Source organism: Erithacus rubecula (assembly GCF_903797595.1).
Source record: "Erithacus rubecula genome assembly, chromosome: 6".
Taxonomy (NCBI): Eukaryota; Metazoa; Chordata; class Aves; order Passeriformes; family Muscicapidae; genus Erithacus; species Erithacus rubecula.
Genome location: NC_136688.1, coordinates 56,997,774 through 57,120,866, shown reverse-complemented (window position 1 = coordinate 57,120,866; position 123,093 = coordinate 56,997,774). Strand labels below are relative to the sequence as shown.

The window sequence follows — 123,093 nt, the reverse complement described above, 5'->3', positions numbered from 1 at the left end:
ATAATACCTCCGGTGTTCTGATGGATGGGCAGAGGGAGCAGCCCGTCCTTCAGGAGCCCTGGGCAGGCCAGCAGCACCCTGCTGCTCCTGAAATGATCCCTGGGGCTCTGTGGCCACCAGCAGCACTGCTGATCATGCCCTCATCCCAATCACCCTCTGCAGACTGGAGAGTTCTGAGTGCAAGACAGAAATGTGTTGGATTTGCAGGTTTTGAACACCCTCACTGGCCTGCCAGGAGTCAGTGGAGCCCCAAACCAGTGCAGGTGCTGCTGTGGGTGGCACAGGGTCCCCTTAAGGCAGTGGCCACAGGGAAATGGAGCCCTGAGATAGAGGCTGTGGGTTAGCTGTCCATCCTGCTGGATGCAGGGGAAACCATTCACCTGAGCCTGGGAGAAAAGGGAAATGCAATGGGTACAACAGGAGGGTGACAGAGTGTGACAGACCTCAGGGACAGGGTGGCACTGGCAGCCCAAGGGCAGCAGGAGCTCAGTGGGGCTCAGCCCAGCACCAGGATCAGACACTTGCACTTCAAACATGACCAGAATAGCAGAAGGTTGTTTCAGGAACAGATGAGAGGGTCTGCCACCACCAAACTCTGTACATTCATAGGAGATCTTGGGCTGGAAGGGGCCCACAGGATCATTGAGTCCAGCACCCGGCCCTGCACAGACACCCCAACAATCCATCCTGTCCCTGGAAGCACCATCCAAACCCTCCTGGGGCTCTGGCAGCCTTGGGGCTGTGTCCATTCCCTGGGGAGCCTGGGCAGTGCTCAATACCCTCTGAGTGAAGAACCTTTTCCTAATCTCCAGCCTAAACCTCCCTGACTCAGCTTGATGCCATTCCATGGCCAAAACCCAGTGAAAACTGGGGGATCTTTTAACTTCCTTACTGTAACAACCTGCAGCTGAGCCCTTCTCCACCCCAAAACCATCTCGGCACCCATCAGAGGCACCAGCAGCAGCTAAAGACCTTTCCCAGCAAGGGCAGGGTAAGCACCCAAAGCCTTGCATGCCCTGCCAGAGCACCTGGGCACCTCCAGCCCAGAGTTATCTGCTCCCTGGGCTTGCAAACTTAAAGCAAATTGTTTTTCAGGACGTGTGCCCTGAATGCTGCTCCAGCCTTGGTGCAAGTGGCATCATTTGACATCAGCTGGCACCTCTGGCAACAGCTCCTGAGCTGGGGGAGAACTTTTACAGCTTTGCTTTGCTTTTTGCCTGGCAATTGGCATGCAAACACCCTCTCCCCAGAAAATAATGTACATTGTCCCGAGGATTTATGTGTTACCAGCTGCAATTTATGAGATTCTGCAAGCTCTGCTGGTAGCTTTGTATACTGGAGGTTTCATTTTAGAGTCATCAGCCACAGATTATGACTGCAAGGGGTGCCTGTCTTTAATCTCATTTTTGAAGGAATAAATGTTATTAGTTTTGATGAATTAATGGTATTTAGGTGTGCAAGGTTAGCATGAATTAATGTCCACCTATTTCTGTTGTGTGGCTGACTATTGTAAAAGGACTCTGGTAAGCAATCTTTACACTTTCTCTTTTTTTCTTCCCCTTCATTCTTTTCTAATGCTCTTTTAGGAGCTTAAAAATAATGTTTGAGATTTCTTTTTTTCCTCTTTCTTTTTAAGTAAAAAGAAATATTGAAGATTTTCCCCAGGGTAGAGCTGACATTAACTTAGCCACTGCTGAGTCACGGAAGGCTAACAAGCATTTGGGAGCCCAACCAAAAAAAACTCTGATTTATGGATGCTGCAGGTGGAGGAATAATTCATGGCATAGCTCAGCTTTCTGGGGAGGTCTGGCATAGCTGAGGATTGTGGATTTAGTGGCTGGTGGAAGAGCACCAAGAGAGGAGTTTCAGGAGTTTTCAGACCCAAATGGGTCACAGGAGTGCAGGGATCTGCTGCCACAGGGACACAATCCCCTATATGTGCTGCTCACCTTGTGCTTAAACAATTTTTTTTTTTTTTTAATTTTACCTCAGAATAATTGAGTCACAGAATGGTTTGGGTTGGAAGGAACCCTAGAGACCATCCCATCCCATCCCATCCCATCCCATCCCATCCCATCCCATCCCATCCCATCCCATCCCATCCCATCCCATCCCATCCCATCCCATCCCATCCCATCCCATCCCATCCCATCCCATCCCATCCCAAACCCCTGCCATGGGCAGGGACATTTTCCATTATCCCAGGTTGCTCCAAGCCCTGTCCAACCTGGCCTGGAACATTTCCAGGGATGGAGCAACCACAGCTTTTTTGGGCAACCTGTGCCAGGGCCTCACCACCTTCACCCTCAGGCAGGAATTTTTTCTATATATCTAATCTAAATTTTCCCTAAATTTTCAGTTTAAACCCATTACATGTTACATTTTGGCAGAAAGGATAATGCAACATAGCTCTTTGTGCAATGAAGAAGCAGAAAAAGAACTTTATTTAAAGAAACACTACACTTACATAGGGTAGAATGTGCAGAACAGAATAGAAAAGACTCATTGGTCCAAGAAGGCAACACCTCTTTGAAAACATCCTTTTTGCAAAATATCACATAGGACACGTACAGTGCATAATCATTGTTATAATTTCATTGTCCTTGAGCAGGCTGAAAAACCCAAGGCTTCAAGGCTGCTTTTCCCTGGTTCCCAGCAGTATCCAATTACAATTACTTTCTTCTTAAACTTCCATGTTTTCCTCTGACCAGAATCAACTGGCCCTGGTAATTGTGAAACCTCCTTTCTCCTGGCTGATTCATGATCATTGTCCTCTGGCTTGTTTAAATCCATCCCCACCAAGGCAAGTGTGCTGCTTCTACTTGTTTGAGGTGATTCTCTAGAATAAAATCACTTTTATGGTGGGGGAAAAAAATCAGTATAAACATTGTATGTTTCATGCCCAAATGGTTGTTACAGGTAATTTTGAATTTCTCTGTGTGGGCTGAGGAGGTTTAACTCTGAAATGGATGGATGGATAATGTGTTGAAGGTCCTCACTGCCATTCCACCCCTCAAAAGTAAGGACAGACAGACATATCTGGCTCTTTTTTTTTGCCTACCCTGCAGAGACCTTGGCATGGGCATTTCACAAAGTTACTGGGGAAAGATCAGACTGGTCTGGGAGTTTTTTGCCTCTTAGAAGGGGGCTCAGCAGAGGTTTCTGGTTTCTTTGTACTTGTGAGTGCCAACAGCCTTTCTGAAAACAGGCAGCAATATTCACTTCCAAACCTTGAGGAGTAATTCTAAAAAAAATAATTTTCTAGAATAAAATAAGCATAAAATTGGTTTCTGAATAGATGTGCCATGAGCACCTAGATCAGATATTTATTTATAGATCCCTGGCAATGTTCAAGGAAGGTTGGAGAGGCTTGGAACAACAACCTGGTCTAGTGGAAGGTTTCCCTGCACATGGCAGGGGGTTGGAAGGAGATGAGCTTTAAGGTCCCTTCCAACCCAAATAATTCTATAATTCCATGATTGTCAACAACCTGGGGACTGAGAACATTGATCATTTAAAAAACTGAGATTTCTCTGCCTTCCCTTGGTCCCATCAGCTCTGTTAAAAGATAATAAGATATAAGATCTTGCACTGTTATCTGAACATTTAACTGAGCTTTTTTTTCCTTCCTAAAGAGGAGTCTCCAAAAACAGGCAGGGAATGCCTGTGCTGCTGGGAGGATCCAGGTTTTATTGTGCTTGCCTTTATGAAATGCTGTTTTACCTGGTGACAGCTACAGAGCCTTCCCCAAAATTGGGTTTGCTACAGTGCATTTGCTGAAAAAAATGGAACACAAAGGATCTGAACCCCTTTACAAGGGAAGCACCTGTAGTATGTGATAGGCTTCTTTCTCCCATATAGGTATATTTAGGAATAACAAAAAGTCTGTGTAAAACTGCCTTGAGCTGTTCTTTAAGTTAATTATCACTTCTTTTGGTACTATGAATGGCTGTTCAATGACACTGTCAGCGAGTGGAATGAACCAAATTACTTTAATTATGGAGTAATTGCACAGAGTGATGGTAATTAAATCTTGATCAGTTTAAGTGAGTGAATTAATTGCTCCAACTTGGAATGCACACCGCAGCAAGAGGAGTTGTTTTGTAGTTTAATTAACACCGACCACTAAATTCATATCATATCTAAAATGCAGACAATTAATGAGTTTGATTCTGCTCTCACCTTAATAGGAACTAGGACAGAATGCATGCTGAGAAAGGTAGTTGTGGTAGCAAAATGACAGCAAACTTAATATTCCTGTCAGTGGTGGAGATACATTAGCTATACTCTGCTTTGCCTTCCAGTGAAATGTGCAAATAGAAATATTTCCATATAATTAGCTCCTGGCCCCATTTTGTTTCAACACTCGCTGATCTGCCGAGCAGGAGATGTTGCCAAATTTGTTAATGTTTTCAACTTCAGCTGCCTGTGTTTTCAGGTGATTTTTAACCTCTTCTCCCTGTGTTGTCCAGCGTGCTGCTCCCAGCCTGGATAAATCAGCTGCCACTGTCATTGTGCAATGGTGCTGCCATAATTTTGGGTGTGTGATGGTCACACCAACCACTCCTCAATGCCATGTCCACCTTTGCCTCACCTGACAGCCTCCCAAAAGTGACTCCTCTCATGGGAAGCTCTTTGCTTCTCTTCTTTTCACCCCTGCCATGATAACATCTGCCTGAACATAGAGGTTGTGGTGTTGATATGCTGACAAAAGGGAGGAAAGCTCCAAATGCAACCCACAAGTGCTTGCCATGCTTAAGGGACACTTAAATATGAAGAAGAAGGGAGTTCCCAGCACATTATGTGTTTATGGGTTCAGAGTATTAATTTTTAGCTTAATCATGGAGATAAGAGAAAGTCTGATAGCAAATGAGGAACTTGGCTTAAAGGTGCTTTTAAATAGTAAAACACCTGTCCTGAACACCTGCCTGGGGCAGACAGGCAGCTCCATCCTTCACTAGTAGAGTGAAGAGGTGATAATTGACTCTGCAGAGAAGCTGGTGGAGGTGTGACCCTGATCTGGAGCTGCCATCCATGAGGTGACACCCACCAGGACACTGATGGCCACTGGCCAGCATCCTGGAGGGCAGTGGCCACTGTGGGGATGCCATGGCTTCAGTGGCTGTGGAGGTGACAAGTGTTTAATTGGAATTTGCATCCCTGAAGTCTCTGAATTAGAGCAAATACAGTAAATTTTCCAGTACAGCAAAGCACTCAGTGGTGTGAGCAGGGACAGTGCCCAGCTGGCAGTGCCACAGCAGCTGCCTCTTCGTTAGCTCTGATTCCTGCTTCCTCTTTAATTGCTGCTCAGAGCCAGCTCTGTCATGGATCTGCAATGCTGCTCTGCCCAAGGCCAGCTTTTGATCAAATTTTCCACATCTCATCCCGACCTTGGTCACATTCCCTCTCTCCTTCCACATCCCCACTCAGCTCCATGGCTTGGGCACAGCTACAGGAGGTAATTCCCTGCTGAGTGATATCTCCTCTGATTTGGATTGCTGTCAGTGGCACAACACCATCTTTTGGAAGAGAAAGAAAGAACCTGCTGAATTAGGGGTATTTCTCCATCCATTTGCAAGGTTTCATGGAGTTAATTGGAATGCATGGCTCCTGTGGCTGCCATGACAAAATCAGAGCCTTAGAGATGGCCAAGGAATTCCCATTTGCAGGGATTTTTGATCCCCTGAGGCATGCTCAGCTTCTGCTAAGGACTCAAGCCACATAAAGGTTTAGATAGCAGCTCCCTCCTCCTCCAACACCATCAGACTCACAAACTAATTTTCATTTATTTAAAACCTTTTTCCTACTGTTTTCCCAAAATAACATGGCAGCACAATGTCTGGGGCTCACTATCCAGCATCCTTGATTTTCTTTTTAACTTTTTCCTCACTTCCTTCATTGGTGACTTTGCTTGTGGACTGGTGCACCATGTTTGCCTGGGTTATGTCCTGAAGATATTTGAAGGCAAAAGGGTTTTTTCATTCTGAAAGCTGTGTGAAATGCCCTGTTGTTTGAGTTTTGTGGTGCTGGAGTAGCTGGCCAAAGAACTTGAAAGCAGCATCACAACTTATGTCCACACCAGGAAGGGCTGCCCAAACTGTGTGGCAGGGTGGGAAATGCCAAATCACAGAGTCACAGTATTCCACAATGGTTTGGGTTGGAAAGGACCTTAAAGATCATCCAGTTCCACCCCCTGCCATGGGCAGGGACACCTTCCACTGTCCCAGGCTGCTCCAAGCCCCATCCAGCCTGGCCTGGAACACTTCCAGGGATGGCACCATCATTTTGTTTCATATTTCCCTCAAAGTGCAGGAAAACCAAACTTTTGGCACTTACTCTGATCTACCCACCCCTTTCTCCACTCTTTCTTCCCCAGGCTTTGCACAGCACATTTCAGCCCTGAATGAAGGAGGCTGTGCCTTCACCCCCTTTTGGACTTTCCTTCCACTTTGCCTTTCCCCACGAAGCACCTCCTTCATTTTGGCTCTGGGGAAGGGGCCACACAACCACTCCACACAGGCAAGGAGGGGAATTGCTTGTTTTTACCCTAGGGAGGGTCTGGACCCACTTGGACCTGAATTCCTCCCAGGTGCCCATCCCTGTGGCTACTCTGCTGCTCTCCCTACACCTCCTGGATGGTGCCAGCCCTCTCCACTGCCACTGAGATCACCAGGGGTGACTTTCAGTGATGGGGGGAAGGTCTGAACACCCCCTACTCTCTGTCCCCTCAGCAATCCACCCCTCCTGCAGCACCCTGCCCACCAGGAACACCGTGGAAATTCTGCTAATCCCATGCAGCCGTGGAGAGCTTTTCTCCCATTTGCTGGATGTACAAAATCCATATGTCATCAATCTCTTTCTGGTGGCTGGAGCCTGCTCATGAGGCTTAAATCTCTGGCATGTGGCTGGGAGCACGAGGGCCAAGTCCTGGTGCCTGCCAGCACCAGCTTCCACCTCCCCCTTCTCCTGCTGCCCTCTTGTCTCCATCCCCTGGCAGCCAGCACCTCCTGCAGCAACTCCTGGATGGATTTTGGGGGAACCAAATGGTTGCTGTGTAAATCTGCTGGTGGAGCAGCCCAGATGTGCTGCTGGAGCAGGAAGGAGGCAGAGCTGGGCAGCTGGCTGCATGCTTCCCCCAGGAGAGCATCACCAGTGCTCCAAAATCTGCTGCCCAAACCACCTGCCAGCCCTCAGGCTGCCAAAAAAGCAATAAATGAAGTGCAGCAGGGTCAGCTGCCTGGCCTCCACCAGCACTGTATGCTTAAAAATTGACAAATTTGGGGGCAAAAATCAGCCCTTTGTCAATATTCCCTTTGCTTCAGCACCTGGCTCAGGCTTTCCAAATTCCTCTCCAGAGGCTGGGAAATGGGAAGCAATGAGCTGGGATGTGAGGTTCTCAGACCTCCAGTGCTCTAGCACCTACTCTGAGCTCTTGGCTCCTGCTTCCTCAGGTCACCTTAAATAAGCAAAGCAGCTAATAGTTAAAAAGGTTATTTATTACAAAGCACATCTTATTAAAAAGCACATCAGTCTCAAAAAGCAATGGCAAAGCAATAAGCAAATGGCTAGAAGCCCTGGCAAAAGTCAAAGGCTAAAAGCAGCAACTCTCCCCACTACAAACTCTTATATAGGATTTTTCCAACAAGCTAAGATGCAAGCTCAGACCACCACTCCTTAACCTATTAGAATTGTAGTTTCTTAGCACAGCAGGTTACCTATGGAACTACTCAAACAATATACCTTGTCCTTCTGAAAAGTGCAAGCAATATTCTTGCTAGATCTCTATTATGCCTAAGTCCTGTCTACAACTGTGGGCCTGGAGCCTCTTGTTGCAGATATCAGTATTTCAACCTTCACTAGAACTCAAACTACTACTGTGGAATCCAGACCTTTTACTTACTAAAAGCACTAGAACTCACCCTAAAACTTACCAACTTAAATGTCTACTTTATGTGTGAGTGCTTAATATACCTCAATCCATCCACAGGCTTTAATTCAATCCCTGCACTCTGATTTCTCTCAAATTCAGAGACCCCTGACTCACTGACTCCAACCCTGGGAAACAGCCCAGCCCTGCACAGTGGGAATGTGTGGCTGAGGGAGGGGCTGGCAGGGTCTGGGGGTGGTGACAGAGCTGCTGCTGGGCACTGGGGTGCCAGGAGTGCTGCCCCAGCTCTGCCCAGCTGTGAGCCCCACCCTGCCAGATGTGGGAGCATGGGGAATGCTGCCACAGAGAGGTGCACAAGAACAGGGAATGAAGCCCAGGAATAGCACAGGGTTGGGATGAGGGGAGAATTCACATGGGGTCAGGGCCCTTCTCCCTTTATCTTTGAGAGATTTGGGTAGCTTACTTTATTTTAGTCCCTTGCAATACATTTATATAAAGCTGCTTTGGGCTGAGTGCTTCTTAGTGCTAGTCTCTGTTCTATTTAAACATAAATGTTTTAAAGTGCACAGATAGGTTTTTAACAGGGAAAAAATTGCATGTGAATTACATTTATTTCTTGTTTACCCACACGGCTCCAGCTGACACTTATCGACAGATTAACTTTCACTAAACTTTCTATGTAATATGTTTTAAAAACCCACTCCAAGTACAGATTCTATTAGTTCCTGACCTTATGTTTTAAGAGGAAGAAAGTGGCTTTACACCACATGAAATGTGTTAATGCATGGATAGAAGTGCTCTTATCCTCCTGCTTACATTAGGTCCAATCAGGAGAATGGATTATGTTTTTAATAATCTGACATTAGTACTAAAAGTAATATTTAAGGCATTAGGATCCATAACTGGTGCAGTGTGTTCAGAGCTTTCTCTTTGTGTGTGTGCACCCATGGCTGGGCTAAAACATATGTTTATGAAACAATGCATTAGCCCAAAACCTCCCCAAATATATGGGGATAAATTGGGGCAGCAGATTACTGTTGACATCACTTTTTCAATTAGAGGCAGAGGGAAGATTTGATGGCCATTTTAAAACTGATTATGGAGGGCAGGGATTAGAGGCTGTTAGGAGCAGGAGGTCTTGCTCTCCTCTCAGCCTTGGGCTCCTGGAGCTCTCTGGACTCCAGGGGTGGGTGCTGCTTTATGGGGTGCAATAAAGCCAGAGGCACTGGTGGCACTGGTTTTATGGACAGGTCATCTGTACATGAGGCTGGGACCTCTCTGCCTGTCTTAGTCCCCTGGAAACATTGCATGGGACCAGGGAAATAATTTGGAATGTTTATCTCTAAACTGAATGTTTTAGGGGAAAGCCAAGTCTTCCCAGCTGGTCTGGGTGGGTAAACACTGAACCCTGAACACTGGATCTCTTCTCTCTGGCTTCACTCATGGTTGGAAGGACATTTAAGTCATCTCAAGCCCTGATGTCCCCTGCATCCCCTGGAAAGGACAAAAGGGAGCTGGGAAAGAACCAGGGAGCACCAAGAGGAGAAAATGTGTGTGTGGCCAGCAGCATGCAGAGTGGGCTAGGATCTGCCATCCCAGCCAGATTTCTGCAGTGTTTAATTCCCTCCACTCAGAACCTTCATTCTAGGTCTGGTTTGTCTAATTGCAGCTTTTAGCACTTCAGGCTCACTTCAGCTTCATCTGCTCAATTAATCTTCTTTCCAGAGTCAGAAATCTTCTCCTCATGGGGCACTCACAGCCCACGGCCACGTTACTGCCCACCCTCCTCTCTGCTAAGCTGTAAACTGCTCTGTGGAATTACAGAAGGGTTTTTCCACCTCTGCTGATGCTCACAGCACATTTTAGACCTGTCCTATATTTTAAGACTCCTCCTTGTGAAGCCTAACCTGAGCCTAACACTCCCATCAGTCTGAACTCAAATGTAACTTCACGACTGCTATTTCCTGCTGGCAAAAACTTGAGATCAAAATGCTTCATCTTTCATTCCTCAGCTGCTGGGAGAGCCTCCTCCCTCATTTCCACACACACCTTTCCCTCTCTCATCTCTTGGGCAGCAGGAATTGCAGGGACCCTCTGGCTTTTCCCCCTCTGACAGCACTCGAGGTTTTATCTTCCCAGCATATGTACAGGAGCTGTTTGGTGGCAGAAGGGAAATCCACAAGCTATCCAGCCACTGCACCTGCCTGCTTGGACTGAATTCCCCTACTTGTGTTTGCTCTCTGGGGTTCAGCGGGACCTGGGCTGGGGGAGCAGCTGGGAAATCAGTGATTACAGCAAGGGGCGGGGATGGGCAGCTCCTGTTTGACCACCAGTGAGGGAATTTGGCAACTCACCACCCTGACTCTTTATTTTCATTCCAGCCAGGGGAAATTCGAGCCAGCCAAAGGAGGTGGGAGACAGGATGTCCCCCACCCTCCAATCTGGACTGGTGACACATTTAGTCTGAGGTTCCAGGCAGCCACCCTGGGGTCTGCAGGCTGTCCTGCCTTCCTACTCCTTTTCTAGCTCTGAGGGGGTGTCTGAGCACAGCCTCTTTGTCTCCAGCTTCCAGACACAGCAGCTGTTCCAGGGCACCCTCCTGGCAGCCTCTCACAGGGTAAAAAGGTGAAGGGATGGGTTATGCAGAGCTCGTGGTGTTTAGCTGAAAACTTCCCAAAAGTGCTGCAGAGCTGGGACATTTCTGGGTGGGACCCCACAGATATCTCCATGCTTGGTGTCTCCCAGGAAATAACAGGAGCTTGAACTCAGAACCCAATGGATTTCAATCATGTGTAGAGAAATCAAATCAAATTTAAAGGTTTTTCTTAGTTTTTGTGGTGTTCTTTCCAGCTGGCCAGCTACAGTGGACACAAAACCAGCTCAGACAAACTGATATCCATGAATACCAGTGGACACAATTCTGCAAAAATCTTTGTTTGGGAAGGTCAATTTGTATGGCATTATCTCATATTTATGAGTGCAAAAGAAATCCACAAGGTTCCTTAAAAACAGGAAAAAAAAAAGGCTGCAATTACCTCCTGTGCTGCAGAAGAATTATCTGTGCTGATTAAGCTGTCCCTCATTAGCTCACCAGGCTTATCAAAGCCTTTGACCCCAGCAGCAATGATAGCACAGAACATTTGGACCACCTTGGGTCACCATGCACCCATTTTCCTTTTTTTTTTTCCCCCTGCTAATATTATGTGTAAATATATGCACAGCTGACCCTGCTGGAGAGTCCCCTGTCCCCTGCAAGAGGCTTCAGTTCCCCTGTGCTTCCCTTTGCAGTGTGAGTTCAGGCAGATTTGTGGAAAGCAGGAGATTTTGTTTGCACCTAAATGTTTTTGTAGGATTTTCCTTAAAGGCCTTAATGCCATAGAAAAACATCAAGAGGCAAATTCTGCTTTGGGTGACACCAGAAAGGGGAGTAAATCAGCTGAAGGCAGTGAGGGAAGCTGGATTTATCCCACTGGAGGCAGAAGCAGAGCTCAGCCCCTTGCACTTTGCTATTTTCTGCACCAGCAGTTCTGGCCTTTGAAAAATTAGATGCATTTTTCTCATTGTGGCTTGAGAGGAGCCTGCAAATGCCAGATGACAGAGAGTAGAGAAATCTGAGGCTCCTAAATTAGAAGCTGTGGCAACTTCAGGCACTGTTCTACAGAAGCTGCCCTTGGCTTTATGTTAAATGTTGTTTTCTTGTGATAGATTTGGTGTTAAATAAGCTCAGGGAAGGCTCATTTCACCTCAAATCTATGATTGGGCAATACCAGATTGGAAGATTTGTCTATTTATGGGATGGGATTTGGAGCCACTTGGCCCAGTGGGAGGTGTCCCTGCCCATGGCAGGGGGTGGAATGGGATGGGATTTAAGGTATTTTCAATCCAAACCACTCCATGGAGATTTCTGGGGTCCTTCCCACAGCATCTCCCACAAGGCAGCTGGTTTGGATTTCTCATGGAGTGCTCTGGCCATAGGGGTGCTGAGCAACTGGTGATGGGAATGGGCAAGCCAGGTCTGGGAATATGCCAGGATTTAATCTGGATTTCATGTAATCCATTTAATCTGTTTCCTAGCCCAGCCTTCCACAGGAAAGGGAGATGAAGCCAAAGGATCCTGATTCTGTTTTTGTGCTTCCTGACCTCCAAGGAGAACAACTGCAGACCCTGAGATGAGGGGATGGAGCACGTTCAGGAGATTTGCCTGGATGTGTGGAGGGTAAAATTCCACCTGAGCTCTGGGGATGCTGTTGAGCTGGGACATGCTCCTGTCAGCAGGCTGAAGGAAATGTGCCTGGGATTTGTTTTTTGAAGCTATGGGGAATCCCACTGTCCCAGCCTGAATTTTTGGTGAGGTTTATGCTTAAATGGTTCAACCATTACTGTGAGTGTAAGGGAAGAATATTGTGTTCTGCTCCTGTGTAATAAAAACTAGTCCCAGCTCAGGAACTAAGGGGGCTGAGCCAGAGATCAGCCTGGGAAAAGCAAACCAGCCCACTCAGCCTAACTCAACATCCTAGCTTAACCTCCCAGCTCCAAAATTTGGATTTATTACATTGGAGCTCTCCAGGTAATGGGAATGCACAAAATGGCACACCCTGCATGCTGGCACACCTCTAACAGGGGTTAGAGAGCCATCACTGGGCTGCTTGGACACAGGGGAATGGGAATCATGGAATCACAGAATTGTTTGGGTTGGAAGGGACATTAAAGCTCATCTCATTCCACCCCTGCCATGCACAGGGACACCTTCCACTATCCCAGGTACTCCAAGTCCTGTCCAAGCTGGCCCTGGACACTTCCAGGGATGAGCCAATCCACATCTCTCCTCTATTCCAACATTTCCTGCTGCTCAGCATCTTCATAAGTTCATTTTGGCCACATATCAACACACCTCAGTCCTTGTCTGTCTCATCTATGCATAACAAGGGGAGGAGAAAAGGTTCCTATCAAAATCTTACCAGAATGAGACGAATACAAAAACCCTGAGGGAGAACACAGGTTTTGGAACTGACCCTGGAGCTGCATCTATTTCCATCTGGAATAAATACAACCTGGGGCAGCTTAACCATGAGTAGCAGCAAGGATTTCTTCAATGGAGGAGCACAACAAAGATATGGTGGGGGCAGGTGGGAAAACACAGGTTAAACCAGGTACAGAGAGCAGTTTTGGAGGTTACAATTCCTGCCCTACTTGACATCCTTTGTGCAAATTCCCTGAGCATCATCCTCAGCTGACACAATTCTGATAGAAGCTTAGAGGAATGGGAAGGGAAAAGAGAGGACTGGAATGTAAAAAATTCTTACCTAAATGAGTTCCTTGATGAGTTTTACTGGACCTGTGAGGTGAAGAAATGAGAGTTTTAAACCGTGGAGTCCCCTCAATTGTTGGCACAGATTTCCAGCTACATGCTGTGTGTGAGCATTTCTGGGGCCAGGCTAGAAATGATGTCCTACACCTGTCATTAAAAGAAGGATGAAAATGTGTAAATTAGTAAAAAGTGTTCCCATTTCCCAAACACCAGAGAGTAATGGAGCAGCCCTGGGATGAAGGGAACAAAGTGATGCAGAGCCAGAGAAGATGGTGTGGGAGAAGGTGGTGGAGTCACTGTGGAGATGAGGCACCAGATCTGAGCCTGCCAATAAGGCATGGGGTTAAATAAATGATATTAGTTCAAGGAAATCAGGTGTGAAAACACAGAGATGAATGACTGTCAGTGTTCTGGGAAAACCACCAAAGGGGATCTGTGACTGCTCAGTGTGACAGAAAACCAGCTGGGAGGCCACTGGGACTGGTGCAGGAAGAGACTGGAGTCTTCCACAAGTCAATAAAGCCTTTATGCCTTTGTGGAGAACAAGAAATGAGGAAATTGAAATTAAAAACTGAGACAACAAATATGGGGAAATTAGTTCAGTGCATTTTCCTATCTGAGGAATTAAATGAAGCTGTCCTGACAGCAGTGGAACCAAGTCTGTTTTCCTGTGGAACTGAGTCTTTATCTCCTCCCAGACCTCTGACCCCTTCTCACCTGGAAGATCTTTACCTTTCTTTTGAGTTTGGAGGGGTTCACAGGCACTGTGGTGGATGTGCAGTGAATCTTGGACGGCCAGGGAGAACACAAGGGAACAGCACAAAAATTCCCCACGTGCTTTGGGTGACCAGCCACATCCAAACATGTCCTTGATGGCTGGATGGACCCTGAAAATGTGCTTTAGCAGGATGGGGCAGAGAAAACCCATGTCCAGGATGGACCAGGTGTGCTTTTAATCCACTTTATCCCTCTTGGAAACTCCCTCTGCACCATGACCACTGTACCACATGCTGCTGAAACTGGGGTATGGGAGCCTGCTCTGGGGCCTCAACCCCCAAATCATAAAAAGCAGCTTATCCAAGCAACTTAAGAACAAATAAAAGCAGTAAAACCTTTCTCATGCTTTGTGGGTGGCCCTACACAGTGGAAATTCTGCCAAACTTCTTATTTTAATACAGGAGCTGCTCTTATTTGCATTGTTGGTGTCCCCACGAGGACCTGCTCTCCTTGCACAGGGATATTGTTCAGAATGAAGCCTGGGCTGGCTACTTTGCCATTAAAATTCCGTGCCAGCCCAGTGCTGACAATATTGAAGCTTTGCTAAATGTGTGGACGTGTGAGTTCATTAAATGGGTGCTGACTGTTGTTACATGAGCACAGCAGTTGAGTGCTTTCTGTATTAACCTTATCACCTGATGGGCAAAAGAAAAGGTTTAACTAAAGCTTAGGACTAATTGAATGGTATTTCAGTATTTTCTTATGTAAAACTGGTTCTGGTCTATTGTTTTTATTTATTTGCAATAACTGTGCTCATTCAAGTTTGTAATGACACTGCTATGGGTGAATAGAATTTGCTTTAAGTATTAGTCTCCCTTTTCCTATCTCCTGCCTCCTCTAAACTGTGTCTCTCAGGAGAAAATCTGCAACAGAGCCTGGTAAAAAGACAACTCTCTAAGTACACATTCATTTTGGGGAGATATGTTCCCAAGCTGTGATTTTAAAATTACTTTTAGCAGTTCCTGTTTATTTTCTCTGCCTGCCTGGGGTATTTCCTGTCGGGCTGAGCACTGAGCGTGGAGCTGGAGGAGATAGGAGAGAAAAAACCTCTTGAAGAAAGGTGGGAGGTGTCTTATCATCAAGACACTGCACAAACCAGAGCACTTTCTTTGCTCAGTTGCCACTAGAGTATGCTCTCGTGCTACAAGTTCCAAGCATTTTTTTTAGAAATAAATCACTCTGTGTAGCACGAGGCTGTCTTTCAAATGCTTTCTTCTTGCCCCAGTGGTTTGCTTTTTTTTTTCTCCAAGTAATACTTTTTTTTTTTTTTTTTTTTAATTGCTGTTGAGAACACACTCAAAGCTTTGAGAAAGTCTGGAGGGTTGCTCTGTGGTGAGATGAATCTAAGTTGGGTTTGGACAAATCCCAACTTCTAGAGAGTGGGTGAAAATGGCCAGAAAATATCTTACCTGTCTCTAAAAAACAACAAAAAAATGAGGTTTGCACGTCCTTCCTGTCTTGGTCAGACCCCTGGGTCATGACTGATGAAGAAAGGGGAGGCAAATCTCACGAATTAATAGATTTCTGCTTACAGAAGAAACATGTAAATTCCCCTTTTCAACATAAAGTGTGCCTGTAATCCCAGCCTTTGAAACGGTGGTAGTTATTCAGTAAGATAAAGGCTGCTGTGAGCCTTGCCCTACCACATTACAGCAAAGTACTTTGTCACTGGCACCCTAAAAGTTCCAGTTTCTGCATGACAAAGATATAAAACAACTTGCAGGACAATTAAAGAACAGTTTGTCCTCACCCTATTATTACCAGCCATTCTTCCACGTTTCGATATTTGCCTGTAAATTGCTACCTCCCCCATCAATATAATTGTAATCAGCCACGGTTCACATTTGTCTTTGGATGCCTTTTCCAAGGGAAACACAAAGAAGGAAAAATACTGCAAAGAAAAAAGCCACGATCCGGATAAAGAGCCTCTAAAGAGCCTCGCCAGCAGCCTGCTTTCACTCCCAGGCTGCGCACTTTGCTGCTAAAATTACATTTTAGGAGCCCCGACGGGCACGGGAACAATGACCCCGCTCATTTCCATAGTGACAATGGCTGGTGGAGGACTGGAACGCGGCTTTTTCCTCTCCCTGATGGTCCTCAGCCAACAACAGCACAAACCTGCCAAGGAGGTGGGTGTGTGGCAGCTCTGGGGCACCTCGGAGCCCGGAGGTTCTTTTGGGATGGAGGCAGCCACTCCCCAGGTGATGCTCAGAGCCTCAAACATCAGCTCCTCCAAGCGGCCCCAGTGACTCTGAGAGGGTCAAACTTTTCTGTACAGAACAGCTGAGTGCACAGAGCTTCCCTAAATTCATAAAATCATACGTGGCTTGGGTTGGAAGGGATCTTAAATGTCACCTAATTTCAACCATTGCCATGGGCAGGGACACCTTTCATGAGATGATGGTGCTCCAAGCCCTGTCCAACCTGGGACACTTCCAGGGGCAGCCACAGCTTCTCTGAGCACCCTGTGCCAGGGCTTCACCACCCTCACAGGGAAGAATTTCTTCCCAATATCCCATCTAAACCTATTGTCTCTTAGTTTGAAGCCATTCCCTCTTGTCCTGTCACTCCATGCTCTTTTGAAAGTCTCTCTCCAGCTCCCTTGGTGCCCCTTCAGGCACTGGAACATCACAATAAAATCACCCCAAATCCTGCTCTTTGCAGGTGGATCAACCCCAGCCATTCTCTTTTACTTTGAAGCCATTCCCTCTTGTCCTATCACTCCATGATCTTTCAAAAAAAGTCTCCTGGAACCCCTTCAGACACTGGAACATCACAATGAAGTCACCCCAAATCCTGCTCTTTTCCAGGTCCCCATCTCAGCTGTCCCAGCAGTGGGTTCCATCCCTCAAACCATCCTCTGGAGTGGCTCCAGCAGGTCAGTGTCCCTCCCATGCTGGGATTCCCTTTAATGCCTCCTTTGGTTTTAAATTCCAGGGGTTTTGTGCTGCTGTTCCAGCAGGGCCCTTCCCCAGAACATGATGTGAGTTCCCTCAATTGTGCCAGCCCTTAATCCTGCTCTTTTTTTCCATTAATACATGCAAACCTAATTTTCCAACGTCTCCACTTAGATCTAATCCATAAGGCTGTTTATTATCCTCGTTACCCTCTTCTATACCTTTTTCATTTATATTCAAAAGCCTCTCTTTAATCTGCCTCAATTCTGCAGGTATGGCCTCGCCGCTCTTTCCTACAATCCCATAATGATTTCCACGGATGTGTTCTAGTCCTCTATCGATAGGTCTCGGGATGTTATTTGCCTTCCTTAACTATTTCCCGCAGCGGGAATCGCTGATTTTAATATTCCGTGTGCTGACACCTCCAATCTTTCCCTTCACCAGCATCTTGTGCCACCCCATCCGGGGGTTAAATCTTTATTATTTGTGTATGAGGCTGTGGTGGAGCCTGCACCCAGCACTGTCCGAGGAGGGGTTTGATGTGTCTGAGAGCGAAAATAGGCGCTGATTTTTAAAAAACCTCATCCTGAAGGGACGATGCCACGAGCAAGGAAGAGGCAGGACACGCTCCTGTCTCCGCGGTGGTTTCGTCCCGTCTCCCCCCCCGCTCGCATTGGTCTTGCCCAGCCGCCCGACCGCACTCACCCTCCGCCGCGCCCCCTCCGGCTATACCAACTCCTCAGAGCGGGGGAGAATAGAAGAGAGCGGGAGGCCGCGTTGAATCGCCTCAGAGGGTTTGCGGCTCTCTCTGTTCTCTGTCTCAGAGTTATAACAAGAGAAGTCCCGGACGGCGCTCTGGGGAGAGCAAGAAGGCGAGCGGCGCAGGGGTGCTCCCCCCCCGCCAGGCGGTGGATGGCACCGCCCGCCCGCCCCGCGCGGCCGAACCCGGAAGGTGGCGGCGCACATGGGAACGGGGGCCGGGAGCGGCACCGGGATCCGCACCGGGACCGGGATCGCGATCGGGAACGGGGCGGGAGGAGCCGCCGGGGCGCTGGGCGCTGCCGTGGCTGCTCTCTACGCGGCCACGCTGCCGCCCGCCCTGCCCGGCGGGGACGCGGGTAAAGTACCGGGGCTCGGCGGCGGCCGAGGGGAGCCCTGGTTCCCCGCGGTCAGCTTTCGGGGGGACTGGTGCGTCCCTGTCCCCCCCGTGCACCAGCGTCACCCCTCTGGGGTCGCTCGCTCCAGGGCACTGATGTCACCCCTGGAGCGCTGGTGCCACCCCATAGGGATGCTGATCCTATAGAGACCGGGGCATTGTCACCCCTGCTGTCGTCCCATAAGGATGCTCATCCTATATGAGGCTGCCCCCCTTATGGTTGCTGTTATCCTATAGGGACTGGGGCGTTAGTATCGCTCCAGAGGGTTGCTGTCACCCCTATAGGTTTGCTCATCCTATAGGGACAGGTGCATTGCTGTCACCCCTATAGGTTTGCTGTCACCCCATAAGGATGCTCATCCCATATGGGACTGTCACTCCTTATGGTTGCTGTTATCCTGTAAGGACTGGGACATTAGTGTCACCCCATAGGCTTGCTGTCACCCCATAAGGATGCTCATACTCTGCATTGCTGTCACCCCATAGGGTTGCTGGTCCCATTAGGTCCCCTGGTGCAGTGCAGCCACTTTTGGGGTGCTCACCCCATTGGGGTTGGTGCATTCAAGGCTCCCCATAGGGGCACTGGCCCCACAGGTGGGTGCAGCATTGGGGTGGGCACCCCTTGGGGCCATTGCCCAGTGGGGTCAGCACAGCAAGGTCCCCCCTGAGGTTGCTACCCTCAGGCCACCCCATAATAGTTTGCCTGTATTTGAGCCTTTCAGCAAAGGATTTAGCCAGGGGCCCTGGGGACAGCTGGTGGCTTTAGGGGACAGATGTGCCATCCTGCCAGATGTGCTGTCACTGTCACCTCCCCGGGCTTGTGCAGCAGGGAAATCTTTGGGTCTGCTCCCAAAGCTCCCTGGCAGTGCCAGACTGGGAATTTTTGTGTTGGGACTGCAGATCCCACAGGGGAACAGAGTTCTGTTTGGTCCTGCTGTGCTTTTACTGATTTAACCTGTTCTTGCTTAGAAAACACTTTGGTTTTGCATTTGTGGTGTGGGGATAGGAGGGCTTGGATTTTTCTTGGGAACATGTTGATAATTTTTATTTCATGGAAAAGTGTCCAGGATTCTTTCTTTCTGTGTCATCCCAGAACAGTGTTCAGTGGTTCTGCTTTGCACTATGCCTCCTCATCAGTGGTTTAAAATCCAAGCTGTGCATGAAATTCCTTCTAAATAAATGGCATTTTATTGGATTCATGGATTTTACAGGCTCATGATGTGTGGAGAGAGAGGCACTGGCCAGGCTGGCCATGTGCATCCTAATGGCTTGTGCTTCTGCTTCCAAGTTAATAAAAGGGCTTTGCTCCTTCTGGGTGTATCAATTAATATGTGGTGATTTATACATTTACAGTTGTTACCATTTGGTTTTTATTATAGTTTTTGCCTTTTTTTTTTTGTCTGTGGAAAGCACTGTGTGCTCTGAGCTGTTCATGCTGCACAAGGCTCAGGAACCCTGTTTTTAATTGTGCTTGAGCCTGGATTCTCCCTCTGGGATGCAAATAACCACGAGCAGCCTTTGCAGAGAGGGATGCAGGTTCTCCTGATGATGTGAGGGGTGGATGCTGGGATTATGTTTTTTTTGTCCCAATAGACAGAGTGAGCAACCAAACACCCCATTTTCCATAGGTTATTGTGGTGTTAGAGCAAATCTCTCAGGATAGTGTCCCCTGACCAGCCCTGTGACCTCACTCCTTGTCTCTCTGTATTTATTCATTTTTTTGAATTTTCTTCTAAATTTGCTGCCTGGCTTCTACATTTTTACTGGGACTGAGCAGACACAGGCTCATCCCTGCTGTCCCCTTGTGCCTGTCCCAGCCAGCATTGTGTCCCATCACAGTGTCAGGACTTTTTTAGGGCATTATTTCCCTGGTTTCTCATGGCTTGAGCATTCCATGCTCAGCTGGAGTCCCTGGAATGTCTGTGCATGGCCCTGCTCGAGGTGTTTAATTTGACTGTGCCTGAGCACAGAGCTCAAACTTGTGCCACCAAAAGCACTGAAGCTACTTCTGTGAGTAAAGAGCTGCTTAATGATTTGCTGTATCTGCTTCCAGGCAGGGAGCCTAGTATTTTATTTTAGTTTTTTAAGCAATCTGTATTTTTAATTGTTCCCAAAGTTTGCAGTAATCCAAAAATGTCAAAGGCAGTTGGTGTTTCCACTGGCAGCTTGCTCGTGTTACTTAGTGTTGGAATAAAGAAATGAATGAGAGAATAATGGAGGCAGAGGGGATTGTAATTCAGAAACATCCACAGATGTTAAAACAGCTTAAAAAGGGATCAAATAAATTTATAAAAAATTTTCAAAAGAGGAAGCAAACCAAATGTTCCCTGTGATGTTTCCAACATCAGCTCCCAAACTTGCTGGGAATAAATCACCTTTATGGGGGAGTCAGGCTGGACAGCCAGCAACTTGTTTACATCAGGAATCACAGAATATTCTGAATTAAAAGAGACCCACAAAGATCATCAAGTCCAACTCCTGGAGGGAATAAACTCCAATTTGAGCCAGTGCCTGAAGATGCCACAGGTCATTCTGTCTCACCAGGAAGACATTGAAACCAAGTTTGTGGGTGCTGTAGTTCTTCCTCTGTGTGTTTTGTAATTTAATATTAGTGCCCAGCCCCTGGAGGCTGTAAGGGATGCTCAGCTGTGTGGGTGGGAGATGGAGAATTAACCTTATCCCAAGTAGTGAGTGTTATGTACTTATTTTGATTTTCCCACTGGAATTTAACAGGCCTGCAGCCTGTGAGTTTATTTTTTGCAGATCTTTTGTTTTTGTTTTGGTTTTTTTTCCTTAATTCTTACAAGGCAAAATTGTGCCGTTGTCTTTCCAAGCTTGGCAGTGGCTTCCACCAGTGCTTTATTTATATTATTTTTGCAGCTTCCTGCTTGACTTGTGGCTGTATTTTTTTGGGATTATTCTTGCCCTTGATATAAATGCCACAGCAATGTGAATGAACTTAAATTTTTGCTGCACACATTGCTGCATCCCAGAAGGACTTCAGTGGAGGTGAATCCATGCCTGGCCTGTGGTGGGTGATGGGCACAGTGCCAGATTTAGGGTTTCCTTTATTGTCACCATCCTTTGCTGTGTGCAGGAGGATTTATCCCTTCCCAGCCTTGCTGTGCCCTGGAATTGCTGGAGCTGCTGAACACTGAAGGGCTCAGAACTGGGATGGAGGATTTTCCCATTGCATCCACTTTTTGGGGACTGTGTTGTAGGGTGAAGTTTTCCTGAAATAAGAATGGCAAGGAAACTGTGTCTGAGAGATTTTGGTGCAGGAAGTGTCAGTTTTGGCCCCACTCATTGCCAGGCCACTGCTCTAATTCTGCAGAAGTTTCCAGCAGCAGTGGGTTCACTTGCATCTTTGTTTTAAAATGCAGCATTTGCTGTGGTGTCAGAATTTAAAAGTGCCATTTGTGCAACACCTTCCCTCCCCTTTGCATGGCTTGGTGAGGATGTGATTGTACAGAAATTTAAAATATTGTTAATTTAGCATTTAAAGCCACCAGCATCCTTCATTTGGGCATTTCCCATCTAACAACACTGCTGTGACCTTGGTGCTTACAAAATTAGCTGGACCTGTAAAATTGGATTATGACATTTGAGGGAAAGAAGGAAAACCAGCTGTAATTTTTAATTTTGTTTGTCCTGAGTGTGTTATCCCTATTGAATATATTCAATGTATGTTGCTCAGGAGTATTTGCTGCAAAAAGCCCCAGTGTCAAGTGCTCTAAAAATGCCAACTATTCTGCTAACATGGAGTTTTTTTGTGGCAGTTATTTATCCTGGCATAAAATACAAACAAAATGCAAAATCTGAATGTTGTTTCTAATCTAAATGTTGTTTCTGGGTGCAGCATCCACTGACAGGTAAAAGAGTTACTTGTGAAGCAGAATTGCTTTAGCATCAAGGGAGAGCAGCATTTCCAGATAAATGAATGCAGATTTGCATGATCAGTGATTATGTTTTTCCTCTTTAAAAACTGTAAAGCTCTGGTTTTGTGTTGGTTTCTATTTTTTTTTTTTTTGTAAGAAACAACTGGGTTGTTGAACAGACAATGCAGCTTAAGCATTGCAAACTGTACTGCTTGAAAGTTATTGAGTCAGATGGTTTTAAATTAAAAATACACACACACAAACTGCATTTTGAGTATTTCAGGCCATTCTTTGCCCGAGCCTACCTATATTTTCACTTATCTGTTCATAAAAGTCTCACGAAAACATACAAAAGATATTTTGTGCAATGACATCAGAGGGAGAAAATATTCTTAGAAAATTTCATGCTGTTAAATCTCCACAGATTTACAGTTTTATCCAGTCAAATTAATGCAAAACCCCAATGCAAGCATTTGGATTTTGAAAACTTTGGAGGAGTGTCATTTCCTAATAGTAATTATTGGTTTTACATTATTTTTTCACAGGGGAGCTGATCACAGCCGCATATGAGCTTGGAGTAAGTATTAGTTTTATTGTTTAATCAATGCTCTCATTAACAGTTTTAGGAATTAAGGAAGTTTAATTAAGCATGGAGTAAAGTAGATTAATTTATTTTCAAACCACAGTTTTTACTAACTTATAAGTACAGCACGCGACAATTTACTTCAAGTTTTAAATCCAATTAAACTAAATTATAAAGCAAAGGCTTTACTGTATATACAGTAGCTGGCTTATTATCAACCCAAATTTTGTATAAGCTGGGGAGAATAAAATAAATCGGGTTAACAATTTTAATAAGTTTTATTATTTAATAAACTTTATTATGGTGCATGATCCCTTTAGGCAAGACCTTAGGACTGTCAGCGTGGTGGTAATCCGATAGCAGTGTGGTCTTTCAACTTGCTAACCAATAAAATAGTTGTGAAGCTGCTTTTAAAAAATAAAAAAAAAATTAAATAAAAAGGGGAAAAAAAACCACCCAAAAAACAACAGCCTTTTGAATGACCCTAATATGCTGTGAACCCAAACAAGGAGCCCTTTAAGGCACGCTAATGAAACGTGGCACCTCCTTTTCCTCACTGCCTCATTGCTATGAACGAGGCGTGGAGCCAGATCCACGGAGGAAAAAGAAATCTGTGGGGTTGGGATGGAAACCAGGGGCTGGGATGGGCAACTGGGGTTGGGATGGGCACTTGGAGTTGGGAGAGGTAGCAGGAGATAAGATGGGTACTGGGGATTGGGATGGGTACTGGGGATTGGGATGGGTACCAGGGATTGGGATGGGTACTGGGGATTGGGATGGGTACCAGGGATTGGGATGGGTACCAGGGATTGGGACTGGGATTGGGATGGGTACCAGGGGTGGGGATTGGTACTGGGATGGGGATGGGCACTGGCATGGGGATGGGTGCCGGGGTTTGGGATGGGTACTGGGATGGGGATGGGTACCAGGGATTGGGACTGGGATAGGGATGGGTACCAGGAGTGGGGATGGGTACTGGGATGGGGATGGGCACCAGGATGGGGATGGGTACCGGGGTTTGGGATGGGTACCAGGGACTGAGACTGGGATTGGGATGGGTACCAGGGGTGGCTCAAGGAGTGGAGCTGCTCAGGGCTGCCCCTCTCCCATTCCCAGCTTCTCCCTCTCCCATTCCCAGCCTCTGCCCCCTTCCCAACCCCATGTCACTCTGTCCCTAGGTCGCCCACCCTCCTGGCTACCCCCTGTTCACGCTGCTGGCCAAAGTGGCCACGGGGCTGCCCGGCGGCTCCCCCGCATTCCGAGTCAATCTCCTCTGTGCCTTGGTGGGAGCAGCTGCTGCCTCTTTGCTTTTTTGCACAGTTTTCAGGTAAAGTCCTCAGGGGTGCTTTTTCCTTGGCTTGGTGGTGCTTCCCTGGCAGCTCGGGACGTCCCTCTGCTCCCTGCTGGCCTTCAGACCAGCCTTTCCCCCCCCATCCCCTAATTAGTTCCTCTGATTAACCTAACAGCAACTCAATCTGAATTTGACCTTCTTTCCCCACACAAAAGCCTCCCCCTCTTTTATATTTCCCCCCCCCCCTTTTCTTTTCTGTTAAATAATAATAATAGCAGTAATAAAAAGTGCACCCTTTCCCTTGGCCAGCCGTGACAGGTTGTTCAGGCTCATTATCACAAATCACCGCTCGGTTTAACTAACCAGAACTAATGAAGTTTGTCGTTCTCGAAAGATGCAGATGGTCTGTTTAAATTAACAGGATGAGCTTCACCTATGGGGAAACCGTGAACTCGGTTTAATTGCAGCTCCCGGCGGAGGTGGGTGGGCACTGCCTGCCCGTGGTACCCGAGGAGCAGGGAGAGCATCCCTGCCTTTCCCTGGAGCAGCTCTGGGATGCAGGGAATGTCCAGAGCCTCCTCTCTAACCTTGGGAGGACAGGGAACAATCGGGATGCTCACATGGTTATGGGTTGGTTTTTTTTTTTTTTGGTGTTAACCCTGCTCGTCTTTGATGTGCGAGTTCTGGCTGCTCTTAACCTCAGCCTGACCCATATTTGAGAGGATTATGGCAACCCGTATAAACAATTTCTGATGTTCTTTTGCAGGGAAAATAGGGCACGTTTTGAGGCTGTGGATGGTGTCGGGGCGCTTGGGGATGAGATGGGGCGCTGCCCGAGCGGGATTATTTTGACAAAAGCCTTTTTCTCCCACCCGTTTCCAGAGCCACCCCTCAGGGAAACCTTCCCAGGGAGTGAAAGCAACTTAGAAATAAAAGCAGAATAAATAGGGAGGTGGTGGGGGGCAGATTCTGCACAGCCTGAGAGCCCTGAGCTCACTTAAACTTTGTTCCACAGCATCCACCTTCCTCTGCTGAAGATTTTTTACACATCACCTTGCATGTAGCATCAATTCCAAAGCACACCTACTGGAATTGCTTGAGTAATTCCTAAATATTTCTGTAGGCATTTAAAGTGATTGCTTTCACTGGTGGGTAATACATGTAATTAAGTCAGTTATTTAATTTATCATCCTGTATTTCACAGCCTGTTTGGGAAGCTGGAAGTGGCGCTGCCCTCCCGTGCATATCAGAGCATAACTCCTGTTAAAAACTCCTGTGAGGAGTTGCTGGAGGTTTTCTATATTTGGTTCTGATTTATTTTTTAATGATGGTTACTCCCATCATTGCAGTTGTTTGAGAGATCTTCTCTGGATTTTTAGTTTGCAGTGACAGTTCCTCGTGTGCCCGCTTTGTGCTTTGGAAATGATGCAGTCGTTCCTTTAGAGAAATGAGGATACAGGAGGGAAATGACAGGCTGAATTTGGGAATTATTTGGGGAATTACTGTAGCACTTCTGAAGGTTTAGGTGTTTTGTTGTTGTTTAATTGGATTTGGAAGACGGTTCTTCTGTCAAATTTAGAATTTGCATGAAGAAACGAAAAACGTGGAAGCAAGAGATGATAAAAACTATTAAGAATTACAGAAATTTTTTCATAGGTACTGACAGGATCAATTTTTCAGCCTAGCAATGACTGATTTTTTTTTTTTTAATAACTGTAAGGTCAGTTTTATTTCAAAATTGCAATGTTGCATTTTTTTCTTTCAAGCACCTTAAAACTGATTTTTTTTTGGGGGGGGGGGGCATTCATTTGGCTAAAAGAAAAAGAAAAAATATTGCTTTTTAATTTATTTTTATAAGAAAAAAATTAGAAAATGTTCACTGGCACTGTTTGCTTGAAGGTCTAGCTGCCTGAGGATCATGTAGTGTATTTTAACCCGGGTTTGTCCGTCCTCACAAAGGGACTAAACATGTCTATCAAATCCCCCCTTATTTTTTCTATCTAAATAAAATTATCCTATGGGATGACCCCTACAAGTTACCAGTGGCAAAATCAGCAGCTGCTCCTCTTGCCCTGCGAAACGTGGATGTTAATATGAAAATATGTAGATGTTAGGAGTACAAATAATTGATGAAGTACACATCCTTCGGGAGCAACACGGTTCAAGTGGCAAATCTGCCTGCTCAAACAATAGCCACCCTCCAGCCGGGAGGAAGCCATCTCTATGGAAATGGGGCTGACGCTGCCCTATTGATCGAGTGAAGAAGACATTATACAATGTCAGTTGGGTTGTTACAATTTCATTTGTCGTCTGACCTGAACTTAACCTCTAAAACCTCTCTTTTCTCCCCGCCAGCCGGGCAGGGTTGCTGTTTACCCTCGCACGGGGTTTTGCCGTTCTTCCCTCCCTCCCATCATCCCCATACAGCAAATCTCTCCCTTTTATTTTTTATTACATTTTTTTAATGATTAATTTCCCCGTTGATTCTTTTTGTTTGAGTCGTTTCCCGGAGTTTATTCCTCGGCAGGTCGGGATGATTTTGTTGCTTCGGGAGAAGAGTCGCCGTTCCCTCTGCGGTGTTTGGGATGTTGTGGCACGTGCAGGATTAGGGTGGAATTTATTCCTTGAGCACATTTCTCCTTTGCCAGGTGTCACTGACGGTGCAGTAATTTTATCATCTTGTAATATACGATATAACTCATTTAATTACATTGTTTTTTTCAAGCCTGGATTGTTCTTCTCGAAGCAAAATTGTGTCGCAGCACGTTGATTCAGAAAACCTTTTTGTCAGTAATCCAGACAAACTGCACGAGCCGTTTGCTCCTTTGAGTTACTTCTCAAGTGTGGATTTTTTCCCCCCCTCCCGCCCAGTCTTAACAAATTGCTTGTAATTATCGTAAAATGCCGTTTACAAAGAGTTTTCTCGGACTGCTTGTGACTGAGGCAAATAATTCATCTTTGCTTTGAAGGAGGGGGGAGCTGCTTTATGTTTTTAGGACTCAGCGAGTGCGGCCGTAGGATTGTTTCTTTAAACAACTATTTATTTGTTTTACTGTGGGAGGCAAAGCATAGCAAGTTTACAAAGTAAACCAATTATCTTCTTATAATATGATTGCCAAAGTGTCATTTTCTGCACAGGGGATGCATTCTTTGCGTTCTCTGCTGCAAAGAGAAATAGGAAGCTTTCCCCTGCTCTTAGTGCATTTTTTTTTTCCCAGTGTATACCTTTAGTAGTTTGGCTGTTTTGGGGTTTCTAAATACACAAAGCTGTTTTATTGCAGAGGCAGTAGCAGAGTAGATGGTGTCATTGCCCTGGTATTTGTAGGAAGTTTTTGCCTGTTTTTTTCTGGATGAGTTGGACACAGGGTTTTGAGAAGGGGGAAGATGTTGTGTTAAATTAAGCAGTTCACATCTCTTTGGTTTGCTGTTCTGGATATCATATTAACTTTTGAATTAATCCATTATATTTATATATATATATATTTGTATTCCCTGCCCACTAAACCTTCCAGGCAACAGACTGTGAGTGTATGTAAAAATCAGAGCCAGCTCTTCTCCTACCGCCAACAAAAAGGAGAATTAAACATGTTGGATAATGAAATCATCAAAATTATTCCATCATTTTGAAATTATTGGGATGCTTTAGAAGTGGTATTTCACCCTCTTGATGGCACTGAGCTTTCTGGCTCCCAGGGTGTGTGTCCTGGAGCTCTTTTGGGAAGGTCCCTGAGGAGGACCAGGAGGATCAGTGACCTTCATCCCAGAGGGACCTGATGGCTGATGTTCCCTTAAAACTGCTCCATGTGGGAAAAGTTGTGTGCTGCCCCTGAGGAGTGAGGAAATGCTCCATGTCCTGGGGCACACGGGTTTGCCAGAGCAGGATCCATCCCTGAACTATCTGACCCCCTTTTTTGTGAACATGATTTAGGGAAGATGGAGGGATGAGAGAGGAAACAATGTCTCCTCAACCAGAGTGGGAAATTAAGAAATTTGGTGAAGGAGGAATCTCCTTACGGGGCATGTTTGGGTTTTTCCAGATTACAGATTATCGTAGATTATCTCTGTTGTAGCACAGCAGGAACGTCTCGGGCATTTGGAAAGCAGCTGTGCTTAGTGAGAAGTAGTTACAAAGTTTTAGGAGGGAGAGGAGAAAGGAATGTACTCAGGTACTAATTAGCTTTTAGAAAATCTACCATGACCTCTGGCTAATTGATCACGTATCTGTTTTTATTTTTTTTCCCACTTGTCCCCAGAATAAACCGGCGCTGAGTTGAGTCTGTTTGAAGACGCTGCCAAATCTGTTCATTTGCATTTGGCTCTAAAGTAGGCGCACGAGGCTGCAGTAACTCTGCTTCGTTTTGAAAAGGGGGGGGGGGGAGAGAAGAAAAAGCAGGGCAAAAAAAGTAATTTTTTAAAAAAAAAAGACTGAAGAGCCTTTTCTGACAGCTAGTCAGAGTTAGAATTAGTTCAAGGAAATGTTAATAATGCACTGCCTGGCTTAATCCCTTTGATATCACCAGGTATCCTCCTGTTCATGGGTTAATTGCTTTAAAAGCGGAGGCAATATTCTGAGCGGTGGGCCGCTTCACCTTTTCACAGCTGTTACCATTGAGTGACAACTAAATCCCATGTGTAAGATGAGGAAGAGCTCAATCTCCAATTGGGAGAAAATTTATGTAAACCGCAATCCCTTCAGAATGTGCGGAAGTCACAGACTTTCTTGATTTACTCTGCTTTTCCCAGAAAGCTCCATTGTTCCCTTCCCTAAGTCCCATCAACCCTTTGTAGCAGAATATCACAGCGGCGGCAGATAGCTTGAAATATATAAATGCTATCATAGCTCTGATTAATAGCGGCGCTTATGAGTCAAGTCTGATAACGGAGCAGCTCTCCACTCAATTTCAGATACCGCTAATGGAATCTGTCTCCTGCAATTGTAATGTGAGAAGGGCTAATTTGCCATGGAGCTTGGAGCTGTCACCAGCCGGGGATTGGGGGGTCAGATGGGAGCTGCCAGGTTTTTGCCCTGCAGCTTGTATCTCTGGCTTTGAATAGCGCAGCCCCCTGCCTGCCAGGGAGCTGATAGGCCGCCGGGGGGTTTATGCCACTCGTACAATAGCAAAGGGCTGCATGGGCTGACTTGGTAATTGTGAAGCCAGCTCATTTTTATTTTATTTTATATTTTATTCTTTTTTTTTTTTTTTTTTTTTCCTCCCCCTCAACTCCTTTCCGCTCCTCTCTCCTTTTTTTTTTTATTTTTTTTTTTTCTGCCGCTGCATAATTTCTAATAAGGGGTTTTAACAAATGTCAGATTAGGAAAAGTTTCTGCAATTACCCAAAAAAAAAAAAAAAAAAAGCCAACTTATAAAACATTTAAATAGCTCAAGTCGGCTCCTACTGCGGGTTGGGGTTTTTGGCTGCTGGAAGCAGGCGCTGGTTATTACAGGAGCCTGGGATAAAGGTGTATCTATTTTCCAAGGATTGTGAATCAAATAATGGCTTGAACTAATACACCCTTTGCACTTGCAAAGACACCGGGAGAGAAGTTCTCATTTGTAATGGCTGGAAGCACAGTCTGTACAACTCAAGTGTGTATGGGGTGATATTTCTTAAAGCAGCACAGCCCTGTGTGCATTTTATAGATCTGACATGAGCTGTTCCACTCGTTGAGCTGCTCTGGAATAGCTTGGCATGGAGATGTTGAATTTAAATACCAAACTTTCTTGGCAGGCAGACTCTGCTCCAGTGGAGATGGACATCCTGGAGCATGCAGGGATGTCTCATTCCTTGTTCCCCTGATGACTTGTCAAGGGGGCTCTTCCCATCCCTGGTGTCCAGACCCACTGTGGACCCACAGAGGTTCTTGCTGCCATCCCAGAGCAGTTTGATCCTCCCAGCAAGAGGATCCAAGGTGACTTGGCCCCAAGACACAAGGGATGGGGTGCAAGATGCTTCTTGCACGTGCTGGTGACCTTCACATTTCCAAAGGGATGGGCAGAGACAATATCCTGCAGAGGTGGTGTCCTAACTGGACACCTGCAGTCCAGGAGGATGTGTGTGAAAGGATGTAAGGATCAGCTCCTCTTTGCCAAAATCCTCACTGGCTCAGCACTCTTTAACCACCCTGGACCATCCCCTCTCCAAACTGTGGCATTTCCATAAAATAACTGCAAGAAAGAAAAGTCAGGGAGGGGTGGCAGTCCCTGGCTGGGTGTGAGGGAAGGGACATTCCAGGTGTGTGGTGGGAGGTGAGGGTGCTGGCTGCTCACCCCCATCCCAGAAATCAGGGGTCTTTGGGAATGCAGGAGCTGTGGGATGCTGAAGAACCATTTTGCTTGTGACCAGACTGCTTTGCTTTTATCTCCTGGTGGCTCTGCCTCTCTTCCCTTCACTCCCTGTGACCATGGGACTCAACCAGGAGAGATGAGCCAAGCCCTGCTCTCCTTCCTCCTCCTCCTGCTGCGGGCAGGGCTTAAGTGGCTATTGAGCTCCAGGTCCTTGAGGAAGAATAAAATCTGGTTTGCTATTCCCTGTAGTACCTGAGCTGGCTCTTCAGTGCTGAGAGCAAGAGAAACCCCTTTTGTCATGGAGTGTTTGTGGCTAAGAGGCAGGAAAACCCACAGGGATTGGGGTTTTGGGGGATAATTATTGTTACTTAAGCCCTAAACTCATGTTTGGATTTTAATTTTTGAACAATTTTTCTATTTCAGCACTGATGCTCGAGCACGCTTGAAATTTATCAGTGGGAAGTGGTTGTTGAGTCTTCTATGTCCTTTTCTGTTTGGCCTGCATTAAAAAAATTGTGGTTTTTAACACTGATTGATTAACAAGCAAAACCTCTTAAATTCAGAATGTTAACTCTTTAGTGCAGTGCCTTGAAATAAAAACACAGAATTGCAGAGACAGAAGTTGCTGGTGATGTACCTGTGAGTCTGATGGGTCTGTGGAAGGGGACAAAGAGCCACCAATATCAGGGTCATCATCTGCAGATTCAGGGAGAGACAGAAATTTAAAAATAAAACAAAATCCATTATTTAGTCCATTACTGGAGATTTTAAAAATCAGGAGAATTTTTTCTTATTCCACTGCCTAAAAAAAAAAAAAAAAAAATAAAAGATGCAAGGCTAAGATCTCCTGCCTGTAAAGTTTTGGAGTGAAAAGAAGGCAGAAATAATCAGCTTATTTCACTAGGTACAGATAGGTGTTGCCAGTGTTAAATACATCAGCTTCAAATATAAACCATTCCAATTATCTTACTTTTCTTAATGAATCCAGTGCACTGAAGATTGCATTTAACAAAAACATTTTAATTAAATTCCAATTCCCATCCATGTCTTGCTTTATGCCGATCATTTAATGCATTTTGGGGAATTATTAAATGTAGAATATCTGCCATTTTTCTCAAAATAAAAAGTAAAAATGCTGGTGGAGTTTTTTTTGTTAAATGCATACGACTTGTAACCTTGAAAGGAAAATTTTACCCAACTTAAAGGAAAGGCTAAATTTTAATTTTGCACGTTTTAGTGATTGCCAACAAATGAGCAGCTAAAAACTATAATTGCAAAAAAAAAAACCAGCTTAAAATATTGAATTTCAGTTTTCCAAAATGTCCCTGCAAACTGTTAGTAAAACCTGCAGTTAAAATAGTCCTGATTAAAGCAAATTCCTGCTGGCTGCATCCTTGGAGCTGAGACCCAGCAGCACATTCTTTCACTTCCATCCTTGAAAAGAAAACCAAATCATAAATTTTTAAATTTTTTTTTTTTTTTTTTTTTTTTTTAGGATTTTCCTTTTAGGGGTGCCATGGGAAAATATTTATCACTAAAGGCTGTGTAACCTCTCCTTTGCTGACTCTTTCTGTCCCTTCTGAGTGTATTTTTAGGTGATGAAGACTTTCCCATTTTTGCCATGGCTTCAGCTATTTTTTTTTTTTCCCATGAGCTGACTCCTGAGTGCTGGAGCTGTTCTTTCCCATACTGGGCCCAAAGACTGGGGTAACAAGCTGGATTTGGGGGAGCTGCTATCTACCCATCCTGCTCCCCAGAATCTTTGGGGTAAATCCTAAAATGTTGCTTTTCCACGAGGCCAGTTGAGGATTCAGCTGTTGGGTGTCTTTGCCATTTTTTCCACCTGAACTCCATTTTAAAAAACATTTTTAAAAATTTAAAATAAATTAATTTTATTAATTTTATATTATTATCATTAAAATTTTAAATAAAAATAGAATATTTTTTAAAAATAAAACTATTCTATTTGAAAAATGTATTTAAAGACAGAAGCACGAGTAGAAGCTGAGTGAGGATAATTCTCTGCTGCTCTCTGATGTGCTGTCAAAAGCTCTTGCTGGAGTTGTGGGAGGTCTCCTTGAGCTCTTGCATTTCCCTTTTTCCACAAAATACTCTTAACAAGAATCCTGTCTGTGCCTGTAATTGAGGCTGCCATTATCTAGTGGCTCCCCAGTGCCCTGTTTCCTTATGTAACACATCACCAACATCTTCAGATTGCACTGGCCTCCTTTGCAAATTTTTTTGGTGCTTTTTAGAGAATCACAGAATCTCAGCTTGGTTTGGGTTGGAAAGGACCTTAAAGCTCATCCCATTCCATGGGCAGGGACACTTTCCCCTAGACCATGTTGCTCCAAGCCCCAAGTGTTCTTGGCATGGAACACTTCCAGGGATGGGGAAAAAAAAATTCTTGGCTTTAAGCTTCTTGACCTCAGAGTTTCAAAGCTCTGCCCCATCCCTTTGCTCTTTTAATTTTTCCCATCTCTATTTGGTTCTTACTTTTATTCCTTTTCTGGAGAGTTCTTTCTCACTCTGCCTTGCATCACTGAACACCCATCAGTGTTTCCACCTTGAGGTTATTTTTTGCTCCAAGGGGAGCTGTCCATGCCTGAGATTTTTTTGTCACCACCTTGGACAGTGTATTTCAGGCCACCTTGGCCTTTGAGGCAGGATTCTGACTCTGTCAATAGTTTTTTCTTTGGTACTATTGCATGTATTTTATTACTCTCTTTTTTTCATATTAGATTGTATTTCTGACTTAGAGTGTCTCACTGGTTTTGCTTTCAAACCATTACACCAGAGCAGCTGTGGCTGCCCCTGGATCCCTGGAAATGTCCAAGGTCAGGCTGGACGGGGCTTGGAGCAGCCTGGGACAGTGGAAGGTGTCCCTGCCCATGGCTTAGGTTGGAACAGGATGATCTTTAAGTTCCTTTCCAGCCTAAGCCATTCTGTGATTGTTTTTATGATTCTGCACAGCCATTCTGTGGGCTGTGCTGAGTTTGGGCTCCTGACCCTGCCCAGGCTGGTCAGCAGAGGTGTCCCCTGTCCCACAGAGCTGGGATAAGTCTTTAAGCTTTGGGTTGAGTGGCTTTTGCTTAAGCCTTATTTCATAAAACTCCACTTGCAGGTTTGAGCCTTTTTATCAAGAGGATGAGATTTCTTTCATCTCACTTGAACTCTCATGATATGTTTGAGTCTTTCCTGGGGAAGACAAGGGGAATTGGTGAATGATTGGGACATTTGCCTGAAGTGCTGCTTTTCTGAAGAAGATTTTTGGAAAAGTTGTCTCACCTTTTCTTAACCTTATTTCCCTGCAAGAATGTTGAAGGAATTTTTGAAGTTGTTTCTTTATAACTAAAAGTTTGAACTCTTTAAATGGTTTAGTCAAAAAGGAATGTTAAAGATTAAAGGATCCATTAAAGGATCTGTGTATTGGGGATATGTTAGTTTTTAATTACACATGATCCTGCTGCCCTTCCCTGGTATTTTTCTTCAGTTTTTTTTCCCATTCAGTTATTTTTCAAGACTTCTTTCCACAATCTTGGTGTTGAACTGTGTCACCTTGAGCTTGGCTGGAACACCTCAGAATTGTTTCCCTTTTTTCCCAATGTTAGCTCTACACTTCTCACCCTTTGGCTACATCCTGCAGGTGCAGATCTCAAAATACTTCACAAAGGAGATAAAAATCATTAGTCCTATTTTCCAGCTAACTTCAGATACTCTGGAAAACCAAAGAGAGGAGCCCTTGTAGAGAGGGCTCTATCAAGAGCTTCCTCATTTCATGTGGAAATCACACCTGTAGCTTGATGAAGAGGTTGGGTAGCTTATAGTTTTTTTGGTTTAAACCTGCTAGAATTGCTAGGATTAAATGGAACTGCACGTGTCTGGGGTGGAATTAGAAAAATACCCAATTTGTGGTGGAGAATAGCTGAACCTTACAGTGGAATGGTGAATTTCTTGAGTGTAGCTTTGACCACAGCCACAGCTATTTGTGTTTTTAGATAAAGCTTAATTGAGCAGGTTGTGGTGCCCTGGACTGCATCTTTTCAGGGTGATTTCCAAAAGGGGAGAGCTTCCAGACAGGCAGAGCCAGGGCTGCTCCCAGTGAGAATGGCTGGTGACTGTGGTGGAATGGCTTTCCTGAATTCCACCTCTTGGGCTGCCTGTGCTGGCTGCAGCATCAGCTGAGCTGGGCAGGCAGCTCCATGGGGAATGTGTGCCAAAATCCCATCTGGGAGCCACAGGGATGGCCAGCTTTGGGCTCAGGTGCTTCACCCTCTCCCTCCCTCTTGCTGGAGCTGGCACCCATTCCTCCCTCCTGACTCTCCCTGCTGGGACTGTGGGTGCTGCAAACCCACCAAACACCCCCCAGGAAAGCCCTGCCAGTGCTGCCCATCCTGAATAACTCTAATCCACTCATTTCAGCTCCTGGATGAATTAAGGCTGCACCCTCGCTGGCATCTCCTCCAGAGTATCCCATTAAAGCCATGACTCCCTTCACTCATCAGGATCCCTGAACCAAATTCAATCCTGGAAGTTTTCATGGCAAGAAGAAGAAGCAGAAGCAGATTCTTTGGTGTTGGGTGGCTGGCAAGCAGGCTCTGCTCTTCCCAGTGGCAATCCTTAGCAGAGAAATTATTAGGGAGATCTTAACCATATAATGTTTTGGCAGGGTGCTGGGTGACACTCATTGCTGCTGCTACAGTATGTTTAAAAAAAAAAAAAAATTAAATAAAGAAGGACAATAAAGTAGGCTTTTTTTTATGTTGGAAAAGAAGATTTCATGTTATCTGTGTTTGCAGGCTTTCTGGCTCATATGCTGGAGGAATCCTTGCTGCGGGGGTGTTTTCATTTTCTCGTCTAACATGGCAGTGGTCCATCACAGCAGAGGTTTTCAGCTTAAACAATCTGTTTGTGGGGCTGCTGATGGCTCTCACTGCTCATTTTGAGGAGGCATCCACTGCAAAAGAGAGATCAAAGGTAAAACATCTCAAGCAAAGTGTACAGTTCTTTATTTTTTTCGTAATTGTTTATCACCTGTTTGTTTAATTTCCTGTTTGTTGAGTGCCGGTTTAGTTTTGTTTGAATAAAAAGGCCAAATTTTGGATCTTGTTTCAGCACCTTTGCTGGGTGAGGTCCATCCCTGTCCTACCTGGATGTTCAAAAGTGACAAACAGTGAAAAAACCCTGCACACTTTGCTTAAGGATTGAGTTGGCACCTGTTGGATGGGTTTGGGATTGATTTATTTAATACCCACAGGGTGGAAGGAGGAAAAACAAAATCATTTCAATCTAAACATTTCAGTTCACCCTGCATCAAAGACACAAACTAGGCAGTGGGTGTTCAAGGTTTTGTTTTAAAAACTGGCAATTTTCTTCGGAGTAAATGGATATATTTTACAGAAAACTTCATCTAATCAGAAACCAGATTTCAACTCAAAAACGGGAACGAGCAAATTTTAAATCAGTTTTTCTTTCAAAATTAAATGTGCCCCTAAAATAATGGCATTGTTAAACACACAGACTTTAAATTTCATGCTATATTTTCTACTTTATAAACAGACTAGGCAGCCAAATGATATTTTTGCTCAGCAGTCTTGTTCTTTCTACTTTTGTTTGCCCGAGCATCTGATCTCTTTTCCTCCGACAGACTTGCCTGCTGTGACTCCTATAAATTGTGTGAATAAAGGGATTTTTGTCAGGCTAGGCTAGAATTTCAGGAGTCTGCAGTGGTAGTTTACTCAGCTTCATGAGTTCTCAAATAACATGTTTTATCAATGGATACAGAGACCTTGTTTCACCATTGGATTTTTTAAAAATTATTGTTATTTTCTAATGAGCAGCGTCCCAAGATCCCCACAACCTGAACTCCACAGACATGGAGCTGGGCATTTTCCAACCTTCTCCTATGTTTCACATGCCTGGTTTCCAATGGGATTTTCAAAATTAGATTTTCAGAAGCAGTTAAGGAGCTTGTTCCAATGGTTTTTTTTTTGAGTGTCTGGCATCTCTGGAAGAAACCAGGCTGCCAACAGCAAGCTTTCCATAAATCAGATGGTCATACAGACATCATATTGGAGTTCATCAATATACTTAAAAAATTACAGAGGTGGCCCTGAGCCCTGCCAGACAGCTCTCATAATGTTTTTGTGAATTTACAGCAAGGTCTTTCCATGGCAAGGCAGTGTCCAGCATGGAATCCTGAGCAGTTAATTAAAAATTACACCAAGGCAAGTGTTTGCATCTCACACACCACCCTCACAAGTGGCTGAAACAAGCAGGGGAGGTTTAGGTTGGATATCAGGAGAAGGTTTTTCCCCCAGAGGGTGATTGAGTGCTGGAACAACCTTGAGCTTTTAGATAATGAGGAGTATCACCTTTAATTCCCTTGGCTTAGGAGGTTTGTGCAGCCCTGACTTGGGTCTAATGAAGAGGAAAAAATCATTCTTGTTACAAAAAATTATATTTCTGTAGGTAATGGCTTTATTTTAGGACATTTTTGAAAAATCACTCAGGGTGAGCTGCTGGGCAGCCTCCCCTGTGCAGCTGGGTTCAGGAATTGGACTCATCACACTGTTCTGGTGTGATGATGCTGCACAGGATCTCTGTGTGCATGGGGGCATGGCTGTTCAGCTGGACACTTCTTAAAGGATGTTAAACAGTTGAAATCTCTCTGTAACTAATAAAAAAATCTCCTGAGTTCTGTGTTACAACTGACCAGTGCTCACTGGTGTATTTGCCTTTCTCCTGTGAGGATTATTTTTGCTCTCTAGATGGTTTTTCAAACTTGTAAATAGTAATTGTGATTTTATTTTTTTTTCCCTCTCAGATCTCTAAATTGGGTGCCTTTTGCTGTGGGCTCAGTCTGTGCAATCAGCACACCATAGTGCTTTACATTGCTTGTGTTGTGCCCTGGGTTCTCTCACAGCTTTTCAGGAAGAGGGTATGTATTTACTGACCCACACCTCTGGTTTTCTAAGGCTGGGATTAGTTCTTCACCCCCAGAACTTGTGCCACTTCTAAGCTGATATATGTGATTAATCATAACCCACTGAAGTCACAGTCTGACAGCACAGCCACTGATCTCAAGGGGTCTGATGTAAAGAGGGGCTACCAGAAGGATTTGACAAGGGCATGGAGTGATAGGATGAGGGGACTGGTTTTAAGCTGATAGAGGACAGGTTTAGATTTAGATATCAAGAAAAAATTCTTCCTTGTGAGGGGAGTGAAGCCCTTGCACAGGGTGCCCAGAGAAGCTGTGGCTGCTCCTGGATCCCTGGAAGTGTCCCAGGCCAGGTTGGATGGGGTTGGAGCAGCCTGGGATGGTGGATGGTGTCCCTGCCATGGAACAAGATGATCTCTAAGTTCCCTCCCAACCCATTCTGGGATTCTGAGCTCACAGTTTAGGGCCTTTGCTCATGCCAGTGATCTGTGTCCCCCCTGTGTCCCCTGGCACAGGAGTGCTCTGCCCCAGCTGCTTGCAAATACCCTGTGAGCTAAAACAATACTTGTAGGCAAACACTCAGAGTTGCCCATGCCATCAGCTCACCTGGAGATGAGTTTGTGTGTGCTGGCTCCCTGGTGGTAACCAGCAAAAGCCACATCCACCCTGTGTGGTTCTCAGTAGTGGCACAGGGCATAACTGAGCCTGGCTGAAGCACATGAGCAGCAAGACATGTGATGCAACTCAGACAAGCTTGATCCAAAATCTCTTCAGCATCCCCAGCAACCCCCTTTTCTGGCCATGTATTTCTATTAACCCACTCAAGAATCACTTCTGCAATATATTTGTGGTTTTTTTAACAGTTGGTTTTTTTGGTTTTTTGAGCAGAAGGTCCAGAGAGACCTCTGTGATTTCCAGCAAGGGCAATGCTGTGCCAATATAATAATACTGGGAAATACTTGGGACTGCCCAAGCAAAGCACTGAATAAGATGGGTAATGGATGGAAATAGATGGAAATAGATGGAAAACTGCCTTTTAAAAGTACAAACAAGCCACCTTTCTTTTGAAGGAGCTCTGACCACCACCATTATCAAGCTCCTTTCTCTGCTCCATAGATCATCACTCCCAGTAACCCCAGATGCTGAGGAAGTGCTTTGATTGACAGGGCAGTGGCTAACAACAAAGCAAGCGTGCAATATTCCAGGCTGGGATTTTCCAAAGCACTTAAAGGAGTTAGGCACAGAGGGCCCTTTGAAAGTCTTGTCTCCCTGACCCCTTAGGCAGTCTCGAAAATCCCAGCCCAAAACTTGGCCTATCCAATTTAGCCAGCATAATCATGATCAAGTAAATGGCAAAACTGACTCCTGATGATGGTGATGATGTGTGCAGTTGTACTAGAGCAGCATTTATGTGGGCTTGTTGTTTTTTTTTTTGTTGTTGTTTTTTTTTTGCCAGATGGAAAACCAGCCAACTCTTAATCGCTGCAAAGTGGGTTATCTCAGCCTTGCAGTGCTTCAGCCATCTATGCATGTCATGCCATGATTTAAATGTGAAAGATGCAATGAGTATGATACTCATGAGTCCTAGCTAATATTATTTGCTTCACTTAAATTTCACCCTGCCATGCAAAGGAGATCAGTTTGATGCAGTTTCCTGGTAATCCACAAAATCGTAAGGTTTAACATAGCATTTTGTAGGGACTTACTATAAATTGAGAGATCAGCTCTGTGTAAATATATTTGATGTTTTTTTCTTTATCTGTTCTTGAAGTTCCAGCGTGATTAAACTAAAATAAACATTGTTATGCAATATGACATATTTTGGTGCAGGAATTGTCCCTGGGCCATTTGCTGAAGTTGGGTTTGTGCTTCTTGGCTGGTTTGCTGCCTTATCTTTATCTGCCGGCTTCGTCCTACCTCAATCGAGCCCGCTGGACATGGGGAGACCAGACCACTTTTCAAGGGTTTTTGACCCATTTTCTGAGGGAAGAATATGGGACATTCAATCTGGTAAACATGGGTTGTTTCCTAAATTACTTCCTTTTCACTTATGCAACAGCAGAAATGTTCTGTTTGTGACGATTAAGGGCTTGCGGGGAAGGAAATTGAAAATGTTTCTTTTTTTTAAACATTCATTTCTGATTTCGACCTCCTGACCTGAAAGGTTTTCTGGGAATGGGTCACATGGCTGGGAAAGCAAAGAGATAATTCTCATTGCTTTATGGGGTGAGCCATATTATTTCCTGGGAGCTGTATGGGTGTCTTATGTGTGTAGGAACCAAAACAGCAAACTGAGGGAGTAGGTGACATCAATTTTGTGGTGTTTTTAAGATTAATATTTTAAGATGTCTTATTTTTCTATTTTTAGCCAGATATTTAAAGAGGTCACAAGCAGTTTTCATTTAAAAGCTACTCCTCTTTAATTTAGTGATGTTGAATTTAGGTGAGTGGTTGGTTTAAGGATGCTGAATTATTCCTCTTAACTTACTAATGTTGAATTTAAGTGAATGCTTGGTTTGAGGGTTCTCAGAATCCTCTGATCTGAGTTGTTGAGGTCTCTGCTCTTGCCAAGAGAGGGAAGAATCCTTGCTGCTTGCAGAGTGTAGGGTTTCCATCTGCCTCCTCCAGCCCTGATTTGGTGTTGGGCTCTGGCCACCCAAGGAAATCACCAGCCCATCACCCCAGAGTCTGTCCTGCTCCACAGATTTCAGGGCATGGGCTGGGAAATCACACCACTGGGAGGAGAACACTAGAAAGGTGTGGTCTGCATGTTCTGTCACTTCTTAGGGTTTGGAGCCCCACATCCTCAGGAATCAGCCCTCACATGCAGCCAGTGGGATGCAGTATCACTGTCACTGTGCCATTCCCCCTTCTCAGAGAGCTGTGTGGCTGTGGGATGTGTGTCAAAAGACATGAGAATTCCTGCTGCTGCCACTAAATCTGCCCAAAAAACCCCTACAGAGATCAGGTCCACCCTCTGAAGGACTTGTGAGACTTCCCCTGTTTCCTGTTCCTGAGAATCAGCCTCCACTGGGCAGAGCAATACCAAGGCATGCAAATCCCTTAACTCCTCTCTCCATCAAATGTGATGAATTCAAGTTGATGTTCAGGAGGCTTAGGGATGGACTGCGTGTAATCCTACACCACAAATCACATTTAGGATGAACTTGTCTGAAGCAGGAGCAATAAATACAGCAAAATCCAAGCATTTGGTGCTGGTGCCAGTTGGGATAATGCCAGAGCACTGCTGGATGGACAGACTGCTTTTACATCCCATAGCTCCTTTTTAAGGGCAGGCAGGGTCAAAAAAAAAGCCCAGAAAATATTTTTAGAGAGGGTTCCACCTGCAAGCCATGGATCAGAAATGTCATCTCTGTGGTGGATGTGTCCAGGGCCATCAGCTGCCAGCAAGGTGGGGCTTCAGGAGCTGTGAGCTCTCTCTCCATTCTCTAACACTTGTTTATTAATCAAATCCTAAATGCAATTAGCTATTCCATTTTTATTGAGATTAAATATTCCTTCCAGACTTCCTGAACCCATATACCTTACCTTTTTTCTGGTAGCCACCACTTTTCCAACAAGGTAATTCCTCACCTCCACACAGATTTCTCTTTCCCAGACATGTGCCATGGATTGCAGGTCTCTGCAATAAAAATTCTCATTATCTCATGAAGATTTTGTACAGCTCTGCCTCTGTCAGGGTAGAGGAGATGGGCAAGTCTGGTAAGCAAAGAGGAATTGAGCTGGTGTCAGGCTGTGGGAAGATATCCCAGAAAATAATTGCACCATGAAGATACAGAGCACAGCCTCAAGTTGTGGCAGGAGAGGTTTAGATTGGATATTAGGTAAAAATTCACAGGAAGAATGGTCAGGAATTGGAATAGTCTGCCCAGGCAGTGGTGGAATCACCATTCCTGGAGGGACAACAGGTCCATGGTACAGCAGAGGCCATGGTTCAACCATGTGACATGCTCTAATCACATGTGTTGTCAGCACCTTGAAATAATGCTTATCCAGGATAAATCCATCACATAAAACAGGAATGTGGGAGAATATATTGCAGTGAGGGTTTGAGTATAGGTTTCTTGCAAAGAGAAAAAGAGATAACTCTCTGCCCCAGTGTGAGTTCATGGGTTTCCTTTGTTTTATTTTAGGCCAAATCTGAGACAGGATCCAGTATGGGAGAGATGCTGCTGTGAGTAACTCCTTGGCTGTGCCTTTCAGTGGAGAGAAACCTGCTGCTGCTCCTGTCCTTCCTTTCCTCATCCTGTCCAGAGCTGGGACAGCATTCCTGCCCTCTGTCTTCCCACTCAAGAAAAAACACTGGACCCCCATCCTCAGTGATTTTCCCTTCAAAATCCTGCCATATAACCCACTCTTGTCCCAATTTCTGCCAGACCCAATTCCAGCAAAATGGGAATATCTTCTGTTGTGCTTATTCCCTGTTTCTCCTGACACTTTAATTGAGTGCAAGGGGTGATTTGGGGGTGACACATCCATGCTTTAATTTCTCCACAGTTCCCAGCTGGTGCAGATGAAGTCAGAGCTCTCCCTTCCTGTCCTTGCCCTGGCACTCGTGGCCTGTGTGAGCCCAGCACTGCTGTAAGTTGAACAATATTTGCTTTAATGTGCATTTTTTTACCCGTTTTTCTTACTGCCTGCTTGGGCAGCTGGCTTTGCCTTCTGCTTGCTGCTGCAGAAATTGCAGCAATTGGCTGTGGTCATCTATGATTAAGAGCAAAATATCCCTTACTCCTGGTTAACCCCGTGGCTTGGTAGATGGCAAGTTTAAAACTCCTGAAATCCTGATGGTTTTATGCCTTGAAAACATTCAAATAAGTTTCATAAAGGGCAAAGATAAAGAAAGACTCATCAGCTCCTTGTGTTAAATGCATTTAGGTATGCAAGGAATTCAAGCACATATAATTTTTGATTCATTTTTGATAATGTCTCAGAAGTGATACATGATTTTTTTAATAGGAAAAAGCAGCAGAAATCACCTGTGATCTGGCTGTTCACTGGAATGCTCTGCCTTTATTCCCTTTTCTTTGCTTGGAGAGCAAATTTGGATGTTACAAAGCCTCTGTTCCTAGGCGTGGTAAGCTGCACTCCCAAAGTTGCTCTGGCATGTTGATTTTTGAAAGAAATAATCAAAATTTTAAAACCACCTGACCAGGAGCAGGCAGTTGTCTGGAAGCTGCAGAAGGTGCTAAAATACAGCTCCAAGCACAGGAGCAGCCTGGTCTAGTGGAAGGTGTGAGATGAGGGTGGGATGGGGTGATGTTTGTGATGTCTGTGGGATTCTGTCTGCAGGTGGAGAGGTTCTGGCTGCAGAGCAGTGCAGTGGTGGCTGTGCTGGCAGGGCTGGGGCTGGCCACACTGGCCAGCCTTGGCAGAAGCACTGTGCTGGGGGGCACCTGGCTGCTGCCATGCCTGCAGTGGATTCCTGCTCTTGGCCTCGTTGCTTCTCAGCTTTGGGCAAATTACAGGTGAGGAGTTCCCCTGGTGCTGCCTCACAGGGGGAGTTGGGTGCTCCTGGGGTTTTTGTCCTTGGCTGGAGTGGGAAAGGTGTTTTTCACACCCCACCTAAGCTTGCATGGTCACAGCCTGCAGGATTCCCTGGTTTGATCTTTCTCAGAGTCACCAGCTCCAGGCTGTCATGGGGATGTCACAGAGGCCATGGGGGGAAAATACTCTACAGATAAACTTTTTAAAAAAATACTTGTAAATCTCTGCTTTTTCTCCTAAGGAGGTTTGCAGAATTCATGTGGCCTGAACTTTTCTTGCTTTCCTTCAGGCTGCCTTGTGCCCTGAAGTTTTTTCTGACCTTTTCCCCATTTCTGAAGAGTTAAATCTGTGGTTTGGGGTTTCCCTACCCCATAACCACATGCAGTTGCTTGGATAGGAATCAGTGTCCTGGTAGGGATGCTCTGGTACAGGCTGACTTCAGGAATCCTTTTTTTGGCACACCTTTTCCAAAGGCTTTTCCATAGGTGAATCAGTCATAGCTCCTGTCCTTGAATGTCATCTGAATCCATACCTGGAGAATGTGCACATAACTTTAATGAAAATAATCCAATCTCAGCTGATGTAAATCTACTTCTGCCTGATACTACAAAAACTTGGCTTTTTTAATCTTAATGAAAACTTTAAAGGATGAGGAGGATTTCAAATGCTCTCAAATGCTCTGGCACTTCCAGCACCAACTAATAAGTTTATAGATTTAGCCCAAGAAAGAAACAGAATTAAGGTGAAGATGTACAGTGAGTGTGTATTTTCGCAAAACTGTAGTGGGTGGTGCTTTAAGTGCTTTGTTTCTGTATCTGATTTTCTCTGAAAATGGGGATATTAAGTTGTTGTAGTGATTAAATTGTTGGCACTCTCCATCCCTGGAAGATCAAGGCCAGGTTGGATGGGGTTGGAGCAACCTGGGACAGTGCCCATGGCAGAGGGTGGAATGAATTGTTCTTTAAAGTCCCTTCCAACCCAAACCATTCTATGACTCTGTGATATTTTCAGCCTGACCAGGCTGGATTTCCCCTTTGGGTGCCCATTGCATAAGATTGTTCTGCAATTCTGCAAAACCATGCAAATACTTGTTTCTAAGATTCTGTTTTTCATCTGTTCTCTTCAGCACTTGTGATCAGAGCAACAACTACGTTGTTGATAAGTTTGCAAGGAATTTGCTGTCCTCCATGCCAAGGGGGGCAGTGATCCTGCTCAGAGGAGACTTGCCTGGGAATGCTCTTCGTTACCTTCATTACTGTGAGGGGATGAGGCCAGATATCACCTTAGTGGACCAGGAGGTATTTTCAGAAAGTGCTGATTTAGAAAGGCAGATTTAAACATGGGCAGCAAAAGTTCAGTTGTTCTTTGATCTCCTTGAGAGGGTTTCACTGTTCAACAAAGTTTATGGTGTGGAAATAAATAAAATTGATTTTTTTTTTTTTTCAAAGATGGGTGGGTAGCTCTGGGATGGAGTGTGGTGGGCACATTAATTTTTCACTGAGAAATGGAAAAAGGGAAGAAAAATGTTACAGGATGGGTCAGCCACACTTCCACTGCCACATCATCCTCACACCTGGCTTTGCAATAAAGTCTGTGACTTGGTGGCAAACCCCAAACCCAATTCCTGGTGTTTAACCACACCAAATCTCTGTTGTGTCTTACCAGCAGTGCCTATTTTTTGTTGGAGTGAGGACCACTTGCCTCTGATCAGAAGGCACTGGTGACCCAGCTGGTGCTGTGGTGTGACCCTGGTGACCCAGACTGACCATGGTGACCCAGTCTGACCATGGTGACCCATACTGGTGCTGTGATCTGACCATGGTGACCAAACTTTGTGCTATGGTGTGACCCTGGTGACCAAATCTGACCATGGTGGCCCAATCTGACCATGGTGACCCAACTGTGCTGTGGTCTCACATCACTACTGACGTTTGTGACTTCCCTGAACAAATGCTCTTTACTCCTGCAGAAACCATTTCTTCTGGATATAAATCTCCTGCTTCCTGTTTTAATTGTGGCTATATCTTGCTGTAGATGATGACTTACCAGTGGTATTTACCCAAGCTGGCAAAGCATTTACCTGGAGTTCACTTTCCTGGGAGCCGGTGGAACCCTGTAGAAGGAGCATTACCCGACGGGACGCTCGCCTTTAATCTCCATCGTTTCCTCAAAGTAAATAAACAGTAAGCATTGATTTCATATGTAACAGCTTTCCTAAAATCTCTGACCCCTTTTCTTTTTTTTTCCTCTTGAAATTGTTTATGGAACAGCTTGGTACTGCATCCAAAAGACCAATTTTCTCCACTGACTTCCTCCCCGGTGGCGAGATTATTTTTGCAATTAAAGCAAAATATCTCTGCAGAAGTAACTCCATCCAGATATAATACTGCCTGTTGTTTTGAGGTTGGTTTGGTTTTTAGAAAGGAAGGGGAAAAAAGGTGATCTGCAGAGTGTTTACTGATGATTTGTTGTTGTTGTTGTTGATACAATTCATCACAGAGAATGGGAACGTTCCTGTGTACTCAGAACGACAATGGTTGGAGAGCAAATTGCTGCTGCTTCTCCTTTGTGAACATTGTGGCCAACTGATTAGCATAGAATGAATGTATTCCAGGAATAATCATCATATAAAAATAGCTCAGTAAGAGTGGGGAAAGGATTAGATACTCACACGAATAAGAATAGCATCTGCATGGAGACTAGCTGGGGTGAGCCCTGCGAGGGTGGGGAGGCACAGGAGCACAGCCAGGTGCTACTGGGGAGAAATGGGCTTCTCCCACAGCTTCTGGCCTGTTTGGGAGCTCCAGGAGAGAGGACAGGATGTGCCAGCTGTGCTGGCTGCTCAAGATGGGCAGTACCAGATGGGGAGTTAATCTGTTTTCCACACTGCCCCAAAATGTGCTGGATGGGTGTGTTTGCTGCACAGTGTGGAGTGGTTTGGTTTGCTCAGGTACCATGGTCTTTGAGGTGGCTTCACCATTGCTCTCTCTGTTTTTTTTGGCAGTAAGGAAGTGTTTGTCTGCATAGGTCTTCATGAAGGGGACTCCACCTGGAGAAGGAGCCACTCACTGTGGCCCTGGGGTACGTGTGAGAAGTTGGTTCCTTCTGGAGCTGTGTTTGACCCAGGAGAGTGGATTCATCTCACCAGGAATCTCTATAACTGGACTGAAGACTATGGAAGGTATGAGGCAGAGGAGCTTCTGCTCCTTCCTGCCCATCATTTTCTGCCAGCAGCATTGTCACACCCACTACAGTGTTAGAGGAATTAAATAAGAGCCATAATCTCAATGTTTTGTGTTCTGGAGAGATAGCAGGGAGGAATTCTTCCCTGTCAGGGTGGTGAGATGCTGGCACAGCCCAGAGAGTTGTGGCTGCCCCATCCCTGGCAGTGTCCCAGGCCAGGTTGGATGGAGCTTGGAGCACCCTGGGATAGTGGAAGGTGTCCCTGCTCATGGCAGGGAGTTGGAATTAGATGGTCTTCAAGGTCATTTCCAACCCAAACCATTCCATGATCTGTGATTTTTAATAGTGTGAAAAATAGCAAGGACATCTCTAGTCAAGTCCAATTCACACCATAAAACTTGATCAGGATCTACAATTATTGAAACACCCAGAGGTTTAAATGTCATAAGCTGAGCTGTGGTGGTAAAAACCATCTCTGGCTTTGAGATCTAGGATGCTGTGAAACACCTGATATACCAGAGACTCCTTCTATGGAGAGAGAGGAACAAAGTTTTTTGATTAACAGAGAATCAGCTGAATTCCCTGCTGTCAGAGCCACAGGCTTCATGTTTTCTTCTGCCTGGGAGGTCTGTAGCTGCCTGGGTTGGAAGGGTTGTGGTGGGTGAAGCCCAGCAATGTGCATCTGATGGCTGAATTTTGTTTCCATCCCCTTTTAGTTTCAGCCCCTCTTCCTGGGAAGCTGTTGCCAACGAGGAGATGTGGCAAGCCAGGTAATTTTCCTTTGCTCTCTTCCAACAGCCAGTGGGCACTGCCAGCTCAGTGGTGTGGAAACACACACCAAAGCAGGCAGCTTGATGGGCCATGGCCTTATTGGGTCTGCACATGCCAAACTTTAGAGGGAAAAGGCTGGAAGGATGAGATGAAGCATGCAGGGCCACCAGCAAAGCCTTCAGGAAAGTGGCTGTTTTGTTCACCAAAAGGTTCTGCTCAAAATCTCTCAAAGGTAGCTGGGATGTAGGATGAGGAAATAGATTATGGAGAGAAATTTGTATTGCTGATGGGTTTGCTGTCCCATGTGTGGACATGCTGAAGCTGTGTGTAATAACCCTGTCATGTGAGATGGTTGCATTGGCAGATTACCACATGGATTGTTTTTTTTTCGTTTTCCTAGGATGAAAACAGCTTTCTTCATCTTTGACCTCGCAGAAACAGCCAGTGTGACTGCAGAGATGAAATCACAACTTTACACATTTGCATACACTGTAAGTCCTGGATTTGGGTTAGGAATGTTCCCTGCAGCTTCCATCATAATTTTTTCTCCCCTTTTCTTTTAGATTTGTGGAATCTGTGGAAATAGGGTGTTTCCATACAGGCCCTGTAATCTGCATTCCCCTTGTTTATCCAAACTGGGAGCACAGCCGGTTCAAAGAGATTTGCTCAGGGATTTTATCCATTCCTGCTTGCCCCCTTGGTCAGGGAGGATGCCAAAAGCAAACCAGTCAACACCCTGCTTTTGCTATAATTATGTTGTCTGTGCTGGGCTCCAAACCCATGCCAAGAGATTGCTTGTCCTGAAGTCCCCTCTATGCACTTGTCCCCTCTGTCATTACACAGTCGTGTGTCTGAGCCAGCAAGTGTAAAATCTGACAGTCTTCTCACTGCAAGTTAATTCTGCTGCATTTCACACCAAAGAATAATACCCATAAGCTGGTGTAGGTATCTCTGGAAATGCTGGACTGCCTGAGATGCCAACAGATGCACAAAGTGATCCATGTGTGTCAGCAGAGAGGAGCAGTATTTCATACTCCAGCAGAGAATCAACAATTGGTTTCCTTAATTCTTGCCCATTTTGCTGTGATTTTTGCTGTTCTGCAAAGTTCCAAGACACATGTTGAGCTTATGAATATTCCCACTCAAGTCAACAGACTGCTTAAGTCCTGTGGAAGACATCCTGATCTCCTGAAATATTGAGTAAATGTCTTGCAGGCACGGCAGTTAAATCTCTTTTTTCCCCCAGCTTGGTGTAACACCTCTCTGGGGGAAGCACATAATGTGCTGTGGGGTTATCACCATCATCTGCAATGTTTCTAAACAAACAGCTGCTGTTGGAAGGGAAACGTTTCAGCCCCCCTTGGATTTCTGATTCATGCTGCTGAATGGCAAACACAGAGCAAATTACAGAAATACTCCAGCTCTGGACTTGGACATCTAAATAGCATCTGTTTCTTTCCAAGCAGTTTTGAAGCACTGTTAAAAACTGTTGCTCCCACTTTGTTCAATTAATTTGCTGCCCCCACCTTCTCCTTTTTTTTTTTTTCTTTTTTTTTTTTTTTTTTTTTTTTTCCTTTAACAGTCATACAAAGAAATTGTCAACTCCCATCCCCATCACCCAGTGAACTGGCACAAAAACTATGCCATAGCCTGCGAGAGGATGCTGCGCCTCGGCCGGGGGGACGTGGATCCCGAAACGCTGCTCGCCGAAACTGTCAAACATTTCCTGCTCTACTCTGAGAAGGCAGAGGATGATCCCCAGCACCAGCACATCCTGCAGGCTGTGCAGCACCTCAGGGAGGAGCTGCAGGGGCTGAGGAGGAGGAAAGCAGAGCTGAGGCGCAGAGCTGGGTAGCACCTGGTGCCGCTGAAATGTTCGAGTCGGGATTTAAAGTCTGAATTGGTCTTTGGCAGCGTGAGAGTGGTTTTAAAAAGGTGACAGAAATGGCAGCAGAGAGGAAATCAAGTGTGATCCACTCTGCAGGAACATAGTGATGTTTGATTTCTGTTGCCAAATAAATATTTTTGGGGGTAGGGAAGAAGCTCACCACTAAATAAAATAATTGGGTTTCAGAAAGAAGAGTTTTCTTTTACAAGAACTATGAGCTTGTACTGTGAATATTTTTTCTAGATGTAAAAATGTATCTAGCATTTTATTGTTTCCTCTGTTGCTGAGCCAAGAGGTTTCCTAAAGCCATTTTTCATTAGCTGTGCTGTGTCTGTGTGTTTTTGTGTGGGTTTCCAGCAGGACAGGCTGTGGGATGGCACCCTCCAGGAGCATTCACTGGTCACTCACTGTTTTGGATCTGCTCTGAGCCCTGGCTGTGCCTGGGCCCAAGGGCACTGCAGAATCATAATCACAGAATCCCAGAATGGTTTGGGTTGGAAGGGACCTTAAAGCTCATCTCATTCCAACCCCCTGCCATGGGCAGAGACACCTTCCACTGTCCCAAGTTGCTCCAAGATCTGTCCAGCCTGGCCTGGAACTTCCAGGGATCCAGGGGCACCCTGTGCCAGGGCCTCACCACCCTGACAAGGAAGAATTTCTTCCTAATATCCCATCTAACCCTAACCTCCTTCACTTTGAAGCTTTCCCCCCTTGTCCTGTCACTTCATGCCCCTGTGATCAGTCCCTTTCCAGTTCTCTGTGACCCCTTTACTGCAGGTACTGTAAGCTCAGGATGTCCTGTTGGAATGGAGTGGATTGGGACCAACCCATTTTTTCTGCCTTCCTTGCTTTTCAGGGATTGCTTCTTTCATTCCCTTGGGATTTTATGATGGGATGGTCTTATTGCTTAGCGTTCTAACAGTGAGCAAGCAACTCATGTATTTTTCCCTTGCAAAGGGACTCTGCTGGCAGCAGTGTGACATCTCCTGCTCTGGGACACAAGAGCAGCTCCCCTGGGGTGCTGATCTCTCCATGGGTCATGGCATCCTTGCTGTGGCCTCTTTCTGTGTGAGCTCAGAATCCTCATCTGCTCTGCCACATCCTGGGGATGCCAGAACTGTAATTTTGGAGATATCAGGAGCTTTAACCAAAGAAATTGGTGTGAATCCACTCTGCTTTTCAATCTGCCCCAAGAGCCAAGTGACTTCTGGGGTTAAGAACTCAGTTGCTTCTTTTCAATAAAAAAGACATAAAATGTCATGTTTTCCAATATTTTGTCAGTTAACAGTACTTCAAATGCTTAAAACAGACCCAAAAGTCTGGTGGCGTTTCTGTAAAGCTCTGTTCATCTAAAACTTCATAGGTTATTCTGTGCTTTTGTGATATCAGCCCAGTGTTTTTCAGGAGACAAATTGCTGCCAGGATGTTTTTTGGACTGGTAAAATTATCAGAGAAGAAAGAAATACTTCTGTAAGGATCTCAATTATCAAACAGCATCTCTGGAACAGACTGGGATGGGGGCAGGAGCAAGGGGTGTTGCAGGTGGATGCTCTGCTGGTCTGGACTTTAAGATGTGTGCAGGGACATGTGGCCCCTGTTCCTAATAGATCCTTTTAAAAGTGGATCACTTCTCTCTTTCTCTCCAAGTGCTGATTTTTGCAACTTTCACTGAATATTTCCTATATAAAAATCAAGCTGCTGTCTAGGAATCTCTTAACTCCAGTTGCAAAATAACATCTTTTACATTCCACACTCTCACTCTTTATTTATTTTTGTAGTATATGATTTCCATAGCAATTCCTTGCTAATTCCTATGAACCATTCCTGTACGAACAGCAGACGAGAAATGAGCAATAAAAAAGATGGAAAACTGAGGCTTCTGGGTTGCAAAGCCACAAAGCAGAGGGGTGAGAGGGAAGAAGAGCAGTTCAGGGGTGTCATTTTAACTCTTTGTGTTGTAATTGACTACATTTCAGGTCAGCTGTTCCTCACTTAAATCTCTTCCTTCCTCTCAATCCCCACAGAAGTGTTTGTGCAGAGCGAGGGAATATCACACATTCCTCCATGCAGCTTTCTCAGGGCAGGCTTTCTCCTTCCCTTCTCCAGCCCCAGCAGAAAAGCATTAGGAATCCCATTTTTGAATGCTTTTGTTACCTGCATTATTGCAAATCCATTCAAGCAAATATAGTGAGCTGAGGGTTTTCTTTATCTTGATGAGATGCCCCTCCTTAGCTGCATAGTCTTGAAATAATTGGAAGCTTTTGTGGATCCCGCTATCTGCTCAGGAGAAAAGAGAGGCTGTGCTGAGTAAAGTATCATCCTGTATTGTAATAAACAGTGGTGGTGACTACAAAAAGGATTTTACCACTGGCAAAAGCCTTCCTAGGTGTGAAGAGCAGTGGGATGATGCCTTTTTAGGGAGAAAATCAGAGCCGTGCTGTTGATGTGCTTTGGTTCCTTATAAATCCTGAGCTTGTGAGACACAGGTTATCTTCTGCTGGGTGTTCAGCAGAAGATATGCCACGGAGGGGGAAATATCTAGCACTGATGGAACTTCCAAAATTCCTCCCCTTGAACCTGTTCAAATGAGATTTGCTGGTGTTTCAGACAGAGCCGCTGCGTGGATGTTGCTGAGCCTGTTGGCTAAAAGGCAGTGTGGAGGGATGCTGGCAGAGTTTAATTTTTATCAGCTCCTCTTAGGTGGCACCCTGAAGTTTATCAAACAAGCAAAGCTGATTTGCTCTTCGTTAGTCTCAGTTGCATGAATCGGTTGCCAAGTAAACAGGATTTTGCATTTTCCTAATTACTTTCATATTTGTGTTTTACCTCTATTTGTTCTCTTGCAAAACGGGTCCTAATAATTAGTCAGGCTCCTGCTGCCTAGACCTAAAAAAAAAAAAAAAAAAAAAAAAAAGAAAAGGGGTGGGGGCAGAGGGGAAAAAAGACTTCTGAGGGTTTTTTCTCCCTTATAAATTCATTTTTGTTACAAGCATCTTTTATACATATTACTAAAGAGAGCGCGCTAAGAAATGCAAATAATAGTTCTTTATTTTATTATGACAGTTAATTAATAGCAACCTGTTTTAATGAATAAAGTCACTCAGAGTCCTTCAGCACTTCCTAAGTAGAGGCCAGAATCTGTAGGGATTCTTTTTTCCCCCCCATTGTATAGCTCCAAGACTCGGCGCACTATATAGGGGCTGTATAGAAATGCTCGCTAATGAAGAGGGAGGGTGAGGAACTTGTCTGCATTCAAAGATCACTGGTGAGTCATTCAGCGAGAAAAGGCCCCTTGCTAGGAATAGTCACAGTTCCGCGGCATTGTGCTAGCAAAAGGGTTTGATCAAAGGTCTCCTGCCGAGCTTGCATGGTTTCCTTTCATACGACGACCATAATTAAAACCACTAATTCTCTTTTAAAATGCTGCAGGATGCCATGTAGGCATCTGTCTGGAGTGTCCTTTGTGCTGTCGGGAGCTGTTAAGGACCAGCACCGAGAGCTTTTCAGCGACATGCCAGTCAGGAAGGTGATTCGACATAAGGGTGCCTCTGAAGGCTTGACAGGGCCTTGACTACACAATTCCAGCTGAATTTGCCCCTTGTCAGCTGCCAGTAAATAAATCTCAAAGAAGAAGGAGGAGGGGGGGGAAAGCTGAAGTTTCATTACCTGATCCCCGGGGCTTTGTTGGTTTTGGCATGGCCCGGGGGGAAGCCCTCGCCCCTCAGGCCCGGAGCTGGAGTTGGCCATTGCAGGCCCCGCACCGCGTTTGAACACCGCCAAGACTTGTAACAGTTCAGCTGTTAGGAAGACAAATAAATGGAAGAGCCCATTAATCCCCTTTGGGTACTCGGTGCCTTTTGCCCTTTTATCACAGCCTTATTAGGTTCCTACTCATCTTGAACCAGGAGGGATGAATTGAAGTTGTTGAGCGCTAATTGGCAAAGACTTTTCATTGCGGGCCAAGAACTTTCACTGACTTGAAAGTAACTTCGCCACGGGGAGGATCAGCAAATTTTTGCCTTGCCATTAAAACAAAACTCCCGAAATCCTGTTGGGATTCTATGTGGTGTTTTAAAAAAAAATTAGAAAAATATATTTAAAAAAGAGGGCTAAGTGCTGAATAGTTGGGTTTATCCTTCATGAGGATGTTGGCAACTTGTGCTTGCTCTTTAAAAGAGAATGATGGAGGCAGATGTTTGTCAGTTGGAATTCATGCATCCTATAGTCCTACAGATGTGCATTACCCAAACTTACTCATGGGACAGGTTCTCCAAAAACAATGGGAGATGATTTGTGAGGGGGCCACTGTTCTGGACAGTTTGCACCACTCCAGAGCAGTGCTGAGGTTTCATATGCCAGGAGAATTCTGGCTGACCTAGAATCCTCTGTGTTTAGTGGTAGGATTTATAGATGGGAAGAATTTCAGCGTGGAGGCACTTGGATTGCTTTTTAATGTTGATTTTTGATAAGTGCTGCATGAATTTGAAGGCATTTATTGACCTCTCTCCTCGTGTCCCACGCAAAGATGAAAACTTCTGCAAAGTTATCAAAGCATCTTGTACATGAGAAGTGGGAGTGTCGTGGGCCTCCTCCACCTGGAAGACATTGAGCTGGGGCTTTTAGAGCACAAAATCCCACTGATGTGTCCCAGCCTCTGAGTTTGAGGGACTCATGAACCTAAGGATGGCATGTCCCACTGGGATGCCAGCAAAACCCACACCATTTTTCCAGGGATTTCCAGCACAGTGGATTTCCTGAGCAAGTGGGCAGCTGAAGTTTTCCATCACACAGTGGGGAATGAAGACATCATTGTCAGCACCCTTGGAAAGGCTGGTTGGTTTGGACCTGCCCAAAGGATTTGAGGTGTTGCTCCTGCCCAGCTCCATGGTCACCAAGGGCCACACAGTAATGGAGGGTGCTGGTGGCACCACCTTGTCCCTTCTAAGGAGCATTTGAGTGTCCTTGGTTGTTCTGGAGTTGTAGCACATTGCTGCTAGTCAGATATAACATCAGCTTACTGAAATTTGAGGAAAAAAACGTGAGAGGACTATGGGTTTGGGTGGTTTTCTGTCATGTTCTTTGATTTAGTAGTAAAGCCATTTAAAAAAAAGAAAAAAGAAATCTGAAGAACTAGTCTGTTTGTAAAGCCCAAGTAGGATCTGCTGCCTGCTTCAGGCCTGAAAGATTTTCCTGCTGAATTTTTTCCCAAAATTTATTATTTCTCCCTTGCTGCCTCTTGAAACTCCTGTTACATTACAAGTTTATTTTTCAATAAATACTTTATTTATTTATTTATTTATTTTAATTTTTTTTAACAAGTGAAAACAAAGAATGAGTATGGATTCACTTTATTCAGATGAGTGGAGGGAATTTGGGCTGGTGGAGGGCTGGTTGGAGAGAGTGCTGTGATTGGCAGCAACCATCCATCCATCCATCCATCCATCCATCCATCCATCCATCCATCCATCCATCCATCCAGCAATCCTTCACAGCCTGCTTCTAACAAACTGGAGATTTTGCTGGTTGAACAAATCCAAGGCAAATGTACTTTTTGGAATTTTATCAGTAAATCCTTGATGGTCCCAATCAAACCTGGGCTTTGCTGCTGTGTGAGGAAGAGACATGATGACCTTGAGGAAGATGAAAGTCAGGCTGGACACTTGGTGTACAGAGGGTTGCCATTGCTGGAGAAACAGAAGTTTTTTGGAAGTTATTATTTCCAGTATTTGGGAAAGAGCAAGTTGGAATTTACTACTCAGTTACAAGCTGAATGGTCTGGCATTGAGAAAGAGGGAATTCTTTTAGAAATTCACAATCATAATTTTGATCTTTAAACTTAATTGAAGTAATTCAATTAGACCATGCCTGTCTTGCATTTGATTGAAGACAGCAGCATGGTTTTGCTAGAAGGTATGAGTGAACCATGGAAAATTCTGACTAGATATGAAAGAGGATTTTTCTCTCTTGTGGGGGCCCAGGAGGGAGGTTGGAGCCTCCTTTGGTCCCATGTATCAGCTTGTGCTGATATTTGATCAATACACCCTGCTCACCCATTGCATTGACCCTCCTCCAAACCTCCCAAGACCTGTTTTTAGTCACATAAAAATCGGAATCTGTGACATGATATGAAGAGGATTCAGGTTCTTCACCTGCTGTTTTATTTAGGACCATTTTGGGCAACAATCACCTTCAAATAAACTTATTTGCAGAAATAATGAGAAAGGTGGGCAATATGGGCTACATGTTTTATCCTCAATTTCTCAAGGCAGTGTCCTATCAAGGTCCCCAGCACATGGGTGACCTCAAATATCATTGAAAATATTTGGGTTCATTGTGCTTGTAAATTCAGTGACATTACTCATAACACTTTAATTCTTGTAGTTGTTCCTGGTGTTAAAAGCAACCAGTTTGAAGAAACCCTGGGGACCCCTAAATACCCTTTTTTTTCTCCTCTCCCAACCGGGATCTTGCTTTTTACCATTCCCTTAATATTTGCAGCTAGAAATACAGCTTAAATAGCATTATGCTAAGTAATTATTCTTACAGGATATGAAATGAAACAAATTTTGCACAGCATGAAATTATTCCTACCATGGATGGCATTTGGTGGCAGATTTCTCCATTTGGACCATAAACACAGCTCGGTGGCAAAGCCAGAGGAGGGGGGAGAGTGGGGAGGAAAACACTACCAAAGGTAAGTCCTTGTAGCAAAAAAAAAAACCAAAAAAACAAAAAAAAAAAAATTTTTTTTTTTTTTTTTTTGGCTGGATCAAATATTAAACCTGCTACTACAAATTTCACGCTTTGCATTCCTGACGCAGATGCCAGGGGATGATGCCAAAAATTAATTGGGAATAATATTCCTTGCCTTTGTGTGCTGCATCCAGCAGAGGGCACAACGGATAAGTGATGGATGCGAGCCGGACCCGCCGCCGCTGATAAGGCTGGAATTATTCTCTAAAAAAAAAAAAAAAAAAAAAAAAAAAAAAAATGTAGCAACATGCTTTGGTGCTTATTTCCATCTGGGGATGTGGTCTGGGATGGAGGGTTTAGATTTATAACCCTTCCTCTCCCATCAGCCCCATCCATAAGAGACTTTTGTGTATTGCCCGGTTTATATTTTGTTAAATTGCTGGGGTTGGTTTGGTAAAGTGTGAGGAGCTGGTTTGGTCTTTGAGTGATATCTTCAATTAAAAATTCAAATCTTGGTTGCTGATAGGGAGAGGATGCATCTTGTGCTAGCGTGTCCTTTCAGCAGTGTTTTTATGTGGGTTTGTGTAAATAAATAAAAATGTTACAGAGTGAAGAAAAACCCTAAAGCAAAACAGGTTGCAGATAATTACAAGGAGGGGAATACTGTCCCTTTTATTTATGGAAAAGTGTGAGATGCTGATTTATACATGACAAAACAGTGACTGGGAGGAGAAAGTTTCCCATTACTTTCACACACTATAGAATAAATTCTATGATTGCACTAGGCAGGAGATAGGTGGGGAGAACATGTAAGAGAAGCCTAAAACAACAGATTTTTAAAGAAATTTGCTATTATTTACATACAGTGAATGATGCAATTAGAAAAATAGACCATTGGGGCACGACAGTGCTTTCACTAGTGCAGAGAGGGTAGATATTCCTAAGATATTCAGAAGCACATCCTTAAATCAGCCTCTCAGATTAGGGGAGAATTTTCTTCATAAATACCACAGATCATAAAAAAAACCTGTAAACATGTTCTTCCCACCCATGCTTGTTTGGAAAGCCTGATACTTCAAAATATTCCCACTGCTTCCATCCCTCTTTGCACAAGTGGGATGAAGTGGGAAGGATGGAAGAGAAGGAAACGTGTGTGAGGAAAAATACAACATCACAGTCCTCCTGAAACAACTGAAAAATGTTTTTCATGCTGGTTCCTTCCAGTTTCACAACAGCTAAATAGCTGCTGCCTTGGAACAAGTCAACATTTGATGCAAACAACCTCAGAGCTCAATCTGTGCAAGGAAAAAGAAAGGAGTCTGTTTTCATGTTCAAGTCTCTCCCTATCTTGTTTCAGGGTTTTTGTTTAAATCAACACTTTCCAACTGTGTAGATTTTAGCTGGAGGTTTTATTTTTTTTTTCACTTGCTTGTTTGTTTTGGAGAGGAGGGGGGGGGTTGTAATTTCCCAACGTATGGGAGATAAATGAGATGTTTAAAGCGCCTCAGTGGAGTGGCATAAAAGCTGGGAAATCAGAGAGATTGTAAAGCTATGTTTGTTTTAGAAATAAAATAAAATAAATCAAGCAAGAGCAGGTTAGAGCTGCTAATACTGAGCTGATTAAGAGCAGCAGTTACATAAAAAGCAGCTAGAGTCCATATTGTAAGTAAGTATTATTGCAGCCAGGAGAAATGTAGCTCCAAAGCTTTTAAGGGCTGGTGTGACTTTTTTTTTTTTTTTTTCTTCTTTTTTTTTTTGTTGTTGGTTTTTTTTTTAATATGAATTAAGTGCTGATGAAAGGTATGAGATTGACAGCTTTGCCAACTCAGTGCTGCTGTTTAATCACATAACCCAGGGCAGTGCCTACAAGACCTGCAAGTTGTCCCAGACTTCTGTTGTCTCTGGTTTTAGGGACAGGGATCACAGAGTCCCCAGTTCAGGCTAGGAGGATCCAGGATGTATTTGCAGATCTCTACAAGGAAAAACATCCACAAATTCTGAAGTTAGGAAGTGGTGGAGTCCCCATCCCAGGTGGATGGTAGTGGATATTTTTATGACTCACAAGGCACTGGTAAGCAGGAATTCCCACTGGGAATTATTTGAAGCCTGTTTAGATGAGACCAGATCACTTTTTTTTCTGCTGTTGAAACATTTCTTTGTGATGTTCCACTCAACAGCAGTGGAATAATTTGCCCTGTTTTGAACATTATTCGAGTGTTTTGATTTCAAGGGCTTCTTCCTTCTAGGACCATTTTAGAATGGAAACTGTTGAAAATGAAAAGTCATACATTTTGTTTAAAAAACAAAAACCAAAACCCCTTACCCTTGAATTTTCAGACCTAAAGTCTGAAAATATAATACCATGATAAATATATGTTTAGTAAGAAAAAAAAATCACGTATCTGCAGGTTCTACTGGAATTTCCTACAGTTCCTTCTGTTTCCTGATGTCTCATGGAACATGGGCTATATCCTGACCTGGCTCCTGAGTGGTTCTCCAGGCTGGGGCAGCTCAGGATGAAGACACCTGTCCAATTTCCCCTGGCATCATCCCCTTTGCATCTCAGCCTTTCCCAGGGAAGACTGTTCTGGAAGGGCTGCACAGCACCTGGTGACCCATCCCATCCTAGGGCAGCAATCCTGGAGGAATGGGGGATGCAGAGGTTGGAGGTTTCCTTCTCTCAGTCCATGCTGCAGGAAGCCCAGCTCAGCAGATCAGGCATTGGCATCTGCAGTGTGGGGAAACCCACACAAGGTGGCAAAACCTTCTGCAGCTGGAATTTGCATTTTCTGGGCACAGCAAACAAGGAAATAACCCCATTTAGTTCTCTTAGTATATTAGGTTTTATTAAAAAAAAAAAAAAACAAACCAAAATAGGATTTATAGAGATGTGTATGGGCTAAATATTGAAATATAACTGAAATAATGTTTTAGAGCTCAGGCTCACCACTATATTCCACTCCAAGCAAATGTGCAGCATCAACTGGCAGCTGCCTGGAAGAAAAGATATGAATAGAGACAGCAGGAATAAGTTGCAATGGGCCATTTGAGCTGTTTTTGAGAGAAGAAAATAAGGGCAATTTCTGATTTCTTTGGCCTTGTTCTCAAGTGCAAAGACTTATGATGAATTTGCACAGGCTTAGTTGCTGTGTAAGGAAAATAAAAAGATCTTCCGTTCTTGTTTTTTTGGGTTTTTTTTTTTTTTTTTTTTTTTTTTTTTTGTTGGTTTTTTTTTTTTGGCAGAAAGAAACAATGTCTCCTGTGCAAGATGGTGCTAAAGGATAGAAGAAAGAGGAGAGTGATGAGATACTGCAATGAGCAGGGAGTGAGTGGGAGTGGAGGGATGCAAAGAGGGAAAGCCTTGTCCAATGCTTAGGAAAAGTGATGGTGAGGCAAAAGTAACTTTTGTGAGTCCCTCCTGTCACACACCCCTGTCCCTGGTGCCCCTGGGGAATGCTTGGTGTGCTGAGAGCTGTCCAGGGTCACACAGCTCAGCTGAGGATCCCTGGGAGCAGTGAGTGGTGTGTCTGGGTCTGTCACTGATGAGGAGGTGCTCAGGACTGCCTGTGTAAGTGTGCAAATGCTCAGGGGTCTCCTCTGGAGCTCAGGTTTCACCATCAGACAAGAAGCATTTCCCACCATGGCACGTTGCTTCCCACTGAGGTGTGGTGCCACAGCATTCACAGTATCCTGGAGGAAATTCCTCAGCCATCCCTGCAGGTGCAGAGGATGTCCAAGGCCGTGAGGGTGGAGCAGAGCTTTGTGCTTGTGAGTGGTGCCCACGAGGAGGTGTCACCTCCAGGTGACAAAAGGTGTGTAAGGATAAGCTGCACCAAAAGCCACTTTGGAAGGTCTTTGTGCATCTTTGCCCATCATTCCTCACTCAGTGTCTGTTTGGAATGCTCCTGTGGCTGCATGGTGACACTCCCCCTGGCCTCTCCAGGGCTTGTGTGTCTCTGAGGTGACACCCCCACAGACACCAGAAATGTCAGAGCCAAAACACGAAGAGGATGATCCCAAAGGACCCTGGACCAAGGCATCCCTACAGCCCTGACTGCTGCATGCTGAGGGATGTGGTGGGAAAGGCTTCCCTCATTTCCAGAGTGTGGTTGGTGTTGGAGGTGGAAGAACACACCTGCTGGACCCTAAACCGAGGGTGTGACCCTGTCCTTACAGCTGATGTCACCTTGCTTCAGTCCAGGCTGCAGGCTCAGACCTCCTTGTGGGTCTGCCTGTCCCTTGTGGTTTGACCTGTGGCAGGGGACAACTCCCCACCTTCCCCACGCAGATGAGGGTCAACAGCTCCAATTCCTGGACTGGAGCAGATGGGAAGAGCCATAAGCACATCCATGTGTGGCCACAGAGCCCCCTAAGCGAGGGGATGCCCCTTCCCTTGCCCTGGCACTGCCAGTGCCCTGTGGGGAGGGAGGAAGGGCTGGAGCCAGGCAGAAAGCACGTCCTGGCACTGCACTCAGCCCTTCCGCTCCCTCTCTAAGTCCCTGACACATAATCTTGGTCCTGATTTGGTCTCCACCTCATCTGGCTTGTGTAAGCTGCTTCCCGTGACCTTTCCTGAGCGCAGGGAAGGAGGGGGAGGGATGGGGGGCAGAGGCAGAGCCAGACCCTCCTGCCAGCGGGCAGAGGGTGCTCTTGCCTTGCAGATCCCGCTCCCTCCGGATAGCCGAGGCTGTTCCCCTACAAACCAGCCCTTCCTTCCCAGCCGCTCGGGCCCAGGGATGCCCGAGCATCCCCGCTGGTCCAGCGCGCCGCCGACGGATCTGCTTCATTAATATTCCTGCTCGGGTGGGCGGGTGGAGGGAGCGCCGTGCCTAACCTACTTTATTCAAATAGAAAACGCGTGTGGCGGAGTGAGAGGGGAGATACAGGCTCTGCCATAATTCCAGATTTAATTGGAAATTTAGTAAATCTGCTAAAATATTTAGTGGTTTCAATTTTTTCCCCCCTCTTCTGTAAGAAACAAAGGATCCCGGTTTATCGTGTGTCTTTCAACAACTTTAATTTCATTTGTAGATTAAGGATGGAAGTAGCATTTCCACTCGATTGCATACTGGGCATTAAGGAGACAAAAACGCTCATTGTTTGCCCGAAGTCGGAGGGGTTTGTGCAGACATTAAGCTGTAGGTGGCATTCTTTATACCTGACATCAGGAGCTTTTGTCAGCCCTTCAGCTGACAGGATTCTCTGCTGACCCCTCTGAGGTGTGTGGAGCAGTGAAAACAACCACACCATTTCTGCCAGGTGATGAGGACTCGGGGAGAAGTGGGACAGTCTTATCCCAACCCACTGGGCAGAGGTTGCTCACAAAAATCCATAATTCCATTTCTTTGGAGGTACCATCTGAGAGAATTAAAGAGCCAAGAGTTGATGGCCTTTCCTATAACACAGTCAATTCCAACCCTGGCCCAAGAAGTGAGCACAAAACCCTTGGACATATAAAAACTCATATTCATGGGTTTGGAGCAAAATCTGTCCCACTGAACATTTCTTGGGGCCAGAGCTGAGGTTAGAGGGTGGGATCCCAAGCTCAGACCTTGGAGATCACTGGTTTGTGGTTAAAACCAGCATTGGATCCGTTTGGGGGAGATATTTGTACCCAGCCAGGACAGGGGGTGATTGCAGATAACAAAAGTTGTATTTCCATGTATATTATACAGGTGAACTCCTGTTTTGGCTTTAATTTTCCAGCTTGGTCTTGGATGTCCACCTGCATGAAAGTAATCTCCCAGCCAGAGATGTTTTTGGGATGTCTTGCAAGTTTTGTGCTGTTTGTTTTCCAACCGTGACCATTGCTCCCGTGAAAACTGGTGGGAGTTTGTCCCTCGGCTCAGATGGGAGGAGGGTGCCTGTGCAAATCCAATCTCTTCAATTTAACTATTATTTTTTTCTAATAATCCTTTGCTGGTATTTTCCCTCAAAATCGCAGCCCAGCCCCTTCTGAAGCCATCTTTCTGTAATTCTCTTAACTACTGTAATGCAAACTCACCACAAAAGCTCCTGGAGAAATCAAGGCTTTTGTGAGCACCAGGCGTGAGGAAGAAAATTGTCGCCTAACCTTTCAGCCATCCTCATTTTCAGGGGAGCAAAGGACAATCTCTGGAGACATAGTTGGGTTTAGTTTGGTTTTTTTTTTTTTATCTGTGGCAGTTAAATCAGATTTATTAACATGCCACATTATGAAGGTGGGAAGTAACATTTGTTTTTCTGGGTCTTAAGGGAATTTATCCTGCCGTCATTAAACTGGATTTTAAACCACTATTTAATGTTTTGTTATTTTTTCTCGGGTGGTTGGGTTTTTTTTTGTTTTGTTTTTAATTTTTTTTTTTTTTTTTTAGCATCCCGTGTTAATCCTGCAATTGGAAACCACAGTGGATAGAAGTAGTGTGTAACTTGCTTCCAGAACAAATAAGGTACAGCAGCTAATTTTAGTTTTAGGTTTCAAGGAGGGGGAGAGGAAGGGGTAAGGCAGCACCTTCCCTTTATGCTGTGAGACAGCCTTCATGTGAGAAAGCAGAAATTCCCAAGCTGAGATCTGGTGAATGTAGAAAAGGTTCATTTTCAAAATTGCAACAGCCTGTACTTAGGTGATATTAGAAGACACCATGACAGTAAAGTAGTTTTATGCATAGCGGCTTAGCTAACATTTTGAGAACTAGTTTAGTGAAGCTATCAGGTTTAAAAATACCAAGCCACAAAGTTTTAATGAAACTATGCTTGGATCAAAGTACCATAAAGAGCATCCAAGAACTGCTTAAAAGATCCTTGAGTGGAAATTAGAATGGATCTTCAGGATTTATTCTGTAAAGCCTGTCTATTTTGACCTTTTTTCAGTCTCATATTAAGGCAGCTGAAAGTGTGTTTTGTTTGGCTAATGCTGGGGACTCGCTGGAGCTATTAGGTCTGTTAAACTGAGGCTGCCACTAAAGTTTTAGTATGCATTAATTGACTGATAAGGACTTGGGAATCAAATGGCTGAAGGAAAGGGCTATCATAGATTTCTTTTTCCTCCCCCCCTTCCTTTGCTTTATTTCTCTTTGCACTTCATTTACATCCTGAGCCCTATTGGTGATCCAGATTTGAATAAAGCCACAGCTTAAGCAGCGATTAGATCTCAATAGCTTGGATTTTCAATGAAATTGTGGCATCGTTTTTTTTGCCACGCGTATTTAGAGGGAGGTGTGAAAATTGACACCTGGTGCAACTTTATCTTTGCAAACACTGCCTCGTTTTATGCGCAGACTTCCCCCGCGTGCACAAAACATTTGCAGATGCGCATAGATAGACGCGTGTATAAAATCCTCCTGAAATTAGGGTATTAGTTGATAGGCCTTTGACTCTGTCAATGTCAGGGGTTAGTGGGAAACAAAGACAGGGCTAAGGAAAGCTTTGCAAGAACGGAGGGAGATAAGAAGACCTCCCCCTTCCCCAGGTTAATTTTTTAAGCATGTCACCCAAATGTTCAAAGCAGCGATCCTGCAAACGCTATTAGAAGAAGAAAGCCATCAGGAATAATAATGCAGTAAGGGTTGCTTTTTTTTTTTTTTTTTTTTTTTTTACATTCTGATGTTATTATCATTACTGTTATTATTATTATTATTATTTGGAAGCAATATGTTTAAAGTTCACCTGCTAATCCTTAAGCTGTTGATACGACGATGTCAAAAATGATGGGATTTGGTGATTCTCATTATTGTTATGTATTGTTCTTCTCTAGCATTCCAAATTAATATTTATAAATGCCAGGAAAAGTAGTCTTTTTATAGACATGAGAGCTCCCCAACTCCATTTTTATTTTCTTTTTAACAAATAAACATTGTATCCAATATAGATGATTGCATTTAGGAACGAAAATTATTTCCCAAGCAATCCATTTGACACTGATTGGAGGTTTTTTTAACTTATTTTCCTGCCATCAAGATGACAACCTGTAGATGTGATCTCCCCTTACCACCATTCTCAATAATCATTGTCCAAATTCAACTAAATACTGATTGCAATGAGCTTAATCAAAATACTGAAATGGGTCTGAAATTCTACAAAAAGGCTCTTCAAGTGCCAGTGAAATAAAACCAATGTCTGGGGAGGAATTCTGATTCATAGTCACCTTCTTAATCTGAAGCCCTTCATTTATTTCTAGGGGAGTCCTGTTTTTCTGCTGTTTGATTTGTCCCAAGGACACAGCTCACTCCTGATGGGTACAATTACACAATCATGGAATATCCCAAATTAGAAAGGACCCACAAGGATCATCAAAGTCCAATTCCTGGCCCTGCACAGGACATCCCAACAATGCCACCACATGCCTGAGAGTGTTGTCTACCAAGAGAGATTGATTGTCCTTTGGCAGCTCTTAGCAAAGGAGGGATTGTTTTGCTGTTATTCCAAAGTGGGGAATGGAATTGCTGGGTGGGAGACACATGGGCACAGCAGCCTTGGTGAACAATTTTGGCCTTGCCTGGAAGTGCTGAGGGAAGGATTCACTCCCTGCAGCTGGTTTACATAGCTATTTTTAACCAGTGCCTCCAACTCAACAAGAAATGAAGAGGAAACGAAGAAAAAAAAAAAAAAAGAAGGAAAAACTCAAATTCCTGCTGACCTGCACTGGCTGGCTTATTTGGGAGCTTTGTATCCAGTGGGAAAAAAATAAAAAGTATGCCCCAATTACCAGGCTAGCAACCCAGATCCTGACTGCTTGTGAACCTCATTTCTGAAACATTTGCAATGAGAGCAGTGATTACCTGGCCCTGCTTAAGAGAGATTCCCAAAATTACCATCACTGAGTACAGAGGAAATATTCTGCCAAAGATGAACATCTTCAAGGTTGCGTTGGGCTGGTGTAGCCGCCCCAGCATCTGGAGGCTTTGTGGACATCTGTCCAACCCAACATAATCTCTGTAGTGAAGGACACAATTTCATTTTTGCATCACTCTCTGCTTTTGGGGATAAATCTTTGCATGAGCTCCTTTGGGGCAATGCCTGGGTTTGAGACTGGGAACATCAGACAGAAACAGGAAAAGGCTGAAATTCAGGCAGGAAGGAAGAGATGGGCACAGCCAGGATGATTTACCCTGCTTGGTGTGTGCTGAAGGCTGCTGGTTGTGCAGAGACTGATTGTGGGAGGGCTGAGGCTGCCGAGCTTTAATGGACCGTGCTGCTGCAAATACAGAGAGACGGGAACTGATGGGGAATATATTCAGGCTGGATATCAGAAGGAAGTTTCAGACTCTCAGACAACAGAGATTTGGGAATGGCCTTGGGGCAAATGCTCCAGTTCATTTGAAGATGAGGCTCGTTCAGCCTGTGAAATGGGATTGTATGACTTGGTTGCTGGGGAATGTGACGGGAGGGACTTGGTGATTAAAGGGGACCCTTCTTGTCCTCAAATGGGTTTTAGGATGTTTTAGTTTCCTCTTTGGTGCTGGAAGTCCTTCCCAGAAAGTCCTGGAGCTGCTGTCATGTTTTGATGACCATGGCAATTGACATTGCTTTTCAGGCTTTTGGCACATTCTGCCAGACATGGATGGAGTGAGTATGCCCTGGCTGAAGAAATACCTGCCTTGTAAATGTTGGCAGCTCTGCTTGTGGGATGAAGGGCTGTAGCTTTGGTCCAATCAAATGTTCCATCTTGACCTCTCCGTGGTCTGGGTGCTTTCACATCCTCAAAAGACATGAAACTGTCAGTGACTCCTCTGAGCCTTTCCCTTGAACTGGGGTCTCTAATGTAACATCACATACACTGCAAAAAAACATTTTTAGCACTTTCAGCATTTTAAATGTTGCATTTAGCAGCCAATACAGTGGCTGCCTATTCTGCTTTCTATAATACAAACTGGCATCTTGGCACTTGGTTGGAGAAAGGGAGCACACAGCACAAGACTGGATCAGGAGTCTGGATCTGATAACTCAAACTGCTTGGTGCTCATTTTCTGCTGCAGTCTTGTGGGAAGATACTCATTCCTTTTTCCTCTCAGCTGCTCCCCAGCCACTCACTTGAGTGCCTTTTGTTTCCTAAAGACTCTGGGTTTTCCCAGAGGCTTATATCCTACAGTCTACTATATATAGACACACAGATGCTCTAAACCAGAAGTATTTATTTCTGAACTGGTTTACCTCTTCTTTAGAGTCTGTAAAATCAGTGTCACCAGTAGAAAGAATAAATCAATCAATGCCAGGCAAGTAGATGAAGGACACTGAAGACTTGAACAAAAAGGGACTAACCTGGGAAATCGGGCTGCTGTCAGTGTGAAATAAAAACTTGGGGCTGAACTCATCCCTGAAATGGTGAAACCCTTTCTAAGAATCCATACAAAGTTATTTTTCCTGTGGATATTAACACATAAGGACATTCTTGGGAGCCAAAGTGATGCTCTTCTGAGGGACCCACTCTTGGCAGCCACTGCAGGATCAGACAGAATCAGGTCATCTACCATCAGCTTTTCCCCATATCAGGGACCACCTTGCACCCCAAAACTTTGAGTGTCCTTGGGACAGATCTTCCACGTGGTACTGATGGCAGATGCAGCCAAACCTCACCAGAAACCAGCAGCACCAGCAGGTGATTTGCTTCCCTGAGGGAGGACAACAAAGTCATTTCATGGAGGAGATCTATTTTACCACCTCATTTCCAGCAAAGCAATTATTTCATTCCCTCCTGCCTGCTCCTGGAACTCATTCCCCAGCTCAGCCAGCAGCTTTGTGGCAGGTACTGCCCCTCTCCTCCCCCTGCTCTGCAGCTGTACAGGGTGGTTTGTGGCACAGAAAGGACATCACAACTCACAAGCATTTCTCAGGAGATAACTGAGGATCTCCTGCCAGGGTTTTTCTTCCAAGGGATGCTTCTGCCACTGCTCAGCTACGGGAGGAATTTTGGAAGTCAGCCCAACCACCTTGCTCATGACTAGAGTGTTGCAAGGCTGGAATGAAGGATATGTGCAAAGGAAAGGGAAAAAAGGTGAGGGATGGAGGGAACTGATGCCCAGGCTGCTCAGCATCCAAGCAGGAAGGGGAGGGCTTGGAAAGCCTTTCCCACGAGGAAAACTGATGCCTCCTTTGGACAACTTTCCTTCTTTCTTTCTGTGCTTATCATTTGTTCCGCCTATTCACGGGAGGGACTCAAGCAAAACACGGGGCTTTGTGTTCCTCCCCTGTGCCCTAACGAGGGGGGAGTTCCAGGCTGGGACTGGGGGTGTGTGCTCACACACCATGGAGAGGGGACCCAACCTCCCATCAGAGCGGGGACAAGTGGAAAACTTGGAGGACAAAAAAAAAGGGAATTTTATTGCAAATCCTCACCTTCTGAAGTGGGAGTTTCTTAAAGATGTTCTTGGGAAATACTTTCTGCTTGTGGAGGTGTTGATACTTGAGCCAGCTCAAAGGTTCATGGATTCCTTTTTCATCAGAGGGTCTGTGCAGCATTTCCCAGGAATGTTCTGGACACATTTGTGCCTCACAGGATTCCCTTCAATCCTACCAATTTATGGCCAGCATGTCCATAAAACCTAAAAGCACAGATTGCCAGATGCAGGAAGCATAAATACATATTTATTGTCTTCTTTTCCTTGGCATCTCTGTCCATGAGATTATCTTTAAGGTCCCTTCCAACCCAAACCTTTCTAGGATTCTATCTGATTGTATGACTTTGTAAATTGTGGCCAAAATCATTGGTCTGGCCATCAGATGCCTGACCCAGAATTGTTGCTATTAAATATTTCAGGCTATCAACCTTGGTAAATGAAGTGTTTGAAATCAGAATCACTCTGGATGCAAGCAGAATTGACAATTCTATACCATGGCATCTTTAATGTGTTCCACCAGAAGACCAATGTAGGGTTTTTTTTCCCTGCCAGTGGCTCAGACTTGTGTGGGTTGGATGTTTGCCTTGCTCATTTTGCTCCTGCTGCTGACAATGGACATTTCAAAGAAAACAATGATGATTTCTTGGAATAAAATGTGCTTGTAAAGAGAAAAAAAAAAAAATCTCAGAGCCATTTGCTGTGCTTTTATCATTGCTCTTGGGAGCAGAAAGGAAATTGGCCGCGTGCTGCCTGTGAACAAAGTGCTTTTCACGCCCTCCTTGAAATCCACCCATGTTTGGCCAAGTTATCAGTCGAATGCATGTTCTTTAGAGGTTTGCTGAAATTTGGCTGCTTCATTTCTCTGAAGACATGGTCTGCCCAAGGCTGTTGAATGGGAGAGGGACTTTTTTCCCCAAAACATGCCTGACTTAACTCCCTGTGTTGACTGAGCACATCTAAGGGTAGCCAGTGAGTGAGCCAACAAGAGCCCAACACTTTGTTCCATGTAAATAAACCACTTTCAAATTTCTTTTTATTTTTTGGTAATACACAAAAAAACCAGTATCTTGGCTAGAATCTTGCTGATTACAAATCTGGGTTATGAACAAACTTAAAATGAATCCTAAAGTTGCAATATTGAGCACTCAGTGGCTGAGGAGCTCTCAGAACTCATGCTGCCTCTGCAGGCTTAATTTGCCTTCCTACTGCCTATGGCTTATGATAATTTTTAATTACCCAATCACACGATATCTTTTCCCCCAGGATCCTTGCTCTTTTGGCACAGGGGATGGACAAAGATCTCTTCACAGGTACCCAGTTGGTTTTTCTTTTCATGCTTATCCATCATGTTGTCCAAAACCAGGTGTAAATATGGATCTACTAATTAAAAACATGCATATTTTAAATGGCAAAGCAATTTTACTTGTGATTTATCCTGTAATGTAAACAGGGCCCACCATGGAAGAAGGGAAGAGAGAAGACACCTGTAAAATCTGACTTCAACCAGTCTTAGCAACAATTTTTTGTCTCCTTAATGCTGTTTGCCTTCAATAATTTAACTTTTTATAAAACTGGAATGATAATACAGCACTATCTGTCTGGAAAAAGTCAACCTCTTTATTGCTTGAGAAGTGTTGCAATACAATGGTGATGGGGTCCTGTATAAACCAAGATAGGCAGCAAAACTCTGTATTTAATACATGCCCAGCACACAAATAAAACGTGAAAAATGTTTCATTTTGGTCTTTAAGCAACAGAAGGAGCCGAGGAGGAGGTAGCAGGAAGCTTAGAATTGGAAAGTGATAGCTTTGGCAATGCAGTGCAATGATTGAAAATGACATCTTCCACACACCCAATTAAAATTCATACCTTTTAACCTCCACAGCCATCTGAGATCTGTATCATTAAGACTGATTCAACAAGATGCCTTGATATTCTAAATTATTTGTATGCCTGGTATTCCAAATAAACATTTGTGAAATTCATTTCAAAAGATGTTAACACTCGTGAAACCCATGTGCCCCAGAGGGATTATATAAATTTCCATGTCAAATATTTGAAGCAAAGCACTTGTACAGAAACAGTGTTTTTTGTGTTTTGATGCCTTTCATTTCCATAAACTAGATTACTTTCTGAAATTACTTTCACACAGAGAACAGTTTCTATTGAATTCCAGTCAGTGAGCTCCTTGGAGTGTGATGTGAATAAAATATGACTGGGTTATGTAGCTTCCAGGATGCATATGCATCTCTGCTGTGTAAGCAGGGAAAACCAAGTTTGGATTTTATCTTGAAGTGGGTTCCTACACAGAGATTTACTGTCTTAAAGTAATTGCTAAACAACTCCTTCATTTACAGCCTAACAAGGAAGCTCTCCAGATTGCTGAATCCAGCCCCTCTACCTGGCTAACAATGACATGATCTCCCTCAGTAAGCAGAGATTTGCTGGCAGGCAGCAATTCCTGGCTGTCTGTGGCTCTTCAACAGAAAAGTTTTATCTGCTTCTTGCAAACACTGATTCTGCCAAAAATTCACACGCACACATACACACAAAAATAGATCTGAGCAAACATTGCCTCCATTGTGCTTGTTTTGCCAACCCTGTGAAATGATCAAATACCAGGTATTTAAGCAGGAGATGGAAGGAAAAATTTTGCCCAGGGTGTAGGGGAGGGAAGCAGCTGTGAGATTAAGTGTTTTTACATAAACTACACACACAATCTCCATTGTTATATAATATCCCCCACGCGGGTGTCTTAGGTCAGCTTCTGGAATTGCTTCTAGAAAAGAGGGTGAAATGCCAACTTCAGGGAAAAAAATCAGGGTTCAGCCCTGCATCCTGCAGCAAATCCTCTGAGTGCTCCTTATTAAGAGCACAGCTAGAGCTGGGTGAGCCCCCTGAGCACTCCAGAGAAGCACCTTGCTGCTCAGATCTGCATTTTTGCAGTTGTTCAGACCCTGGAACTCCCCTGTTCACATCAGAAGAAATTTCACATGTGGAAATTGAGGAGCCAGGTCACTGCAGCCAAGACTGAATGCTGGGTCCGAGCTGTTCTCTCCTGCTGTGGCAGCTGTCCCTCTGCCCAAAAAGCAGATGCCTGCCCTGGTTGGGGTATGTAAAGATTCATTTGCAGCCCAGATAGCATTTGCTTTGCTTTGCCTCGTGGCAGTCCTGGGGTCAGATCCTCTAACCAAGGAAGAGATTCCCTTACTTTAGCCTGGAAGGGCTGAATTGTTTCGGGTGCTTATCAAGGGTGCAAATGCCAAGGCTGAACTAAGCTTGATGCTTTCAGCTTGTGTGGATGTGGTTTCCTAGGAATGGAAATTTGCTTTCAGCTGATGAGAGGTGTGAGGTTTTTCATGTTTTTCTGTGAGGTTCAAACCAGCACTGTCCAGAGGGGATGAGAGAAGGAGTGACTTCCAGAACAGGCAGAGATGTGGTGATGGGAGACATTGAACCTGTCACACAGCTCTCCTGCAGCTGTGGTTCTACTGTATGAAAGGACAAGCTGCTGAAGTTTTCTTCTTTTCTTTCTATAGCCAACCAGAAACCTCCTGATACCCTTGAAAAATCAAAATTAGGGAGAGAATGTCTTTCTCTGTCCTTTAATGTCCTTTTATCCTTCTCTCTATTGCCTCACTGTTCAGGGGCATGGGCTCCATATCAGCAGCATTTTATTTCCCCTCTTGTCAACTGTTATGTTCTATTCCCCCATGTTTAGACAGGTCCTTGATAAGGAGAAGGAAAATGAGCAAATACATCCCACAGCTGAAGTCAGCAGAATACAACTTTCCTGGTTTTAGGATGCTTCACATATTTTGTTAAATATAGCTTTTGTGTAGCAAGAAAAACACAGGAAGTGTTGAAGGAAAAGGAAAGGAAAAAGCTGAAAGCAGTGATGCTGAAGTGGAGCCTCATAAGAATGTCCTAGAAGATTTCAGGTCTGATTTCCCTCTGAAGTGGCTGGTTCAAAGCAGTGCTGAGGATGCCCAAAGCCTGCCTCAGGCACAAGCCAAGGGGGTGTTACACCCACAGAGGGGAACAAGATGCCCATGGCTCTGCTGTGGCTGGCGTGGGCAGGGACTGCAAGGGAGGGTGAGAACAGCAAACAGGAGCAGGAAATCCAGCTCACAGGTGTCTCCTGGTTCTGCTCCTCCTCCTGCTCCTCCCCATGGCTGCAGTCCTTTGGCTCTGGTAGCAAAACCTGTTTTGCCTGAGAGGCAGCAAGGCTCAAATTGCACTGAGACACATCTGCCAGAATGTCACTGCCTGCTCCTGTAATGTAGCTCGGGGAGGGCAGGTGGAGAGATGTGCCACTGCACCACAATTCCCCTGAGGAGGCCAGGAGACAGCTTTCTGTTTTACACACAGCCCCCAAGGCATTCTGCAACCACCTGGGTTCTGTCCTTTTTGGGCTGAAAGAATTTTTTACCTTATCCCTTTCCAGAGCAAAAGATATCTGACTGGGTCAGGACAGGACCAGCTGTGCTCCCACTCAAACATCAGTCCACAATCTCTCCTGTGATCATTCCTCATTACCTAAAGCTGACAATGCAGGGACCAGAGTGTAGGAATAAGTGGAACAGAGTTGTGAAGTAGGAATACATTAAATACAGCCTCCCTACCTTTTCACAGATCCACCATTTTCTACTGGTACAGCTCACCTGAAGGAGCTGAAGAGAGAGGATTTTTTTCACTGGCTAGTGAAAGATAAAAAGCTGATTTCCAGCAGTTGCCAAAGAACATCAAGCTAAGAAGTAAATAGGGTAAAAAGAAATGGGCTGCAATATATGCTCAGTCTTTGGTGCATTTCTTTAATGCCAGTCTTTAGGGGCAGACTTTGCAAAAATCCCCAATTATTTTAGCTGGTTAATCTGGTCCAAAGTAGGCTGTTGGCCAGCCTATATGCTCTGCGTATGATCTGGCTTAGCTAATCTGATAAATTCCAGTTTATTCTCTGGGTAGGTCCTGCAAATCCAGGACTATTTTAATTAGAGAAGCCGGGCAGTGACAGTTTATTGGGCAGTGGAGGTAAATTCGCAAGTCCTTGGGTCAGCGCTCGCCAGAGCTGCAGGTCATTTGGGTTAACGAGTTGCCACTGCCCTAAATGATGGCTTTTCCTTCATCTCACTGCTGGTAGGCTCCTTTTTTTTTTTTTTTTTTTTTTTTTTAGCCTGTTTTTACAGATGAGCAGGCCTCAGAATATTACTGACTCCAGTCTTGGGCTGTGGTTCGAGCATGAAGCACTTTCTGCTCAGTCCTTTCTATTTCCCAGCCTCGGTTTTGCTGTACCTCTTTGAACCTAAACACAGCATGAACATTGATTTCTAAGACAGAGGATTTGAATCTTTGGTTTTCCTCATGTTGTTCCTTTTGTAGTGGAGCCTGCTGAGATAAAGTACTGTATGCTCCTTTCAGAGGAGAGTTTGGACCACAAAGATCTGTGCTCAGGGGAGACAAGACAGAGAGAAGAAGCCTCTGGACCGTGGTTCCATGAGGAGAAAGGAGGTTGCAGAGTCACTGAGTGCCTGACATGAGGCAGTAGAGTGGGATGCTCTGCCTCCAGCCACCTTCTCTTCCTCATCACAGAGCAGGAAGCTTCTACTGCACACAATACAGATCCACTTTTGTTGCCAAAGACAAACCATTTGTCATTACTTCTATCTGACGAACTTCATGCCATTAAAATTGAGGACAAGGTGCATAGGACTTCCCAATTTCCAAGGCAGATCATTTGTCAGAAAGCAAAAGCTTCTGTTCTTTTTCTTCAGAAGGATAAGTGAACTGTGCCTATACTGGGACAAGAGACCATAAATAAAGCTGAAATAATGGGAGATCACTCAAAAATTTTCCACGCTTTGGAAATATTTCCATTCACATTTGTAACGCTGAAGAAAGTGGAGTTTTATGTAAGAAACTGGCTGCAGAATAAGGACATTCCCATCTTTGCCCTAAACTTCCTGGAAAAAAAAAACCCCTGGCTGATCTTTGTCTCCTCTCCTGTGAACTGAAATTCCTTGTCTTTTTTTCCATCAGAGCCACTTGTGGGTTTTGATCTGTGTGTTCAAGGTACTGGAAAAGATCAGGGGAATGCTTGAAGAGGTTTCCAAGAGAAAGGGAACCAAAATGCAGCACAGAGCCTCAGACTCTGTGGGCACAGAGATCTTGTCCTTTTGTGAAGGATTTTAGTGGATGGGGTGGACTCTTATCCCCACTGCCCCAAACTGGAAACACTCAGCACAGGTCCCAAACTCCATTTTAAGGACAGCTGAGAGGGATCCCCACCAGGCTTTGTTTTCCTCTCCTGACTTTGTCCCAGCGCTGGGTCATTTTGCTGTGGGCACAGAGATCTTGTCCTTGTGGATTTTAGTGGGTTGATGGGGAGGGACTCTTATCCCCAGTGCCCCAAGGTGGGAACATTCAGAATATGTCCCAAACTCCATTTTAAGTACAGATGAAAGGGATCCCCACCAGGCTTTGTTTTCCTCTCCTGAATTTGTCCCAGCACTGGGGCATTTTACTGTGGGCACAGAGATCTTATCCTTGTGGATTTTAGAGGGTGGGTGGGGCTGGACTCTTATCCCCACTGCCCCAAGTTAGAAGCACTCAGCACAGGTCCCAAACTCCATTTTAAGTACAGCTGAGAGGGATCCCCACCAGGCTTTGTTTTCCTCTCCTGACTTTGTCCCAGCGCTGGGGCATTTTGCTGATGTGCTGGAGGACACGAACACCTTGATGGGCCCCATCTGCTCCAGCCAGGCGAGCACAGCTGAACGCTTGCGGGGGTGCCCCGCGTGCGGCCCGGGAACGCGCCTCGCCTCTTCCACGGCGGAGCAGTTGGCATGGGCCGAGCTGCCTGGCACCGGGAGGGGGGAAATCCTGAGGTAAATTCGAGTAGACGTGATGTTAGAACAGAACTAACCGTTGGGGCACGCCGGGGTCGCCAGGTCTCCCAGCAGGGACAGGTGCCTGCCGCTCCGGGCCTGGCCGCCCGCCAAGGCCCGAGCGCCGGGCCCGCTGCCAGTCACGCATGAAGAGCAGACACAAGGCTGGGCCCACGAGGACAATGAGGGCTCTCCTTCACCCTCCCCGCCTCTCCCAGCCCTGCCTTGTGCGTGGCTGCTGCCCAGGTTGCTACGTGGCATCTCCAGGCAGCGAGGACGCTGGTGACCCTGCGTGCAGCACGGAGAATATTCTGCTCTTCTGCTGAGGGCGGCGGGAGAGGCAGGAGGGGAGTGAAAACCCAGAGTCTGAGGTGATTTCTGGGTTGTGTGCAGCACATCCAGGCCGGAATTTGCATATGCAAGTGTCCAGCTGTGCATCCCGACACTGGCTGTGCATCCCGACACTCGCTGTGCTCCAGCAAAGGCAGCTCTGTGCATGTTTAATGCTCTGCTCTGCTTCTGCCTGACTCACTCCAAACATCTTGGGAAGGGTCTGAAAATCCGAGTGGCACGATGCATAGTAACTGGAAGATTTTCCTCCAGCTCTGTGTTTCTGAGGCTGTTTGTTTTCCATCTCCAGATATTAAGAATGTGGTTTCTAGCACCTTCTGTTTAGTGGAAAACACTGAATAATTTTTTGCCAGAAAACACGGGTGTCATCCTTAAGAACACTGAAAGTTGTGCCCTATGCATTCAGAATGGTACTGGCAAAAAAAAAAAAAAAAAAAGGCAAGTCTGTTCAAGTCACAAAGAAAAAATAAATTTTTTCTCTTCACACCACCTCTTTTCCCCCCTTCTCTGCTTTCCCTTCTCTCATCTGCTAAATGAGATGTTTCCACAGTTTCATTCAACACAGGATGGCAGTGGCAGAGCTTGGCAGCTCTGGGAGCAAATGACTTACAACCAAAGGACAGCTTGAAAGGCAAACACACGATTCACTGAACGTCTGGCAATCCAGAGCCTGCCACTGACCCTTTCCAACTTGCAGCTAAGGAGCACTGGACAGTTCCTTAAATAAAATGCATTTTGCTTTAGCGTAGGAGCTGACCATGCTGACTTCTGTCATCTCTTACATCTTCTCCTATTTTCTTTTGCATTTGCCATGTGTGTTGTTCTGCTGATCCCAGTTCTGAGGGGAAGCGTAGCAATACAGCTGCTGTGCATTTCTTTGTTGTTTCCTTTCCTGCCTTGGCACCTGTAGCCACTGTAACTAAGCACTTTACAGTAATCTTAAAAGCCTTCCAAAAATACTGTGACTCATTAAAACTGACTCAATAATAAAATCGATGGCAGCCTTCTATTCCTTCTGGAAAACTCATCTGCCCTGCAGTTCCAGACAAAAATAAACGAGATAGTTTTTAGTTCTGGGTTTTTTTTTTTTTCCCCTGCAAAGCTTGACTGAAGAAATAAATAAAGACTCACGTGATATCAGGACCACCAGATTTTCAATTTTTAGGTGCTGCACCTGTGCACATACACTGCTTCTGTGCTTCCTCTCTATTGCCAACCCTACATTTAAGATTGTGGGGTTTGAGGGAAGCACTGAGCCAGTGCTGCTGCAAATATTTAATAAAAGGGAGTGATAGGGAGCAGATTTGTCACAGCAGCATTTACCAAACAAAGAGCTGCCATCTCTGCAGGTGGAACGTGCACAGCCACATGTGTTATCCATGAGCGTGCTTGCTCCTGGCAAAGACATCCTTGGAAAGCATCAGGACAATGGGATGGTGCCTTCAGCTCTACTCCTCCTCCACCCCATGACCTGTGGGGTGAACCAAGCCACTTGCTGGTACTGTGTCCATGCAGAGTGGTGAGGAAGAGGAATGAGAGCAGTCCCTGTGCTCTGTGACTCACACCCTCTGCCAGGCAGGCACAGAGCATCTGCAGGGTCTAAGAAAGAGCTGGTCTTATGGTGTCTGCTGATGGACTTAGACATGGCCAGCTTAGCTCTGCTGGGGCCCAGCTGGTCTGCCCACACAGATGCACAGGCTGGAGGTGCTGGGCTCTCCATCTGCAAGAAGCCCTGAGCACAGCCTGCATCTGCCTCCCAGCAGGGGAAAACAGCTCCCACCTTCCTCACCTGGTGCCGTGGCCACAACCCAGACCTGCACACCTGTGTGCACCAGCAGAACAGGATCATGCTGCTGACCTCCTTAGCAAAGATCTTGGAGATCAACTGAGAAAATGTTCTGTCTAAGAGCTGGAGATTATCTGGTTTAGAGTGTCTCTTTCTCCAGTCCAGAGGGAATGGAGTTATTTTAAATCTCTTTTTTTTTTTTTTTTTTTTTTTTTTTTTTTTTTTTTTTTTTGTGCAAAGAAGAAACCAGAAGATTATTTTCTTTCTTCAATGTCCTGAAACTCCTCAGGGCTGCTTATCTCCAATTGTGCTTGTCAAATACACCCTTCTGCTGTGCACTCTTCAGGGGAATGCATTTAAGAGCTTAGAGGGCCCAGCCAGGAGAGGGGACTGGTGCCTGGATGAGTTAACGTGACAAATGCACACACAGTGAAACAACATCTACAATGGTGGGATTGTGCCACTCCTAAAACCAAAGAATATGGCTCAAAACGCCTTTAGGAAGCTGTTCAATCCATCTCCTATCTCCAGAACCCAACAAAATCAAAACCTTGCCAATTCTTTCCTTAACCTGTTCCTAAAGAGCTAAACTTTTAAAGAAACTGTGCCACCAGTCTAGTTTACCACTTCCTAAATCTCACTCTGGAGAGATTTTCCTAATTTTTAAAATTATGAAATCATAGAATGGATTAGATTGAAAGGCATCCCCTGCCATGAACAGAGACATCTTCCACTGGACCAGGTTTTTCATATTTTCCTTTCCCTCTTGATCCTGTTGCCTCTGGTCCCATCCTCTTTGGAAAAGCAAAGCTGGCTGGTCCCCACTGCAAACTACACAAAAACACCTTGCATGGGACTGAGGTAATGTCAGTCATAGGCAGACCTAAATTCCAGAAGTAAGTTATCATTTTAATACTCATGGGGTTTTTTTTCTGGAGAAAAAGAAAATTATAAAAAAAGCACAGTTCCTCCTCTCTAATTTTTTAGCAGCTATTCAGTTTGGGCTCTAGCTCCCCACCCGGCTCTGAAATGATGAGTTGCTCTGACCTGTCTGCCAGTAGGAAGGGGTGAGTCCCTTGTCCCTGACTCCAGAGCAGCTCGACCCAGCCAAGGAGCTGCAAAATCCTCCTGAAAAGTTGGGAGCAGGGAGCGATGGCTTGATCCAACAGCAACCTCAGGTGCTGCAGCTGCCAATGGTTTTTGTTGCTGCTGCAATTAGCAACCACCTACCATCCAAATGAGTGTTTCCAGTAGTAAACTTTGTGACATGAGGACAAATGGGGAAATCACAAGACCTAATTACAGCTAATTGCCAATCCATGGGAAACACTCCAGTGAACTGGCACTCTACAAAGGGAGGAGACAAGCAGCATTGTTTTAAAACACAGATTTACCAGACATATAATTAGCTAAATACCCACATACTCTTCTAGCCACTTGTTTTATTCTGAATCAGAGCTCCTCTAAGTGCTGAAAGTGGGGAAGGCATCCTCCAAGGGCAACTGCTTTGCCGTTAGCAGGGTTTTAAAAGGCTGTTAGCAGGTAAAGAGCAAATCTAAATATACTTTGTGATTTCCTCCAGCTTGCTGTGAATCACAGGTTTGTTGTGGGCTCTCCCAGGCTCCACTGATGTGTTGTCATTAACAGAAGAGCTCAGCAAGAGCTGTCCTGGCCATTTTTAGGGAGCAGCTTGTTTCCAGCTGGTGGAGCATCTCCTCCCTTTTGGTGGAGCATTCACGGACTCCTGGGCACATTACTCACCTTGACTCTCCATGTGGTTTGCAAGCTTTGAAATGTTTGTTGTTTCACATAACATTTGCCCAAAAGGGAATTTCCTGCACAGTTGCTTCCCCATGAGCTGTTCTGGGATCCCATGTGCAGAGAGATTTGATCCCATGGATTGCAGTGCTGATGTTTGGGGGTGATCCTGGCTGGTTAGTCCACCAGTCATACAGAGAATCAAGAATGGTTTGGGTTGGAAGGGACGTTCAAGTTCATCCAGTCCCATTCCCTACCATGGGCAGGGACATCTTCCACTATCCCAGGGTGCTCCAAATTCTATCCAACCTTGAGCACTTCCAGGGATCCAGGGGCAGCCACAGCTTTTCTGGGCAACCTGTGCCAGAGCCTCACCACCCTCACAATCGAGAAATTCTTCCTCATCTCTAATATTACCCTGCCCTCTGGCAGTGGGAACCATTCCCCCTTGTCCTGCCACTCCACACCCTTGTCACAGGTCCCTCTCCAGCTCTCTTGGAGCCCCTTTAGCCACTGAAAGGGACTTTAAAGTGTCCCCAGAACCTTCTCTTGTGCAGCCCAAACACCCCCATATACTTGTCCCATATTTTGAGGTTTGCTGGTGACAAATAAGGCCCAGAAATCTCCCCATGTGTTTTGCCTCCCCATCCCTCTTCATCCTCATGCCTCTCTGGTTTTAATTCAAAATAAACCTGTGGTGGCACTTCCCTTTGTGAGCTTCCACTGAGTGCAGGGCTGAAACAGGCTGAACACCCTGGTTTTTAAATCTTAGCATCCCCTTCTCTGAATGGCACAGTTACATCTGGCTGGTTTTGCTCATTTACAGTTTAATGTAAATACCAGCCCTGGAACTCATTTGGGAAGCTTACATATGCTAATGTTTTGTAGCTGAATTATTATTATTTTTTTACATTAAACAATAATATTGATATTTTCAAACTTTGCATGCCAAACACTGAAATTGAATTAAGCATTGTTTAAAATAACAATAATATAAATTTGTTTTAAATGAATTTAGTGTCATTTCATTGTTTGAAATGTAATGTGAGAAAATATTACTGCTGGGGCAAGAGTAAATATCTAAGTCTGTTAATTTTATTGAAGTAGTGGATAGATCCACATGAACTATTTCTCTGTGTGTTTGGTTAATATTTTATTGAAAATTGGTGTTAGCTCTAACTAATGAAAATCCAAACTCACTTCACATATGAAGGTGTAAAATGCATCCAACAACTTAATAACCCATTAACTTCAATGGAATTTTTTTATGCTAAAATTAAAAATAAGGTATTTTGAAGAGATATACAGAGAGTCAAATTTGGCCAAGACAGGGCAGTCCTTATTCTGAATTATCAGGGATGGATATGCAACCAAGATCCTTCATTATCCACCAGCCAGTCTGAAAGGACACTGCTAGAAAGCCGTGAAAATAATTAAAATATTGTGTACTTCTTAAAGAAACGCTTTCCATGCATCAACAGTGGAGCATTTTGCAAAGGGCAGCGGAGTTCACTCCGTTCTCCAGGTGGTGAAACTGAAGCCCAGAGTGGGGATGTTATTTGCCTGGGCTCACCCTGCCAATGGCCAGGGCTAGAGCCAGGAACAAATCCCTGTCTCTTGACAGCTAATCCAGTGCCTAAGCCAAGATGGTCTCCTGCTTCAGGAAAATGCTTCCTTTGTAGGTAGCACTTGAGCACATGTTAAAGTCAAGGGGACTTAAATGTCTGCTCGAAGTTAAGCCTATACTTAAGTACTTTCCAAACAGAGGGTAAACTTAAACCCATGTTAAAGCGCTTTCCAGAATCCGGGCAAAATCTGTCCAAAGCGCTTGATTCCTCTAACTGCCACAATTAATGGTGTGGAGAAGTCGAATTCTGGAGATTCCATCTCTTTCCATCCTTTGCTTTGTTGTTATTTCCCCAGGTTTTTCACAAGGAGGGGAAGGTAAGGAGGCTGTTTTAGATTTTTATTTTTTTTTTGAGTACTTCTAAATCTAGTTCTGTGTGTCCTGCTTATCTAGCTGGAATTTCAGTGTTGATTCTCAGTGTTTTATTGTGGATCCTGCCACGCTTGATATTGATATCACATGCTATTACGTAATTATCAACTGTCACATCTGTGTAAAATGAATAAATGTGTCTATTAGGAGAGGAACAAATGGTCTTAACAACAGAGGGGGAAAAATATCAGGAAGCCTGAAACTGAACCGTGTTAAGTTTGTCAACTTTACCAAGAGCCATGTCCTCGCTGCTGCGTGGCACTCATTATGAAACTGCAGTCATGGCAGATCTGAGCACGTATCCTGTATGACAGAAGGGGAGGGTGGATAACAAAATGTTCTTCTCCCCTCCAGCAAACTAAAACCCTGGGGTTTACACAGGGCTCCACTCAAGAAACCATCAAAAGGTGACTTATTTACTTGGAGCATCGATAACACCTCGGTGGTGATGGCGTGGATTTGAGGAGTGACGTGTGTGGCCTCAATCACACAGAGAATTTGATCTGTGGGATGATGCTGGTGCAGAGAGGTTGGTACCTGTTAAGAAAGGCAGAGAAAGAGTCCCCAGACTCTACTGTACATTTGTCTAAAGCAGGTGAAATTAGGGAAACATAGAATCATATCATAGAATCACAGAATGTTTTGGGGCAGAAGGGGCCTTCAAGATTATCCTGTTCTAACACCCCTGCCATGGGCACAAAAAACCTTCTACCAAATCAGGTTACTCAGAGCCACATCCAGCCTGGTTTTGGACACTTCCAGAGTGCTCAACACCTCCAGGTATGGGACAACTCAAGGGTTTGAACACGTAAAATGCAGGGGATTTCTTCAAAAAAGGTGTAGGAGTTATCCAGAATTGGCATTGTTGACCAATGAGGAGAAAAAAAAAAAAGTCAGGAAGGGATTTAGACATGAGCTTTGAAAAAATAAGTTTGAAATGAGTATATGGAATGTAATGGCATGCACTAGGCATGGGAGAAGGGGTAGATCAGGGAAAGAAGCCTTGTCTTGAAGGTTAGGAGATGCAGGTCTGAAGTCTGGGTATGAAACGGAAAGAATCTCGTACAGTAAGGAAAAGAAACAATAAAAGAAACAACAAAAGGAGCACTAGCCCTCTAATGAAAAGAAAAATAAAGGGTGGGTCTACCATGGAGCATGGGTTAGGGATTAGTGTGTGTCATGCAGGCATTGAAGAGACACTACCTGGGCTTTCCCTAGGGATGAAGATGGATAATGGGAATGAGTGGGAATGGACAGAACTGGAGAGCACCATGTGCAACATGCAGAACTCCCAGCAACTCATGTGTTCAGGTCTGGGAGGATCAGATCAGCCCCAGGAGAGAGAAGGAACTTCCACATGAAATCACCATTCCTGTGGCAAAGGCTCTCAATAAACTGTTCAAAGCCTGAGTACTCTGCCCTGAGCATCTGACTGGGAAGTAGCAAACACGGCACCTCTAATAAAGGATGAAGCAGCTGTTGAAAAGTGATTAGGGAAACTCCTGGCTGTACCTCAAGACTGTGCAGTGCTTTAGAGCAGCTTTTTAAATAACTGAGCATGTGAAGGCACATGACAATGGGATAAATGCAAGTTGGGTTTGTGAGAGACAGAGTGCTGGGCTCCTTGGAGAGTTTCTCTGTCAAGTTAAGAACAGTGTCATGCCCCAGTCTAGCTGGGCTCCTCTGAAGAATTGAATATATTGTGCTGTGCAGGGAATATGAGATGATGATGGAGAAGGGGAGGATTAAAAACATTGTTCTGTCATGGGTCAAAGCATTTTCAAAGGGGCAAGGATGGAAGGTGACTTGGGAAGAAGAAACGAGGAGGTGGAAAGTGGTTATGGAGTTGCTTGAGCTAATGAAACACACAGCTGATAGAAAATTTGGAAGTGCTGTTGATTGGGATCAACACAGAGAATTTGGGTATTGTCAAGTACAAAGGCAATGCACTTTGGGACCAATAATAGAAGCTGCTGCCTTAAACCATGGGCTCTTCAGCTTGAAAGACTGACGTAGAGAAAGACTGTGTTAAATGCTTAGGGAATGGAGATGGGCCACTGTGCAACCTGGCTGTGAGCAGAACAAGCCCAGGCCTCAAATATTTCCATTTTATTGCAGGGCTGTGGCAGAGTTAATGCTGCTGCAGGAGGCACAGAGGAAAACCCAAGCGGGACAGTCGTGGTTGCCCATGTTTAAGATTCAGACTGGCAGGGTTACTGGGGTGACTGGGGAAATGGAGAACCTATTTTTATGAAAGAAGGCTGAAAGAGCAGGGCTTGTTCAGCCTAATAACATGAAGGCTGGGAAGAGATAGGCCTGCTCTCCAGAAATGCACCGAGGGGGGGGTAAACACTAGGGAGGGATAAGAGCTATATAAGCTGAAATGCTGGCACAAGAACAAATAGGCAGGAACTGGCTCTGAATAAATCAGGGCTGGAAGTTGGAGGGAAGCTTTTAACAGACAGAGGGAATGGGATCTGCAGCAGACCCCGCCAGTATGAGCAGGACAAAAATAATCCAATAGTTTTAAGATATTTGATAGTTTTAAGGTATTTGATAAACTCATGGAACCTGTGCAGTTTTGCTCCCTCTGGTGTAAAGAACCAGAGTGCCCAGACTTGGAACAGCCCTCCAAATTCTACAGGAAATGTAATGCCTAAGATGCACATGACAGATAATGCATGTCAGAGTAATTATTTTAGGCTCTGTGCAGCCTCTGGCAAGCTCTAATTACCTGAAAGCAGCAGCACAGTAGGAAGGTGGAGCAGGGCAGGAATCAGCTCCTGTTCAGTGCTACAAGGAATGCAACAGCACTCAGTCACTGAGAGCAGCATGCTTGTGCTGTGCTGGAGCACAGTAATTTTTATGTTCACCAGTAAATGCTTCCTGCATCATCCATGGTGCCTGTCCTCAGAACTGTGACTCCTCCTGTGACTTGAGCAGGAGCAGAATCCCACCAGTCAGCAAAGCATCTGGAAATGGTCACCTGAAACACTCTGCTCTGCAGCACTCTCTGTCTCTGGTGAGTCCGGTGGATCATTGAGGCAGGTTAGGGGTGGATGTAACCACAAAAGGCTGCAGCCAAAATGTGACATATCTAACTCCAGGTCATCCTGTACACTACAAATATTCCCAAGTACCCTGTAGGTGTTTTTACCCTCCTCAGAGAGCATTTCTTCAAGAAATCCCTTCTGAGACAGCAGGAGTTCTACAATCTGCTGTTTTCTAAAATGATCAATTAAAACACTAAGTTTGCATAAGGTAATCTGATGCAAACCACCTGAAGGTCACAGAGCCTGAATATAAGGTCACCAAGGGATCTCCAGGTTCATGTCATCAGGTGGAAGAATAACGAGGGATGTGTTTTGACAATGTTTATGTTTAATTTAACAATTAACACTGGCCTCACCTATTGATCTCTAGGCAAACATTCGTTATGGTGCATGATGACATTGTAGTTAGCAACTTTGGATTCTGTTAGGGGTGGCTTCAGCTGAGCTGCATTAAGAAATGCTAATTGCAAGTCATGAGGAAAGAAAGCTGAAACAAAAGAAGCCACACATTCTTGAGGAATGTTCCTGCTCTGGGCAGACATGCCATAACCAGAGGCCTTAGATGGGAAATGGGTCTTTTATTTTTCCAGCTTGGGTCATGTATGGTTAAGTTTTATCTCACTACCAGCTCTGAGTGAGACTGATCATTTTTTAATTTACCAAATATGATTTAACCCAGTTTCTCATTGATGTAAATATTACCAGCCTTCAGCTTTCATTATTCCAGTGTGGGAGAGTGAAAGTTTGCTGGCAGAGAGCCCTGAGTACCCTGAATGGGCAAGCTGTGGAAGAAACTGAAAATACAGTGTTAGGGAAGCCTATGGATGGAGCAACACAATAAAAAGGCTGTGTTCTTTTGTTGTCAGTACTGTGTTTACTCCTGGAGAGCTCAGAGGTGGAACCTGAAGCCACTTTCTGCTCCCATCTCCAAATATGCACACCCACCTCCTGCCCTGTGCCCACTCCAGAGTTGCTGTGCCTTTGCAGTGAATAATTAGAATTTGAGAATATCCACCAGTATAAAGGACAAAGATGAAAAATTCACCCCTGCCCTTTATTGGCAGATGTGCTGTTGGATGTTGGTCCTGAAACCACACCTGAGAGGCAGTGCCCTGCCTGTCACACCACCAAACAAGAGGAGCTCCCCAGGAAAATTTTAGGAGAAGCAGTTAGGAGAGTGCAGGAGGAACTGAACAGCAGAATTGAGGTGATGCATCTGGTCACACACAAACTCAATGGTGCAGGTAAGAGAGAGACAGAGCTCAGTGACAATCCTAAAATTCTTAACCATTTAAAAAAGTTGCATCTTGGTTGTGTCTGCTCTGGACTTATGATATTGTGTGATGATTAAGTTAACATTTCTCTGCAAGGCTCCCCTCATCAGCTGAACCCTGGTGATGGCTGCTGTGAGAGAAATGAAGCTCCAAAGGGTGCATGGGAGGTCTGGTGGTTTTTGGAGAGTAGGCCAACATGTGGTAAATCAGGGAAATAAATTGGCATTTTGGACAGGCTGAAGGAGAAGGGGAGGAGCTAAAAAGACAAGGAACACAGATAGGTAACAGCAGAATAGAAATAGATATTTTAGCAAGGGAGCAAGTGAGAAAAGGGCTGGCTTGAAAGCGTCCTCTGGAAGCTTCCTAATCTATTTTTTATAACCTTCCCCTGACCCTTTTTTCCCCGTGTCCTCAATTATTTGGGGTAAGCATTGTCCCTGTCTTCGTTAGCTCATCTATATGTGCATGCAACCTAATGACATCGGTGAGCTACTTAATCCTAGTCTGTCAGTGTCATCCTGGATTAATTTACTCCCTCTTCAGCACTGACTGTCCCTTGGATGAGTGTCTCCTGCACCTTTTCTTTCCTTCTGCTCCTCTCTTCCCCTCGTGCCTTTGGCCAGGGACCCTGTTGGCTGCAGTGCCCCCCGTGACATTCCAGCAGATCCCCCGTGCTCCGCGCTAAACGCTGCAGACGTGCCCTCTTTGTCTGCTACCTCCATCTTAATTCCTTATCTGCTTAGGGGTTAGTGTCTCCCCCCCTCCCCATTACTGACCTTGTGGATTAATGTATAGTATGGGACTGTAAGCTTTCTTGAAGGCTGGGTGAATTGTGTCCTCAGCTCCCCATCTGTCGACATCGTCCCTTATTGCCTTCTGCACAGTGACACGGACGCAGCTGAGACTTCATAGGAAGCAGATGAAAGAGCTGGGTTGTTGTTTTTTGGTGGTTTTTTCTTTTCCTTTTTCTTTCCTTTTTTTCTTTTCTTTTTTTTTTTTTTTTTTTTTTTTTTCCCAGTGTGGCAACTGGTCTCTGGTAGTGGCTTCCTTGTGGGTGTCTTGTTTAATCAAGGGATTGCCAAGTCTGAATATTAATCAGCTCTATTTAAAGAAGTTGGAGACACGAGATGTGTAATTGCTGTGATAATAAGGTGCAGCCAGAGGTGTCTGGTTTGTGTGGCTGGAAGGTAAAGGCTGAATATTTTGGAACAAAAAGAGAACAGAAGGTGAGACTATAGGATGAATAACTGGGAAAGAGCTTCTTGCTCTGAGGTTTTTAAGGTCTTTTCCAAAGCTAAATTGGGGAAATACTTTCCATGGCTCTCTGGGGAGCAAAGCCCTCCCTTGGTCAGGTGCAACCCCTGGCAGCAAGACAGAGAAAGCAGAGGACTACCAAAGATACTGGGGAATTCATCCTCTGCAGCTTCCCATGGAAACACAGTGTTAACAGTGACCAAAACAGCAAGTATCCCAATGCAGGGCAGCTGTTTAGTGTGGGCTGGTTTGTGTGAGGGGGAGAAGGTGCCTAGACTCGTGATCAGGGTCTCAAGAGAAGGCAGTCACGTGTAGTTCTTGTTATTCACACTGGATCTGTGGGGCACTTTCTGCTGGCCTGGCCTCTGAGATTGTTTTTCCCGATGCCACTGTTTCTCCACGGAGCCCTGGCTGGAGGTATGCAGAGAGCTGGCCTCCCTCTTTTGTTTCCAGCTCTTACTTTGCATTAAAAGATGATGAAAAGCTGCTTGAAAATGCATTTAGCATTTCCCTTGCAGTCAGCTTTGTAGCATGACTGCCGTGTGCTTTGGTGCAAGGAATTACATATTGCTCTCCTCAACTGTTTGCTTTTCCATTTCTCTCTGCTCTTGTGCTGGGATCTGCCACCCCCTGCCAAACACACACAATCTCCTGCTCCCCACACTGCTGTCCACTTATGAATTCCATAACTGGGCTGTTGTCCCCAGGTACACTGGTTCTGTCCCTGGTTGTTTTGCTGCTTGCAATAGGCAGGTGGATGATTTGCAATCACAGCTTCATGTGTTTGAACAGGAATGGTGATGGAGTTGCCCAGGGCTCAGCCAGACTCACCCAGACCAGGTGTAAATCATTTTGTCTGCTCCATTTTGAAGACCACAGAGCTGAAATGGGTTATCCTAGACAGGAGTGTAGCCAAGTGCTGGTAAGAGGTAGAAAATACCATCAAACCCATCACAACCCAGGCTGTGCTGCCAAGGAAAAGTGCAGGGAGCAAGTTCAAACAGCAGCCCCTTGTCACCTGTGCCTCTCACTGAGTAAATGTGGAGATCTGTGTAGAGTTTGGGGCTCCTTTATCCAACACAGGTAATCAGGAGCCTGCAAAGTGGGCACACAGAGCCTGGGAACCTGGGTTTTTTGGCCAGAGGAAGCTGAGAGGGGATCCTCAACCTGGCCTCAATGTGGTCACAGAGGGGGCAGAGGCACACTTAAAAGGATAAGAGGCAGCAGCCACAAATTACATCATGGAAAATTCCAGTTTAGCATTAGAAAAAAATTACCTACACAAGGGTACTCTGGAACAGGGGGTCAGGACCTTGTGGCATCTCCATGTGCACTGAGGAAGCCAGGTGACCACCTAGCTTTGAGACAAGTCCTGAGTGTCTTTTTATTTGCATTTAGGCACAGCCATAGAAAACAGTGGCTTTGTAATAGAGAAATGACCTCTCAACAGATATACTTCCTGCTGCTCATTGAAAAATAGAATTTCTGTCCCATGGGAAATTCTGGTATTTTCATATTTGTTTTCATCTCAAATTGGAACAGATAATTCCTGAAAAGAATTGATTTGCAAATGTCAGAGTATTTCGTGTTGACATTTTGAGCTAAAATGAGATATTTTTTGTTTGAATCAGGTCATCATTTGCCTCTGCCTGAGCAGCCTACTGCTTGCAGGAGCTGTAGCTGTGTTTCCTGTGACCCCAGGAAATCCCATGACTGGTTAAACTGTGTCTTCCAAAACATGCCCTTATTTCTTCTAGAGGCTGATTACTTGAGGGAATTACAAGTCTTCCAGCCTGCAGTGTGCTGGTTTGAGCAGATGTAGAACAAAACAAGAACTATCACTTTTCCAACCAAAACTCATTTTTGGGAAACATTTTTTCCCTGTGTGGAGAATCTTGGTTTGAGTGAAATCTCATTTCCTGAAGAGAAAGCAGTTTGCTTCCCCTTTATTCTAAAGAAAATGTTCCATCAGCTCAACATGCAATAAATATGTTCACATATATGTGTGAAGATGTTTTTTTTTTCTGCTTTAACAAATGCTGCAGCCACATTCTGTTCTCATTTCCCACACACAAGCTCAGACTTCTCCCTGTTAGTTTCAGTGGAGTTAATCCAGTCATGGACACATAGCTGGGACTAAATTTGGCCCAAAGAAGAGATTTATTGTCTTTTGTAATAACACAGAGATGGAGCCACAGCTGGTACAAACCAAGGAAATCAGAGGAATTTGGATGACTATATTAATAACTAACTACCTGTAGTGCTTACAAATGTATTTACAGCCCATTCCCAGGGCTGCTTTGGGCAGAGGACAGCACATTTGCAGGTTTGCTCACTCGGTCTGGCAGGAAGGGGTTTTCACACTTTCTTCTCTGCTGGCAGCAGCCACGGTGGATCTCCTCTCCCATTCCTCTCCTCCCAGCCAGGGCTGTTTGTCCAAAGCCTCTGCAGTATCTGCCTGCAGATCTTCTGTTCTTTCTGTGCCCTAAACCCTGTGTTTTGCAGAGCCAGTGTGAGCTGAACACAGGCATCTGAGGACATAATTTGGGCTTAAAATTTGTAGCACATTAGGAGCATGCTAATTGCCTAGGGTGACATCCAGCTGACTGCTGATTTGATGGTTACTCTGTTCTTATTCCTGTTTAAAATTCTATCTCCTAAATAAATGAGTGATGGGATCGATAGCCTCACTCTGTTAACAGGAGGGCTGTGGTGCACCACTGTGACTTTGGCTTTGCTGTTTTCTTTGCCAACTAATTATGACCAAAGTGACATCACAGGTGATCTTCGCCTGTTCCTGAGACACTTTTAACACCACTTCGTTTTTCCCACAACCAGTGGCTTTTGTCATTTCCCTCTCTGGTTTCCTGTTCATTACCTTTGTTGACAAGTGGAGAAAAGGAGGCTCAGGGGGGACCTTCTCTCTCTCCACAACTCCCTGACAGGAGTAAGCAGCCAGGTGAGGGTCAGGCTCTGCTCCAAGGAACAAAGGATAGGACAAGAGGACATGGCTTGAAACTGTACCAGGGGATATCTAGTTTGGGTATTAGGGAAAATTTGTTCACTGAAAGGATGGTCAAACATTGGAATAGGCTGTTCAGGGCAGTGGTAGAGTCCCCATCCCTGGAGGGATTTAAAAAATGTGTGGATGTGGCACTTGGGGACATGTGGTGGCCTTGGCAGTGCTGGGCTCATGACTGGATGATCTCAGAGATTTTCCCCAACCCAAAGGCTTCTGTGATTTTAAAAGCTCAAATGGACTCATCCAAGTTGTGTCCTTGCCTGGCTGGGACATTTCCTTCTGCATGCCAGGGTGGGCATTTAAAAATATAACTCACTTGATTGCTTGCCCAAATGTTTGCTGATGGAAGTATCTACACAGTGAGAAAATGTCAATCAACTTAATTGCATGTGCAAATTCCACTCTGCATGTGTAAATACAGGATCTGTGTGTGGTTTAGGTCTCTGCACTGGGAAATTGGGCTTTGCTACCTTTTAAATGCAGTCATTTAGGGTTTGTACAAGGGGAAATGGCATCAGGTTGCACCTAGGGGAGGTTCAGGTTGGGTATTAGGAAATATTTCTTGGCTGAAAGTGGTTAAACCTCAGAACCAACTCCTCAGGGAAGTGGTGGAGTCACCATCCCTGGGAGTGTTCAAAAAGCAAGCAGGCTTGGCACTTGCAGGGTGGTTTAGTGGTTTTAGGTTTTGGTCAAAGGACTGAAGATCCTGGAGGTCTTTTCCAGCCAGTTGTATGATTCTTTCTGTCAGTGCTGCCACAGATGAAGTAACGGGCAGGAAAAAAATATTAAATTGAATTAAGGCAGCAGTGATGTCTGTGCAGCAAAGACAGGCAGGGCTGGGTGTCAGACCCCACACAGCCCTGGGCTGTGAGCTCAGGAATGGACAGGTGGGAAGGGTTAATGTCTCATTTACATGACTGAGAACAAACAACTACGGGAAATGCCCGGTTTACAATAAGAAAAATGTGGATTGGGAGGTTCAGGGGAACAAAAGACTCACAGATAACTTGAAGCAGTATATCCAGGAGAGAGAACATCCATTTCAGTTGCCTGCTGAGCATCCGAGACCTTATATCTGTGTGGTCAAATCTCTGCATAGTTGGTTAACTCGGTCATAATAAAAGAAATTCAGTGAATTTCTCTCTCCACAATCCTCGGATGAGATTTTCTTATTTTGCTCGAGCACTTTCCATGGAAACTTCTCTATTAAATCAAAGCAGACATCCCTCTACCCCTCTATCTGATAGGAGCCAGCACCACTTGCTTCAGACTAAGGTGAAGCAAATCCTGCAATGGGAAGCTAAGGAATAATTTGCTGTAGATAAAGTTACTTTGCTCAGAGGTTATCTTCAGCCACAAAGCACAATTCTTGCTATCTGATCCCAAGCAGCATGAATCTTTACTTGCCACTCTGCAGGAGAATGAGATCTCCCCATTGTTCCCGGTGCTGCTTTCCAAAATCCATCTTTTCTGCATGTACCTTGTCCCTAGATGGAGCTGTATTTCACCGGTGTGCTGGCTACAGGACCAGCAGTGCCAGACCTTGTTTCACAGTTTATTGTCAGGAATATTGCAATTTGCTGCCTGTTCTTCTCCTTGGTGCTCAGTTCTGCCTCTGTGCTTTTTTTTTTTTTGTTTGTTTTTTCCTGAGGATGTTTGTGCTTAGGAAGAAAAACCCCAAACAACATAAAACAAAGAGAAAATTATTGTGTAACCTCCAGTACAGGAATCTGATTAGGAACAGAGCCCTGGGAGCAGCAGGGGCAAATTCTCTGTCCGAGCTACTTTGAGAATTGTTATGCATTATATTTCTGTAAAATAACAATCAGGGGTCGGAAGAATAAGGATTATTCCCACAAAAAGCCACTTCTCCCAAACAGCAGCACTAAACCAGTTGTGTACATAATATTTCATTAGAATTAATATTGTTACTAACAGATGTCCATTTTCAGCAGAGCAAATGGAGATGGGATTTTATTGTTTCTCACTTCCACATAAATGGATCTTGAGCGGCGATTACGAAAAGCAGCAATTAAACGTTAAAGTAATAAAGCTCAGGTTTAACCAAATTCCTCCAAAACTTGTGCTTCTCCCCAAAAGCAGGCAAATAAGAAATGCCAGGCTTTGAAGTGCTGCAGGTTTTGGAGTTGTTTTCGAGGTTGTGTGTGCCTCCTTTTGGGCTCCACGCAAACAAACCTGCAGATTAGTGAGTGTGTGTGCACTCGGGTGTGTGCGCGCACGAGTAACCCAATTTCTGCCTTTCATACTCTGCCCAGATTAGAGGCCAAGCCCTGAAATGTGCTGGTGAAACACCCAAGCTGGAGTAGGGGCTTAGTTTTTCCTGCATTTGATGTAACAGGTAGATAGAAAAGTCCCCTCATGGGGACAGGTTTATTTGGTGCAGCTCTGTCATTTTATTTATTTACCGATAGCCACGGCGTTATTTTGATGCAAAACTCTGCCTGCCTCCCCCCATCCCCCCTTCCCCTCCTGCCTTCCCTAGAAGTGACATGATCAAAAGCTATTTCTTCTTCAGAGTGATTTCCAGTAACCTCCGGAGCAGTTTTTTTAATTAAATAAACCTCATCTTGTCTAGCTTTCTGGTCAGCATTTTGAACCCCCTGCAGATGGGTCTGAAGGATTAACAGCAAATCCTCCTCGACCCAGCTCAAGCAGATGGGCGGCATGTGTCTGATAAATACTAGGACAAGGTCTGCTTCCTCGTGTTTCCAACAGATAGACGGTATACCCTGTAAATTAAATTTAAAATGGTGGCCCTTTCAACCCTCAGAATAGCAGAGGAAAAGGAATACAAATGATATGAATTTCCCATTCCTGGCACATTGTCACCTCGAGACCACCGAGTCAAACATCACCTGTTGGGCAAAGTGGTACCTCCAGGGAAGGTCAGGTCAGGGAAATGCTGAACTGGGAGAGCACACAATGTGTGTGTGAGCCCCCATCCCTGCCGCTGCATCTCTCTGCTGATGGCTTTTATTTGCATATCACTTTGCAGAGCATCCTCTTTCCAAATGAATGTCTCTTTAACATTGGTACCCGTGCAGCTGCTGGTGAGGCAGACCCGAATTCCTGCGTGTGCAGAGGAGGGAAACGCTGCCCTGGGCAGGGGCTGTGCCGAGTTCCCTGGGTGGAGAACTGGCCATTTCCCCCACCTATTCACTTGCAAGGGGTCAGGAATGATGACCTTGCCTTCGGGGGACAAGGGCAGGGCATGGGGATGGAGGAGGGGCTCCATGCATGTCCCCCTTGCTTCTACAGAGGCCCAGGCATTTGCCAGAGATGCTAAAGTTTATCAGAGATGCTAAAGTTTATCAGAGATGCTAAAGAATCAGCCCCTTTCTCCTTATTTTGTGCCATTTAATTTTATTTTTTTTTCCACTTTAGAAGGCAAACCAGACGTTTTTAAATGTGGTGCTTTATCTGCCATTCCTCCTGCCATCTCTTGCCCTCCAGGCTGGTGGTCACTCGGGAACAGAAAGATTTGCCTACAATTGCTCAGCCTGACAGCATTAGTGGAAACTGCCTTTCCCCGGTGACCTTGCTGCTAAGCTGGAGACTGCCAGTGACTGTCACCTCCAGTGACACTGCTCAGAGGGTCCTTGTCAGAACAATTACCACTGGGATGTCACTAGATTGTCTTGCAGAGCCTTGGCCTCCTGAGTCGGGGTACCTGTGGTATTTTGGGGTAAAAAGTGCTGTGTTTATTGGCCAAATCTTGGGATGTGGCAAGCTTGCAAAGTCAGGGGCTCTGCATCCCTGCAAACTGGTGAGGAGGTGGTGGGAGCCATGCAAAAGCAGCAAATGAGATGTCATTTGAAGGCTCATTTAAAACTCAAGTTGGAGAGACTGGGTTGGGGGAGATATCTCCTGTTAGAGGCATCAATACGTAGTGTAGAGTGGGTTTTTCATTTCTAAAACATTGGTTTTCCCCTCTCTGATAATTTAGGCTATGATTTAAGGAAGGAAAGAAAAAAATAGCTAAACCAGTTTAAGGGTAGCAAGCCAGCAAGCCTTTCCTCCCAATCCATCCCAGTCAGCATTCAAGGGCCATATCTTCTGCAGAGCCCTTTGTAGATAAGGTGTTGTGGGATGAATGCTCTTTGGAAGGGTGATAGCAGTGGGAAAAAAAAAAAAAGGAAAAATTCAAAGGAGGAGTTTAAAATGCCATAAAGCTGCTGGACTAAATGTTCAGCTGTTGCAAACCAGCTTACTCTTGGCTGTGGGTGGACTTGCACCGTGTTACTCAGCTAAAAATCTGGTCCACAAAATCACAAACAGAATAACAGAAGAGGCCCCCAGGCAAAATTTATATTTTTTGTGTGTTTCTGGAAGCTGTTTCTGTTAGTTCTCACTTTTAATTATCTAAATGACACTTTCCAGTGATGTTCTCTCCAGCAGGATCACTGTGGGCATAAAAAGCACATTTCCTTAAGTATTGCTTGTCTCTCAGGATTGTAATGTGCCAAGGTAGAAGGAGCAGTTTCTTTTATGGCATCTGCCCATGTCAGCTCACCTTTAATCCTTGTGATGAGAAACACTCAAACTTTGTGATGATGACTGGTAAATCTGAGTGAATGAACAAGAGAGAAACAAAACCATTCACTGGCCTCTTTTTCCAAAAAACTGGAACAATTTAGAAAATGAATCAGTTTGTTGTTGGGTTTTTTCCTCCCTTGTCTTGCCCAAAATAGTTTAGTTTTCATCACTTTAACTGAAAATTAAAGCTCTGCAGCTCTTTATCTGCTTGCAGAGCTGTGATGGAGTTTCACAACTCCCTGCTCTTTCATGGCCTGGCACAAGGAAGCTGAGATAAGTAGAAGGGAAAAGTTACATTTTGTGATAATGTGATGTCCCCCACAGCACACACCTCTCTGCCCACTGAATATTTCCTCATTTGCCTATGAGACATAAGAATATATTTGGAGCCAGGTGTTGCCTTTAGCTGCAAAGTCAGAGGACAAAGCCAGGCTCAGTTGCCAATTTTAAAAAGCACAGACCTCATCTACTGGAGACCTGCTCAAAGAAAACTTCTTCTTCTGTGATAAGTGGAAAAACCAATGTTTAAAGTGTCCATTTAAAGCAAGTTTTTCATAGCTGAGAATGTAGCAGTCAAACAATTTCTACTGAAGTAATTCTTTTTCTCTTTTCTTTATAATCAGGATTGTAGTTTAAATTTTTTCAAGATGGACTTTTCTTGGTTTTGTCAAAAATACTGAATGACAAAAAAAGTCAATTTTTTCACCTTTCAAGGTTAAAGGCTTGTTTTCTTTTTCATGTAAAACATTTCTATCAACACATTTCAACACATTACCACTGGTATGTCACCAGATTGTCATGCAGAGCCTTGAGTTTAAAGAGAGCTTAAAATTTACTGGTGCAGGAAAAAGTCAAGAAGATTTCACCCAAAGAATATTTTAACAGAGCAGAGCCCCAGTACTGAAATTCGAGTGAATTTCTGTGAGAGATGCCTGGAACTTGTAATTTATTTTTTTTTTTTATACAGCACCTTTGTGTTCCAAGCCAGGTTGGACAGGGCTTGGAGGAATCTGGGATGGTGAAAGGTGTCCCTGCCCATGGCAAGGTGGGGAATGAGATGGGTGCCTTCCAACCCAAACATTCTGGGATTCTGAGATGCTGAGAATGGAAAGATGACTGGATCTATTCCCTATCCATCCCAAACACACTGAGAGAGAAGAAAGTGGCCCTTCCCTCTCCTCCCAGGGGCAGGGACACCTTTGGGCCAGGTGTGGGAGGCTGCACTTCCACACACCCTTCCCTTTGGAGGACCTCCAGGATGGAAAACCTCCAGGAACAATTCTGAAGAACACTGATTTATTCTCCACTTTCACGTGATACTCTGAACCTTTTGAAGCAAAATGAGGTGGTTATTTTTTTTTGGTGTGTGTTGTTTCTTTTTTTCCCAGGGATTCCCCAAGTGGATGGCTGTCAAAGATTTTAATATACTGCAGGCACAGCAGCTAATTCTCAAATCTCTTGCAGAAGGATCTTACAGAGGGAAGCTAGGATGCAAATCCTTTTGAAGGCTTTTTCCATTTTGAAACCTATAAATAGGAAAGTAGGGCAAAATGACTTTGACAAGTTTAGACCTCACCTTCTTTAATTACTCTCTTTGGATCAACAACCTGACTGCAAATGCTTATCTGCTCCCACATTACTCACAGGTTTGGAGTTTATTTTTTAAGAATAGTGCATGACAATTCTGCATAATATTTTTAATACCCCTGGCCTCCAGAGATTTCCATATTCTAGTTGATCTTTACGTTTATAATTGATATAAATGGTGAACAGGGCTGATTGCTTGGATTGTCCTTTCAGTGTTAGAAGTCTATTTATTCTTTAAGAATACTAAATTTTCTTCCTAATTCTGGTTTTTCATTTCCTCTCCCCTTTTTAAAAAATGTAAACATTTAAATTGAATGAGCTTTGCTTCTGCTTAGTAATAATTGCTAACATAAACTGTAAGCTATAAATAAATTAGTTGCATGGGTGCTGTTTTTATAGATGTTTAAAATGAGGCTTTAAAATGAAGTTCTGGTCACCCTTCTATAATGAATAATATTGTTTTAATAAATAAGGTAAATGATGGTCATTGTGGGTCCCTTTCAACTCAGAATATTCTCTGGTTATTTCCTATCTCTGTGGCTGTTGCATGTGCACAGTGTAAGGAGGAAGGTGATTTGTACCACTTTATATAAAGCACATATGAAAAATGACACAATTGTTCTAAATATTGCATTTGATTAAACAACAAGATCTGAGACATGACTATTTTAGGGTGATTTATGCTTTCCTGTGGCATGAAGGGCTGCAAATCATGTTAATTCAGTGCAATATTGTTTTTTGCCTCATTTATCATGCCAATATCCAGCCTTGATGAACACAGGAGAATCACTGAATGTTTTGTGGTGGTCAGGCTGTGTGGCCAGAGATGGAGGAGCCACCAGACAAATTTACCATCAAGAGGTCTCAGTGCAGAGGAGCAGTGCAGTGACTCTGTGATTCTCTGTTAGCTCCTGTCATGGTCTCAGTGCAGAGGAGCAGTTCAGTGACTCTGTGATTCTCTGTTAGCTCCTGCCATGGTCTCAGTGCAGAGGAGCAGTTCAGAGATTCTGTGATTCTCTGTTAGCTCCTGCCATGGTCTCAGTGCAGAGGAGCAGTTCAGTGACTCTGTGATTCTCTGTTAGCTCCTGCCATGGTCTCAGTGCAGAGGAGCAGTTCAGTGACTCTGTGATTCTCTGTTAGCTCCTGTCATGGTCTCAGTGCAGAGGAGCAGTGCAGTGACTCTGTGATTCTCTGTTAGCTCCTGCCATGGTCTCAGTGCAGAGGAGCAGTTCAGTGACTCTGTGGTTCTCTGTTAGCTCCTGTCATGGTCTCAGTGCAGAGGAGCAGTGCAGTGACTCTGTGATTCTCTGTTAGCTCCTGCCATGGTCTCAGTGCAGAGGAGCAGTTCAGTGACTCTGTGATTCTCTGTTAGCTCCCTGGCATGCAGCACCTGGGGAAGTGTCTGAGAGAGCTGCCACAAGGAGCAGTGTGGGTTTGACAGGCAGCAAACCAGGGTTGAGACACAGGAATCATCTGAGCTTTGGTGACTAAGGTGGACATCAGAAGGATGAGATTGTAGAAGTGCCTCCCTCTCTCTCTCTCTCTCACACTAAATTTATTGACAGGATCTGCAGATCCATAGCTCAAAGAGAGACATCTCCATTTTGGATATCTGTGTTTGCTCATGAGTCCTGCTGTGCTTGGCCATAACTCACTCCATGCATCCATCTATCCAAATTCTTAACAAGAGCTGCAGGGCTGGAGGATTGTTCCCTTAGTCCTATTCAGGAGAGAATCTTTGTGCTTAGGGACAGAGGTTTTGTCTGCTTTTTTGTGCAGGTTTTTTGCCATTTCTTATGCATTGTGATTCCTCTATTTTTTTTTTTTTTTTTTTTTTCAAGAAGCAACAGCATCAAGCTGTGCCAGGGGAAGTTTAGATTGGAGATTAGGAAATATTTCTTCAATATTTCTTCACCAAAAGCGTTGCCAAGCACTGGCACAGGCTGCCCATGGCCATGGCAGAGTCATCATTTCTGGGAGCATTTAGAAGATGTGGATGTGGCACATGGGGACATGGGTCAGTGGTGGCCCTGGCAGGGAATGGTTGGACTTGGTGATCTTGGAAGGCTTTTCCCTTAAAGGATTCTATGATTTTAAGATTTATCTTATGAGTCTACCCCTTATACTTGCTGCTGCTTCCCATTAGACCAAGACACTCTTGTGAGCTGGGAATTTCCAGAAACTTTATCTGACCCAACCAGTCTCCAGCTCACCCCTTTACCCCATTCTGCAGTGAGTCACATCTTGACCTTGGCATGCACAGTGAGCTAAATGCTAAACAGATTTGTACTGCAAATTTTGAGTCAAAATATGTTCCTGTAATGCACATCTCTGGCCACAGTTGTTACTGTGAGTGCACAGAGACTTTACAGAGCTTACAGGAGAGAGAGAACTTGCATGTCCAAGAGGAGCATCCACTGCCAGCTCTAATTCTGTGCTGCCCCATGCCACAGTTGCACACAGTTTGAGAGTTTGACCACTTGAAATGATTCTGAAATCTCTGAATAGTGCAAACACTTGGACCTATAGCACAGAATTTGTTTACAGTTGTATAAATAATAGCACTATTTACCTTCAGTTCTTTGGAGGATTCTAGTGCCAGCTACCACAGTCAAGATCTCAGACAGAGTCCAAGCTCCATCAGATGTTTTAGTGCTCATGTGGCCTGCTAAATGTTGTCTGCCAAACTGTTTTTCAAGCTCCTGATGCTATCTTGAATCACAAAGTGTTAAGGAAGCTAGCTGGCTTTTAATTAAAATATTTAAAAGGAAATGCATAATAACCATTACTACCAGATATTTTCCTTGTTGTTCTAATTTTATTTCTTCAATGTTCTGGTTTTTTAAGACAAGTGTTTCATTTTATTATTCTCAACTGGGCTCTGTACCACAGGAACAAGTTCTACTGATCCATTAGGCCATTGGTGACTCCAGCTCCCAAAACAACCAGTCAAAACCAATAGGTCTCAGTGATTTAGGTTGGTTTTGAGCATTTTCTGATTTTTCACCTCTGTCTTTTTGTTGGAGCCTCTGATGTTGAACATGTGGCAGCCAGAAAACAACACTCATGGCAAAGCATGAGAATGCAAAGATTTAAAACAATATTTGTGCCACACAGTGGGAACTCTGACCCACATCTTCTGCACTTCCTTGTACATGAGCAAAACACAATTTTTGGAGATGTCAGAAACCTCATGGCAAGGTCCTGAGCTCACAGAGGAGCCAAGTGTGAGGATGTCTGTCTGTCTGGTTGTCAGTACCATGCATGAACACATACCCACGAGCTGCTGTGTCCATAGAAGGCAGAGATGGATGGATCTGCTCAGTCAGTGATTGCAGATGTCCCTGAGGGTGCAGTGAGGATGGAGAGCCTTAAACACTGATATTTAGCCTATAACTCCCTTTTTAGGGTTATTTTGTTAGCTCCTTAGAGCACAACCTTTGCAGAGTGCAATTAAGGGTGAAGCTCCCCTGGCCCCCTGCCCCTTCCTCATGCAGTTCTGTGAGCAGTGCTCAGCAGGTGTCTCTCTCTGTGACTGAAACCATCTCTGACATCTCTGATCTTTTTTTGGGTATTTTGCAACTGGTACAGATGTGGAAAACGCATGGAATTCCTGAATTCCCACTAGTGGGAAGATAACAGATTTAAATATAAATTGTGCATAATATGGGAGAGAGGCTGGCACTAAATACAATTTATTGAGCAGCTCTGTTAAATCAATGGTGTTGCCTTTGACAAGGCCAGCACAGAAAACCCTTCCATGGCATGACTTGCTCTTCTCCCAAAAGTTTGGAAGTGTTCCTGGGAAGAACATAAGCCATCCTCTGCTCTTCTGGGTTGCATTTGATGCAGATAGTGGAAATTCAAAATGTTTCTGGTTAACTGAACCAAGGCAGAGCACTTTTCTCTAATTTTTGAGGTAGGTGTGCCTTCGTGCTGCATTAGCTCCCTTTTGTTTTCTACAGGCAGAAGCAGTGGCCACAGTTTTGTTTTCCTGATTTCCTCTGATTTTAGTCTCTCTTGATTGCAGTGCCCCTGCGTAATCATTCAAGGTAGATTGTTAGTGTAAGCTGCATTGCAAGGTCTGCCTCTATTCAATGTGTTGCTGGCTATAACAGAGGCCCCAGACTAAGGTCAAAATTATTATGTGGAGATTAAACTGTAGAATTTAATTATGTATTCTGTTGCTCCTAGTACATTTATTAATTTAGCAGTACAAACTGACTGGAGCTAAACAAGCAGGGCTGATTAATTTGCAAAGACATCTAGGTAACAGATTGTGATCAAAGTGGAGACCTGATCCTGTTAGATTGAAATGTGTTGTTTTGTGCTACATGAAGGACATAGAGCAGCATGGTTTATCTTTATCAATGCTTTCCTCTGAAGGAAAGGAACAAGCTTGCAGATATAATCAGCGCTGAGGCAATGCCACTCAATAATTACCCACTGTCTCATCATAATCCCGGAACTAAGCCCCTGCCCAATCCATCTGGGACACTTTTCCATCTATTGCACAGCTCAAGAATACGTGTGTAAGCTATTACCTCTGGTTGTGCTATCTGTCCCCTGAGTAAAGATTCATAGCAGTGACCAATTATGTTGCAGGGGGCTTCTCTGTCTTTCTGCCTGTTTTTTTCCCCCCCTCTCTTTTTGCCACTGAATCGTCCTTTATTTCTTAATTATAGTGATGGCACATTAGTGCCCTGCTACTCTGGGGTGCAAGAGCCAACAGAGCTACAAAAGGGGCATTGCTTGACCCTTGTAAAGCAAATGTTAAAGTAATGGGGACATGAGAAAAGCCTGTGTTGATGTGATCAAGCACCTGAAAGCTAATTGGAGGCTACAGGTGGAAGTTTCTATTCTTGGGAGGATGAGAAGGACCCAGTTTGCATGGCAACTGAGATTGTGGAAGTTCACAGCCCAAAATAATAATAAAAAAAAAAGGGTAGGAGAACCAGTGGCCCTAGAATGGATTTGGGATAGTATCACCTTGGAAAGGATGGAGAATGGGCCAGGCTCCCATTCTCATGGACACAGGATGCAAAACTGAGGTCAGCAGCTACTCTGCTCTGCACCCCAGTGCCAAGGACAAACACCCAGCCCATGGCCCAGAGGTCCCAAAGTTCAAGCCAGTGTTTAAAAGGGGAGCAGAGGAGCTTCACAGAGGTCTTTGCCTTAGACTAAGCAGGATCAGCAGGGACAGCTGCAGGGTCTTGAAAGTCAGGACACTCATTTACCAGGGATTTAAGAGGGTCTCTGGTGGTGTTCTGTGTTGATAATCTGGTGATTCTCGTGTGCTGGGCAAAGAAGAAAAGTGGAAGGAGGAAAGAGATGGCTTGAAAAGGACGAAATCCCAAATAATTGCTTTATGTGATTGCTAGAGAAAATGTTTTGTAGGCACGAATCAGATTTTCCCCCCAAGGCTGATCATCGTGAGAAGTTGCTGTGATGCCTCTTTGTGTCTGTTAAGTGTTGGAGTGAAATGCTCTGAATCACAGCCCTGCCCAGCACTGCTGTCACAGGGGATGGATTCAGGAGATGATTCTGGATGTCTCCTTGCCTGTTTCCTCTTGCCCAACAATGCACCTTTCCCTTCCTTTGTGTCTCTGTGAAGGAGCAGGCACACACACCTATAATGATATGTGCAGTTGCTGATTATCTTATGGACAGGGATTTTTGGCCCCAGTGGAGCCTGGGGCTTAGAGATCCTCAAGGACTGTGTGATCTCTATAGGCAAAGCAGGTAAAATGTAGGGAATTAGATATAAAACCTGGGAGAAGTGTCCTGGCTAACAGAGCAGGTCAGTGATAAAACCAGGGAGGCTATTCCAGCCTCCCAGCCTAGTCATCCCCTAAATTCTTGGAATTTAATAGCAGAAGCATTTATACCATAGGATTGCAGTAGTTTCAGCAGAGGAATTTTATCCATGTAAGTGTGACACTTTTTAGAAGTACCAGTTTGCAAACAGAGCAGAGTTAATGCAAAGACACAACACTCCATTGATCTCTGAAGAGCAAAACCAAGTGGGTTTGTTTTTTCCAAAGACCTAGAGATAAATCCACATTTTGGTGATCTAACAGGTGGCATTTCTTTCAAGGAGAAAAGAGAATGAGGCTGTTGGATGATAAGAAATACTAAAAAAAAAAAAAAAAAAAAAAATCAGGTAATTTATTTTTGTGTGTCGTTGGAGGATTAATCCCCTTACTATAAATTCCTCCTGAATTATTTCCGCTTCATTTTGAAAATCTTGTCTATGGGTGAAAGCAAGCCTTTAATTTTTTTCTAGTGCAGAACTACTCACAATAAGCTTTGTTTTTATTTAATCTAGATACCTTTTTTTTTTTGGATACAACGATGCATAGTGCAGAACAAATATTCAACATTTCCAAAGGACTTGTTTTCTGGAGAACGAAACCTTTAGAGATCTTAATTTTCATTACTATTACTATTATTATTTCTAGAATGATTTAGTGGTGGAAATGTGTATCTGGAGGGGGGGTAATTTTTCCTTTTCTGATTAATAACCCTGAGGCAGGGTCATCTTTAGCCATGGTCATGAGGACTGGCTAGACTGGTCCAGATGGTGCCATGTTGGCTAACTTCCTGTCAATACTCTTAACAGCTTACAGATAGGTTTATCAGGAACAGGCAATAACTCAGTCTAGACAAAAGAGTCTATCAGGCATCTAAACTAACAGAAGGAAGACAGAGGATATTCCTAATTTTCACGTATCAGTTGGGCTGCCCACTTAAGACCCAGTGTGAGCTGTCCTCTGTGAGATAGAAATTGCTCATTAGGACACTGTGCTGAATTCTGCCCTCTGGGTAGAGACTGTCTCCCCCTATTTTCCAGCTAGAATAGCTGAGGTCAACTCTTGGAGCTGCTCAAGCCTCCCTTCTCTCCCCATCGTTGTCCCCAGTTTCAAATTTGTCCTGATGAATTTTTAAAAGTTTTCTTTGATCAAAAGTCAACCTCCTTTGGGCTTGCAAATATTTTTCTTGCCCTGAATTCTTAATTTCTGTATGATCCATGCTCATGGTGTTCAAAGTAGGCAACCACAGGTTTCCATGCCCCTTCTCTGCAGGAATGTGAGGAGCCCAGTGGGTCACTGGAGGCTTGTTTTTAACCTGGCTTTTGGTTTTGATATTCAAAATACACCCAATGCCCAAACACCTGGCATCTGTCACTGCCCACCTGATGACCACTGTCAAAAAGAATCTGTTGGAAAGAAGGCTGAAGATGCCATCCCCTGCTAGAGATTTGTTTTTTGAAGTCTCATTTAGCAGCTTTTTCAGCAGGCTGAGGGGTGATCAGAGAGCACTGTGCTCTATTGGCTGCCTTAGGGGAAATATCTGCACCAATCCTGTAGTCATGGTGCTTTCATTATGTCTTTGTCCAGGACTCTGGAATCTTCTTCCCATTCCCATTCAACCCAACAGCTCTGCTTTGCCTGGTTTACTCATGAAAAGCAGTGGGTGGAAATATGCTCCTCTTTATTTCCTGCTTTATTTCTTTTAAACCTCCCAGCTCCTGCCAGCCTCTCTCACACGGAGGTGACATTCCTCTTCAGGATGGGATCAGGGGCTCTTCCTTTCATCACTGGTAGTGATGGACCTTCTCCTGGGGCTGGTGGGACCCTGTGCAGAAGGAGAGGCAGCCTTGGCTCAGCCTGGATGTCAGAACAGGAACTTTATTCCAGCACACGCCTCCATCCCTGACATTTGATAGAACCGGGCTGAGACTTGTGGTTTTTTAATTTTATTTTATTATTAGGCTTCATGGTTGAGGGATATTCATAAATGGTTTATGATAATTTATCAGCCCACTTGGGTGAATATTGAATTTTGTATTTTACATGGCATGCCAATTTCCCATCTGTTGTATTTGAATAATATACAGGATAGACACTACCACTCAAGTAATCCCTTTACTACCAAATCAATATACAGTGCATATGGTGCTGTTTGGCCCACAGATATTTATTGTAGGTCTCTTTGGATAATTATCTTCTAACTCCCCCTGTGCCCTTGTTCTGTAAGCCCTGATCCTGCAAATGCCTATGACATGAGTGGCCTCACACATGTGAGCCCTTCAGTCATGTTTACTGAAAGTTTATTTGTAAAACCTTCAGAATGTTCTGCTCGTGGCACCTTTCATTATTCCTGGAGAGCACCTGGGATGGCATGGCTGACTGTTGCAGATGATGCTCATCTTTTCTGTTGCCTGCCAGGATTTTCTGTTCACATAGATTTGCATGACATTTCTTCAACTGGAAAACAGTTTTGGGAACCTTGCTTTAATGAAGGCTGGTGTTGTTGTTTCAAAGAAAAGACAGACAAATGACTTTACAAAAAAAAAATCTCCAAAACCCCAAACAAACCCACATCTTTCCAAATTATCTGCAGAGGCATTTTGACCCTTTTTGGTGGGAGGATTTCTTTTAAAAGGTTATTTGTGATCATTGTAAAAGAAACTCCCACTTCTTCAGTTAAAACTGAATTCTAACTGAATTTCTCTAGATATATTGATGTGGGAAGGTGCTTTTTGTCCCATGGTGACATTAAGGTTCTTTCTCCAGGTCGTTTTAGTGCCTCAGAAATTTTATTTCAGTGGCTGCATTTGCCAGATTTGCATTTGCCTCTGAGCAAACACAGAGTATTTTAGGATGTGATTGAAGGGCTGGCAATATTTAGATTTATATTTTTTTCTGCTTCCTTTGGTACAAGAAAGCATTCTCTCCATGACTGCATCACACTCAGGTTCTGAACTCAGCTTCAAAGAACAAACAACTCAACCTGGATTCCTTCCTGCTGAGGGGATTCTGTGGGAAGTAAAAGTCACAGAGTCTTTCCCTGATCCACCAGTGCTTCAGGCTGCTCAGCACTGTGAGGGAGATTGATTTTATTTGCCCTCCTCCTTGGGGCATCAATACACAATTTTCCAAGAGGAGCATAACAGGGTCTGGGTGGGAGTTTGGAAAGGGGCAGGTGAGGCTTGAAATGGCTGGGAGTGGCAGACCCAGCTTGAAATTCATGGTTTCATTAAAAATAATTTAGGATATTGGTCTTAAGATTTTTTTCCAGATCTTTCATGTTTGCATCCCAGCTGACTGTCTGTGTGCTGCACCCCAAGGAAATCAGCAGGTTTCAGGAGCTGTGGGGAGTTTTGTGGGGGTGTGGAGATGGATAAAAATCCCAGAACTTTGAGGGTGTTTGGACAGGGCTGAAGGAGAAATTCCTTCCCCATCCCTTTGCTAGAGGTGGGCTCAGCAGGATCCAAGTAGGATTGGTGGGAGTGGGCATTGCTAATGGGTTATTTGGGGGAATAAAACTGTAAAAATCAACCTCATCCCATCTCCCATAGGGTTTAATATTTGAGAAGGGTGGGACAACTAGGGAAAGCCTTGAAGATAAAGTCCCACCTTTAAATCTTGGTGATTCATCACAAATGCTGCAACCAGCATTGGGAAAGGCTCCCAAACACTGCACAGGAACTCAGCTCTCCTCATCAAGAGGAAAAAATTCCCTTTGACATCAGCAGCATTTCCTTAAATGCCCATGGTACATCTCTATGGTCTGGGAATAGGAAACAAATAAATACTAATGAATCAATCTGACAGCTCTCAGATGTGTAACAAGGCAAAGGTGCCCTAGCTCCAGGTAAGCAGAGATGAGTAATTAAAGGAAATAATTATTATGTGTTTGTTTAATTGAAAATTCCCCGAGGGGAAAGGAGATAATTTTAAGTAAATGCTTCCACCAAGGCATTAAAAATACATTTATGATCCAGTCTAGATTCTCAGAGGCAGATGGGCAGGCCTGCAGGCAGGCAGAGCTGCTGCAGCAACCCACTGCAGCAGAGCAGAGGGATGGGGCTTCAGCATAAGGAGGAAAAGATAAAACCAAGGGGGTGGGTTTTGCTAAAGCCTGAGAAGATGGCCTGCAGAGTTTTTGTGGTGGGAATGGCTGGTTGGATCTTCTCCTCTTTTGCACAGAGCAGGAGAAAGTGTTCTGGACATGCTGGGAGAATATTTTATACCTTCACAATCCATGTGTGTCTATGCATGCAGCACATGCTCATTTGTTCCCCAGAGCCAAATCAGCTTCCATCTACCTCTGAAAAGGATTTTCACAGTGTTTCCTTGCCTTTGACAGGTTCAAAATAAAGCCTTGTAAAAGTCTTTGTGCAAACTTCACCCAAGACTTTGAAATTTGCTGATTATCTTTGAAAGTTAAGTCAGGAGCAACTCAGTTGTGGCTGGTGGATGGAAGGAAACTGGTTTTAAATAGATTTAAATAATTTTAAATGACATTGACATTGTATTCAGTATTTTCTCTTTGTGGTCAGTTCTGTGAGGATAATAGGGTGTAAGAACCCCAGAAATATAAATGTGGAACTCTCTGATCTGTGTCCTTGAATCTCTTAGTTTGAAGACCTACCAATGTTACTGGCTCACGACCTCTGTTGACTACAGGAGGAGGATGTGATGTTATCCTTAAAAATAAAACCTGTTCTCTTCATTCCCCTGGACCTATGGGGGAATGCACACTAATATTTGTTTAGTATGCTACCAAGCAATTATTTTGATAAGTCCTGAGATAAGGCAGGAGGCCTGGTGGATGCTAAACAAGCATTTCATTCCTTAATGGGCCATTTCTTTATTACCCTGCCCCTATGCCAGATGTGCCCAGGTCTGGAACTTTATATTTGTGAGTAGTTTCTTTATCTTTAAACTTGCAGGGTAGGGCTTCAATCCAGATATTGCTGCAGGCATTTCTAAATTATTTTTCTCCCCCCTGCCCACACCCATTCTTCAGCCTCCTATATTGCATCCCCTCTGGAAAACAGAGATTTTTACTGTGCAGAAGGTGTCTTCTCTTGGCAGCTCCTGGCTGTGATTCAATCAGTGGTTGAGCTGTATTGTGTTCCTCTCTCTGTTTTAATGCCTTTCCATTGACACCTGTGACACAATCCTGAGTGTGATCCAAGGTGATGAAATCCAATCAAGCTGAAACTGCTCGAGTTCCCTTGCACAGGGCAGGTTGCTGAGTGGTCAGCCCTCCTCCCAGCCCTCTGCCACTTCAGCCACCAGAGCTGAGACTCTGGGGACAGCAGTGACTGGCAGAGCTGCACTCAGCTGGGAGCTGCTGCTGTCTAGAGGAGGAGCTGCATGGAAGGGGCTATAGCAAGGGATAGGAGAGGATTAAAGAGGGGGTTATTCCTGAAATAATAAAAGGATGGTGTTCCAGGCACCAATTCTTGCAGTAGTCCATCACCTAAGAAAATCTCTCAGAGCAGGCTGATTTTTTTCTTTTCATGGAATCACAGGATGGTTTGGGTTGGAAGGGACCTTAAATCTCATCCTGCCATGGGCAGGGACACTTTCCACTATCCCAGGTTGTTCCAAACCCCATCCAACCTGGCCTTGGGCACTTCCAGGGATCCAGGGGCATCCACAGCTTCTCTGGGCGCCCTGTGCCAGGGCCTCACCACCCTCACAGGGAAGAATTTATTCTCAATATCCCATCCATCCCTGCCCTCTGGCAGTGGAAAGCCATTCTCTGTGTCCTGTCACTCCAGACCCTGGTCAAAATTCCCTTTCCAGCTCTCTTGGAGCCCCTTTAGGTACTAGAAGGTGCTCTGGAGCCTTCTATTTTCCACACAGCCAGGTTGAGTCAAGCTGTTCATCCACCAACACCCCCAAGGCCTTGTCAGCAGGGCAGTTCTCAATTCCTTATCTGCCCAGTCTGTATTTGTCCCTGGTATTGACCCAACACACTTGCAGGACATTTTATTTTATTTTATTTTATTTTATTTTATTTTATTTTGTTTTATTTTATTTTATTTTATTTTATTTTATTTTATTTTATTTGTTTTGTTTTGTTTTGTTTTGTTTTGTTTTGTTTTGTTTTGTTTTGTTTTGTTTTTATTTGTGTTTTTTAATTTTATTTTGTTTTGTTTTGTTTTATTTTATTTTACATTATTTGATTTTATTATTTTACAGTATTTTATTTCCACTCTCTTGCAAAGCTTTTCACAAAAGCCCATTTACAGCATGTTGGACTTCATAATGTTCTCTCCTCACTTGAAACTAACCTTTATCACTGGAAGGAAGTGTGAATAATTAGGAAATATCAGCCTGTGTCCCATGGGCTGACAGACCCTCTATTCCCTCTGCTAACCCTCACAAGGCACAAAATCTCATTCTTAAAAGTTTTATTTTTCTCCTTTTTATCAAAAGTTACATCTCTACTGTGAAATAATTTCAGGAAAGTTTAGGCAGGTGAAAAATAGGAAAAAATACATTTCATCCTTAGATTTTTCCAACTACAAAAATCTCTTGACTAATTAATTGAGTTTCATGGAGATTTTTATCTTAGTGTCAGTGCATACACACAAATCAGGGGGCCTCAACTCAACCTCTCCATTCTGTCAGAAGCCAGACCAGAACCTCCCTGCCCAACTTCTCCCATCCCACCAGACTCACTCTTGCCATTTCTATTCCTCCAAAGATGTGTGAATTCCCTTTTTCCATGGATTTATGGGGTCTCCATGGGGTTCCTATCACTCCCCTTTTCCATGGATTTATGGGGTCTCCATGGGTTTCCCACCATTCCCAGGACCCTTTTCCATGGATTTATGGGGTCTCCATAGGTTTCTCACCATTCCCAGGACCCTTTTCCCTGGGTTCCCCATCCCTTTCCCAGCTGGCCATAATCCTGGCCTTGTCCCTCCTGCTCAAGCACTGCCAGCTCCCCCAGAACTGCTGGAATGGCATCCTGGTATCGGAATTCCCAAAATCCTGCTGATCCCACCTTGGAAAGGGCTCAGAATTCCCAAAATCCTGCTGATCCCACCTTGGAAAGGGCTCAGAATTCCCAAAATCATGCTGATCCCACCTTGGAAAGAGCTCAGAATTCTCAAAATCCTACTGATCCCACCTTGGAAAGAGCTCAGAATTCTCAAAATCCTACTGATCCCACCTTGGAAAGAGCTCAGAATTCCCAAATCTCCCCAGCTTCTCCCATCCCTGCTGCCATTTCCATTCCTCCAAGGATGTGTGAATTCCCAGCTCTGTGCCTCAGTTCCTCTGCCTGGCTGGGCCATTCCCCCTCTCCCAAGCCCTGGCTGAGGCAGAGCTGTGGATCTCTGCCATCTGGCTGAGGGTCAATCAGAGCAGGCAGAAGCTGGTGCTTGGCAGAAGGAGACAGTCTTGCAGGATTGGAACACTCTCCCTCTATTGAAAGGCTCCCATCCTTTCCTCTCCAAGTGATTTGTGGGAGGGTGCAGCCCCTCTCCTGGATACCCCAACAGCAGCCATGTCTGGAATTGCTCTTTCCACCCAGGAGATCTCATTTCTCCAGGACTTTCCCGTGGTTTTTTCTTTGTCACTGCCTTTCCAAGGCTAATCTAAGGATGCAGGCTCTACCTTGGGCTACCCTGGAAGGCTGCTTGGAAGCCTGATCCAGCACAGCAGAGCACAGCTGCCCATCTTGGGAGCAAGGCAAACTGGCAGGAGTACATCCCACCTGTGCTCCATGCTCTGAACTGGCTGCCAGCTCCCTCCTGAACCTCGTCCAAGGCTGGTTAAATATCGATAAAGCCGGAAATGAACTAAGCTCTGGCCAGATCCAAGTCTGCTTTTCTGCCTTGCCTCCTCACAACACCTGAAATGCCATCTGAGCCCAGATCCGTGGCCACACGGCTGGTGCCCTGCTTGGATGAGCATCTCTGTTAACAGCCCTGCACTCTGTGGGGCCTGAACCCAAATTCCAGGAAATCAAGGGGAGTTTTGTCATGAATAAAGTGGGGAGAGGCATCTACAAGGACATTATGTGGAGACAGGAGGAAGCAGGAGCAGAAGAATAAAGAGAAGGATCAATGCTTGTCTTGGTTGCCCATGGAAGCTGTTGCTGCCCCACCCCTGGAAGTGTCCAAGCCAGGTTTGGAGTAACCTGGGATAATAGATGTCTCTGTAGGGTGATGGAATTGGATGTTCCTTCAGGTCTCTTCCAACCCAAGCCATTCTGTGATTCTATAATCTTTGAGCTAGACTTCCTTATCCAAGGAGGAAAGATTTGAGAGGCTGTGAGAAAGGAAGGTGAGGGTTGGCTTCTGTGTTTTTTACATAGCACAGATATTTTTCCTGCTTGTGCACAAATCACATGCAGTTGAGGACACCTGAGAGCTGTGACTTAATGGTTTGGTGTTAATGCTGATGTGAAGCACCCTGTGGGGTCAAGCCATGCACCTCCTCTATTTCTTCCTCCAAGTTCCCTGAATATCCTCAAAAATAGGCTTTGGCAGTCAGTGAAAGAGGCCAGGCAGCAAGCAGGCAGATTTCTTTGTACTGATTCAGAAACTTGTTTGGGATTTGCTTATCTTGCTGTGTTTGGTTTTTTAAGATTTCCATCCTGGAAAATAAATGGGAAGGCATCCCCTGAAGGAAGGAACTCCAGTCCACACAGACTATCTCCAAATCACTGTGCTGGCCATTTCACCACTGAGCAGAGACAAACCTTGGTGGACTCCAGCCACCTGCCTTGGAGAGGTGCAGGGAGCCAAAACATGCCATAAGTGCAGTTCACCCCTGGCCACATTTCAGATTGTCCAAGCACAGCCCCCAGTGTTCATTGACCAAATGAGCTTGGTCTTCTCACTCTCTGCTGTGCACAAGCTATGCAAAGCTCCTTCCAGTCCCTCTGAGTCCTGTACACCATCCTGGACGTGCTTTTTTACATCCCTTTGGAGCACCTTAACACCCTACAAACTGCAGTCATGGAGTGAACTGAAAAAATCCCAGTTTATCCCAGCATCTCATTACTGATGATGGCTGCAGACCACAAGGGCAGGGGACAGTGAAAATTCCCCTATATTTTGTTCCATTTTCCAGACATCTGCAGCTCAGAGACTTCCCAAGACAGAGACAGTGTCTTTGCATTTATTGGTCTGGGATTTTTATTCCATTGGTTTAGGAGCTTTATGATTTAAACTTTTGGCAACCAAAACTTCCTTTGGCAACGAGTTCAGCAGCTTAACAGCAAAAACATGACCTCATTCATTTGTTTTGGAATCCATCAAATGATCATTCTGGTTGATATTGCCATGAGACAGTCCATCCTCATTCCTGGTCACCTTTTCCATCCCTCTTTTTATATTATAGATTCTTGTCATATCCAACTTCCATCTTTTCTTTTCTAACTTGTGAAGGCTTTGTCAGTTTGGGATTCCTTCTGTGGAAGCCATTCCTTCAGAAAACCTCTTCACCCACCTCTCCATCCTTTTTTTAGATCTAAATCTCTGCCTGACACAGTGAGATGAAAATTGCTTGTGATGCTTAGGACATTAGGCACAGCTTCAACAGGAAACTTCACACACCAGGAATTTTCCTGCTCCTTCCCCAGGGGAACCTGTGTTGTGTATGAGCAAATCTGTCTCTGTCACCAGTGGGACACCTCAAAACTGTCCCTGCAGCAGCAGCCACAAGAATGGGAACACGATGCCAGCCTGTAGAGAGTTTGCAGTTATGAAAAAGCAAGAGAAAAAATTATTAATAACATAGAAGTACCTGGTATCAACTGTTTGGGCACTCTCAAAGCATCTGGGTATTCCCTGTAACTCAGAAATGATTATAAAAGCAGCTCATTCCATCACACAGCCTGTTGAGAATTTCATGCATGCACTAGGAAAAAAAAAAATCATGATTGCTAAACGCTCCATTTTCTTTTCAAGACACTGTGCTAGTCTGAAGTGGTGTATGTATACATTTCAGGCAAATGTGTACTTTGTCTTCAAATGAACAGCTTTCAAAATGATCTTTGGTTAAGCTCCCTTTTATTTTTATCTTTTATTCGCCTACAATGCCAGCTGAGGTTACCCATCTCCCGACAGCTACCAAATGGACTCGTAATTGTAAGGCTCGGTGATTTAATTAGACTCATTCTAAACACTCACATTTTTATCAATTAGTTAATGGGCTAAAGAGAGTCTTATTGTTGGAGCCAGGTCATTTGGAAGCTGGAGCCTTCACGAGGGCAAGAAGCTGAAGAACAACAGCGTTAATATCTGTAATTAACCTCACGAGTCCTGGTTTGTTCAATTAGGACTGAACCCCCTCTCCATCCATATGCCTTTCGTCAGATGGGCTTTTAATTTGAAATAATTGTTACAGAAAAAATCAACAAATAACAGCTTTGTTTTTTTCTTTTTTCTTTTTTTTTTTCCTCAAATGCAGGCACATATAAAAACAAAAAGCACAATCTTGACACATGTGCCTGTGAGCAATTTGTTAGAGCCTGGTTAATTCACGGCTCCTGTATAAATAATCATTCTAGGTTTTTAAAGATTAACAAAGCTCTTGGTAACAGATATTGTGGGATCTTTTCAAATTGATCCTCATCTTGTAATATGTATCTGTATCTTTTTTAATGCTGCCTTTTCTGCTACTGCCAAAAAAAAAAGTTTGGGCTTTGATTACTTTTTGCAATTTGTTGCATGTGAGTTCTGTGCTTTGGAGAGCCTGATACTTCTGGTAGTTGTTTTTTTCCTGAGGATGAGCTGTCTGGTATAAATACATCTGTAATCAATTAGAAAAGAGAAATATAGAACAACCCAAGATTACACAATTACTACAGAACTACAGCAGGTTCAGCATTCCTGTCTGTGTATATATTTAAATACACACACCCATCTATGATATTGAATTAGTCAGATTATACTGTAAATATTTAGATGTATATGTGTCTGAATGAGTGTGTATACTCGTATATGTGAGGACCAACCTTTACTTGTGGTGTGTACACGATCTTCCTACCTTAATAATTCAATTTTATTTTTATTTTTTTGAGATTTTATATACATATCTGCCAGTGTGTATTGCAAAGGTATCTATATAAACATAAAAACCCACTTTCCTGGCTTGCTGAGACAATAGACACTCTGCATGTCCTTAATCTTGAATATAATGTATACACAGTAAACATGCCCTTAACACTTGCTCCTGCATTTTCATTCTCTGCAACTTATTCATCTCTGTTCCAATTGCCATCTACAGATAAATCCCGGGACAGACACACAGATGATTTTTTTAAGCTGCCTTTGAATTCATTCAGTCAAAAGAGAACAAAATTAATTAGAAAGATTTAAGGATGGGCGTGATCACATCAGTACAAGGCATTTAAAAGAGGGTCGGAGGTAGGTAAGTAGATACTAAAAATACCTCCTGGATTACGTTAGGTCCTCAATCATAGGCATTAATTGCATATTGCTTCTACAGAGAAATGTGTCTGCCCAGCCAACACACCCACACCTGCTCAGTTTTGTGTGCAAGCACCTCATTCCACTGAACTCGGAATACACAGATACACAATGGGGAGACTGGTGCTGCCAGCAGCAGCACTGGATTTTTCCAGGGTTAGGGTTTCCCTTGGGAGGGAGGAATTCACCCTGAAAATGGGGTCCATACCTCAGGCCAGCTGCTTGGGAGGCCTCAGACCCAAGCCTGGCCAACACAGAGGTGCTGCTGACCCCACTCCAGACCCCAGACCCCAAACTCTGCAGGGTCCTGGGCACACATGGGCTGCACCAGGGCCATGGCACAGCGTGGCCAGTGCCACCAGCCCAGCCCTGCTGCCATCCCAAGCCCAGCTCCAACCCAGGAAGGATCGAACTCTCCCCAGCACAACCATTCCCATCACAAAGCACGGCGGGGCCAACCATAATTGGTTCCAAATTAAGCAGGATTAAATAACAGAAACGTAACATAACACAAATGCCGAGAAGCCAGGCCTTCTTTTTTACACAGTTATCTTTTCTTTTTTTCTTTTTTTTTTTTTTTTTTTTCTTTAACAACGCCAAAGAAAGAGGCAAATTGTTGTGTAAAAATACGCGACAATAATAGTGGTCCTGGAAGGAATGTTTTTCTTCTCTCTGGCTGCAACAAAAACAGTTGACTACTGAGAAGCAAAGAGCAAATTTGCAAGAAAGGGCACAGCACAACAGCAGCGGGGACTGTTAGGGGGAACGGTAGGCGCTTTGTTATTTCGGGAACTTCACTGTAATTTTAAAGCGTTATTTATAATAGTAATAATGCCAGCCAACTTGTTTCACTTAATACACAACCAGCCTAAATAAAAGGCTACAAAAGCAGCTGGGAACAGTACAGTTTCCTACTGTAATTGTGTGTACGTATCCGAACATCTGATGAGCCCCTGCTCTACGTTCCCTTATTGTTATCGCCGACAATTATTCCCGTGCATGCGCCGCAGAGCCGGAGCTCCGCTGAGCTGCATAAATGCACTCTTTGTTTCCTTAATTATTAGGCAGACAGTTCATTCTGTCCCATGTCCAAGTTCCAGACAGGTGGAATAAGGAGGTGGCATCTGTCTTAATATTGAATGCCACGCTTCCCCCATCTGCCGTAATAACAGCGCGGGGGCTGCTTGGCTTCGGTTGCTCCGTTCTGCACCCAGCCATATGCCCCGGTGGTGCCGCACGTGCCGGCGGAGCGCCGCGCCCGGGATGCGCCCGGGAGCCTCGCGGCGGCGCCGGGGTCAGGCACGTGCTGGAGTCAGCAGGTGACACTCAATACGGCCACTGAGAGCCGATGGAGAGGGGGCCCTCAAAGTCAATTGACAGAACGCAGCGCGCTGCCAATCAAATTTTGCAGGGCATACCTTCCAGGCTAGGCAAATAAGAAGATTTAGAGCACATGGCAGTTCATCGTTTATAATCCTGTCTTAGCCCAGCATGGCTTAGTGATAGTTCTGTGACAGATGATGAGCACATGACAGCTGGGGGATCTTATACAAACTCATACAGTAAAATTAAAATTAAATTAGTGACACACTTGTACACATTAGTTGTGCAACAGTTATGCAATCTGTTCGAGACCCTCGACGCAAACCATCGCTGATTTAAATAATTTATACTGGTGCCGAGGTGCTGGGCTCTGGGGTTTTTTCCCTCTCCCAGAAGGAATGCAGCATTTGCACATTTTTAGCTTTAAACAGCTCTGTCCTTTTTTCTGTTTGCCCTCTCATTTCTTCTGCAGAAAGAAAGCAAAGACTTCTTTTTTTTAAATTTTTTTTTTTAAAGTTGAAATGTTCACAAGGTTTGTTCTGGAGGTCTGGGAGTGGTGTTTTCCTCTCTGAGTGCACTGTGCAATTCATAATATTATGGCTGTTTCATTTTCCTACGTAGCCATACTAGTCTGCCATTAAAAAAAATATAAACAAATAAAAGCAAATATACTGATCTCCCCTCTCAAGATGCAGAGTGGGAAGGAAACCTATAAGATTTGAGCGTTTTTAGACACAAGAGTATAATAAACTGGCTGTTCTTTGGCTCTTTAATCTGATAATCTTGTTACTATTTTATGTTTGTGTGTTGGGAAAAAAAACAGAGAAGTAATCACTGAAATGATGACAGTAGATCTGCAGTTTGAAAAGACTCATAACTTTAAAGCTTAGAGGGCCTGATCCTTTTATCCGCGTGGGCTTGACACCAGGCTACCTCTATTAGCTTTAGTGGAGTTCCACCTGATTTACACGGGGTAAACAGAGACAGCATTCGACCCTGAAATCCTTTTTGGAAGGCCACTCTCTACACCAGCAATGTGTATTTACTGCTCCTTCCCAATCCCTCAGTGTTTCTCACTCACCAAAATTACAGCTCAGCCACACAAAGTGTTTTTACCCTCGTGGGTAGCAAAACTGTGGTGCCCAAAAGCTGTTGCAATGCTGATCTGTACTGCAATAATTTAGGGAATCATAGTGATTTATCGGCTGTGAGAGAAAAAAAAATGGAGAAAATATTGGGCTTCTTTTCCCTTAATCAAATTGTTTATGTATTTATTTATTTACTTGTTTATTTGTGTGTGTGTGTGTGTGTGTGTATTTAATCACGACCAGAGGATGATTTGGGGACTCCCAGCCACAGGAATTTTCCCAGCTAGTAAAGATAGTGTGTGTGTGCATTTATATTTATATATAATTGAGATTAGAGGATAATTTGGAGGCTGTGGAAATGCTCACAGTTAGGAAGGCTAGTTTGGGTCTTTACAAGCTGTCTCTGTGTTAGGTTACTTTTTCATTTATTTAAAGGAATAAGCCATGATAACCACCCAAATGGTGATCCAGTTTTTGAACCCCCACACTAAAAAGGCAGTTATTGTTCTACATTCTTATTTTTATAATCAAGTCAGTGAGGATTTTTTTTTTTTAGTTGAAGATGTTGCTACTTATTGCAGAGTGCTGGGCAGGATGACCTTAAAGGTCCCTTCCAACCCAACCCAATCTGAGTTTAGGAATATTTTTAGCATCCCCCCCTTTCCCCTCAGAAGCATCTGGAGGCTCAAGCCATTCCCAGCACCTGTGATGCTCTGAGTTGAACTCAGCTCACCTGGTGAGGTGAGGATGACTCACCTGGCAGTTGCATGTCAGCAGGATGCAGAGAGCAGCCAGATGGTGAGGTGGCTGCAGCTCAGCCTAGCTGGGAGTGGAGCTTCAGGTGGTCCCTTCTGTGTGTAAATGCTGCCTGTGTCACCTGTGCAGAGCCAGGGGCTGCTCTGGGCTGGTGGCAGTGGGGAGGGCTCACAGGGACATCCAGGTGGCCACCACTTCCAGGGAAAAGGTCTTAGATATCTGCTGATGTTTTGGCAACCTGGGAAATATCCCCCATGCTCCTTCTCTGCTCACCCAGAGGTTAATGCCACATCTCCCACTGTGCTCCTGCTCTTTCATGGTCCATCTGTGAGTGCAGAGGTGCAGAGAGCCCAGAGCTTGTGCTGCCAGGCCTTGGAGGATGGACCCACACCAGCAATGTTGGGCCAGTGGATGCCAGTGTGGTCACCACTGCTTGGCTGCTCCACTCCCTGAGCCCAGACCAACAGCTCCACAGGCACTGGGCAACCAGACCAGTCTGCTGGTGAAGCACAAGCTTCAGAATGCCTCCTCTGGGCCATGCCTCTCACCTGATATCCTCTCTTCTGCCACACCTCTGCTCTTCCACAGCCTCCAGACCAGGAGCCAAACCCTTCATTCAGCAAACCCATTCCATTCTTGAGTTTTATTTGGTCTCCACTTATTTCTGGGACATTGTGGCCCTTCACTTGGCAGGCTGTGAGGTGCAAAAAGACACTGGTACCCTGACTATGGAAGGAAACAGCCTGGGAGAGGGATGGCAGTGAGCTCATCTCTGCCTGGAAATGCTCACACAGAAGTGCACTCACACTGCTGTGGTGGCCCCAACACTGTGTGACAATCACAAGGCCCCTGGTACACAGAGCTGCAAGATGTTTCATTGAGAAATGGTTTTTAAAAAACTTTTAAGAGCTTTAAAACATGGCTTTCTTCCTGTTCTCTGTTTCTTCTCCCTGGGGCTGGGTAACAGCAGGTTCTTCTGGAGACATGAGTCCAATTGTGCAGGTTTCAGAAGGAGAGAAAAATGGTGTATAATCAATTGTATATAATAAAACTCAGGGGGAAAAAAGCCTTTTCCATGCTGCACAATATCAGCATTTTTCAATTGGACACTGTATTTACCAAGGCTAGAAAGAGAAGATGCCTTCCAAGGAAGAGTTTGGGGCTTTAAAACACAAATCACAGGGTGCAAGCTGAGTTACTGGAACCTATCACAGAATATTGTTTGCCCCACACATCAGAATGAAGCCGTTTTAGGATGGAAACCCCCTCTGCAAAAAAACAGCTTTTGGAAACACCTGCAGCAGCATGTGCCCACCTCACCTGAAATGCACATGAAGGGAAATCATCATAGAATCATCACAGAATGGTTTGAGTTGGAAAAGACCCTAAAAAACACCTTGTTCCAACCCCCTCACCATGAACAGAGACACCTCCCACTAGAGCAGGTGTTCCAAGCCCTGTCCAACATGTCCTTGAATATTTCCAGGGGTGGGACAGCCACGACCTCCTGGGCAATGTTTCCAGTGCCAAATCCTAAATCTTTCCTTCATAGGTTGGAGACATGACTGGGGCCTCCTCCAGTCCCCCTGCCCTGTGCAGGGTCAGGAGTTGGACTTGTTTGTCCTTGTGGGTCCCTTCCAGCTCAGGATATTCTATGGTTCTGTGGCTCTATGGATGTAGGTCAGCAGCTTCTTCTCATCACATTTCACACCTGCCCTCCTATTTCACCTTCCCTGCACAACTGGACTTGAGCTGGAGGGGCAGGATTGCTGTTTTTAGGAGAAAAAAAAAAAAAAAAAAAAGGAGGTTTTTTTTTTTACCTCTTTCTTCCCTAGTAACTAGAATAATAAATGATAAGGAAAAAAAATCAAAGCAGGCTGAAAAGATATTGGATAAATCATACACAAATCACACCTTAGTGCTCTGCACACGACAGACTTGGGTGTGGGGCAGAGTCAGGGCTGGAGAGAAGCTTATCCACATCCTGCACATGGGCAGCTTTTTAATTACTTGATGGAGTGACTCGCTGTGATTTGCAGAGCAACCTGGGAACGGGACATCTGTCTCCCACTAAACGAGGCCAGTCAGGGGGATTAGGTACCTGTCCTCTTTGAAAAGAAGCCTGACCCTCCAGCATGGCCATGTCCTCACCCATGGGGCTGAAAAATGAGGGAAGCAGGAGCCAGGCTGGGGTTCAACACCACAGATCAGTCCCCACCTCCTCCAGTTACCATTCAACTCCTCTGCCTCCTTGTAAATAAGGATAAGGAGACACACAGGTGTTAGGTGGGATGTCCTGGGTTGTTGTACCTGCCTTGAAATCCTGGGTGGGATATTTCTGGCTGATTTTGTGTCTCTGTGCTGTTGAACCATGTCTCAAGGCAGCAATATATGTCCATAAGTCAACAAGATTTTAGTTTGACAATGATCCCTGGCTGCTGGATTATAAAGTATTTCCAGGATATAAATAGGACACAATGGTTTGGTCCCTCTGTTTATGGGGATAAATAAGTGTTTGGGGTGCAAATAATTGTGTGTTGTGTGTGAAATACACCCTTGCACACTGGCATGGACTCCCTAATCATCCCATTTGTGAATGAACCACATTTCATAAAAATATGTGGGGCACCACAAGAATTAATAACAAAGGTGCACCACCACAATGAACATTTTGTGTGAGCTTATGGGCATAATGAAATGAACAAAGCCAGAGGAGAAACACAGAGAACAATATCTTCACTATCAGCAGTTTACTTCAGTCTACTTATGTATGATCAAAGACTACAAATATAGTTTAAACAGCATGAAATAATGGCCAGGTTTGCAACGTGAAATAATTTTAGGGGGGAAAAATAAATAAAAAGAAAGAAAAGGCAAAACATACGACGGGCTCGGTACCACAATGCAATGGGTGTGTGGGCTCATTTTGTGATGAACAGCCAAGGAATGGCAGCAGTAGGGAAATAAGGCTGGAGGAACTAACCTCCCTCCTACCTCCTCTTTGAAGATTTCCACATTCTGGGGAGAGGATAATGAAAAATATTTTACCACCTCTATTACAGAGGTGTCAGTGGACAAAAAAAAAATAAAGGAAAAAAAGCGCCCAAACAGAAAAAACCCCAAGGATGTAGTGTAATAAAATTCCAGGCAGATGTTGGAGGGAGGGCAGGGCTTCTCCCTCTGACTCCAGAGGAGAAAAAGATGCACAGAGAGAGCAGCTGAATTATTCACAAGGGATAAAGGGTACTGGAACTCACTCCCTGCAGCCCCCAGCGAGTGCCTTGGGCTTTTCCCCTCCTCCTCCTCCTCGGCTCAGCACCTCCTTCCACCCAAAAACCACAGAGAAGAGTTTCTCCATGGCCCCTCTACATCCAAACCTGCTGTAGAGGGCAGAGTGACATCCCTGCCCTTCTCCTCCAGGCAGCTCTTTGGTCTCCACCCTTTCCCCAAACAAACCACTCACCCAAATTCAGTGATGGATGGGGGACTGAGCAGGGCATCCTCCCGGGGTTCCCTGGCATGGGAACAGCCCTGGGAGTGAGGAATCAGGGCTTGGCTTGCAGCTGGTGCTGGGGAGGGTTGGCATCCTCGTGGGTCATTCCAGCCAAAAGCAAAGCCTCCAGGTCAACACTGACCATGCAGCAGCAGGTGTTGGGTGACAGCCGCATTGTCACACCTGCTGCAGACAAAAATCAAGGTGGGAGGGCTCTTGCTCCATCCCAGCAGCCTCAGCCAGAAGCAAAAGCAGCTACAGCTGTCACTGGAGGTACCAGTGATTACACTTAAGGCTGTTTAGTTCTTTTCCATTTAGTCTCCTGTTTTCAGCTGCTGTTGCTTCTCAATAACTAAACACTTCACTTGAGATCCTCGATGTTTATTCCCTGCCTTAGGGTGAATTCTGCAGTTCTGTCTGCTTTTAGTTGTTTGTTTTAGGGTTTTTAGATGTGTTTTTCTTTTTTTTTCCTCAAGGACAGCAAAATGCCCCAGACTTTTGGAGTTTTGAATTAGTGTTGCTAATGCTAAAAATTGGCTTCAGCAGCATTTGGGTTTAACCCTTTCAAATTTTTAAAATTGGTATTTTACCATTTAGGAGCTTGATTTGGGGGAGAAATATTGAATTTGGCAGATGGGCAGCACTGGAGGGGGACTGATGCTGTTTTCTGTCCCTGGTAAAATAGGTTTAGGTGCAGCCACATCACAGCCTCCCTGAAGATGCCACACTGCAAAAAATTCCAGCTCCAAACCTGACACTGAGACACCACCAGCCCCAAATTTCAGAGAAGAGCCAGCAATCAACCCCTGGGCTGGTTTGGGTGCCACGAGATGTCGGGGTGTTTCACTCCCTGCTCTTCCACCAACCGGCACAAATAATTCTGTGAACTTCACAGCCCTTATTACTGAGCACGGCCTAATAATGTCATCTCAGGAGGCAAGTAATTGCAGTAATTAAGAGGTTGCACAAGGTCACTTGAGGCAGGGCTGGGAATACAAGCTTTTGTCCCTCACCCTGCTGCTGTGTCCTAGGAAGATGTGCACTGCAGCCACGGGCTGTGTGTGACCACCCAACCCACCTCCCTTCCCCAGCCAGGAATGGCAGTCTGCTGAAAGGGTTTAAACCTCTTTTTTGCTTCCCTTACCCAGAAAATCTGCTTTATAGAAATGGTTTGGAGCTGGTTTAATGGGAGATACCTACTGAGGAGGAGGAGGAGGAAGGAGGAGCATTGGTACACAGCAGGAGGGAGTGATTGTCCCAAAATCCTGTCCCTGCTTTGAGAAACCTGCAGTGCTCCACACAAAAAACATTTTGTATTTGCACAAGGTGTGTAAGTCCTTCCCTATCAGACCTTTGCTATGCACATACATCTGGGAAACAGGCATCACATCCCATGGGCTTCATTCTTAGGGGCTTTTCCTAATTTTTGATGGCTCAATTTTGCCCCTTTCAGGCTGTCTGAAGCACGAGTCTGTCATCAGCCTGTGACTTCATGGATGGGACTGCCTGTTCCACAGGGAGGGAAGAGGGATGAGCCACCCCAGCACTGCCTCTCTCCAGCTGATGGAGCAGATGAGGGATGCAGGGAGTTACATAAAAATGTAGGAAGCAGAAACTTAATGAAATGGCTCTAAATGTGACAGCATTCATGAAAAGATTAATTACCAGGAGTAAAGGGGGAAGGATGCCAGGAATTGATAGGATTGGTACCAATACCAAAAGCCTGCTGTGCTAGTAGAGCCATAATATGCAGTCCTAATCTGAGGGCCTATTGTTTTTCTTACAGAAACAACAGGCTCCAGCCAATGAGACAAAAGGGGCTACATTACAGTTTCTGCAGGAAAAACAACAACAGCCATTAGAAATAATTATCTTAAGACAAATCATCAAGCAGAGTGTGGCACACACAAATATCCTCCCAAGCATGAGGCTCTGGGAAGAGAGGGGCTGTTGCTGTATTTATCCCAGCGGCTGCATGAATGAAGGGAGAGAATTAGAAAGTGGGAGAGAGTGAGGAGCAAAATGAGATGAGGGAAAGAAAGAGGGAGAGATAAAAACACAGGTTTTCCCACCAGTGACCAGTCAGGGCTCTCATCCCTGGCATGGGCATGTCCAAGGATGTGGTTCCTGTGTGCACTATCCCTGTGCAATTCCAGCAGAAAAGAGGAATATGTGTTCATCTGGATTTGCTGCTCGGGCCCTCAATTTCCAGGGTGGAACTATGAGGAAGGGCAGCAAAGGATCAAACCCAGAAAGTCTCTCAAATGAGATCATTATTACTGTTCCCCACAAAGACCTGCTCTCCCTACTTCCCCTGAAGCAAAGGAGGTTATATTTTTAATTTGTTCTTCCCCATCTCCTCTCCTTGGCAGAATTGATGTATCTGACATATGAAATCACAAACTAACCCATGGCAGGATAAAAATGAAAAAGCTCCATTTTGCAGTGGGATTAGACGACCACATTTGACTAATGGCAATTTCCTGCTGCATTTTATGTTGGCTGTGATTGTGCAAAAACTTTAAACTGAAATTTCAGATGACTGGAGACACTGAGAACGTTGTATTAACTCCCCATACAACGAGGTTTTACAGGCTGCTGCCAAATATATCCTTAGACTGCATTTCCTTCTGTATTTTGGGTTATTTGTATGTGTAAATATATCACATATTTTGATGTGTGCATGCTTTTTCTATTTGATTGGTGTGTGTACTGATCAAGATTGTATTTTAGCTGTAGTAATATCATATAAAATACACATAAACCCAGTACAATTTCACAAGTACAAATCCAAATGGCTCTGTAAACAAGGACCACATCCATTTGGGTGTCTGCATACAAATAGATCCTGGCAGAGCAATCTCTCTAAAGTCATCTTCCACCACCCCTAATGGAAACTACTTTATGTGAAAGAAAACACTGAAAAGGACACACCTATCTACACCTATCTCACTTGAAACAAAAAATACACAACATTCTGTAACCTCTGCAGTGTTAATACATAACATATGGTGTCTGTTTCACATGCTAATGGTGACTTTTTAATTTGAAGTCAGCCCCAATGAATCTAAATCCGTGCTGTCTCCAGGATTAATTATGAGTACTAGACTGTGATACCAAGCCTCTCTTCTTGATAAGCTTTATAACCAGGTTTGCACACAGGATAAAACAGCTCCTGAGAGCTGCCATATTTAACCTATAGGTGACCTGCTGGTACATCTTTTGGAGGAAGAAGCTTGGTGAGGTGCTTGGTTCTGTCTTGAGGGCATGGGCACTACCAAGGTGAGAAACACACCACTGATGGGTCCTGTCATGAATTACTGAGCCACAGAACCCTCTTTATCTCTATCCAATACACAAACATCCTTTGGAAAGCAGGGAATGGGTCCAAGTGGAGCAAAGCATCCTGAGGTCCACACTCACAGGTTAACCAGTGTCTTCTGCATCTGAACTGCTGCTCCTGCCCACTGCCCTGATTGTTTGGGAGCTCCTCCTGGTGCTGGTTTTCTGGGCTGGGGTGGAATCCTCAGGGAGGGGAGAACACAAGTGACCATTCCCAACTTGGCCTGAAGGTCCATCTAGCAGAGGTGCCTGGAGAAAAACCATAAAAACGAGGTCAAGCCTCCCCCTTATCACCTCCATTCCTTGCAGCACTGAGCTTTGAGGCAGAGGCTGTATCTTGTTTTGCTCAAATAGCCCTGGCTGGTGCTCACTGCATGAATTTGTCTGTAGCTCAACCTGTTTGTGCCTCGATTCCCACAGCAGAGCGTGGAGCGAGGGCTCTCCCTGGCCCAAGGTAATTTCATACAGCACAAAACCCTTAATGTCACTTTAAATGGGTTTAGGTGCAAAGATCAGAGCCTATCCTAAGCACTGCTATAATGTTTCTCCCTGGAGAAAACAGCTTCCTGATGCCTAGAGGATGCTGCTGTGGTGAAGACATTAGAAGTGGTTTTCTCTAAAATACATGTGCTGGGATGCTCAGGTGGCTGCAAGTTCATCTTCCCTTCCTTGACAAATAGGCCTGCTTAAAGAATTGAGGCTTCCTTCCTTTCTCTCAATCTCTTTTATTAACCTCAGGTTTTTAAATTACTGCAAAATACGTTTAAAGTGGTTTTCAAGGTCACTGGAAAACTACATTTTCGAAGTGTCAGTAGAAAATAACCAAATTTCGGACCACGAAAACGATGATATTTATTTTTGAACCTGCAAACCCGGTGATAAACCCAAGCTGTTTACATTAGTTTGAAATCTGTTTTCCTGGTTCTGGCCAGCCATGGCCCTGCTGCAGCTACTTTTCCCTCCAGATAATTTGCCATTCCCACTGCAGTGTAAATTCTTCCCCAGACAGTAATGCTGTGGCTGCCAGCCCTGCCACCAAAATGGCCCTGTCTCACAAGCTAAGTCGGATCAGCCTGAGACAGGATTTTCCTGACACAAACTGTCTGTCAGGGCTGTGGAACTGGGGTTTCTGGGGGTGGCATTCACATCTGTGGCTCCATATGAAGCCATCACCCCACAGCCAGTGCCTGGTGCTGTGGTATTGCCTGCAACCACCTCCCAGAGAGACAGGAACAATTATTTGTAATAATTAACAATCCCAGAAGAGTTTTCAGGAGAACTGATGTGTTTATCTGCCATGCCTTGGCTAAATTCCAGCAAGGACTGCACGACATCCTGCCTCTGTCATTGTATCTCATCCACCTAAATTCTCTTGCAGTTTTGATTAGGATGGAGAGCCTTTGTTATTCCTTCTCCAGCAGCTCTTTCACTGGCTTCCTGCATTTGAAAATAACTGCTGAGCCAAATACATTTTAGTTACAAGTGATCAGTACTGCAAATTCTTCTGATTTTATAATCAGTCTTAGGATTTTTGGCATTTTTCCGAAAGCCTGAGCTGTTGGAGTCGTTATGAAGCACCAGGATCTCAGTTTTCATGGTTTTAAGTAAGTGGCTCACCCTTGCAGTTGAAAACACCAGGCATGTTTACCCTAGAGGCTGAGAAGCCAGATGGTGGATAAAGAAAATGCAACAATTTGGGGTTTTAATCTCGTGATTTTTTTAAGCCAATCTCATAATTTTGGGGAGCTGGACTCACAGTTTGTGAATGCCTGCAGTTGGCATTACTGAGTGATCATATTTTACGAGGAGTGCTTAATTAATTGCTGATTTAATTTGTGTTTGCCAGAAGCTTTGAAATCCTTGGATTCATCGAGTTCCTTTTAGGACAGAATACAATTTCCAGTGCTAAATCTGCTCAGATCTGCTGCTCTGGGAATCTTTCAGTGGCC

General features: G+C 44.6%; 1 protein-coding gene and 1 long non-coding RNA gene across 3 annotated transcripts; one reads left to right on the top strand and one right to left on the bottom strand.

Moving 5' to 3' along the window:
- Positions 1 to 17,785: 17,785 nt before the first annotated feature.
- TMEM260 (transmembrane protein 260) lies at positions 17,786 to 48,676 on the top strand. Of its 2 annotated transcripts, XM_079309951.1 has the most exons (16): positions 17,786 to 17,988; positions 22,450 to 22,481; positions 23,666 to 23,814; positions 34,865 to 35,042; positions 36,892 to 37,005; positions 38,836 to 39,015; positions 41,160 to 41,200; positions 41,524 to 41,607; positions 41,986 to 42,103; positions 42,319 to 42,494; positions 43,640 to 43,811; positions 44,548 to 44,696; positions 45,518 to 45,694; positions 46,413 to 46,466; positions 46,868 to 46,958; positions 48,050 to 48,676. In XM_079309951.1, exons 1-16 carry the CDS (start codon positions 17,835 to 17,837, stop codon positions 48,320 to 48,322), a joined length of 2,142 nt encoding a protein of 713 aa, XP_079166077.1. In that variant the 5' UTR covers positions 17,786 to 17,834; the 3' UTR covers positions 48,323 to 48,676. The 2 variants fall into 2 exon arrangements, with proteins under 2 accessions (XP_079166077.1, XP_079166078.1); XM_079309952.1 differs by lacking the exon at positions 23,666 to 23,814 and having other exon boundaries at positions 17,804 to 17,988.
- Positions 48,677 to 50,093: 1,417 nt separating this feature from the next.
- On the bottom strand, positions 50,094 to 52,172 carry LOC306803932. Its single transcript, XR_013774753.1, has 2 exons — positions 52,022 to 52,172; positions 50,094 to 51,241 (listed from the first exon to the last, which is right to left on the bottom strand). It is a non-coding gene; the product is annotated as an uncharacterized lncRNA (long non-coding RNA).
- Positions 52,173 to 123,093: the final 70,921 nt, after the last annotated feature.

Excerpts from the sequence above, each read along its gene's own strand:
- TMEM260 (XM_079309951.1), top strand. The coding sequence starts at position 17,835 with ATGGGAACGGGGGCCGGGAGCGGCACCGGGATCCGCACCGGGACCGGG. Across the intron at positions 43,812-44,547 it reads TCACCTTAGTGGACCAGGAG|ATGATGACTTACCAGTGGTA; the intron begins GTATTTTCAGAA and ends ATCTTGCTGTAG. Across the intron at positions 46,467-46,867 it reads GAGGAGATGTGGCAAGCCAG|GATGAAAACAGCTTTCTTCA; the intron begins GTAATTTTCCTT and ends TCGTTTTCCTAG.